Here is a 142192-nt window from a genome sequence, read left to right on the forward strand (position 1 = left end):
ACTCCACTCTGCTTGACCAGATGGAGTGAGTCCCCTCAAGGCCTGTGCCCCCCAGCTTTCTGGAGTCTTCCATAAACTGTTCATGCTGAGTCTGAAGAGGGTCCCAGTGCTGTGGAAGACATCAAGCCTCGTCCCTGTACCAAAGACGCCACGTCCCAGTGGCCCCCAGGATTACAGGCCTGTGACACTGACCTCCCACATCATGAAGACCCTGGAAAGGCTCATCCTGGACCAGCTCTCACCCATTGTCAGACCACATCAGGATCCCATTCAATTTGCTTACCAGCCCCGTCTCACAGGACGCCATCATCTATCTGCTCAATCGTGTCTACATCCACCCGGACCAGCCGGCGAGCACTGTGAGGTTCATGTTTTTTTTACTTTTCCAGTGCTTGGTGATAAGCTAACAGCGATGCAGGGGGATGCTTCTCTGGTGTCCTGGATTGTTGATTACCTGACAGGAAGACCACAATATGTACGTCTTCCACATTGTGTGTCTGACAAGGTAATCGGCAACACAGGAGCACCATAAGGGACCATCCTCTCCCCCTTCCTCTTCACCCTCTACGCCACAGACTTCAGCCACTGCACAGAGACCTGCATCTTCAGAAGTTTTGATGGCTCTGCGGTGGTTGGATGCATCATCAGGGATGATGAAACCGTACTGGGTTGTGGTCGACTCCTTTGTTACGTGGTGTGAGAAGAATCATCCGCAGCTTAACATGGCAAAGACCAAGAAATTGGTTGTGGACTTCAGGAAGACCAGGAAACACTTGACCTCTGTTTCAATCCAGGGGCTCAATGTTGACATTGTGGAGGACTATAAATACCTTGGAGTACACATTGACAATAAACTGGACTGGGCTAAAAACACCACAGCATTTTACAGGAAGGGCCAGAGTCGTCTCTATTTTTTGAGGCGACTGAGGTTCTTCAATATCTGCTGGACAATGCTAAGGATTTTCTATGAGTCTGTTGTGGCCAGTGCGATCCTCTATGCCGTGATGACGTAGGCGCATGCATGTGTGCCCTGGTCACAGCTCTTTCAGCATGGTCAGAGGAGAGGTGATCTAGCAGGCGCGCAACACACACAGCTCACAGCTCTGTATTTCAATTTATTGCAGATGTTGCAGCGACTTACAGTAAAGAGCCCAGAGATCCAGTGCTGTCTCCTGCCTCTTATTTATATGCCAGAACACAACGCATCGACAGGCGTAACACACACACAAAAGGGTTACCTCAGCATATAGAGTTCTCCAGTAAAAAGGATATCTATTGCCCAGTCATAGTTATACACTGAAGTTTCATTTGAGCAGACTAGCTGACATGTGGGTGCCCTCTAAGGGCCAAGAAATATATTTATTTTTACATGTTTGGCTGCTACGTGATCATGTGGAAAGGGTAAAATTATATTCTTGTTAACAATATTAAATTTCAAGACTATTATTATGCAGCGGCATGAATGTAACTAAAGAATCCTACTTTGATAAAAGTTAGAGAATGTATTTGAATAAAAGCTACGTTTTTCACTTGTTTCAGAAACAGCATTGTCTTTTGTTTGCTGAAAATGCATTGTGTGGAAATTAGCACACTAGCAAAGACTGTGACAAGGACTGCTACAGTGTAGATAACGTAGGCCAAATTAAGCAATCACTTTGCATCAAACTGAATCTCTTTTATGCTTAATCAAAGGCATTTTGATAAATGCACATTAAACATCATGGGAGACTGAGAGTAATTTAATTAGATCCAAAGATCTCTGAACAGGTATATGTACAAAATAACTACATTTCCTCATGACTTCTAAAGCCAAAGAAATGCACTTGAAATTTTTAATTGGCACGTATCCTCGCAGTGACTTTTTTGAACAGACTGAAACTTCTGCTCACTTATTTTTCAAATGTATGTATGTAGAACCTATAAGGTACATGACTGGCTTCTCCTATTGAAGCCATCATTAAAAAGGACATTATTTACAGATTCATTATGAACAATAGTAAATATGACTTTATGGTGAATGTTATTCAACATATGAAAGTGAAACCAATATTTCGAGGATTTCATAACAATTTCCATTCGTTTTTCAAACCCGTTACAGTTATGAAAACAACAACAACAATTATATTAATATAAAGATAAAACTAAGAAGCTTACCATGTACATACCCATCAAAGGTTTCTCCACCAAACAATAAGTGATGCTTTGCTTGGGGATAAAATAATTATTATCCCGCACTGTTGTAGTAATAATAATAATTATTATTATTATTATCATCATCATTTTTTTAAAAGGTCAATTCCATTCATAAAGAAAAGGAAAACCACAAATTACTTACCGTTAATTGAAAAAAATGAAAACAAAATTGAAAATTAAAGGGAAGGCTTTAATCTTTTAATTTAAAAATATTTCAGGTTTCATCTCATCTTTTATTAAAAATGAAATTGCTGACTGTCATCACCTATAATTTAAATTCTTGGCACCACGAATGGTAAATAAGCATCTTGACAGATGACATGCTCTTTGTCTCCCACTCATTTTATTCTTTTTCTAGCAGTACGTTGGTCTTTTTTCACAACATTTTGATGTCCAACCTTTTTTAAAACAAACCTTTGTTGTGCTCAGGGTTCTGAGCTTTCACATTGTGTAAAATAACTTTGTTTTGTTTTTTAATCAAATGCCTTTTTTGGGGGGTGGGGGGGGGGGGGGGGGGGTTAGGTAGCTAAATTGGCTTGCCTACAGAAAAATTCATTACTTTACTTTATATTTATCAAAGGCTGAGGAAGACACAGGACTTAAATACAGCAGTCAGAGACAGGCTTAAGGTAAAACTCATAAAATGACCTTTTATTAGCATGTCAAAGTCCAGAAACGAAAACCACAGAAACACATGTAAGTAAGCCAACACAATGACAAAGAGAATCTAAGACTATACATGCATTAGAAACACATGGGTGTATGAAGCACACCTTAAACTTACCAAGGACAAAACATAAGAGACAAGAGACTCACAAAATAAAACAGGAAGCAACATAACAGGAAACAAAGACTTAACAACAAAATACAAGAAAACATTGGATAGCAGAAATCAGCTCACATGGAATCAAATATAAGGTCTTTACCTCTAACAGGAACTAGGATTCCTAAAAATCAACAACTAAAAATTTTATAATGCTCGTGGAAAAACATCATTGCACTCTATAATGGACAATCAGTTCTGACCAAATGGAGTTTGGTTAGATGCTGATTGCCAATTTACTTCAGTAACTGAACTTAAGGTTAGCCATGAAACTGAAAGCTTAAGGAAAATATCGAACAAAAACATCCACTAAAAAAAAAAAAGAAAAAAAAAAAAGAGAAAACAATCTCAATGGGTCCAAACTTTCAGTGCACAATATCCCATCAGGTGTATTTGGATAAAATACCAAAAGAAAAAAAACAATTCTTCAGACAATTCTTTTGGGGCTCTTATTTCACCCCAATTCCAACCAAAAGTGCCACCAAAAAGCAAATGTTTCCCAGAAAGAACAGACCGATCAGCAGACCATCAATTTTTACCTAACAAAACAATGTAATTCAATTAAAAGATCATTGCAGTGTTATGGTGATTAATTGTTAATTGCTTTTATATTTCTTTCAACTTACCGATTCTGATTCCACTTCTACAGTAGCACTGCCTGAAATCCAGAGAAGAAACAACAGTTAAAAAGGGCACAACCAACCCCCAGAGTGTTTCCTCATCTGAATCTTATTTTTCAGTTTACTTCAGATTAGTTCTGGCTTGTTTTTAATTATTTGATTTATACCGGTAGATTAAGTTATTTGATTTCAGCTTTCATTTCATTTTAAATTTGTTTACATATTCATTTACATATGATTTAAACAGTTTAAAATCATAAAATATGTGATTACATTTCTTTTAATAATAATAATAATAATAATAATAATAATAATAATAATAATAATAATAATAATAATAATAATAATAATAATGCATTAACAATTACATTAACCATTTAGCCATATACACACTCCCAGTTTCTTTTGGCCTATACTAGACTAAGAAACAGTTCAATGGCCAAGTAAAGGCCTGTTCCCTTTTCATGTCATGAAATAATGAAGCTTTTTAAGTGTAGTTTTAAATATGACTGAAAAAGGGAGGGAGGCCAATATTGGACTGAAAACTAAAATAGAAAAGACTTAAGAGAGGAGGCAAATCTGGAATACTCCTAGAAAGAATGAATGTCCCTCAGAGGAGCATGTTTTGAGAGGGGTTACACTATAGAACAGTAAGGTTGATTAGACTTTGTCAGAAAACTTTTCAGGAAAAGTTCTGAAAAAAAAAGAGAAAAAAGATTTTTTTGTACTAGAATGATGAGATGAGGAGGAGAAAAAACCTTTAACCTTTACATGCACTTTTCTAAGTGATGATTACTTATAATGAGGAAAAACAAAGATTTACCTTTCTCCTTAGATTTCCCATTATGAACCTCCAACATGATGTAAAAGAGAGCTTCCCAGGCAAGAAAGCCACCCATGACTTTCATTAACCATCCATCACTGCTGTCAATCAAGTTCAGGCCTGTAAATATGGCTCCCACTGTGTAACACAAAGAAACACATATTTAAGACCAACAGCACGGGTGACGGTGTGTCTGCTTTGGAAAATAAATTAGAATTTATAAAAGAGTGCAGAACAGCATGAAGTAAAACAAAGGCTTACCGGCTAAAGATTTTATTATCACTGCATTCAAAAAATGTGATGTGTTGAATAGATACCGCCTGTCAAACAAAAGAGAATAAATATGAAAACATAAACCGCTGAAGTCAGTGTAAGAAAGAAAGGACAGCACATATCATTTGCTTGACAGAAGCAGCAGTGGTGGACAAACACACAGTGAAAAGAGATCTGTGAAGAAGATTCAGTGCATCACCCGGCATCCTAAGCTTATTGCATCATAACCAGCGGATGGTTCTGGGTCACCTGATTAAGCCCCAAGTAAAAGCTATAACAAAACAGAAAATTTTAGGCCTAAAATTAAAAGTAGAGAGGGTTGCTGTTTCTGAGAGCTGGTTTCATGGTAGAGGGGGCTGAAAGCAGCAGCCTCCTATACCTACTTTTGAAACTCTAGGAAAACCAGCCAGTCTGACAGCAAAGTGTTCTGTTAGGATAATAAGGTACTGCGAGGTCTTGTAGATATGAGATATGAGTGTTTCCATTGAGAAAAAAGTTTTGTTTCCCTTTGGAGAAATGACTTCATTCATGGATATGTATGCTTATTTAGTATTTTGGGCGGATGGTTATATTGGTGACACTGGGAGATTGGCTGAACTGTTCAGTGTTCAATCCATGATGGTGGCTCCTTCGTCACAGTCACTTAACTGGGGCTAAGCATGGAGCATGGCCTCCAAAGCTACAGCCATTCAGTGAAATAACTAAACATTTGGTACACTGAACAGTAAAGTGCCAGTGAGAAAAGATGGAAAAGATTTGAAATTGTAATGATATTTATGGAAGAAATATGAACAGAGCTATCAGAGGTTATCAACTACACTGAAACGAGTGAACAGTGAATGCAGTCATTAAGCAGGTGCTGCCCCATGCTTTTGGCTGATGGTGTTTCCAAAATTTGTCAAATAAGTGTACTAAAAAACAATAATGTGTGTAAAACAGTCATTGAACTCTAAAATGTGTGTTGGCATGCCATAGTAAATTAAATTAGAAGCACACACAGATTGATACATACAGGTGATGCTGTGGTCCGCAGCGCAGCATAGCCACTATAGGCTGGAAGAAGGAGAGGATCATAACCAGACAACCCAACACTGGATGTGCTCCCTGGAAACCAACAGCATTAACACTGGTAATCATGATGATGTAAATATCAGTCTGACAGTGGAAACACGTAACTACAGAGAGTGTTTAAAGAATGTCAAGACAAATAAAAAATTTAAATGATACTTTGATTTTATAGAGATGCTGTTTTTAATAATTACCATTACTATTAAGAAGAGTTACTTAATAATATCTTCCAGTATGTTGGCTGTGCTTTTGATCTGTGTTGTATAGTATTGTTTAATGTTTAATTTACATCGCTTAAATTACTGTAAGGTGTAATTATCTCTGGTTGCAAAGGAGTTTTTAATGATAAGCAAATTTTTTAATGAAATTAAAAACACAGTGACAAACTGCATGATAACTCAGAGGACACAAGTCTGTGGGTCTTAAACGGTAAATGGATCGGTACTTATAAAGCACCTTCCTACTCACTTCCTTTTATGTGGTTTGAGGATGACTATTTACCCCAAGATCTGAAAGATGCCAGAATAGTGCAGCTGCACAAAGGCAAAGGTGAAAAGTCCTGTTGTGTCAACTATCAAGCAGGCAAGATCCTCTATAAGGTGATTTTAAAAAGGTTGAATACCTATCTTCAGAAGGGACACTACCAGAAAGCCAGTGCAGTTTCCCCCAGAGCAGAGGCACCGTTGACATAATGCTCGCCGCAAGATAGATCCAAAAGAAACGTAAGAAACACAATATGCATCTGTAAAACCTCTTTGTTAAGGTGTTCAACATTAGCGTCATGCCCACAATCTTGGGTATGACGCTATTTTCTGAACAGGAATCCCTCCCAAGATGGAAAAAGTAATCAGATTCTTTCATGATGGTGTAAACACAAGACTGGTCATTGGCTGAGATGATGATGAGTTTCCCATCACTCAAGTCAAGCAAGGATGCTCCAACACTCTTCAGCTTCCGTTTTAGATGTTGCTTCTCTCTGCTTTCAAAGACTTAAATACAGCCATCCAGATCACACACAAGACAGATGGAGGTAAAATTAATGCTCAGCGCCTAAAGGCAAAGACAAAAGTCACTAGATCACTTTTTCATGACTTCCTCGATCCTGATTACTGTTCTATAGTCAACAGCAAGCATGCCTGAAATAAAGATCAACAATAAGGTCCTTGGAAATTTTAACTCCATAACCGAACTTAGTTAGCTTACAAAGTATCGAGGTATCCAACAGCATTGCTAAGGAAAGTGCTTCCGATAGACTCCACAAGCAAGTGTGGAACGAAGATTCTGAGATATGATTGTTCGGTTTTTCTCTGTATCTATTATTGTAGGATCTACTGTACAATATAAAGTGCCTTAAGGTGACTGTTGTTGTGATTTGGCGCTATATAAATAAAGTTGAAATGAATTGAATAGATCCTACATGAGGGTACACAAAAATAGTGCTATTTTGGACTTTATCAATCCTAATAGCCAGTCATATATATCCTTGGGTTGAGCATTTCCTAGTACTACCGTTGGTTATCCATGCACAAACACACTTAATGTGGGAGCCAAGTTAAGATAGTTCATATGTTTTAGTATTTATATTTCGCTGTTGTTAAGCGTGGTTGTGTAATTAATAATTTAAGAAGTAAATGCATGTTTATGGTGGAACTAAAATTATTTTATTGCTGTATTGGTTTGGTTACGTAGCACCATGAATATATGTGCCTTAAAGACTCGTGTTTATAGTAAAATCCGGGCATCACGGATGTATGCAAATTAGCGCATGCGGTGCGGGAGGGGGGAGAGAGAAAAAGAGTTAACACGGCATAAGCTATACGGCAGCAGGGTAGAACAGAGCCACACGGTTTTCCTACCGTAGTAGGTTATTTTGTTGAGGATAAGTTAAACCTGACCACTCCTGTAAGATGCAAACTGTAGAATAAATTTTTTGTTACATCTTTTCACATCGGAGTCCCGTAAAGTTCTTTCTCCTCTTCAAACTGACGTTCCTGAGTGAAGCACGGGAAAACTGGTCTCACGGCTTATACACTTAATTTAGCACTTTTATCTATGCCTAAGTGCTTTTGTAACATTCACAAACACACACATACACACACACACGGTGCATCTCAAGGCTCAGTATCTTGTCCGTAGATTTACTAATTGCAGAACATTTTAAAGCTGGTATTAAAGGAGACTCAAATGTGGTACAATAAAATCTGAAGGATATTTGGATTCATGTATCAAATAAACAATAATTTGTATTCAGTAATTCCAACCAAAACCTTTGTGAACTTCGACACTAGGACCAAGTTCATATCATAAAAATCGTTATTTACTGGCAAATAATAGTGTGTTACATAGGTAAAGCCAGTTTTGTTGTTTGATTGATCTGTAATTTAAAAATATAAAACTGTAATAATTCTGATACTAGCAGAGTTAGTGTACCAACCCCAGACCAGTCCCGAGTATGAGCGAAAATGAGGATGAAAGCAATGATTGTGGCTGCTACCGTCAGAAGCATTACTCCAACATGGACCTGGAGGAACATAAAGAATACAACATGATATTAAGCAAGCCAAACATATACAAAATCAACAGTTCCCAAATAAGATTAAGCTTGGACCAACTGTCTTAAAAGTCTAACATATCTGACATATAATACTTAATATTTTCTTAGTATGTTTTTTTTCTATGATGACTCACCACAAACCAGAGATCTTTGTTGCACATTGTTGTTCCCTTGGCCATTGTTTTCAGATACCGGGCAACCATCATTCCCAGTGTTCCCGTGGTCATCCAGGCAATCAGCATTAGTGACCCTGAAAAACAGTTTAGTTTTGGAGTTCTCTCCACTTCTCTTTGTTTTATGAGTTAAGATGAGTTTCTTTCCCTGGTCCCAACATGTCTTTAGTCTATATATCGGTTTACTATAAAAAGAATTAAACCAACTGAGGCAAGCCATTAGGAGTACAACACAGAAATATTTTTATAGCTTTCAAACTGTATACAAACAATCGATTTTGATGGTGTACATTCGTACAATATGTTACAAATGATTGTTTTGCATGATGATAAGTCACTGTGTCATGAAAGAGGCAAGAGTTACTGCCAAGAAATAACTTGTAAAACATCTTGTAAAACTTGTAAAACCCAATCCACGTTTTTGGTCTATTTTGTCACGTCGAGGGATTAAACTGAATTTCCCGGCGGAACCAATCCAAGGAATTAATAGAGTTTCATCTAATCTAATGTAGTCTAGTCATTAAACGCTGTGAAATGCAACAGAAATGTAAGTCTACTTGGTATTATAGATAAAATAGTTTAATCTTAATGGAAGAAAAAATTCAATGTCTTCCCATGTTCCCAGTAGCATGTATCCTCGACTATTCACCGGTTAACACAGTGTACTAACTGTCAACTGGTTGGCCAAAGTAAGTGAGAAAGGACTTTACATAGTGACTCTTTCACACAGAGACCTCTCTGTGCAGGATCTTACCATGAGCTTTGATGATATCAGGAAATCCCCTTTCACTTACAACAGGAGTAGAAATGGCCATCTTAGTAGTGCTGACGAAGTCGTGCTTATGGAATTGGATTTGTCCTGTAGCAAAGATATCGCAAAGCTTATACACAACTGTTTGTATATGTATAGCTGTGTGTGTGTACACAGAATAAGCTGAATCAAAAAAAGAGTAACACGGCCAGGACGAATGAAGGAAAATAACCATCTGCTCTCTCAGTCGAGACGAAAAATTAGCTGCAGTTACTGAAAAAAACACATCCATAAGTGAAGTATTGAAAGGTGATGAAAGTGATTACATGGCCAAAGCATGAAACACATTATTTTAATGCTAATGGCTGAGTATTTCCAAAAGTTGATTCTGTTCATCTGGACGTAGCGTTTTGTGGGAGAAACGTTTCGTCATCATCCAGGTGACGTCTTCAGTCTCAGCTGACTGCAGGTTTCCCCAATCTTATAAACAGTACATTTGCATAATGACTGAAACCAGCCCATTGAAGGAACAAAGGACTGGGAGGTCAGTTCCTTAATCATAATTATGCAAATTCTCATGACCATTGATCAACAACCATGGCAACAACAACAACAACAACAACAATGGCTGAGTAAGTTTGAATCTGTAATCGAAAATTTAGATACATGCTGGTGTATGATTCCTTTATGATATTTTTATTTTTATTAAATTTTTTTGTTGTTTTACAAAAGAAAAACACTTTAGAAAGAAACTTTAACATAGACATGAAAAATATTCTTTTATATTTTTTTTCATAAACTGACCAGGGTTGTTAAACATGTGACTTCTTTTAAAATGTTCACACGATTGGAAAAGGAAGTACAATCAAAGGCCCTGCTTAACTGTTCAAAATAAAAGTATTTACTTGAGTATAATTTTGTTATTAGTACGTTTTTTCAGAGTGAAGTGCTTAAAGATTGCACATTTAAATAATCGCCTAAATTTTAAGAGTGATGGAACAGATCTTTCTTATGGGCGACAAACCCTCACCACCATGTAGCCTTGACATGAAGAGTTTGGACACTCTTTTTCATCCAATCACCTGCATGCATGTCTTGAGACATATGTGCTATTTTCTCTAAGTATATTGTGAAGTCCATAGTCTTCTTCATCGCATGCTATCTTCAATTTATTGATATGATAGGTTAAGTTATATAAACTACACTGCTGTGGTGTAAGAAACAGTCTGGCACATGTAGTTACCATTGCTGCTGGGTCCGCAGACAAACATGAAGTAGTAGGATTGGCTGAAACCTGAAGTCCCCTGTATAGAAATTATCTCCGTAGTAGTGAAGGAACAACTGATGACATTGTTCTGCAATGACGTTGTTATATTATAAACGTTCCCCTGTAGGACACATAAGAAATTTCACAATTTTTAAGAGCAGAAACAAAGCATTATATCTAAACATTCTAGCCTTATATAAATCACTGATATCAGAAAAACTTCAGTACCAGAGCAACAACTTGTGGAGTTGTTCGTCCTGTTGAATACATATGTTGCACACCAACTTGTCCATTACTGTTCATTCCACAAACATAAATATCATCGTTTCCCTGAGGAAAGACAAATATAGTAAGGAATTAGCATGCTTATTATTTAATGATTAATTCTTGTGGGGGGAAAAAATCCAAACTTGTTGATATTGTTTGGGAAAACAAGGCAACCAGATGTTTTCTAAAAGTTGTGAACTTTCAAAAACAAACTGAAGTTGTAACAGCAGCTGTTCACCCACAGGTGCTGCTCATGTACAAGTATGCCAAGAGCCTTACTATTGTTATCTCTTAAAAAAAATGTAACAGTCATAGAATCAAGAACATTTTCATTACGCTACCATCTTCTGATCATCAGAGAATCCAAAAGCGATGTAGCCTTCATAAGGACCAGTCATCTCATACTGGACAGCTGTACCACCGGCTAACATCATGGCTGACATGAAATAACAGCTAGCACTGACTGCTGGGTCACAGTTTGAAGGCTGACTGAAGCACACTTTGGTGACGCCACAGTTAGCGCTAGAGATGGATGCAGCTGATTTCTGGACATACACAGAGGAAGAGAGAGAAAGAAACCATGACATCATCATGTTGTACTTGAATATACCATTTAGCATTTTCTTTTCTCAGTTTGCATATATATTAACATTAAGCCAAGCTCAGTACTGCACATTACTGTTCTATAGTTCTGCTAACAAGCTATTTAGAAACTAGGTATAAATGGCTTGAGTACATAAGTACATCCATACTGTTTACAATCACCAACTAATCTAACAAGTATATCATCCACAGAGGCACAGTTAGAACACGCAGAGTTCCTGTGTCAATGACAGTACTAACCGTTAACCACTATGTTGGCCCTAACATCAACCTCTGAGGTTTTTGCCTATTTTCCCAATTGGGAAATTTTGTGCAAGACCAAAATGCATGTGTGAGACTTCGCTTGAAAAATCTCTCTCACAGTTGAGAGAAAACCAAACACTAACGTGATAGATATTAAGAGTTAACAAAAACAGTCAAATCTTAAACAAAAAAGAAAATTCTGATTTTGAGAAAACACCTATTGTATGAAAGCGCCCTAGCTCAATGGGCCATGCTAACTCTGGGCTCTCAAGAAAAGCTCTAGAAATTCAAGAGTGTATGACAAACGTGAAGCAGATTTCTAAAAATTCAGGTTTACGCATAAACTACATAAACAGCAGTGTTGCTAGACTGACTTTTTCATCTTTCATATTTGTCCATCAAGGCCAGAATATTTATTGCTTTCCATTTAGTGTGTCTGTGCTAGATAGAGCAGTGTACACCCATCTCCTGATCCACAGTCAGCCCCAGTATAAGATGTGCCACAGAATATAAAAGATGGTAGACTGCCATCAGCCTCAAAACCAACGGATACTTTCAAATCAGTTAAACTGGCCAATGATTCAACCAGCTTGTTTGGTAGTGAATTTCATATTGTGTTCAAAACAGACATTGTTACTTACAACAAGTGGTGCAGGGTCTGTACTGCCATTCCCAGTGAGGGCACCTGCAGATCTAGCAGCTCTGCCATTAGTGAAGGTCAGGACAGAGCTCATCACATTAACCCAAAATGTTGTAGAATTCTGCACAAAGGATGCACTGCAGCGACACCAAAACCAGTGTGAACTGGGGTATAAACACTTAGTCAAAGTGCTTTGCTAGAATGAATGAACTTTACCGGAACTGAACAGCTTTGATGTCTCCTGATGGTTCTGATCTCCATGTCACCTGAATGTAGCTGCTATTAAAGCCTGATGTGTGGGACACAGCCGAGCTCTGGACACACACACATGAGAGAGAGACTATGACATCATTATGTTGTTTGAATGTACTGTATATCATCTGTTTTCGTTATTTGACATGTTTATACTGTTTCAGTCACTGTTATACATAGTTAAAGTTACCAAAGGAAAGCAAATCAAATGATGTGCTGTGAAACAATATTGCAATATAATTTTAATTATGCACCTTGCAGCTTGTCACTAAAACTATGTATTAACTTTGTATAGGTAGGTCTAAGATTTGCTCTATTGCACATGTTCACATTGTTTTCTTTAGTATTTGCGTCAGAAAAAAACCTGACTGTCTTTTTCAGTAATGTACTGAATACATTAAATGTTTTCATTTTACTTCATTGATTGATATGCCCTTCAGTAGACTTAAGGTATAACATATGATCATGCATGATGCTCACATTAACATGAAAGGAAACTCACAGGTCTTTGGCTGCAGGTGAGGACTTTAGCAGCCCCTGCTGGTGTGGCAAAGGAACCTACAGGAGTCTCACTTCCCACTTCTATAGCCTCCAACAGGAAACCTGTGAATGGTGTGGAGGCCGGACCCTGTAGCTCAACTTGGAATCACAGAAAAACATTTTATTCAGTCAGTTGGACAGTTCTCAACTGGGCCGCTTCTAGACAGGCATATATGAGGGGCCAGACAGAAATGTAAAGGGGGCAAATGGTGGCAACGGAGGCAGGAAAGTGGTGGCCAAATTATTATTTAAAAAAGAAAAAAAAAAAAAAAAAGAGAGTTCACCAAATCTTAAGAAATAAAACCAAAAAATAGAATAAAAATTAAAAGAATAAAATTAAGTATCCGTCCAACTCTTTACAGCCAACATGGAATGTATCTTAATTGAATGACCTGATTCTCAAATAAATTTGCAAAATAAAGCAAGAATAAAATAAGACCTCTCACTATAGCGAATATTTACAAAACTTAAAAGGGGTTGGCATAGTAATAAAAAAGAAAAAAGAAAACGATTCACCATGTCTTTTCCTACAATTCTCAAACTAATTTGTAGAACACAGATTTAGAACAGAGCATTTTAACTTTTTGTTCTCGTTTTAAGCTTGTTTGTTTTGCAAGTAACTGAACTCTGTTGTTATAGAGTGGATTGAGGAGAGTGGAGCTGTTCAGTTGCAGACAGTCTCCTGCTTCCCTTTCCAAAAACTTAGATATATATATATATATATAGATATAGATATATATCTATAGATATCGTTAGCTTCATAGCATAATTGCCTAAGTCATTTGACTAAGTCAATGACTTAGGCACTTATGCTATGAAGCTAACGATATATCTATATAGATATAGATATAGATCTATAGATATAGATCTATAGATATCGATATAGATATATAGATATATAGTAGGGGTGCAACGATACACAAAATTCACGGTTCGGTTCGGTTCGATACTTTGGTGTCACGGTTCGATATTTTTTCGATACAAAAAAATGTTCATGCATTTTTAATTTGTCATTTATTAAAATTATAAATATATATTTTAACTCAAAAGTACAGTTTTTAAATTTAACCCTAACCCTTGTGCGTGTTTTTTATTTTGACAGCGAATGCGCACCTGCAGACCACTTATGTGCAGCCCTGGTTATTTAGCTCGTCATATTGCAGCCACAGAAATTCTTTTGTCCATGAAACCATGAAGCTGCACTTTCTTTTTGCCTTATAGTCTGATTTGTCATAACTTCTCTGTTTTGTGGTAAGCTTTTCTTTGGCTGTCACTTCTTCACCCTGACCTGTCTTATTTGGCTCAGCAGAACTGAAATGCTTTTACACACGCACTCACATAAGCTCAGCGATTCTCTGCGCGATCAACCTCTCACATGTTTAAGCTGCGGGAGATTTCACTTGTCATGTTTGCATAGTAAGCTAACGATTAATAAGACGATGTCAGAGGAATTGGTGCGCAAATTATCATCACTCACAGATCAGTGCTGTCGCTCTCTATACACAGTTCGCACGATTGCAAAGTGAAAGCAAAAAAACAAGCGCAAATTCAAACGCGACTTCAATATGTCACATATTGACAGTGGCTCACCGATGCCAATGACATAATTACCCAGCTACATTTCCGAAAGAATGCAAAAGCATTGACATATATTTTTCCTACAATAGCCCGACGGGCAGGGAAGAGATAGATTTTGGTAGCCCGACTGAAAAAAACGCTAGCTTCGGGACGTCGGGCTAGCGATATTGCAAGCCCTGTATCTGATTGAGGAATCACTCATCTTTGGAAAAGAGAGTTTATTACAGAGAAATGCCTCTTTCCAAAATAAAAGCTATACTATCCGCTTCTTCTGGGCTATATTCTCAGCAGCATAAGGAGAATCATGTGCTAACAGCTGTCTAAATGACTCGGCTAAAGTTAGTAGCATGCTTGCTTTTTTTTGTCTGCTTTCACTTGTCTTTGCACTAGGATGATGTCGGCGTAAATGTGCAGTCATATTCGTTGTGTTCCCACTAGTGCTTTCAGGTTAATCTCGTTGAAATGACCTTAACGCCACAACACGGCAAATCTCCGTTAACGAGCTACCGCCGATCGCTCCGTGCATGGGGCTAGACGGCCAACACGTTAACGAGCTAACTGCGCTAACACACTAGTTCACACCAATGTAATAGACTACTTGCACTAGGGCATGTGACGTATTTCCGTTTCCAAATAGTACCGCTTGTGCGTTTCCGGTACGTTTGCTTATCTATCGGTAGCTATGCTAATGTCGCTTCAGAATGAGTATAAAAAGGAAAGTATTTAAAACAGAACATTTTCAAAAACAGGAGAAGAAATACTCCGAGCATTGCTGTGTCCCACTTTGTTCAGCTTCAGCCAAATTTAACGGCATACTAAGTTTTCATGCCTTTCCGACCCATTCCGACTTGAGAAGACAATGGCTGTTAAACATACGCCGGGATCATTTCACGATTACCTCTCACACCAGGGTCTGCTGCAGACACTTTGCCAGTGATCAACTCATAGAGCCAACAACCCTCGATGGTCGAAGGCGGCTTATTAAAGGTGCTGTACCAACACTTTTTGAGTGGAATGGCTATAAAGTTGAACCACCGCGGCGTAGTGTTTGGGAGAGAACGGAGCGACGCCCTGAACTAGTTCCTCCTGACGATCAAGAAGAGCACAGTCTTACAAGAGATCATGACTACTGCTCAGTCCCTGAGCCATCTGCATTGGACATATCTGCATCAGCTGCAGAAGACCTGTCCAAAGACGTGGAGACTCTGAGGAAGGAAATACAGGAGTTACGTGTCCAGCGAGAATTTGGGTTACAGCGTTTTGCTGGCTCCGACACTGACATCCGATTCTATACCAGGTACATCTAAGTTCTATTCAAGCTAACTGTTTAAAATATACCAAGGTCACCATCAGTTAAATTTAGAAAGTTTTTCCAGTCTTAATGAAAACAAAATAGAAATTTACTTTTTCTCTGCTGATTGTATGTTTTATGTAGATGCTTTAGTATTTAAACAATATCCTAATGCTACAGGTAAAATACAACACCAAATACTCTTAATCAGACTATTTTATACAGCATTCCATTAGCATATTTGTCACAGTTCACATTATTTTTATGTCAGTGTGTAATGTTAATTAATGATTGACATGATGTATGTCTCTCTCGTGAATAGATTTCCAAGCTATGATCATTTGATGGCATTCTGGGTTTTGATTGAGCCTTGCATCTATAAAATGATCCGGGTTTCAAGAGCCAAGTCAGCTGCCAATCGGAACGAAGAAGTGTTGACACCTGCACGCACATCAACAGTAGGTTATGGGTTTGTTGGTAGTTAGAACTAGAGGTGTAATGTTATTGTATTTATGTACAATAACATTACTTTATGTACAGTAGCATACATGCACAGGTGTATGTATGCTAGACTCAGTATCCTTTACATACATACACCTGTGCACTACAGCACCTCATTGTTTACCCCATGGTACAGTATGGTATGCCTAACCATTACAAAACATTTAGCCAAGAAAAGAATAATTTTACTAGTTCATAGCTTAAGGAGTAACATTTTCCCTTTTGTTTTCACCTTCCAGAGGCAGCTGCTACAGCCAATTGATGAGTTTTTTCTTTTCCTGGTTTTCCTGTCAGTTGGTTTGAAGGAGAGGGACCTGGCACACCGATTTAACATACACCAGTCCACAGTGAGCCGCATTATTGCAACATGGACAAATTTTCTTGCCACTGCACTGGGGTCTCAGTGCATCTGGCTTACACGTGAAGAAGTGCAAGCTTACCTCCCTGAGGAATTCAAAGATTTCTCAGACACCCAGATGATCCTTGACTGTACAGAGCTGAGGTGTCAGACACCATCCTCACCACTTCTCCAAAGTGAAATGTACTCTTCGTACAAATCCCACTGTACGATGAAAGCCCTGGTTGGCATAGCTCCACATGGTCCAGTGACATTCATCTCTAATCTGTATGCTGGTTCGGTTAGTGACAAGGAACTATTCAAACAATCAGGCATTGCTGAGAAGTTGACTGAAGACATGGCAGTGATGGTAGATAAGGGCTTCCTAATCACTGATTGTTGTAAATGCAAAGTGTACTGCCCACCTTTTCTATCTAAGCAGAAGCAGATGCCAGCATACCAGGTTAAGGAGACGCAGGCCATAGCCAGACTCAGGGTGCATGTGGAGCGAGTCATTAGGAGGATCAAACAGAACAAACTTTTTGATAGCATCATTACCATGTCACATGTTTATAATATCAACCAACTGTTTGCAGTGGCATGTATGCTGTCAAATTACCAGAACACAGCATTAGTTAAAAAATGGGTTAAGTGAGACAAGATGGATTTTTCCCAAGACACCAGTGCCAGTACAAGTAACTTATGGAAAATGACCTGCAGCTGAGGCCACTACAGTTGAATTTCTTCCTTCTCAGCTGACAATACTTGATTACAGAACTGGTACTTGAGTGCCGATAGTTGAGTTTCAGTTATTGATAATTCAAATTCATTGCAAATGTTTAATGTTAATAATACTGTTTAATTATACTACTATATTACTATTCAGATTCAACAAAACTATTTATCAAAATTATAAAGTAAATCACTAAATCGTTTTAAAACCATAAGTGACATTGAACTTTTGTAACATCAAAAATACCATTTGTCATTTTCTACAGTTCAGTTATTGTCTAAATGTATATCAGTATGCTAGGCATGGAGTTTTAAATACTTACCATGTAAATAAGTTCTGCACAAATTCAACGTTTTAATGTGTGTTTTTAAAAATTAATTTGATGCCATTGCTTAAATAACAGTTTATTGATGTCACATAAAAGTAACATGTAACAACAAAAGAATTCATGAAATATATTGAAAATAAAACATCAGTTATTTTGTTCCAGCCAGCCTGAAGGATCTGTTTTTCTTTTTGCTGTTTTCACTGTTCATTTTTTCAAACACAGGTATCTTGGCATATATATGTAAAAAAAGAAATAGTCTGCCTTTTCTCTGATTGCATTGTGCACATCTATATCCATGTATATTCTTTGCACTAGGTAGTCCTCTTGTGCCCACACAACAAAGTCACACCACTGCATCCCACTGATGAGCAGTTGTCCTTGCACTTGCCAGTAATATGCGTGGCTCTTTTTTAGTTTAGGGGTACCACATTCCATCTGCACATATTTGCAGTCAATAAAGTTTTGTACATTGGGACATTTGAATTCGACGAAGCCAAACTGGGGGTATTCATTGGGGTCAAAAACAACACCATCAGGAGATGCAGCAAGCCAGGGGGCAATGGGGTGAATGACCAGACCACAGGGTGAGTAGTTAACATTCATTAGCCTACTATACTCTGCTGCTATTGCAGGCTCCATCTGAGTTCCTCTCCTCATGTCTGCTGTCTGCCTTGTTCCCTTCAATATACGCTCTGCTAGTGACTGCAGAGCTCTGGCCTCTGACGTGACACACCTCCCGAAACCTAGAGGCAGTCACTCTGGGCCTTCGGAGCTGATGCCACTCAGACGAAGAGCTTTGCTCACGTGTAGCTTCCTCTATTTTGTGAGCCATTTCCAGAGTTACAGACAAGCTTTTCAGATGCAGAAGCTCTTCTTCTGAGCACACAAACACACAATCTGATGGCAAGATGTCATACCCCTCCAGAGGCAAGTGCGGTGTTGGTGGTGCATCGCGGTGTAGTGTGATGTACCGGGTTGTCAAAACCGGCTGCTGATATGACAGAACACTGCCCTCCTGCACCAGCCCAAAGGCACTTTCCACAAGGGGCTTGTCAGGTCTCATGTTCATTGTGGTCACAAGTGGCCTGTCCTCAATATTAAATTTTGCATATGCCTCCGTTATTCTGAACAAGCAGGGATCTGGTAACGGACCCACCATGCCTCTGTAGAAGCCACTCCTAAAGAAAACATCAATGACAATAATGTAAGGAAGAAGGTTATTATACTGAACAACAACTAAACTAAAAACTAAAAGGTGTAAAACAGTGGTGCATAAGTTAGAGACTGGGATGTATATGTACATGACTGAGTTATCCGTCTTCAGAAAGTGTAATGTTGTATGTAAATTAATACCTATTCTGACACATGTATGTATGAAAAAAATAGCAACATACATTTGTAACACATGAAACCAAATTTTACAAATGTAATTACCGTACTCCAGTCTGGGCCATCCTATTTGGTACTGGCTTAGTGAAGATCATGGAGTTGATGGGTCCTGGCCTCACACCCTAACAGAAGACACATTTACTATGGATGGTGTTGCTGTTCATATGTAAACATGGACTAATTCAAAAACTTTAACCTCATTTAAATTACCACTGTCCGTGGCTTGTGCCATTGCTGTTCAGATTCCGTGCAGCTATGCACAGGGGGGACAACCGGCACTCTGAGTTGTGAGTAGTGTGCTGTTTGGAAGAGCAGTGCCACTGTGTGATTGCACATAACAGCGCCTGCCACACAGGAGCACTGGCTATGTGTCAGTATCACCGGCGATGAATCCAGAAGCTTAATCTAAGAAGAAAGAACGAAAATTAAAAATGTAACATCTTCATGGAAGAGCTGAACAGGAACATAGTTCAGTGTTATGGTTACGTACCCTCCTGAATGCTTAGTGTTTCCTTCTCTCCCTATTAAAACAACTTAACCATGCTTGATAACTGTAATAACTTAGATTGTGTATATTTGCAGTATTAACTTGTTGTCAAATGTTTCTGATCACCCAAACACACGTTGATTTAACTATCTGACTAGTCAAATTAGGAGTGATAAAGCAGGGAGACAAGGAAAACATTCAAGTTGATGGGCCTTTAGGAATGAACTTAACTAATGCTTAAATGAACTGAACCCCACTGAACGGGGATTAACAACTTTACACAGCTTCCTGCCTACACTTAGTCTGTGTGGTGCCTCACTCTTCCTCATCGACCTGTAGCACAGGGCTCTCACACCGACCTCCCCTGACAACCTGTCTTTATTGGACACTGAATAAAGATACAAGTACCATTAGCATTATTTCTGTATTACTCATTTCAGCATGTCTTAAACATATATATTTTACACTTAGCAAGAGTAGCATTAGGTAGTTAACTACCTCCATAGTTAGCCAACTACCTAACGCTAATATAACAGTGTCTAACAACAAAAGTGACATTAGTTAAGAAAACCTCAACTATAGTTTAGGACGACATAAAACACCGTTTAAGAAAACATGTAATGTAGAGAACTGACATCAAATGAAGGACATAGCGGAGTAACGTAGTGTTTGCATTTGACGTTAGCTAGCGTTTCTTTGTCGGTTAATTTACGTTTTCTTACCTTCGTAGTTGTGTATATATGATGCAGCATATAACTTAAATCCTTTATCTAATTTGCTGGCGGGGGTAGTCGTCACTCTGCAAATCCGTTGAACATCGGTGATGTTCAATTTTGGGAGCTCTTGTAGGCATCGAGTGTAGAACGTCGCCATGGTTTAACCGCACCGGAAGCACTGGAGCAGGACTACATAGAACGCGGAAGTGTTAGTGCAAGTAGTCCATTGAGCATTGCATGGCACATCCAACATACTGTTTTACTTTAGTCCATGACTCGCTTACCTTCAGGGTCATACGTCACATGAAAACCAAAATAATTCCAAACGCCAGATCTGAATGAAGTTCAATTTGCCTGTTGCAAGGAGAGCTTAACTTCTGTCTCGCTAGCTTGCCCTGCGCTCTTCCTTCTGACTATGCTGTCTGTGTTGAGCGCTCAGTGGATCTGCGCTGGACAGTGCAGCCTAGGCGGAGTAGTCGAACACAGATTCACTGAGCGCTCAACACAGACAGCATCGTCAGAAGGAAAATTGATAAAATAAATTACAAATGTTGTATTGTTCGATACATATGCGTACCGAACCGAAAGCACTGTATCGAACGGTTCAATATCGATACGAATATCGTTGCACCCCTAATATATAGATATATCTGTATATATATCTGTATATATATATAAAAAAAAAAACACCCAGCACGCCCCTGCGGGCGGTTTATCCTTCAAGCTCGGGTCCTCTACCAGAGGCCTGGGAGCTTGAGGGTCCTGCGCAGTATCTTAGCTGTTCCCAGGACTGCGCTCTTCTGGACAGAGATCTCCGATGTTATTCCCGGGATCTGCTGGAGCCACTCGCCTAGCTTGGGAGTCACCGCACCTAGTGCTCCGATTACCACGGGGACCACCGTTACCTTCACCCTCCACATCCTCTCGAGCTCTTCTCTGAGCCCTTGGTATTTCTCCAGCTTCTCGTGTTCCTTCTTCCTGATATTGCTGTCATTCGGAACCGCTACATCGATCACTACGGCCGTCTTCTTCTGTTTGTCTACCACCACTATGTCCGGTTGGTTAGCCACCACCATTTTGTCCGTCTGTATCTGGAAGTCCCACAGGATCTTAGCTCGGTCATTCTCCACCACCCTTGGGGGCATCTCCCATTTTGACCTCGGGACTTCTAGGTTATACTCGGCACAGATGTTCCTGTACACTATGCCGGCCACTTGGTTATGGCGTTCCATGTATGCCTTGCCTGCTAGCATCTTGCACCCTGCTGTTATGTGCTGGATTGTCTCTGGGGCATCTTTACACAGCCTGCACCTGGGGTCTTGCCTGGTGTGATAGACCCCAGCCTCTATGGATCTTGTACTCAGAGCTTGTTCTTGTGCTGCCATGATTAGTGCCTCTGTGCTGTCTTTCAGTCCAGCTTTGTCCAGCCACTGGTAGGATTTCTGGATATCAGCCACCTCCTCTATCTGCCGGTGGTACATACCGTGCAGGGGCCTGTCCTTCCATGATGGTTCCTCGTCTCCCTCCTCTTTCTTGGGTTTCTGCTGCCTGAGGTATTCACTGAGCACTCGGTCAGTTGGGGCCATCTTCCCATATATATATATGTATATATATATATATATATATATATATATATATATATATATATATATATATATATATATATATATATATATATATAGAGAGAGAGAGAGAGAGAGAGAGAGAGAGAGAGAGAGATATACACTCAACAAAAATATAAACGCAACACCTTTGTTACTGCTCCCATTCCCCATGGGATGGACGTAGAGACCTAAAATTCATTCCAGATACACAATATAACCATCCCTCCCAAACAGTGGTCACAAATCAGTCCAAATGTGTGGTAGTGGGCACATCTGCCATATTGAGATAATCCATCCCACCTCACAGGTGTGCCACATCAGGATGCTGATCTGACATCATGAGTAGTGCACAGGTGTACCTCAGACTGCCCACAACAAAAGGCCACCCTGGAATGTGCAGTTTTTTGCGCTATTGGGGGTCTGGGGACCCAGAACCGGTCAGTATCTGGTGTGACCACCATTTGCCTCATGCAGTGCAACACATCGTCGCATGGAGTCTATCAGATTGTCAATTGTGGCCTGTGGAATGTTGGTCCACTCCACTTCAATGGCTGTGCGAGGTTGTTGGATATTCGTGGGAACTGGTACACGCTGTCGTATACGCCGGTCAAGCACATCCCGAACATGCTCAATGGGTGACATGTCCGGTGAGTATGCTGGCCATGCAAGAACTGGGACATTCTCAGCTGCCATCTGCCCTGAACAATGTGAACCATGATTCATCCGTGAAGCGCACACCTCTCCAACGTGCCAGACGCCATCGAATGTGAGCATTTGCCCACACAAGTCTGTTACGGCGACGAGCTGGAGTCAGGTCAAGACCCCGATGAGGACGACGGGCATGCAGTTGAGCGTCCCTGAGACGGTTTCTGACAGTTTGTGCAGAAATTGTTTGGTTGTGCAAACCAATTGTTCCAGCAGCTGTCTGGGTGGCTGGTCTCAGACGATCTTGGAGGTGAACCTGCTGGATGTGGAGGTCCTGGGCTGGTGTGGTTACACGAGGTCTGCGGTTGTGAGGCCGGTTGGATGTGCTGCCATATTCTCTGAAACGCCTGTGGAGACGGCTTATGGTTGAGAAATGAACATTCAATGCACGGGCGACAGATCTGGTTGACATTCCTGCTGTCAGCATGCCAGTTGCACGCTCCCTCATTGCTTGTGGCATCTGTGGCATTTTGCTGTGAGACAAAACTGCACATTCCAGGGTGGCCTTTTGTTGTGGGCAGTCTGAGGTACACCTGTGCACTACTCATGATGTCAGATCAGCATCCTGATGTGGCACACCTGTGAGGTGGGATGGATTATCTCAATATGGCAGATGTGCCCACTACCACACATTTGGACTGATTTGTGACCACTGTTTGGGAGGGATGGTTATATTGTGTATCTGGACTGAATTTTAGGTCTCTACGTCCATCCCATGGGGAATGGGAGCAGTAACAAAGGTGTTGCGTTTATATTTTTGTTGAGTGTATATATATCTATCTATCTATCTATCTATCTATACATATATATATATAAAACACCCAGCACGCCCCTGCGGGCGGTTTATCCTTCAAGCTCGGGTCCTCTACCAGAGGCCTGGGAGCTTGAGGGTCCTGCGCAGTATCTTAGCTGTTCCCAGGACTGCGCTCTTCTGGACAGAGATCTCCGATGTTTTTCCCGGGATCTGCTGGAGCCACTCGCCTAGCTTGGGAGTCACCGCACCTAGTGCTCCGATTACCACGGGGACCACCGTTACCTTCACCCTCCACATCCTCTCGAGCTCTTCTCTGAGCCCTTGGTATTTCTCCAGCTTCTCGTGTTCCTTCTTCCTGATATTGCTGTCATTCGGAACCGCTACATCGATCACTACGGCCGTCTTCTTCTGTTTGTCTACCACCACTATGTCCGGTTGGTTAGCCACCACCATTTTGTCCGTCTGTATCTGGAAGTCCCACAGGATCTTAGCTCGGTCATTCTCCACCACCCTTGGGGGCATCTCCCATTTTGACCTCGGGACTTCCAGGTTATACTCGGCACAGATGTTCCTGTACACTATGCCGGCCACTTGGTTATGGCGTTCCATGTATGCCTTGCCTGCTAGCATCTTGCACCCTGCTGTTATGTGCTGGATAGTCTCTGGGGCATCTTTACACAGCCTGCACCTGGGGTCTTGCCTGGTGTGATAGACCCCAGCCTCTATGGATCTTGTACTCAGAGCTTGTTCTTGTGCTGCCATGATTAGTGCCTCTGTGCTGTCTTTCAGTCCAGCTTTGTCCAGCCACTGGTAGGATTTCTGGATATCAGCCACCTCCTCTATCTGCCGGTGGTACATACCGTGCAGGGGCCTGTCCTTCCATGATGGTTCCTCGTCTCCCTCCTCTTTCTTGGGTTTCTGCTGCCTGAGGTATTCACTGAGCACTCGGTCAGTTGGGGCCATCTTCCCAATGTATTCTTGGATGTTCCTTGTCTCATCCTGGACTGTGGTGCTGACACTCACCAGTCCCCGGCCCCCTTCCTTCCGCTTAGCGTACAGCCTCAGGGTGCTGGACTTGGGGTGAAACCCTCCATGCATGGTCAGGAGCTTTCTTGTCTTTATGTCAGTGGCTTCTATCTCCTCCTTTGGCCAGCTTATTACCCCAGCAGGGTACCTGATCACGGGCAGGGCGTATGTGTTGATGGCCCGGATCTTGTTCTTACCATTCAGCTGACTCCTCAGGACTTGCCTGACCCTCTGCAGGTACTTGGTGGTTGCAGCCTTTCTAGTGGCCTCTTCATGGTTCCCATTTGCCTGCGGGATCCCCAGGTACTTGTAACTGTCCTCTATGTCTGCAATGTTGCCTTCTGGTAGTTCAATCCCCTCAGTTCTGACTACCTTCCCTCTCTTTGTTACCATCCGACTACACTTCTCCAGTCCGAACGACATTCCAATGTCATTGCTGTATAGCCTGGTAGTGTGGATCAGTGAATCGATGTCTCGTTCACTCTTGGCATACAGCTTGATGTTATCCATGTACAGGAGGTGGCTGACAACTGCTCCGTTCCGTAGTCGGTATCCGTAGCCAGTCTTGTTAATGATCTCACTGAGGGGGTTCAGGCCTATGCAGAACAGCAGTGGGGACAGAGCATCTCCTTGGTAGATCCCGCACTTGATGGTAACTTGTGCTATGGGCTTGGAGTTGGCCTCTAGTGTTGTACGCCACATCCCCATTGAGTTCCTGATGAAGGCTCTTAGGGTCCCATTGATCTTGTACAATTCTAGGCATTCCAGTATCCAGCTGTGGGGCATTGAGTCATAGGCCTTCTTGTAATCAATCCAGGCAGTGCACAGGTTGGTCAGTCTGGTCTTGCAGTCTCGGCTGATTGTTCTGTCTACCAGTAGCTGGTGTTTTGCACCTCTGGTATTCTTGCCAATTCCTTTCTGTGTCCCGCTCATGTATTGACCCATGTGCCTGTTCATCTTAGCCGATATGATGCCTGACAGGAGCTTCCATGTAGTACTGAGGCAGGTTATTGGTCGGTAGTTGGAGGGGACCGGTCCCTTCTTGGGGTCCTTGGGGATCAGGACCGTCCGGCCTTCAGTTAGCCATTCCGGGTGTCTTTCGTTAACTAGCAGCTGGTTCATTTGTGCTGCCAGACGCTCGTGGAGTGCAGTCAGCTTCTTCAGCCAGTAGGCGTGAACCATGTCGGGCCCTGGTGCTGTCCAACTCTTCATACTGGAGACCCTTTCTTGGATATCTGCCACTGTGATGGTTATTGGACCCTGTTCAGGGAGGTCGCTGTGGTCTGCCCTCAGATCCTCTAGCCACTGAGCATTGCCGTTATGGGTTGCATCCTTCTCCCATATGCTCTTCCAGTATTGCTCCGTCTCCAGCCTTGGTGGTGCTGTTCTCTTATTGTTCCCTTGCCACTGAGAGTACACCTTTGCTGGTTCTGTGGAGAACAGCTGGTTTATTCTCCTGCCTTCTATCTCTCTGGTGTACCTCCTCAAGCGGCTGGCCAAGGCTGTGAGTCTTTGCTTGGCAGTTTCCAAGGCCTCAGGTATGGACAACTTGCTGTATTTCTTAGGCACCTTCTGTCGCACCTTTCTGCAACTCCGTTAGTTGGCTAACCTCCCTCCGTGCTACTTTGATCTTGCCCTCTAGCCTCCTTCTCCATGGAGGGTACTGCCCCTTGTGGCTGTTCAACTTGTAGCCAAGCATCTCACTGATCACTGCTGCCGTATTGTAGATCAGCTTGTTAGTGTCGGTAATCGTGGTTGTAGGTATTGCCCGTAGTGCTGCATTAACATCATCTAGCAGACCTTCTGAGGGTACTTCACGTAATCTTGGTAACCGGCTACGGGGGATCCAGGTTTCAAGCTTGGCCATGTTCCTATTTTTCAGGTCAGTTCCTCTCACACTCAATGATCCTTCTCCTATCGCACTTGGGGCTATGTACCCAATCTCGGGTGGGGGTGATGATATCTCCCCCCTGACCTGGCGTCCTGACTCCTCCTTGCCGTAGCATTTGTGTTGTACCTCGTCAATCTCTAGCTGTGAGAGCAGTCCCTTCTTTCGAATGTTGGAACACTGAGCTACTAGTTGTTTCGCCGTCATTGTGGATGTTGGGTATCGAAGAATCCATAGGTCCCTCATCCTATTCATGTAGCCCCTTCCGCCGGGGTTACTTGCGTAGTAGCATTCCAACAACGCCCTGTTTTCGTCCCTTGCCCACCGATGCCTTCTTGTTCCAGTAGCCCACTTTTCGTCAGGGTGCCCTGGTTCCTCAACACCTGACGCGGACCTTGTTGATCCGGGCGACGTCCGAGCCGGCATGCCTTCATATTTATCTGTCTCGCTCATGTCTGCGGTAGGCTTGCTTAGCATAGGGGGTCTGGATACAGACGCCCCAGGCAGGAATCGAACTTGCGATCCTCTGTTCCAAAGGCGTGTAGTTTAACCACTACGCTATCCAGCTGCTATGTATATATATATATATATATATATATATATATATATATATATATATATATATATATATATATATATATATATATATATATATATATATATATACCTATATAGATATATATCTATATATATCTATATATATACCTATATAGATATATATCTATATATATCTATATATAAAGCCTAATTGGATTGCACCACATGCTTCATTGCCTGGGGGATGTTTCATTGTTTTGCATTAGTTGGTTATATGGCAGCCATCTTGTTTTCGCCCGTGTGTGTCATTTGGTTTAGCTAAACCGGTATTTAAGTTCCCCTGTGTGTCATTTCAGGAGGTCAGTTTGTCATATGTTTGTTTGAAGCTTTAGTTTAGTCTATTGAGTTGACCTCTTTTATTGGTTTGCCTGTTTAAGTTTTGTCTTTGTTAAATATATTTTCATATTTTTGGGTCAATAAAACCCCTTTTTTAAATTAAAACCACCTGTGTCCTTTATGCTTTACTGCTTGGTCCCTGACATCTATCTGGATCTCTGGATATAGATATCTCCAAGTTATTTCTTATGGACTTCTCATTAGCCAAAATCACTAAATTCCTCTTTCTTCTATGTAACAGAAATGAACAAGCTTTGCTAAAATCGCTGTGATTACATCAGTATATGAAACGAGGAAACTGCTTGTTCATTTTTGTTACATGTGGTGTCTGACAGACGCCAGACACCACATGTGAGAAGAACAATGGACTAGTCTCCCATTGAGTGTAGAAAGATAGATGTATGTTTAGCTGTTAATTATCTTAAGAGTCGCTATGATTTTAACGACAGAGATGTGTTGCTTCGTTTTGCTCAGCCCTGCCTACTGAGAAACCTGACACCAGCTCATTGCAAACAGTGACTGGCTGTTCAGCTGGCGGGAGGGTGAGTGGGGGTTATCTGCCTAGGCTGTGCGAGCCTGCACAAAAACAACGAGGAACGAGCCAACCAGAGGTGAAACCTATCATCTCATGTGTGCCTTTTCCAGCGGATTTTCCAGCTACTGTAGCAAATCATGCCCATTTTCAGTTTTTGGGTAATTATTATTTTCTTTCTCAACTTCTAAAAGTTTGATTTAAGGATGTTTGCTTAAGGGAGAGTTGCCCCTCCTTGCCCCAGCCGGTGTTGTGCCATAAAGTGATTGCTCGTATTTAAACTGCTATAAGTAACTTGTTGGGCTATAATATGTGAAACATATGTCAAATGCATCCCTCATGGATGCCATAAAGTCATCTTGAGCCACAAACAACATTCGTGTAACAAGGTAGAAGCCGCAATCAGTTTGTGGCAGTGACTTTTATATAACCTTTATTTATGCAGTTAAAAAAATAATAATTAACATTAAAAATGTCTTTTGTAAGAGTAAGTTGGCCAAGAAAACAGCAGAAATGGCACCGGCACCGGTGTTCTCAGTCATGTGATGAAAACAAAGTTTTACTGTATTACAAGCAGATATGTCAGAGTCTGACATAAAACAGAGATGCTTCTTAAATTGCCTGAAAATATATAAATGTTTCCCTATTTTGGGGTTAGCCCTTAAAAACACGGCATTCTTAGATAATAATACATAATTTCTATTATGATTTTTCTCTGTACAGGCTGAGATCCTGCTGCTTTGGGGTTTAATGCTCTTTGTTGATTTAGTTGCATGGCTGAAATCACAAACATATCAATGGCAATGAGTGAACTGCTGATCGATCGTAAAATCACCCGTTCTCACTCCCGAGGCGTAACATGTCGACGTTTTGTCACGTCCCGCGGCGTTCCTGAGGAACACGAAAGGAGACCTTCAGCGTTCTTATGGTACGCGGCGGGCTATGGCTTAGTCCTGACCATAACCTTATTCCTGACCTTAACCAGGACTTTAATGATGTTAAATCTATACATCGGATTTATTTGTTCGATACTGACGGTACTAGAACACCAGTCCATCTAGTCGGCACCCTCTTACTCCTCTCTTCTTACCTTTGACATCCTCTCCAACTCTGTAGCGCCTTTGCTCTGTGGTGACTATGAAGGGCGATGGTGCCGTTTGTGGGCTCAGCCCTGATTGATGGGATTTCAATTCTTCACAACTGTCTATAACCAGACCTGAGCTGTGTCCTCGGATGAGTGGAGCACTGCACAACAGCAGCAATACAAGAAGATCCATTATTTTCCAGGCGACTCGTTACTGCAGTCAGTGAAAAACATCGAGTACCACGTACTACTGATGTATAGGGTGGAGCACTGCAGGTGCAATAGCTATTGAATAGGGATACTTCTGTTTCGACAGTGTGTCGAGCTTAAGAAGCGCAGATGTTTCAGGAACTCTGCTTCAAAGTGTGGGTCAAAACACCCACGTCACCATGGAGTTTCCCAAGGTGGCTTACCTGTTGCTTCTAAGCAGGGGTGGAGCCAGAGCGAATGCGTTTTAATTTTTTTTTATTCCTATGTAGTGACGGCTCAATCCTTTAGTCCGACAGTGTACAGGCAACGGCACAACACCGACTCGAAGGGATCCTGAACACCTGCCCTACAATTACTGACAGCCGCTCATTCGTACATTCTTATTACTGACACTGGATTGTCCAATCAGATCTCTTAACGCATTCGGTCTTTCGCTACCTTCCCATTGCGCTCATGCAGGTTGATAAAGATTGACAAATACAAGCGAAAAAGTCAAGCTGAAAAGGCAAGAAAGAACAAAGATAAAGAAACTAGAAACAGGTGAAGCAAAAGATGAGCGTGGCGGAGCTTCTGCAGTGCAGCAGGTAAAACAGACGGCGAGGAAGAGAAAAGCAAATATCTGGAGGGATGTAATAAGGATTAAAGAGAGTGAATGATTCAAGTAAAATTTATTTAAACTTTGAACAGTTTATTCTATGTTCTTCTTGTGTTACTCAACTTTACATTGCCTTGAGGAATTGCACAAATTTAACTGGACCGTCTGTGCTGTTTTGACCGATCATGGTCCCACACCTGGACCAGTGGCACACTTACTCCTCTCTTCTTACCTTTGACATCCTCTCCAACTCTGTAGCGCCATTGCTCTGTAGTGACAGTGAAGGGAGATGGTCCCGTTTGTGGGCTCAACCCAGAGTAGTGGGATTTCAATTCTTCACAGCTGTCTATAACCAGACCTGAGCAGCAGCCCCAGGTCAGTGGAGCAGTGCACAGCAGCAAAAATACAATAATAATAAACTTTATTTATAAAGCACACTAAAAAAACCAAGGGTATACCAAGGTGTTTGACAAAAATAGAATAGGAAAAGGGAGATGGGAAGGAAAAGAGAAAGGACCTGGCACGTATCAATTATAAAAACCTTGACAAGAAAATGCATTGCAGTTAAATTATTTTCCAGATGACTCATTGCTGCAGTCAGTGGAAAAACAGACCATAAATAACACAGTGCTGTTGTTAGAATACTGGGGATGAAACTGGGAGGGCCAGTAACTGATGACTGCATCATGACTTGGCAGTATTCTTTCAGGTTTAGATTTTCAGGACCAATTTGCAGTAAAACTCACTAATCAGCAACAATAAGTCTCTTTTCTCTGAAGAATAAAACTGGATAGTTCATTTTCCTTTTTCAACACCATCTTTCATGGGGGGGTTTTCTCACTCCTGTGAGGTCAACATCTGGGGATTTTGCTTTAGGGTGTATTTTTTCACTAAACATTCAACACTACTTCTGATATTTATGATATTTTTTGATTATTTTAAACTGTGGCATGCAGAGGTTTCACACAGGATACAATCTTTGCTACTTTGAATAGCCAAACAGGTAAAAACATGAGCTAAATTATTTAAGGCAAGCCACTTTCTATTTCACTTTTTACAGTTTCAAAAATAGGAAAGTAAACAAAGCATTGAGCAAAGGTTTGGCTGCACAACATGGTCAGTACTTAGTAGCACCCCTCCCTTTAAATTGTGAAACAAAGCTTTTGCTGTAAGCGAGAACATAGATTATCAGTGTGGCCATTCCAGCTACAGGGGTAATGGAGGTGAATACCAAAACACCTATAGGATTTAACCTAAACGATTTCTTCATTATGAATAATCACTGGGGTGTCAGCTGTCACCGCTTCAGGGTCAGGCAGCATCTCCTTAGTTTGTCTTGTATCGATGACTAGATGGTGATCATCACAATAAAAGACAAAAGTCTTTACCTCAGTAAGTACAGCGAGCGATCCGAGTTTTCGTATAGCGGGCCAAGTATGGCAGTGTCATTGAGAAATTTGAAAATCAGATTACTGGGGTTACAGCTACAATCTATTTTATAAGAGAAACAGGAGTGGTGAGGTAACAGTCCTGAGGTACGCTAGTGCTGATGGATTTATAGTTGGAGAGCAAAGATAGGAAAAGACTCAGTTTCTGTAAAAACAGAGGAGGCTCCAACATGTTAAAAGCAGAACTAAAGTCAATAAACAAAATATGGGCATAGGCCTTGGGACTTTCCAGGTGCTTAAGAATCAGGTGAGCGATACTGCCAAATGTGTTATCTGGGCTCCTCCCCTGCCTATAAGGAAGCTGCGGAGGATCTAATAAAATTTAGGTCTGATTTCCTTATAGAGACTATATAAAATTCAAAACATTTAATGACAGGAGTCATAGCAGTTATAGTTATAGCCACTGGTCTATAATCATATAATCAGGACATGATCTCTTGGAATTTAAAATACGGTGGATTTTTTTCTAAGGAACTGCGTGTGAATCTGCAGATAGGACAATGAGCTCTACTGTAAACTTCTTTCCAAGAGAAGTTTAGAGGGCCTGAAGATATTATCGCAAATATCACTGAATGGCTGAATTTCAAGTAAATCAGCATCAAGGCTTAAACACTGATTAGTGGTTGTAATCGTCTGCAACACTTTAAGGCCCTGTGTATCTAACCTGAGGGAAAAAAAAACAAACTCATTCAGTTCATTTGTTTTACTCTGTTTACAATGCACTTCATATTAGTCATCATCTTGCTGGTGGCTTTTATGGATTTAGCAGCTTTAGAGTCCATTGTGATTAAATTATTTAGATATCTTTATATGTCATTGGTCTTTTTATGATTAATGCTCTTCTTAATGCCTTCTATAATGTATTGGTCATTGTTAGGATACAGTATAATGTCCTTCTTCAGCAAAGCAATCACATCAATATAATCTGTGATTGTTTCTTTGGCCTCATCAGTTCTCACATCATGAAAAGACATGGTGGTGTAGGGGACTGCGCCCTTAAGGATTACTGTACTATGGCCAGACAATCACTGTCGTAGTCTGAGCTTTACTGTTCTTATTATGGTCTCAATTTGACAAAAGGGGCTTTGATTGTGCTGTTTCTGCTTTTTTTTTTTTTTTTTTTAATATGTCCATAGCATTTGTATAGAATCCTATTTTCTTGAGTGCCACACTTCACACAAAAAGATCCTGGGAGGGTTACTTCAATTTTACAGTGGTTAATATCTCCCAGTATGAAGACAGGAGCTCCAGGTGTACTCTGGAGTTGGTGTGAACACACTTTTCAATACAAGCTGCTGCCTAGGCTGCATTTCCACTGGAGGGTATTTGAAAAACTTGCAAAGAATAGAGATTTAACAAAATTGTAAGCTGGATGTTGGCATTTTAATGGTCCCAAACTGTAAAGATAGATCCACAAGTTTATTTAAATTGAGTTGTACATTCATGAGAGATTGTTATTTGATTAAGGAAGCCATTGGTTGTGCTTTTGTAAAGCTCATCTGCTACACTATTGTTAAAAATAAATGTATACATATCGACAAACATCACACAAGCCTTGTTTTTTTATGTAACAACAAACTAGAGAAAGGGTCATTGTCCTATCTGTAGATTCGCACGCAGTTCCTTAATCAGGATTTGGTCATTCTAAACTGGGTGCAGTTCGTGTTATCAGTCTTCTGCGAAAACTTTGTCTGCATCATTAGCCCATTGTTTATGCAATCATTCCCCTCCCCTATATTACTGCTGACAGTGTAGCCTCTTGTAAAATATGATCTATTGGCAGCAACATGACCATATGCTAATGAAATTTCTTTGTGATTTTGGAGTGGATTGACTCACTGCGATCCTCTCTGGAGAGGGACTTACCTTCTGACATGATCATGTGTCCCACATAGGGAGAGGCTTACCTTGTGGATGTTCTCAGAAAGACATTTCAACAGCACTTGTGTAGGTCTCAGAGGCCTGCTTAGAAGGACAACAGATCATCAAAGCAAGCTGACCCCACATGAGGAACAAAAACTGACAAGTTACCACAAACACTTTAATGTTAGGCGATATGGAAAACTTTTCCAACCGTCATTCATCAGCTTAATAAATGACGACAGGCGATATATTCACACAGGTGACTTTTTGATGGGCGTTGCAATGCAATCATGCACAGACTGATTTACTGTCACAGTTTGTGAGGCAAGCCGTGTGGGAATTATTAAAGGACCCAAGATGCAGGCAATGCTGATGTGAGTGAGCTTTATTGAGGAGGATGACATACAACACAAGGCGAGGGTAGCAAGAACAGAAATGACAAAACCTAAACTGGGAAAACTAAGAATAAAACAAACCTGAAACCTTGAGACACAAACGGCGCTGCAGGGAGACAAAGACAGATACAGGGGAACCACACAGATGAACCAGCAACGCACCCCAGAAAACACAGGGCTTAAATACACACAGGGCAGTCAGGTAATGGGAGGCAGGAGAGAGACACAGCTGGAGGAAATCAGAGCTGACGAGACTGAGGGAAGTAAAACAGAATACAATAACCTGAGACACTGACCTTCAAAATAAAACAGGAACTCACACATGCAAAGACAGAGACTAAGAAACACAGAGGGAACACACAGGCAGGAATGACTAAGCACTAAACTGACAAAGAACAGAACCAAAAAGCTAGAAAATCACAACCAGAATACATCACAATAATAGAAAAGACAAAACGCTGAGTCAAAAAAACCCAGGACCATGTCATTTACGCTTTGTGTGGAGGGAATATCTTACTTTCTTTTCTTGTTTGTTTCGGTATTAATATAGCTACTTTTTGGATTATTCATTTATTTATTTATTTGAGATGCGCCAAATCGCAGAAAAGACAACATTATGTCAGAGAATTTTTAAGAGAAATTTAAATAAAATGGGTTTTTTTTGTTTTGTTTTGTTTTCTGAACAGAGGCTACTGCCTTTCTTTCTCTCTGTTATGAGTTTGAGTAAATGAAATTGCTGCATTTGGGTGCACTCTGAAGAGGGTAGATTTGCTCGCAGCTGGAAGAGGGTGCGGTTAAAACGGCACTATTATTTTTTCCGTAGACTGCTTCTCTTAGCTTCAATTAACAATATTAGCAAACTTACTAATGGGCAAATAAATAAATGAATAAATATATCGCTCTTGCAAAAATGATCAATGAAAGGCTCAGCTTATTGTCAATGGTCGATAAATACGTCCAATCGCCCAAATGCAGCTCTTTTAGTGAGTCATCATTCATGTAAATGGCCTGTAAATGTATAGCGCTTTACTTAGTCTCTAAGGACCCCAAAGCACTTTACACTACATTCAGTCAGATCTGGCTCATATTTATCCATCTGTGATATTGTGCTCATTCACATTCTAATCAAGATGTGTCCATTTTCAGTGTGTGTTCAGTCTGATAAAGAATATTGAAACTCTGAATCTTTTGCCTTTAACTATTTCTGATTACAATACCTGTAAACAGAAGGCAGTTGCCTGTTTATCTCTTAGTCTTTGATCTTGTCACCCCACTGTTGTCTTCCAGACTCTTGATGCCACACATTTATCTCAGTTTAACACCCAAATGTAAAAAAACACACCCTTCACCGAATGTTGTGCCCCCCGATAAATGCTGTGCCTTTGTTATGGCACAGGCTACAGAAAACCTTGAGAAACAGGATTTAAAGTATAATTTCTTCGATATGTTAACTCAGTAGAAAACCTCCTTCTCCTACAGATTTTATGCATCTACCTAAGTTTGGTTATGGAGTCAAGCCACCGAGCTGGTTAGCTCTAGTATTTACTGTAAAGTTAACCTGTTGTCCCTGGAAACTTGACAGGTAGTTGTGGCAAATCTGTGCGCAGTGGATGAACTCAGCATTTACTAACGTGCTGAATAATAGCTGTGTCTGTTAGGTTTTGTAGTTTCACAGTAATTTGAGAAAAGGGCGTGTTGATGAGTGTAAGCTGATCCTCATCGCATGTGTGTTCATGTTTTATCAAACTGACTATCTGTGCGTTTGTGCGTGTGTGTTATTTTCTTCTTTTGTTATATGTTTCACAACCTTTTCTTTTCTCAACCTCCTCCTCTACTCAGGTTTCTTTTCCAAACAAGAGTCTCTTTTTTTTTTTTTTAGAAAAGGTTTATCTCCATAGCTATACAGTGATCAAATTGTTATATAAGGGGTGGCTGTAGATCAGAAGGTTGGTCATTTGAGCTCTCGCTATAGAGTCCCTGTGTGTTAGAGTGTTGGATAGAAATCACTTAATTCAGTTCAGTTTAATTTTTTTTATATATAGTGCCAAATTACAACTGCAGTCACCTCAAGACTCTTTATATTGTTAGGTAAAGACCCTGCAGTAATACAGAGAAAACTCCAATAATCAAACACCCCCTTTTAAGTAGCACTGGGCAACATTAGGTCAGAAAAAAAACCTTTTAACCTCCTCCTCTGCTATTCCTACTTGGATAGAAAAAACATAGAGAAAAGTGTTCGTGTGAACGGCTGTGAAAGTGCTTTGATTGCTCGAGTAGAGTAGAACAGCGCTATATAAGAACGAGTCCATTTGCCATTTAAGGTGCAGGGCATCGTATATCTGCTCCTGGCCCTTTGCTTAGGATTGTTTTCGGTTTGTTAGTTCCCCTTCATGTTTCCGTTGTGCGTTTCCTGTTCTGTCTCTGTGATTCTTTCTGTTTTTGTCTGTATCTCAATATTAGTTATTTCCTGTTTTTATTTTGTCTTCTGTCTCTCGTGCTTTTTATTTAGCTCTGCTTCTCTTGTCTTATCTTCTGTGATTTAGACCCAGCTGAGCTCCCACCTGTTTCTTCACTCCTCATTACCTGGTTTGTATTTATTGTCTGAGTCCTCTCTTCCTCTCCTGTATTCCTGACTCAAGCCCTGTTGAGATTTTGTATTTTATATTTTTTGAAAGAGACTTCAGCAGCTGAATACAGAAAAAAAAACCCTTAACAATCAGACATCCCTCCTAGCACGTACTTGGCTACAGTAGGAGAGAAAGACTCCCTTATAACAGGAAGAAACCTCCAGCAGAACCAGCAGTAGGTAAGGGGAGGGAGTCGGGACAAAAGACAGAGTTTTCGAATAATATTGTCTATGGGAAACATGTATTTTGTGAAAAATATGGGTTTCAGATAAATAAGGCTTAAGAGGCACTGCAGGACTTCTGACACGGTCGTATGTGTTCTGTTTCGTATTATTAATCTTTGATTTCCTGATGTACGTTTGTTAATTCTTAGTTTGGTTTCTCTGTTCCCTCGGTTTAGTGTCTTTTCCATGTCTCTGTGCATTTCCTGTTTTATTGTGAAGGTTCGTGTCTCATGTGAGTGTATTCTGTTTTGATTCATGTGGTCTTGTCTTCCCCAATCAGTCCCAGCTGTGTTGCCAACTGTTCCTCGTTGCCTCTTGTGCCTGCCTGTGTATTTATGTGTGTCATCTTGTACTCGTCGCTGGTTCACCTGTGTCATTTCTCTCCGTCATCCTGTGATTTCTCCCTGCTCGTTGTCTCCACTCGTGTTTTCCCTCGCGTTCAGGTTTGTTGTTTAGGTTTTAGTTTTTCCTGTACATATTACAAGTTCTGTTTCTCACCGCCCTGACCTTCGGTTTGTTATCACTCAGTCTCAATAAAGCCCTCTCTCTTCACTGCAATATTCACATCTTGGGTCCTTAGTTAAATTCTACACGGCTTGCCCAGCAAGCCGAGAAAGCTTCTCCAGGGCCCTGTTTCAGGAAGCCGGTTTGGAAAACTCAGAGTGAAAAACGACACTCACGGTTGAGTAACCCCGAACTGTCCAACTCGGAATATTCCGTTTCAGAAAGGCTGATAACAATTAGTTCAGTCAACGCGGAGTTGCTTTAACCCCAAGTGAAGCGCGCGGACGAGGATACATAAAGCCCTGATAAGCGGAGCACAGATTAAGCGAGTCACCATGGAGACGGAGGGAAAGAAGGCGCGGTCAATGTATTTCACAGCGCTTGAGGCCGAAATTCTGATGGCAGCATATGCCGATAACATGCAAATTCCGCGGAAAAAAGTAACACAGCCTCAGCTGCAAAAGCATGCATGGCAAAACATAGCCGACAGAGTCAATGCGTGAGTGTTAATTTAAACATTGATCGAGGGATTTCCACCCATTTAACACGTTATTTTATCATATGTTATTTTATTTGTTATTTTATACATTTTATTTTGTGATGTGATGTGAGCGCAGGTGCAACCCAACAGGCCCCAAACGTTCCTGGCAGCAAGTAAAAATGAAATATAAAAATATAGTCCAAACAGGTAAGGTGTAATTGTATTATGAGCCATAGTGCTTGGTCTGTTTGTCCCATGTAAATCAATTGCAGTTAGAGGCTACATTAATTTTCTTTCTGTAAGCACTTATTGAAATTATCTGAGCACATTACAAGTACATATTTGCTTACTCTGTATGCTCAAATGTGGCCCGTTATAGCCAACAGAAAAAAGCGGAGGCCCGAAAAACAGGTGGGGGTCCTCCACCACCACCACTCACAGAGGCTGAGCAGTTGGCCCTCAGCCAAAACAGTGGGCGCCCTGTGGCCGAAGGCATCTCTGCGGGGACATCCTCTGAGGCAATAACCCCGCAAGACACAAGTGCCTACATAAGAGGTAAATTCAAAATAATACATGATGTGCATACATCCTTTCTTCACAGTCACCTTTGCAGTGCTACTCATTCATTTGATAAACTCTTTACCATAATGGATTATTTTGTAGTGAAGTTATTTTCCGACTGATTTTGCCTTCCCTCAGCCTTGGTTGTCTTTGAGAGCATAATGACAATGAAGTGTAAGGTGCTTGGTATGTTTGTTAATTGCCATTTGGTCCCTTGTAAGTTATAAGTGACCTGTATAAACCTCATATTCTATCAGTTGATGGTGGTGGTGTACTGCATCTGGTGCAGCCTCCTGTTGAGCCAGACCAACATGCAGTTGTGAGTAATACTCCACAGATTATATGAGTTTACAGTAGAACAGCAATGTTGTCTATTTCTTTACTACAGGAAAATAATGAAGAAACATTGACAGCTGTTACAGAGGAGGAAGCAACAGAGACACTTTATGAGGTTTACATCTTTTAATACTTTGTGTACAGGAAATACAGGCGACCAATAAAGCCAGTTGAACAAAAAATCTGTTTATTCTTCTTTCAACATGTTGAGGTGATGGGTCAAAAGAAATGATTGTGACATATGGTGTCTCTGACTGCGCTTCCATCTTGTATGTCCGTGGGAGGGTCAGGATGTTCATGGTTTGGATCACTGCTGATGTTTGGTTCAGAAGGACAGTGTTCTCCTCTAATTGTGGCAATGTTGTGAAGAATCACACATGCCACAATAATGTCACATGCCCTTTCTGGGGTGACCCTGAGTCTTTGCAGGCACTGGAACCGGGCCTTAAGCATTCCGATAGTCATTTCAATTCTGGCTCTTGTCCTGCAATTAGCCAGATTATATCGCTGCTGTGGGCCCGGTTCAGGGTCAGGGTAAGGGGTAAGCAAATAGGGTAAACATGGATACCCCCTATTACCAAGCAAGTAGCCAGTGAACTCTCCTAAGACAGAAGGATACACTTCAGTTCAAATGTCCCTGAAGCAATTGGTCTTTATATATTTTAAAGTATTCTCAACTCACCATGTCCAAATTTTGTGCTCAGTGTACATTCACGGAATATTTGTGAGTCATGGACAGAGCCTGGCCACTTGGCTTCCACATTTGTGATAATGTTGGCAGCATCACATATGATCTTCACAGTGCAGAGAACACAAATTAGCATCCATTACTATAATGAAATGATTTGTTAGTTTTAAATGCTACAGGGAACTATGTACCTGTACATTAATGCTGTGGAAAGACTTCCTGTTCACATAGTCTCCTTCATTTGCTGAGGGTGCAATGATTGGAATGTGAGTGCCATCTATACAGCCAATCACGCCTGGGAACCCTGAAAATAAATGTGCAATTTAAGTAGTAGTCCAAGTATCACCACATCATAAATTAAGTTTTGGTCATCCTGATACCTGCAATTTTGTGGCATCCCTCTTTGATAAATCTTGTGGGTCTGTGACCGGGGAACACCACAGACGAGTACAGGAGACGTTTCAGTGCAACTGTAACATTCCTGACTGCCCGACAGACGGTAGCCTTGGAAACGTGCTCAGCGTCACCAATATTATACAGAAAGCTCCCGTTTGCAAGAAACCGAAGTGCAATACAAATAATATGCAATGAACTGAGAGCATGTCCGCGATGTGTCACATGCGTAATATATGGCCTGAGGATGTTATCCAAATAAATTATAGATTGTGCTGAGAAACGGTAACGTTCGCACAGAAAATCATCAGGAAATGATAAAATGTCCAAACGCGCTCTGATCACTCTCTCCCGGCGGAGAGCTCTGCGGAGAATTTGGGCTTCACGATCTACTGGCTCTTCAAGGAAGTGGCACGCCATGTCCGACACTTCCTACTGTCAGGTTTCCGACAAAGGGGCGGAGACAGTCAGGGTTAGTTGTAGTAAACCTGCTAGGGGGCAGGTTAGCTTCACGGAGTGTGTCGTCATAGTGACTCACTCAGGCTGCAGCTGAACTCGCTTTGTGAAACCGAAAACCCAGAGTTTTCGTTAACTCAGGGTATACTTACTCAGTTTTTCCACTAAACCGGCTTCCTGAAACAGGGCCCTGGTCTACAGACTGAACCTTCCTTCACGAAGCACATGGAAAGGTCATTAACACTTAGCTGCATGGCAGAATATATCAAATTCTATGAAACGATTGTAACCTGAAAGAACTGTTAAATAATAATAATTTAAAAAAGCCTTGAGGTCTTGTGAAGAACTAACATGAGTACATCATGACCTAACTGTGAACCTGTGGAAATGTGGGCCGTGTGGACAGGGTAAATGATCTGAACAGTTCCTTCAACAGGTTTAGTCCACAGCACTCTGTTGGCTCCTCCATCACGCTGGTCTTCACATACTCCAACTACCTATACTTATTTTGCCCTTTTCCTTCTCTTCCCTCAAGTAAATTCTGTGTATCGCGCCCACCCACCAATGACAAATACTCCCTGTTGGACTGTTAGTCAGCTGGAGCTCCGCCCCATTTATAGTTCAGCCAAACTTCAGCTGCCCATTTTTCTCACTCTCTTCCCAAAGTTACTTTGTACATTAAGTACACAGTTAAACTGTCAGTGGTGAGGCCTGCTGACAGTCAGTAGTCTTCTAATTGGAGCCTGCAGAAGATTTCTGAATAGCTGGATGCTCACCAAGTGAAAAGGTTAAAATTAGCAACATCACCAGGTACAACAACTAAACAAGCCAGCACAGAGTGCCAACTCTGCTAACAAACAGAACAAAAGGTGACTGAGACTCCACACCCGATCATCAAGGAGAAAGCTCATTTCTGCTGCTTGCATCGATGATTTAATTCTTTCAGTCACTACCTACACCTTGTATTCATAAACATGGGTAGGAACACAGGTCAGCTGGTAAATTGACAGCTTTACTGTCACACTCTGCTCTCCTTCACTATAACAGTGTCAGATACAGTGTTTGCATCACTGCAGATGGCAAAATAGTCTGTCCATCAATCTGCTGCAGTCCATACAGCTCCAGCACAAGAGCCTGAGGCGCTCCAATTGTTTTGCCAGTTGGCTATAATATAAAAGAGCACAGTGACTTCATTCATGTGTGTACTGTAATCTGAACTTTTACTCTCAAGTAACATTCACGCCCTGCGTGTGTAAACTGACACTAGTTTCACCAATTCCCACTCCACCTCCAAACCTCAGCTGCACCTTGTTCTTTCTCTGTTCCTAAACACACCTCGATAGGGATGATAACTACACTGTTAAACACTCAGAGGTGAGCCCTGCTCTGCTTCTTTCTTTCAAGCTCACGTCCATGCGCTCTGTAAGCAAACACACTTAAAAGCCCTTTAACACAGCACACCAATTCAATTCAGTTTTATTCAGTTTCAAATATAGTTGCCTGAAGGTGCTTTTTATTATAAGGTAAATGCCCTACAATATAAGAGAGAAATCCCAACAATCAGGCAACCCCTGACAAGCAAGAACTTTGTGACAGTGAAATGAGAAAACCTCATTTTTAACCGAAAGAAACCTCTATAGCTGAACCAGACTCAGGGAGGGAGGCAGGACAAAAGACACTATGGATGAGAGACAGTAATTAATGATTAAATACAGAGTGTTGTATAAACACAGAGTGAGAAGAGGTGAGTAAAGAATAAACATCCAATGCATCATGGAAAAACCCCAGCAGCCTAGATGTAACAGAGGGTGTGTTCAGGGTCACCTGGTCCAGCCCTAACTATATGCTTTACCTAAAAGGAAAGTTTGAAGCCTAATCTTGAAAGTAGAGATAGTGTCTGTCCCCTGAATCCAAACTGGAAGCTGGTTCCACAGAAGAGGGGCCTGAAAACTGAAGGCTCTGCCTCCCATTCTACTTTTAAATACGCTGGGAACGGAAGTAGCAGCAGCCTCAGAGTGACGTGCTCCTTTGGGGTGATTTGGTACTATGAGATCTTCAAGATAAGCCAAGTGTAAGCTCCACAATGCAAGAAGACAGTGTAATTGAAGTTGTGTACAATTTTCATAATTGCTTTCTAGTTCTTGCTTAAAAAAGGTTGGACATAAAGAGTAAAATGTTTGCGTATTTGAGTGATGTGTGTGCAGCCGAGTAAGACAGCCTTAGATACGCTTTTAAGTGTTTTTAGTTACTGGGTGACTATATAATTTTGATTGTTTAGAATTAAATGTTTTAGAAGTGAATTAAATCACCTGTCATACTTACGTTACTGTGCCAGCAGCACATCTGAGGTTAGTTTAGAAAAATTAAAATGGCTAAGTTAGTTCAGCAGAGAAAAAAGGGCCCATGCTTTCGTCTGGGCCGGGCTTTCAAAGTAAAAGTTAAACTGGACCAGAAAACTTCCTGTTTTAGATGCTCCATCGGTGAAGTCCTGCCCGAATCAATGACTGAACAAGCAGACTGGTGACAAGCCACAGAACACCTTGTCATATTGTAAGGTAAAGATTCTAAAGTATTACAATTATTCCATTCACATTCCACATCATTACACCCTGTATTTGCTTAAACATCATTGCCACTCATTTACAATTTGAGAGAAACCAAATGTGTCTAATAATAAATTAAATGCTGCACTGACTTTGCTTTTTTAGGCTTTTGCATTAAAGTTAAAAGCACCACTATAATTATTTTTATCTGACCTGAACACTAACTTAACATTTAAAAAGTCTGAGAAATCAAATAAGAACTCAGACAAAAAAATGTTCCCCCAGCTTCAGTGTAAAAGGCTCAGACTACATCTTTTAAAGAAATTGTGTCAAATTAATGTCATATATCACACATATCACATGTATCTTCCAGCTGTAAAGATGATCCAGCGTAACTCCTGCGTTTCTTAAAGCCTTCTGTGAATGACGCCAAATTAAACAGTCATAGTTCATAGCAGTAACTCATGATTCAGCTGTGGGTTGTTTATAAAATTTCCAACTGTATCAGCAGGTTATGGCTTGGACTGGAAAAGACACAGCTCATATTATGACTGCTAGGCAATGTGACGTTAGTCAGTTGAGAAACCTTCTGAAGCAAATTTGACCCTGTGATGAAAGCCTGTGTAAATTACTACCTTTGTTTTATACAGTTGTATCTGTGCAGTAGATAGTAAATGGTAAATGGCCTGTATTTATATAGCGCTTTACTAGTCCCTAAGGACCCCAAAGCGCTTTACATATCCAGTCATCCATCCACCCATTCACACACTGGTGATGGCAGCTACATTGTAGCCACAGCCACCCTGGGGCGCACTGACAGAGGCGAGGCTGCCGGACACTGGCGCCACCGGGCCCTCTGACCACCACCAGTAGGCAACGGGTGAAGCGTCTTGCCCAAGGACACAACGACCGAGACTGTCCAAGCCGGGGCTCGAACCAGCAACCTTCCGATTACAAGGCGAACTCCCAACTCTTGAGCCACGAGTATGCTAATTTAATCTACATGTGATTTAATGATAATAATAAGTTTAAGAGTATTGTAGCAGGAATCATAGCAGAGAATAATTCTTTCTTTCTTTTCATTTTTGTGACAGTTTGATTGTGTATTAGTGCCACACAGTGGAAATTTGTGTTTTTATGTTTTATCAATCTGTGTATTGGTACATAGTGTTGATTTTATTGTGATATTTATATTGCATGTTTGTTTATTGATATTTATATTGCATGGTTTTATCCTCATATTTATATTATGTGTGTTAATGTTGTTGTACCATATTCCTTTAATCCACTGTGGACTAAACAGACAATTGTAGGCACCTGTGAGGTGGGGGCGTTCCCCAAGGTGGCCTATCAGCCGCCAGGTTGACCTGTTAAAGGGGATAGTGAGCGGAGAGAAAAAGAAGCGACGCATGAAAGGTGAGCAGGAGAAAAAGGAACGCGTGCAAGCCCACACGTGCGTTGAAGGAACTGCTGCCTGACTGTGGGGTGCCGCGAGTCGTTCGGCGATCCAGTCCCAACGGCAGGAACAGCAACAGCGGGTGGCGATGGCCGCAATTCACAACAGGGCAGGGATGCCCCTCTGCCTGCATCTGACGGTGAGACGAGGGAGGCCGTGTTCAGGTGTGGCGTGGGGCGGGACTGTGCGGCGACATGTTGTCAGGAGGAGACAGGTCTGCGATAGGAGCCTCCTCCCTGGTCTGCTGCTGGCGAGTTTTACCATACCGGAAGAGAAGTTCCCCTCCTGTCTCTTTCAGATAAGGACCATTCGCCCATGAGGCCTCACCAGCTGCTGTTTATCTGGGGCTTTGAAGGGGAGAGGGTGAGCTGCTTTAGATACCTGAGCGTCTACATGTCTGAGGACCTCACCTGGACACTGAACACCATACAGTTGGCCAAGAAGGCTCAGCAGCGGCTGTATTTTCTGAGGCGGGTGAGGAAATTTGGTATGTTGGCCAAGATCCTCAGCAGGTTCTGCAGCTACACTGTGGAGAGCACCGTGACCAGCTGCATCACTGCACGGTACAGCAGCACTACTGCTATGGACCGAAAACGCCTGCAGAGAGTGATAACACCTGCGGAGAACATCACCAGGACCCCGCTGACCTCTCTGCAGAGCATCTACCATCAGAGTCCAGAAGAGAGCTGCTGCATAAGTCTATTTAATACTTCAATTTTTTTGTCTCCGTTTATTTGTTCATACTATTTGTATTTTATCTATTTGTACGTATTAACCGGCATCTGTGTGTGGCCAGCAGAGAAAGAATTTCATTGTACAGAGAAATGCTTTTTCTTAGTACACATGACAATAAACTCTTTGAATCTTTGAATATTCATTACCTGTAAAGTGAAACGTTTCATGTATTTCATTTCGATTAAGGCTCACAAAAATCAGAAATCAAATTTGTGTGTGTGTGTGTGTGTGTGTGTGTGTGTGTGTGTGTGTGTGTGTGTGTGTTCTGGGCTAAGGAGTAAGAACTGAACTGCTGCTTTTTGCTACGAGTTCTGATTTTCAGATTAAAGCAAATTTTGCATTTAATTTAGAAATCGAGGTCTTAGCGTCTGGAGGAAGATTAGAGAGGATCAGGCGTCTTCACAGAATTTACAAACCAAAGCGATGCACTGTCACCTAGTGGGTGGCATCACAGCACACAACATGTAATCTAAAATGTGAGAACAGTTTAAATCAATCAATTCAGAGAATACATATTCTGATTATTCAAATGGGCTTTCAGGAGCCCTCTAGTGATGGTAAGTGACAGAAGGAAACATGGGCCCGCCCTTCTAGACAGAGCCTAGGTGCAGACGGCTTTTACTTTGGTAGCCTCAGACTCTCATCTCTGCTTTTTTTGTGGATGATGCGGTTCTGCTGTCTTCATCAGGTGGTAGAGTCCAGCTCTCACTCGAGCAGTTGCAGTCAAGTGTCAAGCAGCGTTTGGATATCTGACCAGGAGGCCTCCTGGGTAAGATGTACCAGGCATATCCTACCAGGCCTTGGTGTGTCTGGCCTTAGCTGGCCTGGGAATGCTTCCCTCAAATAGTAGGTGGCTGGGAAGAGGGAGATCTGGGCTTGTATGTTTAGGTTGCTGACACCCGTGGCCTGGCCCCAGATAAGCGGAAGAAAATAGATGTGTAAATGCTAATCACAGGTCAAGCAGCTGTGCATACTTGCTTGTTTAAAAAAACAAAAGCTTTTCAGTGTCACAGCTTTCCACAAATCATATTCAAACATTCCTGACATTTTGCTAAGTTAAGACTTTGAGATATAACAGCTGTGTTCTCACCAAATTGTTCAGGATCAGCTCCACTTTGAGCTAACCTGATAGCGCTGGTTCACATTTTATTTCTTACAAAGCGTGTCCAGCATGTACGCTGAGACGCCTGCAGAAAAGCTGACTGAATATTATTACTGAAAAAACCCCACAGCGTAATATCACATCTTTTGCAATTTATTTAGGTTTTATTCAATAAATGTAGAAGATTATTTGCAGCCAGAAAACACACTTAACATTTTGAAATATACTGAAACGGGTATCAGAGTAAATACTGTCTTTACTGTGTAACTATTACATGATAGTTACACATGGGGACACTGTGTTAAATGTGAATAAAGTGAATACAACGATTTGCAAATCTCATAAACCCACATTTTATTCCGAGTAGAACAAAACATTTAAATGTTTAACCTCAGATTTTTACTGTTTCACTTAAAATAGTAGCTTATTTTGAATTTGATGGCAGCAATTAAACAAAAAAATGGTATGGGTGCAAGCTAATTAGGTTAATGAGCAACAGGTCGGTAGGATTGCTGGATATAAAAAGGATCTCACAGAGGCAGATTTTCTCAGAAACAGAGACAGTTGGAGGTTTTCTACTCCACAAAAACTGTCTACAAATTGTGGAACAATTTCAGAAAAATGTTCCTTAATGTAAAGTTACAAAAACGTTGAACATCTAATTATCTACTGTACAGACTGTCATCAAAACATTCAGACTCTGCACGACCGACAAGGCCAAAAATCAACACCAGATGCCTGTGATCTTCCTCAAGAGCCAATAAAAACAGGCATCATTTTAATGGAATCCGTGCATGGGCTCAGAAACACTTTCACAAATCACTGTCTGTGGACACAACTCACAATGACCTCCATGTTGTTGCTGCTATTAAATTTAAAATTACCTTTTTGTTTTTTTCCTGAAATTTACATTTTCTCAGTTCAAACATTTGACATCTATTTCTGTTCTACTGTGAATAAAATATGGGTTTCTGAGATTTACTCATTTTCACTGCATTTTAACTTTACACTTTACACAGAATCCCAGCTCCTTCAGAGTTGAGGTTGTACTTTTGATTACCTTTCACTAACGCATCTTATAGATTTACACAAGGTTTAAAAAGACATATCGCTTTTTCATGCATCCACATGTTAGGGTAGTTGATTTCAGGCACCAGGACACGTCATGAGGACTTCCTTCAATACAGGCTTGTAAATCTCAGCATGTCTGAGATCCTGCTGAGACAAAGCAGAGTAAAAAGTCAATTACAGATAATTGTACAGGCCGTATCTATTTTTCTTCATGTAGTTTTTAGTCAAGCTATATCAGCACATCCAGCAGCCCAGAGCAACTGATACCTGATAGGTCGTTACAAAGAATAGTACTATAAATATTATGGTCTGAGGAGGACCTCAACTCTTACACCTCGATGTGCCGTTGTTTTTGTGCTTTAGAAAATCAAGTCAGTAATTGATGACTTTAGCCAATTACAGTCTTACAAATACACCATCAACACAAGGTTATTCCTTTCATTATACCATAAAGAGAGAGAGTGTGTGTGTGTGTGTGTTTGTCTTAGTTCATACTTTTTCCTTCATCCTGTTACCCAGAGCCCTGATTCCCAGAACCGTGGCACTAATGCAGACGCACAGCTGGAGAACAGTGAGCACGATCAAAGTAATGTCCATGGCTGTCAGCAAACTCTGAAATAAAGGAATAATTAACAAAATACAATCAATGTGCACGATTAATGACAAAAATATGCTATTCTGTATGTTTTAAAAGCATATTTACCTGAGCAAAGAACGCCACATATTTGCAGTTATCGTTGAATTGAGCAGTGGACCAGTTCAAGTCACACATCCAGACAACAGAGGCTTCTGCCAGGTCTATAGCATACAGCACAATACCAGTGATGGCGAAGATGCAGCCAGCTATGTTCATAAACACAGCATACCATGTCTGAGAGGAGAGATTCAATCATTTACCTCACTGTGCTCCATAACAATGTACGTTTCCTTTTAACTTTAGTCTTTAAAGTAAAGTGTGCGTGTTAGTCCCCATAGGGAAATAGTTCCTCTGCATTTAACCCATTCACCCAGTGAAGCAGTGGGCAGCCACCAGTGCAGCGCCCAGGGAGCAGTGTGTAGGGACGGTACCTTGCTCAGGGTACCTCAGGGTAGCCGTTCAGTGGAGTCGAACCCCCGACGTCCGATCATGGGGCCACCACTCTACCTACTGAGCTATCCCTGCCCTCGAGTAGTAGTAGTAGTCTTTACTTACAAAGCACAAGCAGGGGCACTGGCCGATGATAATGGAAAGGATTCCAGCTGCGATGCACTGAACGGGGATCAACGACTCATTAAACAACTCATTAAAGTCAGAAATACTAAATGCATCATTTCTTATTTTGTTTTTATTCTTAAATCAACAGTTTTATTTTTTTACCACTGCACCCAGCCAGTAAGGAGCTCCCAAGCTGGTCAAATCTCCAGGATGTGTGCTTGTGCGTCCGGGACCAAGCCCAATGTTAAACAGCCCCACCATGATCTGTATGGTCTGTAAAAGAATAAATCACACAGTCATACCAATGAAAAATGAATTTTTTAAATGAATTTGAGTTCCCCTCACCCCAAGAACTGCAAATGCCCCATTAGGCATCGCCCCCCTGAACACTGGACAGCTGGTGAAAGTCTTGAGGGTTTGATGCAGTGGTGGAAATCTGCTCTTTTTTGTGGTCATCACAGTGACTATGGATAACTCTCACATCTGCAAAGTGGCAAAGAGATTTTAGGAGGCATGGTTCAACAGACACACTGAAATTATGAATCCCACTATGAAGCCAAAACAGTAAATCACAACTCAAACAACACAAGACTGACATATCGCTATAACTCAAATATATGCAGTGAGAGTGTGTAGTGACATGCTGCATAATGTAATCCTGCTGTGTCATATAATTTTACATAATGATATTTCACAGATAACTTGTCTCTATACACTTAAGCATTTGCACGTGTGACATATAAAGGAATATATAACTATGTTATAAACACCTGTTTCCAAAGAAATTGAGAAGAGATGTAAATAAAAACAATAAAAAATATAATGATTTCTAAATCACTGAAACCCTGCTAATTAGATTCATTGGCAAAAGGTTGGCTGATAACATGATTATGGACAGAATGGTAAATGGCCTGTATTTGTATAGCGCTTTTACTAGTCCCTAAGGACCCCAAAGCGCTTTACACAATCAGTCATCCACCCATTCACGCACACATTCACACACTGGTGATGGCAGCTACATTGTAGCTACAGCCACCCTGGGGCGCACTGACAGAGGCGAGGCTGCCGGACACTGGCGCCACCGGGCCCTCTGGCCACCATCAGTAGGCAACGGGTGAAGTGTCTTGCCCAAGGACACAACAACCGAGACTGTCCAAGCTGGGGCTCGAACCGGCAACCTTCCGATTACAAGGCGAACTCCCAACTCTTGAGCCACGATCGCCCACAGAAGCACATCTGAGAGAAAGTGGATGCATTGGTAAAGGTAGTATGTTTTTTGTTTTTGTTTGTTATTGTTGTTTTTAAATAACTGTTCTCAAAATAAAAAATTAGAAAAGAAAATGCATGGATGTCATCATCAATTTTATTGCTACTCTATAAGTACAAAATTTAAAAAGTAAAGAAGAGGTGGGAAAAAACACTCTTCAATCATGCTATGACTGTCCACCAGAGGGCGCTCTGCAACTTCGCTGTTTGCTGCTGTTGGAATGCCACAAAAAGAATAACCAGCAACCTTAGAGCACAAACAAACAAATAAACGGGAATAAAGGGAAAATTGTTCTCATTTTTCTAAAGAATATATATATATATATATATATATATATATATATATATATATATATATATATATATATATATATATATATATATATATATATATATATATACATATTAGTCGACATATTGGAATATCACATTTTTAAATGACCAAATAGGTTTTTCTTTTGATTGCCGTTTGTTATCATAACTACCCAAAGTCCCCGAACTGTCAAATTATAACTTGTTTGCTTTGTTTATGGCAGGTTGAGTGTAGGAACGCTTGGATTGTTGGTTGAAGAGAAGAAGACGTCAGTTTGCTCCGTGGGAAGTGTTAGTGGTCCTTTTCACTATCATATTACACTTCACAGCTACAAACGCTGGAATTTAATGTGATTGACATGCGTAATTTCAAAACAGGAAGCGCTGCTTGGTATTTGAAAGAGTAACTGTGATTGAATGCTTACGAACGGGTTTTGTCTCTCAGCAGATGAAGTTCTGAGAAATCTTTGCACTTCCTTCAGCCTCTTATATTATAGCAAAGATATGTACTCAAATAAGAAATCAGGGTAATTGAAAGTGACCTTGAAAATCAATTATTAACCCAAAACAGCTAAAATAAAACAAAATCGAACAAAATTAAAACGAATAGGCTACACGATAAATAAATTAATGTATTCAAAGTTTAAGTTTAAATTATTCCTTGTCTATTCATTTCTTTTGCAAGCAGTGCAAACATTGAGAAAAATCCGCATCATACAGTCTGCGGCTTCACGTTAAGTATTATAAATGACTGCAAGTGTGCGTTTCGTGCAGATGACTTACCTGGCGAGCTGCCTCAATCCCTGTAACGCCAACAGTTTCGTTCGCTGGTGACAAACTCAGGTAAAAATAAAAGTGAAACTTCCTGTGTCACACTTTTCTTCAAAATAAAAGCCATTTAAAACTGAATGTGCAAAATCTATGACCAGGTTAAAGTTCAGCATTTCTGGAACATAATACAGTGATGCCACCTGGTACTCTGTAAATAATTACTCCCAGCTCTCTTTATTTTGTTCCTGCTGATTCGATACACAGTGGTAACGTAAAGTTTGTTTAACACAGAGACAGTTCTTTGTCTTTTATATAAAGGGACGATTTTCTGCACATGAAAAATATTATGTGCAGACTTTATCTTAACATTAGTTAACAAAAGAGAAGTGACACATCTAAAAATATATATAATATGGTCTGTGAATAAAAATACATGTGACGAAGGTTTTTAGATTTTTTTTAAATAATAAAATTGTCACCTGATGAAGGTATTCCAGAAAAAAATATGTTCTAGTGTTTTGTTTTCCTCTTCTTCTATCGTTTTAATATTAATCATATTAAAAAATGATAAGTGCTGTAACTGAAGAGTCATCATTGTTTTCATTATGCTTTTTAATTAAACGAGTAAGAACAATACATAAAGCTCATTGTTTGATTTTTTTTTTATAGGTTGGTTCATTTTACAGTTTCATTTCTAATTCACTGTGTATTCTTTCTGTTGTCATATGCAGCTAAAAGCTAAAACAACATTTGGGCCCTTTTTCAAAACAAACAAACAAAAACGGGGAAAATAAGTGAAAATAACAGTGAAAATATTTATGAATTGAAATTATCATTTTGCAGTTTGTTCCATTCACTCAGTGAAGTTACAGTTTATTAAAAGAGCTAAAAATACGAGAAAAAACAGACAAACTAGTACTTCCATACCGTGCATTGATGTGCTTTGCTAATGTGCAACCGTGCCATTCAATTACTATTATATGTTTGTAGAATAGAAAATCTGCAAGTTAGAAAATGATTAGAATGAATTAATTGAGTTAAGAAACAGCTTTGCAGTTACAGTCATTAAACATTATTACTGTTGTAATGCAGTTTTGATTTGATTCTGCTAGTAGATCTTGAGGATTTATTTCAAGGATCCAAACATTAGAGTGAATCCTTTTTCAGCACCGGGACTCATCATGAGGACTTCCTTCAAAATTGGCTGGGAAATCTCAGTATCTTTGACACCCTGCAGACACAAAACACAGTGCACTTCAAGAACATTACATCATGATTTACTGATGAGTTATTTTTGTTCTGTGAGTTGTCAATTTTATATCTGCACAGGTGCATTCTTATCATTTATTGTACGTGTGTGTAGAACAGAGTATTCTCATTTGTTTACACAATGACATCAGAAAATTAGCATAAAGAAATATTTCAAGTACTTCCCAACGGTGGAAAAAGCCAGAAATCCTATGAAACTGAAGAACAAAACAAATAGTTTTGCTTCTTTTTTTTATTCAAGCATCAAAGAAATCATCTACAAGCAGATGAGGATTTACAGAGAGATACTGGGCGGGGTTATTGTCAATACTTTCTGCTGGAGTTCAGAGAAACAGAAGTAAATGTGCAGCTCATGCATTCATGTGTTCACGAGGTCAGTTTTCATTTCCGGGATGGATCGGGATGATCTCTTGTGGCAGACTTGTGGCAACTGTTCCTCGACATCTTTGTCACCCTGTGGACACAGAGCTCTGATGCCCCAAATAGCATAACGAATATTGACAGCCAGCTGAAGAAGAGCCAGGATGATCAGTGTGATGTCCAAGGATTTCAGTAATTTCTGATGATTTTTGAACACAGTAAAATAAAGAAAAAACACAATTTACCTCAAAAATTGTCATATAGCACTGTACAGAGCAACTCACATGACAACTTTGCTGCAGTTATTGTACACTGTAAATGTGTGTTTAGGCTGGATTACTTGGGCAAAAAGCGCTACATTTCTGCAGTTGTCTTCATCAAGAACAGCTTCATCGCTGCTGCGGTCACAAATCCAGAGGAGAGAGGTGTCTCTCAGGTCCATGCCATACAGCACAATGGCAGTAATGGCAAAGATCCCACCAGCAATATTCATGAAAACAGAGAAGCCCATCTGAGAGGAGACATTTAGAAAATTAAAACTTAGAAACAAGTTGTTTAACACATTTTTTATTGACAATCTTATTTACAGCACAGTCTTAAGTCCTTCATGAGTTTTCTTACCAAACAGGATGAACGGAGTTGTCCAGCCAAAATGGACACAATTCCACTAACAATGAACTGGTGAGAGGTCAGTAGACGTGATGTTAGAGGTGATCATAAATTCAAGAAAAGTCCTTTTTTTAAAAAAAAAAAAAAAAAGGTAATAGACCATTTAACAAATTGTTAATGTATTTATCGAAAAGTTATAGACTTTAGTTTCGGGTGATTTTACACCTTTGCTTAGCAGGTGAGTTCCAGCTGGAAACATAAATTCTTTTGAGATTGTATCAGGAAGGAGATCTGGTGTAAAACTCCACCAGAGCTACCTGCTTTGGTGACCCTTGTGACAAAGGGACAGCTTTGGTCATGTCAGGCAAACAGCCCCACCTCACTGCTGTAAAATCAATCAGCAGAAAGTTGACACATAGGGAGAGGAACTACAACACCAAGCCCAGCATGAGTTATGAAGTAATTGATCTGAGCTATTGTGAAGTCCAATTGAGAGCTGCCACGAAGTGTACAGTTGTAGGTTGAAGAATGACTCCCAACATTAAATATTTGGACCTACAAATGACAGGATAACTAACATGTGCATAAAAGACACGTTAATTTAAAAAAGGCCTTCTTTTTTCCGGCAGGTCAAAATAAAAAACTCTTCTACCACAAAAAAGTGCTAAATACGCAACAATAAAAGGAAAAAGAAGATTATTTTACCACAGCACCCAGCCAGTAAGCAGCTCCCAGGCTGCTGAGGTCCCCAGGATGTGTGCTTGTTCGTCCCGGCCCAAGTCCAATGTTAAACAGGCCCACTAAGATCTGTATAGTCTGTAAAGGATTCAGAACGATTAAAGTAAAAGCTTAAAATTATCTTTTAACAGCTGGATGATACATTTCTTTTACGTTCTCACCCCAATAGCTGCAGCATCAAAGACCTGCAGCAGATGCAAACAGCAGCAAATCTTTGGACTGCAGCAAAGAAACTTCAGGATGTGACACACTGGTGGAAGCATCTTCTCACTATTTGCCAGCTTCCTTTTTTTGATGATGGACCGACACCTAAAACTTGAAAGACGTTTCTGTCCTTTTGTTCAGCAGTGGGAATGTGCCTCCCACCAAAGAAATGTGTCGTCTTGCTACTGACTAGAGGTTGGAGCTCACGCAGTTGGTCTCTCATTTTTGGTTCATGTGTGCATGTGAGGGGTGGGTATTTGCAGAGGACCCACATTTGAATGTGCCAAATTCTCAATGCTTAAAGCAAACAGAGTCACAATTATCAGTCAACAAACCTATCAAATCCAAACATGCAGGTGTATTAAAGCTGTGGGTGTGCTCTAAGGCAGTGAGATAATGCTTGTGTCCTTTGCCTGCCATTATTTATTTAGTAACTGTAAAATATGCAACAGGGGACAAAGTAAAGCATGTTGTGTTTCTGTCTTTTCTGTCTTATTCTTTAATAATACATATTTTTATTAAATACATCTGCTTTTTTAATCTTCCATTCACCTGTGATATGTATATATTATTAAGAGCTCTATGATGCAATGGTGGCTTCAAGTGGGACTTGGGGAAAAGGTCAAAATGTGACATTTCTTCTGTTGCAGCTAATAAAAAAGATAACTTGAATGTTGTCATGGTTACTTGGATTATGTATATGTTCCTTAGCTGTTAGTTTCCTTTTGTGATTCCTGTCTCCCTGGTTGTGTCCTTGTGTTTGTCTGGTTTCTCTGTGTTCCCTCTCTTGTGTTGTTATTATATCTGTAGCCCTGCATCCTGTGTTTCTCCCTATCCTGGTCCCACATTCTCCTCTCTGTGTTTCATCTTTTTGTTTTTCCAGTCTTTCTGTTTTTCTTCACTCCCAGTGTCAAGCTTATGTGTCTGAGTCTCAGTGTGGATGTGTTACTTTCCTATTGTGTATATATTGTCTGTTTCTGCCACTGCTCTTTGTTACATGGTCGTCAATTTTTCCCTCATCCTGGCTGGCCTGTTCATTTAGAGGTTTCCTGTTTAGTTCCTTTTTATTTCTAAGTGTCAGCTTAGTGGTAGTGACAGACAAATGAAGCTTTCTGAAGCATCGAAATTTGTATCCATAAAGGGTTCATTACTCAAAGTCTTTCAACATAATCTTCTTTGGTAGCATCTGGTGGCCAAAAATATGAAGCAGGTTGAATCTACAACTTAAAAGGAACTGTTTCCTCATGGTTGCCCACACAAGAGAGCAGAGTTGACAGCTTCTGTTTAATAAAATGTAGCAGTTCTACCTGAAATCATTCTAATCATTCTAACAGTGTGGAGTTTTGTACATGTTTCTTTTTAACAGTTCCAGTAGACTGAGTAGTAGTACAGGCTTTTTGATCTAAATCCATCACAGGACAGCAAACTAACCTGTTCATCCTGCAGTAACCTGCAGAGCATTTTTAAGCAGCCTATAAATGACACAGGTAGTCTGCCTCAGTTTGATTTGCAGCACCTTTCACAATCTGAAGAAATATAATGTCACATGTAGCCTACAGACCCAAAAAACAATAACAATCCCCCCCCCTCCCCCACACTTCCCACCTCTGCAATCACCACCAAAACACGCAGCGCAAATCCCGTCAGTGATTCATTTTCTTGTAAACTTTTGGAGGATTGGCGCAGTTACGATTTTCTGTCACGTTCACCTGTGTCTTAACATTTTAGCAATAACGCTGTTTCAAGCTCAATAACAATAGTAGTTATTTAATACTTAAATGCCATCCAAAATTAATTATAATTATGTTGTAATAACACACTTCTTGGAGGTTTTCTGTGCTTCCACTAAAATCCTACGAACAGTCATTAATGTGCATTTCTACAACAATTTGCTGTTTCACTTAATGCCTAAATAAATAGATAAAAATCGGCGCTTTGATTATTATAATCTGTTTCCTTATCCTTAGGTTAATGTAGTGACACGTCTGATTTCATATGTGTGTCCACCAGAGAGCAGCGTAATTCTTTTCAATAGTCCCAAATTTGATGAAGCCTCATAAAAACGTTTATTTGCTAAATTATTGTCATAAATTATCATCATTTATAAAAATTGAAAAAACAACACAATGTCAAAGTAATATAAAAAAAGTTTTGCAGATGTTTATATAAATATTTATAATATAGTTATAACCGGAGTTCATTTAAAATATTGCTAAATTAGTCCAACGTTTTTCATCGTGTTGTTCCTTTTTGCTAGTGAGGGTAATTCTTCTATATTGGATTATTTTCAATTATCAGTGTGTTTAACTGGACGTTGAGCAAAGGGTTAATTTGTTTATATCTTCCGTGTGGGCGGAAGAACAACGGGCAAAATTTCGCATCCAATAACAGCTGCGCAACAAACATACAACCAGATATTAATTTGGATCTTGCTTGCTTTTCTTCTGCTCTGACAAGTAAATCGGTTTTTGTTTTATTTTGTATTGTAATTTAGGTTAATGTGACGTAATCATTGGTAAACAGGGGCTGGAGATCAAAGCGGGCCTGTAGGACTAACTTGCAATGCGCTCCGTGGTGCCAGTCAAGGGTGGAGCTGTATTACTGTTAGGGTTGCCAACCGTCCCTTAAAAAACGGAATCGTCCCGTATTTCGAAACAAAAGTACACGTCCCATATTGAGCTAATAAGGGACGCACTTTGTCCCGTAATACAGTGAGAATCAAAAGTAGTCTATAAATGTTAATGGAATTAACGCTTTGTTTGAAAACATAATTCCCAGCCCCTCTCCTGCTTTGTGACCAATGAGCTGACAGCACACTTATGACAATTCGAGTATGACGATTCAGATTACCGCTCATCTCATTGGTCGAGGAAAGGTCGCTTACGGAGAAAATACCGGAAGACAACAGATGACCACAACAAGAAGCATGGCCGACAGGGAAACAAACGCCGACACTGCGGTGCAAGTCTCGGACGACAGTACACCTAAAGCTGGGCAGACACTGTGCGATTTTTTCAGTCACGTTATTCAGCTCCTGCTCAAACTGCACAATTGACTCGCAGGGTTAAAAGTTGGTAGGTCACGATGCAGGTCTCACACTATACGGCCCGATGCTCTGATGCGACCTGAGTGCTCACACTGTGCCTCCATAACATGAAGGTTATAACAGAAAATCTGTCGCGCTCTCTCCCTCTCTGTCTTTCACTCACACAGACACACACACCACCACCATCAACTTTGCAAAATTGCTAATGAAAAACATGATCAGGCAGCTGTGGTTGAGCAGCAGTGTAAATCCAACTATTTTCATGGTTGTTGTGGTCGTGATAATTTTGTGAGGCCACATCGAAAAGGCTCGGATGAGCTTTCCAAAGTTCTACAAGTTGTGCCTCCATCGCTTGTGTCCAGATCACACGCTGCACTGCCGTGCTGCTCCGTCTTTTTCGCTGACATTTGTGTTTGCGCGTGCGCAGTGTGACAAACTGCGGTGACACCCTCACGACCAAGCGATTGATGATCGGGAGTTGGTCGTGAGGTGTTAATCGCGTCTCGTTACCCCACGTATACTACACGATGCACGATGAAGGCCAAAATCGGGCCGATCACCAAATCGGTCGCACGACTCAAAAATCGGTTCAAAATGGGCCAAAAACCGCACAGTGTGAGCCCAGCATTACACTCACACAGACACACCACCACCACCATCAACTTTGCTAAATTGCTAATGAAAAACATTGATCGGGCAGCTGTGATTGAGCAGCAGTGTAAATCCAACTATTTTCACGGTTGTTGTGGTCGTGATAATTTTGTGATGCCACATCGAAAAGGCTCGGATGAGCTTTGAAAAGTTCTACAAGTTGTGCCTCCATCGCTTGTGTCCAGATCACACGCTGCACAGCCGTGCTGCTCCATCTTTTACACCAACGTTTACGTGTTTGCGCGCGAGCAGTGTGAGCGGCTGTGATGAGACCCTCACGAGCGATTGATGATCGGGAGCTGGTCGTGAGGTGTTAATCGCTTCTCGTTACCCCACGTATACTACACGATGCACGATGAAGATCACTCAAAAATCGGCTCAAAATGGGCCTAAAACCGCACAGTGTAAGCCCAGCATTAGAGCAGCAATGTTTGTTCCCCTCAGAGAAAGGGAAGAATGGGAAAAGGAAAACACCTGGCTGGAAAAAGTTAATATGGGCATGTGCAGTGAATATCAGCGCTATGTGGCCAGAAGTGTGATAATATAATTTATTTTGTGTAATAAACAACTGCAAGGATAGATGATTACAAATAGATGACTAATACATAAAAGTAATACATAGATGAATAATGATGATGAGTTAAGATGCGTAATCATGGGAACAAGCGGGTTTACAAACAGGAGCAGCTGATTAGCATTAGAAAAGCTGAAATAATACCTCAACTGAAGCCAATTGTACTAAATGCACTAAATGTGCACTGTTACAAGAATGTTTTTCTTTCTATTGTTTTCTATTATTTTAAGTTAAGCAGGACAGAGTTCTTTTAAAGAAAGATTTACTTATATTCTCAAAAGTTAAGCATGACAGGCTTCTGTTTAAGAAGGAGACCTGTTTTATTGTGTTAATGTTGTCATTTTGAGCTAAAAATAAATGGCTAAATGATCATTTGTTTCACATGTGTTCATATCACAAAGAATAAACATCTACTTAAATCAAATTCAAGTCAAATGGTTAAAAAAATAATTTCACACACAAAAAAAGAGCTAGAAAATTCACCACACTGGGAAGGGTGAAGACAACTGGGTCGCCCGGCCCTGGCCACGAGGTGTCCCTTATTTATTTTTCAGGGAGTTGGCAACCCTACTCCTGCTAGCCCTCAATGTCTAAGTGTATTTAAAATTGAGAGGTGGGCAACGACGCCAGGGGTGAGGTGTACACCCAGATGGTAATTTGGACTCCGTGATTGTGCCCACCCCCAAGATCCTATATGTATGTGTAATGAGAGTGTGAATAATGTGAATGTCTAAGTTGTGGGATAAAATTGAGGCAGAGGCAGCCAGAAGGGGACAGAGGGGGGGGGGGGGGGGGGTAGCCTCCTCTGCACCCTGGTGACATACCCCTACTCCAAGGCCCTGCATGTGTGGGTGGTTGTGGTGGAGCGGGAAGAGAGAGGCAGCTGGAGATGGGGAGGGAAGGAAGGGAGGGGCAGGTAACCCCTCCCTGGGGCCAGCTCCCCCGCTGACCCCAGTAGGCACTCCCACACTCCGCGACCCGCCAGGGAAAGGGGGCCCAGGCCCATCCAGACCGGGGCCCAGTGCAGCAGCGCCTCCCGGCCCCACAGAGCCCGGGACAGTCCACCCAACCCCACCACAGAGAAAACTGCACCCACCCCACCATCCACTCATCTTCCAGACTACATAAGACAGTAAACGCCCAGGCTGAGATCTTCCTCCACCTCTCCTGTATCTCCCCCTCCTGCAGAGAGAGTTCCTGAAGAGAGGAAAGCTCCTGCAAGATGTGACCATCTCCCCCACCAGTTGAAGAGCCCCCCAGGTGGTTCGACGCACCGGCGGCACCCTGCTCCAGGGCCGGGCCCCCATGCACCCACCTGCCCACAACCCCGGCAACACACCAACCAGGATCCAAGCCCCCGAGGCCCGGCCCGGGCCCCAGCCCAGAGACGGAGCGCCCCCAGAACCTCACGCCCATCCCGGACCCACCCAGGGCCAGCCAGGCTACCAGGTCAGTAACCCACGTCCGTCAGCACAGACCCTCCCCTAGCCCTGCTGCACGCAGCCGCGAGGAAACAGTCACCTGAGAGCCAACAGAGCCCCCAACCGGACATGACCGCTACCCCGGGTTGAGCCCCCCAAGGAAGATGCCTCCGGGGAACCCCCCGACGCCCTAAGCCTGTCCCTACCCCCACACCAATCACAACAGTGAAGGTGGGACCTAGCAGATCGTTACATGGAGAAACCTTTGGAATACAAGCGCGCTGATCCACACAGGTATGCACACGGGTGTTCACTGCTTGTAGACCCAAATTACACCTTTCTTGGCTGCTACTTCGAAGCACATCTGTCTTGCGTGCTGCACAACAACATTGAATATTTAGTTTTTACTGCTGTTTACACTTAGCTAGATTAATGCGATGGTGTTGTGTTTAGTATGTTGCTTTGTTTTTGTTTGTTTTTTTGTCTTTTTTTGCTTGTTTTCTATTCTTCTCTCAACAGGTGATCCAGGAGATTTTTATTTTTTTTCTCCCCCCCTTTCTCACTGTCCCTCTCGCCTTCTGTTTTTCCTTTCCTTCCTCTTTCTTTCTCCCTTTCCTATCTCTCACTCATGTCTGTCCCGTCTGTAACATCTGAAAATAAAATATAATAAATAATAAAAACAAAGATCGACCAAATGGACCAATATGGCAATGCCACGATGATCCATTTGGCATTACATTGGAGGTTTTTTTTTTTTTCATTTTGTGCAACCATTTAAAAACACTACTATAACTAAAATGAAAGAACAATCAGGTGTCACAATAAGATGCCCCACAAATTATTTGTGCCATTAAAAAACATATTTGTCCGCTACAAGACAATCCATTTCCAAAAACCTGTTGAAATCTCAAATGCCATAGCTGGGCTGGCCATCGGGCATACCAGGCATTTGCCCGGTGGGGATGACTTATTTATTTTTTTGTAACGCATGAACAATGAAAGGTGGTGGATTGACCAGATGCTGGCCGATGTGTAAAAATAACTCAGTTGTTTGGTGGTGGCTGTGGCGGAGCTTCCACAGAGGCCAGCAAGTGGATGAGGGAAGGGGAGGCAGGAGGAGGAGAGACCCGAGGCGGCCGCCGGTCCGAGTGTCAGGTGAACTGAACTTCAGGTAAGAAGTTATGACCTGCAGTCTATCTGGGTCAGATATAAACAGGTGGAGTTTATTTTCGTTGTGCTAACTTTTTATAATCAGTTACAATAACTCGTACTGCGTACTATCTAGCATGATGGAGTTTCTATACAGCTGGGTGGGTGCTATGATGTTACTGATAGTGAACTTTATTTTATTCATAAGGTTAGTTAGTAGAGTTGCCAACGACTCCTTAAAAAATGGAATGGTTACTTTTACGTGTTTCGTATTGAGCTGAGAAGGGACGCAGTTTGTCCCGGACTTCAGCTAGAATGGAAAAAGGCACAAAGCTGGAGTTATTCTGTGTCTTTGCTGCACAGCTGCATCTTCTTCTGTTATTCTCTGCCCCCTACTTCAATCATGAAACTGATCAATGATCAGCTGATCGGCTTTTCTGTCGTTTGTTTATCGCCCACTTTGCGCCAGAAAGAGGAAACCGGCGGATGTCGTGCTAAACAACAGCAGCATGTTTAAGCTTGATCAGCTGTTGTTATAATTTATTTAATATTAATTTCTAGCAGCTGATGTTTGCTGGAGCCTGTCAGTTTGGATATGTGGTGAGGGAAACATGTCCCCGTCCGGCCCTGTGAAATGCCCATGGTTGATTGAAATGTGCTCTGGCACAATCATAGGCATTACCACTGAAAACAAGAAAAAAAAAGCGCTAAGGGCTGAACCAGTGCTGGACTGGGACAAAAAAAAATCGGCCCGGCATTTTGGCTGGAGACCAGCCCACCAGGTCTTATAGGAACGGCCATAAAGCCTTTGACAACAGGCATCTCCAAAAACGTTAGAGCACTTTTGCAAATATGTGATGTCTTGATAAATCGAGCAGGTATTTGAAGTTTACACAGCACCATTCTCGCATGAAAATATGTTTAAATTTTATTTTGTGACCCAGAAAGAGTAATATTTCAAACTCTGCCACTCTGTGTTCCTCCGCCACTGCCTCCTTTGAGTTTTGGACGAAATGGATTCTGGGATATTGCATTTCGTCATTTCGAGCTGATTGGAGAGCAGAACAGCCAATCAGATTTTTTTGTATCCAAGTCTGTGATTGGCTGGTTTTGTGGCACAAATATAACGGTGTAGAGAAAGAATTGAGCGCGCATGGGCAGAAATGTTGAGAGCGCGAGCAACACATTGCGAGCGAGCGCAAATGCAAAAACTGAGCTGGAGGGGCTGCTGGTGTGTGTATGTGGATAATAAAAACACTGAAATACATTTTTTGCACGCAGGAATGAATTTTGTTCACTCAAATTCAGCTTTTCTTCGCTCAAAATAAATTTCTCCTCAAAATTCAACACATGCACCTGCAAACTTTTTTTACGTGCGCTCAATTTTTTTTTACGTGCGCTCAGAATAGTGGCACAAAAATAACGCCATAGCTCTCGAGGCCTGGAGTTCCCCCACCCCTGACTTAACACAGTAACCCCAAGTCAATCACACTTCCAGTGAAAGCAAACTGTCCACTTAGGAAACAACCGAAATCCAAAATTCATTTACCTGGATTTCTACAACAATTTGCTGATTCACTTAATGCCTAAATAAATAGATCAAAATCAGTGCGTTGATTATTATAATCTGGTTATTAGTCCTAAATTAGTTTAGTTAAATTAGTCCACCAACGTTTTTCACTGTATTGTTCCGTTTTGCTAGTGAGGGTAATTCTTCCACATTTGATTTTTTTCAATTATCTTTGTGTGTAATTGGATGTTGAGCAAAGGGTTAATTTTTATATTGTCCTTATGGGCGGAGGAACAACTGGAAAATCTCATCCAGCAATAGCTGCGCAACAAACACACAACCAGATATTAATTTGGTTTTTGGTTGCTTTTCTTCTCCTCTGACAAGTAAGTTTGTTTGTTTTATTGATTTTGTATTGTAATTCAGGTTAATGTGACGTAATCATTGGTAAACAGGGGCTGTAGATCAAAGCGGGCCTGTAGGACTAACTTGGAACGCTGCAATGCCCTCCGTGGTGCCAGTCACGGGTGGAGCTGTATTACTGTAATTGTTAAATTACGTCGTATTACTGTCGAGAACAAAGACTTTGATCAAATACTTTTTTACATACATGTTTGTTTTTGTGGTCGTGGCTCGATTTCCCGGAACAGTCGGCGCAGTTTCGCTCCCTGCTGCTGGTAGTGGCGCAGTCACTTAATTTTTTTGGACTTTCACTCACAGGAGTAAAGTCGAGTTTCGTCCGCTTTGCAGCACATGTCCGTCGAGTTTTCTCTCTGGTAGGTTACAGCACTTTCCTAATATGCGGAGGACCCCAAAAAAAGTTTAGAGGATTGCAAAAATGTCAACAAAGCTAATGAAAAGAGAATTACGTTGTGAATTTTTCATACACCAGCTTTACTCTGTTACTTCGTTTATATTCGTTTCATGATTTCTCAGTTTCGGTTTCAGAAAAACTATCCAAAGCCACTTTATTGGGTCCAGCCAGGCTTTTGTTTACACTAAATTCTGACCTGCGTCCAAAATTTGCAACGAAGCTTCGACATGTTGAGCGTTCAGAGCGTTCTCTGCATACGTTGGTCGCGGTGAGTGATTATGGGAGTTAGTCTTGCTTCGTTTATTGTCAAAGCAGTCTGGCCATTTTCCTCTGACCTCTATAATCAACAACGCATTTTCTGCAGGTCACTGAATTCTTTATTATGGACATTTTTCTGTAAACCTTAGAGATAGTTCTCTCATCATCAGTTTCTGTAATATTCAGACCAGCCCATCTGTCACCAAAGACCACGCCCCATTCAGAGTCATTTAAATCACCTTTCTTCACTTTATCTTTTCAATGTCCACATGCTTAAATACTTTAAAGTGCTTTCATTAGATATTTCCACTAACAAGTAGTTTAATGGTTAATAAAGTGACTGTGAGTGTTTATCTTCAGTACTGTTATTCAGTTACTCATCATCTTTATCTAATATTGAAATGTATAGCATCTTGTTATAACTGCAAACACAACTGCATCACTTAATGTAGTTATTTATTTATATACAAGTTTTTTTTAAATTTCATTATAATTAACAGACAGTGTAAGTCACTGTTAATGGAGCTCGACATCATTATAAGGTGAGTTATAAGAGTTAATATAAGATAATAGGTATCGAGTGATTTGGATTTTTAATTTTGTTAGTTGCAGAAGTTAAATGAATATTTTGTTTCAATACTTCGATGAGTTCAGCCATTTCTCCACAGCTGGGGCCTTAATGTGATTCAGACTATGTTCATTTTTATGTACTCTTCTCTCTTTCAGTCTCCAGGATCTACAGACAGGATGTCTGTCACTGTGTCTAAGGCTGATGGGGTCACTGTGTTCACCTTGACCTCTGACCCTGATAGCTCTTGGCCTCCTCTGTGCCAGATCCTCAAGAACCTTTGCTACAGTCCAGTGTGCTGCACCGTGTCACAGCGCCTGAGGCGCCTCAACAGAACCTCTCAGACAGTGCTGGGGGTGAGCTACAACCTTTAAGGATTCAAATACCTCGCTTCTGTCAGTCTGCCCCAGGGCAGCTGTGGCTACACCTGTAGCTTGCCTCCACCAGTGTGTGAATTAATAGTGGAATTGTAAAGCGCTTTGACGGTCTCGAAAACTTGTTGTTCCTAGAGTATTTAAAAGTAGAATGGGAGGCAGAGCCTTCAGTTTTCAGGCCCCTCTTCTGTGGAACCAGCTTCCAGTTTGGATTCAGGAGACAGACACTATCACTACTTTTAAGATTAGGCTTCAAACTTTCCTTTTTGCTAAAGCATTTTCTCACCTTTCTCACTCACTATGTGTTAATAGACCTCTCTGCATCAAATCATACCTGTTATTGATCTCTTTCTCTCTTCCACAGCATGTCTTTATCCTATCTTCCTTTTCTCACCCCAACCAATCACAGCAGATGGTCCCGCCCCTCCCTGAGCCTGGTTCTGCTGAAGGTTTCTTCCTGTTAAAAGGGAGTTTTTCCTTCCCACTGTCATCAAAGTGCTTGCTCATAGGGTGTCATATGATTGTTGGGCTTTTCTCTTTGTCTATTATTGTACGATCTACTGTACATTATAAAGCGCCTTGAGGCGACTGTTGTTGTGATTTGGCGCTGTATAAGTCGAATTGAATATATATAGTTATATATAGCTTTTATAACACAGAATATAGTTTGTGTACTCCCCTTTACGCGTGTGTGTGTGTGTGTGTGTGCGTGCGCGCGCGCGTGTGTGTGTCGAGTAATTCAAATCATTTTAAACATTCAGGAGATAAAACACTGTCAGAACTATTGTTGCCTCCTATTAATGTCAGATAGCCTTCCAAGAAGACAGAGTAAAGGTAAATTTTATGTGTCAGGGATGCCACCGGCTTTGTATCAGTGTCATGTTTCCTTACCCCACGTGAGTCTAACTCTCACGTGAGTCTAACTCTCTCACTGACAAATTTATTGGACTTAAAAGTGAAGAAAAGTAAAAAGTTATCCACTGTGGTTTAAAACAGGGCAGCACAATGGTTAGCGATGTCCTCTTCGGCTTCCTCCCACAGTCCAAAGGCATGCGGTTAGTGGGGTTAGGTTAGGTCAGGTTAATTGGTAACTCTAAAATCGCTCTAAGGTGTGTATGTGGTTGTGAATGTTTGTCTGTCTCGATGTGTTTGCCCTGTGACAGACTGGCGATCTGTCTAGGGAGTACCCTACATCTCGCCCTCAGACAGCTGGGATAGGCTCCAGGCCCCCACAACCCTGAATAAGCAGAAGAGAATGGATGGATAGTTTAAGAGTTTTCTTATCACACTACAGAAAAAGACTTAGAGAAAGTGCTCCAGTATACAGCATATCCTATGACTGGTGTTAAACATCTACATCACCAGTTGTTAATTCTGTGCTTCTTCTTTGTCAGACTCTGCAGATTATGATTGGGCTTCTCAGTGTTGGACTCGGAACAATCCTTGTAAGCCGATATGTTGGATTATGGACCATACGTGAAACCGGCTACCCTTTTTGGATGGGAGGGTTGGTAAGCAAGCGAAGCAGCTTTTTCCTCAACTAGAATCCTCTGAGTCGGAAAAGAAAGGGACAACATTCCTCTTCCAAAAGTCCATCGGCTGCTCTCTACAGTTCCCAAATGTTTTGGGCTGTTGTTAAAAGAGGGGCGCTACACAGTAGTCAACATCAGATAAAAAAAATTCTCCTTTTTCTTTTTTGTAATTGCAAATTTTCTCAGTTTTACTGTAAAATAAATAAATAAATACATAAGGGCATATGAAGTTTACCAATCATCGCATTCTGTTTCCATTTACATTTTAAACCCATTTCAACTCTTCAGAATTGAGCCTGTAGTTCAGAGTATGTAGAGTATCAGAGTTGGCGCTTAAGACAAAGCTGGAGAATCTTATGAAATCAAATGTGTTTTATCAATTGAAATCTTAATCCCTTACTTCTGTGGTTTTATTGATAAGCTGCTGTTTCTTATTGTCACCTTAAACACATGATGTGTCTCCTCATTCAGTTAAATTACACATGGGAAGGAATTAAACTTTAATGTCTTTGTTTTTTTGTCTTGTGTAGTTCATCATGTTTGGAATCGTCAGCATTTTGTCTGACAAGTATCCAAGTCCATGTCTGGTGAGTAGTCCAGATATATCCTAGAAGGATGACTTGAATTTTGTTGTTTAAGTTGAAGATATGAAAGTAGAAGTATACTATTCTATTTCAATATACAAGTTTACACCAGGTCTCATGTATGCACATCTATGTATATGTATTTATGTAGGATGGAGCTGCAGAGCTTTAATACCAACCATTGCAAGCTTTCCTGCACTGACTGACTGTAAAACTTTTAACCGACCAGCCTTCTAATGTCTAAAATTTTATTTTACACTAACTGACCCATCTTGTATTTCAGGTTATCGTCAATGTGATTCTGAATCTGACTGGCGTTGCTTTTGCCATTGCAGCCATTGTGCTGTATAGCATCAGTGTATCTAATCTATATTTGTGGAACATTTGTGGGGAGCCCGACTACTGGTATGGCCATCATACAACACCAAGTTCGTCTCCTGAACAGATGATACTACAGGAGAGATGCTTGGAGGCCAAAGCTTTAATTAAGGTAAGCGTTAGTTCAGCAGTTTACATACAAGTTAAATTACCTAACTGACAAGTGGAAAATAATTGTTTAAAGTCGAATAATTATTAAATTGTTTTGTAGATATAATCACAGGTTTTTGCTTCTGAAATCTATGGATTTGCAGCTGGTAATCAGATAATAGTATACAGTGGTCCCTCGCTAAAATGCGGTTCACCTTTCGTGGTCTCACTTTTCCGCAGATTTTTTTTTGTGCAATTTTGCATGCTCTTCAGAAAAAAAATTTGACTCCTGTACAGAACGTCAAATTTACATAAATCTTTGATCGCTAGCAGTGTAACTCTGAAGTGCTGTACTATATGTTTGTAAGTTTTCTCTCCAACTGACCCAACAATGTCAATGAAACGTTTGGCACCATCAAAGGAACCTGCGCTAGCACCCAAAAGGCAGAGGAAGATGCTAACCATTGCACAAAAACTTGGACTTCTGGACATGCTAAAGGAAGGTAGATGTTAACGTAGTTAATTACCACTATGGTGGTACCACTACCATAGAATTTACAGAAACAGTCAGATAAGTCAAACTTTACTCAGCTTCTTCTTGCTTCCTTTATTTCTACACCATTGATTCATTGATGTTGGATTCTCTGGCAGCTTCTCTATTCTCATGTTCTGGACCTGAAAACAGGGTTTGATCTTTGGTTTCATTCTATAATGCTGAAATTATTTTTCTACAAAGGTTTGAACTTTGAGAGCATTTTCAGAACGTTACTCCCATGATAAACGAGGGACCACTATATATAGGTTTTTGATCTTGCGATCACAGTCACGTCTGTACAGAAGTCTCCGCCCACTCTCCGGTCAAAGGGTCTGAGCCTCTGATCCTTTTATTACTGCAATAAAATTGAGCACTGTTGTTTGTATCCCAACAGATGCTCTATAGAAGCATCATTGCTGTGCTAATTGTGCTGTCAGTCCTGGAGCTCTGCGTCACCATCAGCTCAGTCGTCTTGGGGATCAAGAGTCTGAAGAGCAAAGAAAAGGGACAAACCAAGGTAACAGACTAGCATCGCTTCAAGGTGAAACTGTTATTTAAGCAGAAAATAATGGCCGAATAGGTTTAGGGTTTTTTTCTTTTGTTTTTGTTTTGTGTGAGTTCTTATGTGGAAGTTTATGAATATTTGGTGACTTGCTCAAAAGCCAAACAGATTTATTCAGCGTCATTTTACTTTACCAATATTCTCTTTTTTAGAGCACTGATGACCCAGAGCTCTACACACCACTTCTAGAGGAAGTTACCACTAAGCCTACAGTCTGAATGTAATTGTGCTGTGAGGCTTTGTAACCATGTGCCTTCATAGCTTTCACCGTGTACTGCAACATTATCATGCACTTCTCTTGCACTTTTATATACTGCAAATTGAATGTATTTCTAAATCTCTACTTTTTCTCTTCAGTGTGCCTTCCTCCAGATAGTATGCCACATGCTTTGTTGTTGCTTTTCTTTCTTTCTTTTTCTTTTTTTTTGACAATATTGGGCCATGATACATAAAAATAAAGAAATCTGTTGCACATTTCATCAGCATTTGAGTTCCTTTCAAAAATGTTTTCAAAGGTAGATGAGAACTAAAAATTGTGTGGTAAAATCTGTGGAAAAAGTGTGGGGCTAATTCGCTGCAGAACACTTTGTAACATGCAGCTGTCCAGAACTCTAATCAATAATCAATGGCTGATTGGGATCTTTGATTATCTGCTGTTGTCACTGAATAGAATAGAATAGAATTGAATAGAATAGCCATTTATTATCATTTTCCCTGTACAATGACCAACCTTGCCAGAATAAAATATAAACAGTAGACAGCAGGAATAAATGACAAACAGGACAAGTTTATACAATCAAGACGGAAATATAGAAAACAAGAGAAATTTATACAAAACAAACAAATGGTGTTTATTAGCAAATGGACTGATTCTTATATAGTGCTTCTCTACTCTCCTGAAGCACTCAAAGCACTTAAGACAACATACTACATTAATTTTATTCTATGCTGCTTAAGTGCTTTCTATTTAAACATTCACACAAATTGATTCTCTGATGGATGCAACTTGCCCAAGAAAATTTAGCATGCGGACTGTGAAAGCCAGAGATTGAACCACCAACTTTCTGATAAGTAAGCGACCTGCTCTGCCTCCTGAGCTACAGCCATCACCACCGTCAGAGCTGTCTGAACGGTGAGTCTGGAGGTGTGGGAGCAGCATCTTCTGGTCCAGTTTATTCTTCCTCAGGACTTGGAGGAAGTGCAGCCGCTCCTGGGCTGTTCCAAAACAGGGAGGAGACAAAGTAGACTGAGTCATCAACTGAGATGTTATTATAATGTGTTTGGTCAGTGAATAAATCTTTAGATTTGAAATCAGCACAACTGAGTTTCAGTGTTATAAACTACATTTAAAGTAGCCTACACAGATACATAAGAAGACACACGTGCGATAAAACACATACAGTTAAAACCAGATATTTACATACAAAAAGACACGAATACCTTTTTTTTTTTTTTTTTTTTTCGTCAAACATCAAATCAGAGTAAACTTTTTGGTTTTAGATCAATAAATATTAACATATTTTTTGTATTTGTGAAACACTTTCATCAAAGTCAGAAGTATACATACACTAAGTTTATTGTGTCTTTAAACAAAAAGAAACCTTCATACGATTTTATTCTGAGCTTAAGAAGCTTCTTATAGGTTAATTGAGTCCATTTGAGTTAATTGGTGGCACACCTGTGAATGCTAATAAAGGCACACCCCAAACACAGAGACTCTTTCTACACTCCACATTAGTTGGTGGCGGTAATGCACCAATTTGTTGTTTGCCAACTGCCAATAAACAATATAAAGAAGAAGAAGGAGGAGGAGGAGGGCCTCTTTCTTTGACATCATGAGAAAATCAAAAGAAATCAATGAAGGCATCAGGAAAAGAATTGTGGACCTACACAAGTGTGGCTCATCCTTGGGTGCAATTTCCAGATGCCTGAAGGTCACACATTCAGACAACAATATGCAAGTATAAAAAACATGGGGATGTGCAACCATCATGCCGCTCAGGAAGGAGACAGATCCCCAGAGAGGAATGTTTTTTGGTGTAAAATGTGTAAATCAACCAACAAGGACAACAGCATAAGATCTTGTGAAGATGCTGGTAAGACAGTGTGACTATTCACAGTAAAAATGAGTCCTGTAGCACCATGACCTCACAGGGTACTCTGGAGGAGAAAGCCATTACTTTAAAACCACAATAAGCTGGACTACAGTTTACAACTGCACATGGGGACAAAAATCTCTATTTCTGGAGACATGTCGTGTGGTCTGGCGAAACAACTGAACCGTTGGGCCATGATAAACCGTATATTTGGAGGAAAAAGGTGGAAGCTTTGAAGCCTCAGAACACCATCCCAACTGTGAAGTATGGGGGTAACAGCATCATGTTGTGGGGCTGTTTTACCGCAGGAGGGACTGATGCACTTCACAAAATAGATGACATCATGAGAAAAGAAAATTATGTGGATATATTGAAGCAGCATCTGAAGGCATCAGCCAGGAAATTGAAGCTTGGGCCCAAATGGCTCTTCCAAATGAATTTACAAATTATTTACAAAGTGGCTTAAATACAACAAAGTCAAGGTATTGGAGTGATCTCAATCACAAAGGCCTGATCTCAATCTGATAGAAAACATGTGGGTGGCACTAAAAGGTGAGTGGGAGCAAGAAGGCCTGCAAGCCTGACCCAGGTACACCAGTTCTGTCACGAGGACTGGTCCGTGATGCCCATCAGCTACTGTAGAAAGCTGGTGGAAGGATACCTGAAACATTTGGCCCAAGTGAAACAGTGTCGGGGCAATTCTACCAAATACTAAGGAAGTGTATGTATGCTTCTGACTTTAATAAAAGCCATAAAAATACGTAACAGTTCTCTCTTTACTCTGACATTTCACAAATAGCCTACAAAAAATATGTTAATATTTATTGATCTAAAAGAAAGGTTTACTCTGATTTGATGTTTAATGGTAAGAATTTTTTGTTGTTTTTAAAGTGTAATATCTGGTTTTAACTGTATGTGTCAGTATTTATCTTTATTTTTATTCTTTTCTAACTTTTTTAATATTGTCATCATACATTGTGGAATGGCAAAGAAAATAACCCCATATTTCACAAGAATAAACACATTTTTACCAACAAACATAATTGAGTTTAAGGCACTTTTCTCAACTTAAATTTTAATCATTAGCACAACAATGAAATTATCAATCGATTCAATTTGGTATAATGTCTTCCTTTCAAGAAGCACTTAGGAAGACAAAGTCTTAATTATTATAAATCATCAAGACATCAAGTTAGTTGTAGGTCATAAAGGAACATGATTCCTGGTAACTGATAGAACAAAGACATTTAGGCTACAGCCTGTGCAGTGACTTCCTCCAGCAGTGGTTTGGTCAACTCTGAGTCATCAGTGCTCTACAAGAAGAAGAAAGAAATGGGAAAGTACGTGAAATGTGCTGACGATTACACAAAACTGAATGAACTGTGCTTTTGTGCTTCGTGCGGGGAGTTTTAGTCTGCGCTTCTGTAACCGCTCTTTTCTTTTCGGGTAAATTATGAGCCTCAACACTGTCAGACTTTGCATCAACAAAAGTTCAAAAGCATCCTTCTTTCTGTTATACTGAGCCACGGTGCAGTCCCTCAGTTCATTCCCTGTCTGAACTGGCTGTTTTAGCCTCTTATCATTAAAGACAAATTTAATTTGATTTAATTGAATCTGATTGACTGAATTGAACTCAGTTAAGTTAAATTCAATTGAATGCCTGTTATAAGCAGACGATTTGAACAGCATGTGGGTGGGTCCAGTGTTCTTAGACTAAGCTGTTTTCCTGGGACAACTTAGGTCACTAAGGGTATCCTCTCCATGACATTACAAATAGCCAAGAGTTGAAAAATAAACTGTATGAAACAAAAGGTTTAGAGCCGTTTGCAGACCTATTGACCAACAGGGATTACTTTAACAACAGCAAACATTATATGAATCTCTGTTTGAAATTATGAGATTTGTTTTAAAACCATGTCTAATATGAACATGGGGACATGGAGACAGACACTATCTCTACTTTTAAGATTAGACTTAAAACTTTCCTTTTTGCTAAAGCATATAGTTAGGGCTGGACCAGGTGACCCTGAATCCTCCCTTAGTTATGCTGCAATAGACGTAGGCTGCCGTGGGATTCCCATGATGCATTGAGTTTTTCCTTTCCAGTCACCTTTCTCACTCACTATGTGTTAACAGACCTCTCTGCATTGAATCATATCTGTTATTAACCTCTGTCTCTCTTCCACAGCATGTCTTTATCCTGTCTTCCTTCTCTCACCCCAACCAGCAGATGGCCGCCCCTCCCTGAGCCTGGTTCTGTCGGAGGTTTCTTCCTGTTAAAAGGGAGTTTTTCCTTCCCACTGTCGCCAAAGTGCTTGCTCATAGGGGGTCATATGATTGTTGGGTTTTTCTCTGTACCTATGAAGCGCTTCGAGGCGACTTTTGTTGTGATTTGGCGCTACATAAATAAAGTTGAATTGAATTGAATTGAACATCCACCATCAGAGTTGGATGTATATAACACAAAGGGGAAACACAACATTTTCAAGAAAAAAAAAGAGAGAGAGATTTAAATTGACGATTTGAGAAGAAAAGAAAAAAAAGAAAAGAAAAGAAAACCTTTATGTTACCAGACAAATGTTTGGACACCACTACTCATTACATGAAGACAGAATCAAAACTATGACACATTCTTAAAAGTAATCTTTTAAGAACTCATATAAAACTACTGTCTACTCAACATTTACAGATTAATTAAGATGTTTATCAGACTGTGTTAGTTCATACTATATATCTTGTACCTCATTTTTTCCCTTGTCCTTCCTCCTCAGAGATTTGATCCCCAGGATGGAAGAGCCGATGGTGATGCAGAGCTCGAGGACTGACAGGACAATCAGGACAACACTGATGCTTCTCAAGAGCATCTGGTGAGACAAACATCAATGCTGCATTTCAAAACAACAATGTTACCTCAAAAACTTCTGAAAATAGTTTATCTTTGTATCGATTTAATGAAGAATTTGTTCTTCATGATTTAAATTGTCTTCTTAGATGTCATATTTACACGTTTTTTGTTTGCTTATTTGGTCCAACCAAATAGTTCATTTGGTTATTAAGTTCAAATTCATCTTCTTTGCTATAACGAATGACTCCCTGCTTGTTTTGTCCAACCAACAGTTGGAAAAAAAACCTTTTAACTGTTGGCCTTTTTCAAACTTACCTTCACCACTGCTTGGCCCTCTAAGCATCTTTCCTTAATGATCATCTCCTCAGGAGATGGAACAACTGCGGTTGTTGTACGCATCCGGTACCAGTATGGATTGTAGTCATTATCACACTGCGATCCCCACCACAGGTATATGTTTGCTAAATGGATGCTGTAGAGCACAATGGCTGTGATTGCAAAAGCAACCCCGGCAACATTTAGAGTCACAGTGAGGATGAGCTGAAATAGGAAACATATCACTTGATGTACAACCAAAAAAAATATCTCTAAATATAACCTACATACAATACAACTTTACCTTTTCCCATTCTGTCACAACAAAACTGACTTTGCAATTTTTCGGCAGCTACAACTGTGTTAGTCTTGTAAGAAATGTTTCAGGCCCATTCTCAGCTGGTGTACATCCCCACTACTTGTTTTGCCGTCAGTCTGGATCCCTGATATTGAAGATTCCACAGGTCCCTCATCCTTTTTATGTAACCCCTTCCACTAGGATTACTTGCATAGTACCTTTCCAACAGCGCAGTCCAATCATAATCTGCAGAGTCTGTGAAAAAGGAAGGACAGTATTGGTGATAAACATCTGTGGTGCAGTGATGCTGTACAGTGGACCACTTTGCCTTTTTGCTTTTCTAAATAAACACCTGAAGCGATTACATCCATGAGGAGTGACAGCAATATGAAAAAAAATCACTAATTATTTCATCAGCAGAAATGATTAACTCAAAGTTTAGGTTTAGAGTTCTGAAAAAAATCTAATACGTATATTAATGTATTAGTAATTATATGGAAACTATCTGTTCTATCTTTGATCTATCTTCTATCTTTGAATGTTGTAGCTCACCCCCAGCACTGTCTGAGAAGTTCTGTTGAGGCTCCTCAGGCGCTGAGACACAGTGCAGCACACTGGGCTGTAGCAAAGGTTCTTGAGGATCTGGCACAGAGGAGGCCAAGAGCTATCAGGGTCAGAGGTCAAGGTGAATACAGTGACCCCATCAGCCTTGGACACAGTGACAGACATCCTGTCTGTAGACTGAAAGACAGAACAGAATGCATGAAATTAAAATGAAATTCTGGACCCAATCATCCTTTCACATCGAGGGTTAGGTTCATCTAACTAACAGTCTAAGCTAAGCCAACACCACAGTCTTTTGACTGTGAGAGGAAGCCAGAGAGAGAACTCACACAGACAAGGAACATGCAAACTTCACACAGAAAAGCTGCTGTCATATATACACATGCATTAACAAACCAAGCTACTAAGTAATTAATATGATCTTATTCCTGCATTTCTGTATTTATTCCTCATTTCTCCATTTTTCCATCCAGAATTATCCAGTGTGTAGTTACTTCCACATTGTTTCAACAATTCAAATAAATGCAACCTTTGTTGTTTAGGTTACATTTGCTCACCCAGATGTTGACTTCATAGGTCTCAACAGTGTTGGTCAAGCTACTTGAAAAAAGTAATCAGTAGCGCATCTGCGCTGCTATGTGTTTTTGGGGTCTTCTTTTGCGGCTCATTCAGTGAATTTTGGTCAGAATGTGGTGAAACTTGGTGTTTGGAGTCAGTAATAGCTCTGGAAGCTAACCAGCCTGTCTTTAGCCGGTTACATGAAGTTTGAAGAAGTTCTTGTTCCATTTGGTTTGTTTAGCGGTCTTCTGCGCATCTACATAACTGCTTGTTTAACCATGGCTTGTTTTCAGTGTGTTTGGTGGTTGTAGAAATGGTTTATGTGACATTTTAGCTGAGATTCAGAGGGCTTTTTTTTTCCACTGTAAAAAGAAGTTTTCTTCCCACGCAGTGAACAGCGGACGCTAACGTTTTCGTCATTCTTTACAGAATCAAACTCAAACTAAGGTCAGTACTTCCACGCTTTAAATGCTGCACGCTCATACTCTCTCCCGCATTGTTGATCTGCACACAGCTGTTGCCATGAATGTTGCACTCGCTTACGTCATTGTCATGAGACACTCTCGCAAAAAAGTTCACGGTTTTAGTAATGCAGTAACGCAGCATGCTTGCGGGAAAGTAACAGTAATCTAATTACCTTTTTAGCAATAGTAATCCCTTACTTTACTCATTACTTGAAAAAAGTAATCGGATTACGCATTACTGCCCATCTCTGGGTCTCAATCACTGGATCATTAACATATTTTCATATCCAGTTGAATGTTGTGATAGCTTCCAAAATGTCCAAGGTGAGGCTACAGAGCAGTAATAAACTGTTATAGCTCATAATTAGGTGAATTCTGTTTTCCAAGAATCAAACAAATACCATTCCAAACTGGATTCATCCTGAGGTTTAACTCACTGTATTTACTGCAGCAAGTGAAGCAATCTAAAGTGACCTTTTGCTGTCAGAGTGAATGAAGTAAAGGCTGAATAACATAAAACAGTCAATTTTATCTGGACATGTGTTCAAAGTGCAAAAACATGAGGAAACTCAAAGCAAATACAAATGATGTATACTAGTGTATCTCAAGATTCAAAGTGTTTATTGTCATGTGTCACAAGAGAAAAGGCATTTCTTTGTGCAATGAAATTCTTTCTTTGCTGTCTACCCACAGATGCTGATTAATATATACAATAGTAATAGAACATATAAATACAAATAGTACAAATAAATAGCTGAAGACAGAAAAGGAGACAAAATATGGAGATTTGAACAGATGTGTACAAAAGAGCTACAGCTTATTATGCTGGCTTAATATGTAAGTGCATTCCAAAAAATATGAAAGTTCATTTGTCATGTAATTTATTTGTCATACCCAAGGTTCATGTACATTTAAAATAAACTTTTCACCTTTACCTTTTATTTTCTCACATATCTTTCTGCAAATCACTTTAGCATAAGCGTAGAATATTCATCATAAAATGGACATCATGGTACTAAATCGCTTAATCTGTAGTTACATAATGAATATCTCATATTTAATTAGGCTGTATAAACTGAATCATTTGAAAGTACCTCTCTGAGAAGAAGAAAAACGTAAACAAATCCTCTTGAGAAAAAAATCAGTCTGAATATTGGCTGCGAAGTCGGGAAACAAGCCTTTAGAGGAAGCACGAAGTACAAACAAACCTCTTAGCAAAAGTGCCTCCTCCCATTCAGAGCATACAAAGACCTTTACCCTTTGCTTAACACAGAGTAAACACTGATTAAAAGTGAGCATAAAAAGTCAGGGCAGGATGGTAGCTGGAGAAAAGTATGTGGCAATATTGTTTAGAAATAAACAATATCTGTTTATTTAGATATTGTTTAGAAATAAATCTGTCCAACACAAATGAAATTCATGCTTCCAAATGTTTATTAAATCGTTTCATATTCACATGTTGCTTGTTTATTAGTCAGTTAATAGTTCTTTCTGTATTCATTTATCCTCCAGTAGGAGGATGTCATTGGATCCATGGGCCCACTTTTATATCAGCAACAGAGAACGGAAACAACTTTGTGTGAAAGTGATCTTTATCATTTATGTTATGTACAGACAGGTTTTGTAATCTCCATTTTATTATTTTACGCCTCTGAATTGAGTATGTGGAAGAGGAGTCACATGACCCATAAAACGCCCCTTTTTATGTGACCGTGAACGGATCCTGGAGCAGAGGGTCGCGCTTCCAACCAGCCCTTTTTCCCTATAGTGAGCCAGCTGAGCCAAAGAAAGCCGGCTGTGTTGAGCTTGGTTCGTAGTGTACCCTTTAGGTCTGGCTCTCGGTATTCTGCCCAGCGCCACGCTCCAGTCTGAGCTACATGTCAGTAACCAAGGATAGGGCAGATTAAATTCCATATAACCACTTTATTTTTTCACTTGAGGATTTCGATTCCTTGAAATTGTTCCAGAGATTATTCAATTTCGCTGCAGAAGTGCCTCCTCCCACTTGGCAGCTACATGTAGGAGGAATGTTTGGAGTTGGACTTGTCTAAATGTGGTCCACAGTCCATGTGAAAGTGGGAGGTTGATTGATTGATTGAGGGAAATTGTTTTAAGGGGCAGGAAATCAGAAGATTTAACCTGAATATTGTGCACAATATGCTTCAGAAGAGTTTAAACATAATTTTGTTTTGGACGATAGTTTTATAAACTGAAACGAATTCATTAAAAGTTTTTGAATGTGATATAGAGGGTTTTTTATTTTATTTTAGGGCAGTTCCACACAGATCCGTGTCTTCTACCCGTTCCTACCTTCTTTTTGGTTCTGATTTCTAAATTCCCCTGATCACACTTAAGATGAGTGAAAGGATGAATATCCGTGCTGCTTGGTGGAGAAATTGTGCAAAAGCATCAAATCCAAACTTCAGTTTTCTTCCTTCTTAACCACTTATCCAGTATACTTACAAACAATAACGCCATGTAGCAGCTATAGATGGCATCATTTTTGTTCTACATGTTCCAAAATTAAATTATTTTTAATAAACAAACAAAAAAAACCCTCACTGGTAGCAATAAAGAAGAACACCAACAATGGTGGAAAACTGACTGTGTCAGAATCAGTAAATGCAAGGTTTGAAAAATACAAGCACACAGCAGGAATGCAGTCTTTAAGCAGCACTTCAAGAAGAAAACTTTGTATAACTCAGTGATGTTAAAGGACAGAGGCAACACATTTAGGCTATAAGCTGTGCAGTGACTTTCTCCAGCAGGTCTTTGTAGCGCTGTCGATCATCAGTACTCTGAAAGTGAAAAACAGCATGGGTAAAGTGCATGAAAAGGTGCTGACACATTCAAACCATGAACAACAGCAGTGACCACTGCTCTAACTACTGCGACGACTGCACAGACTGACTAAGTGTGGTGTTTTAAACTGAGCAGACAGTGAGCAGGACAGTCACAGCTGATGCATAGAATCAGAGATCCACCTAATCATTCCTGCTTTTTCCATTTCACAATTTTTGCTGTTAACTATTTAAATATTAAAATAATTATGTGAGTGAAATTTAAATGGTTTCTATCCACTGAATATGAACCTCTCACTATCTCAGTTGACTGACATTGTATGTTTCCATGTATCTTCCAATGAGTTTGAACTTTAAACACAGCATGTAACTTTTAATAAAAAGGTCCTAAACTAAACCTAAACTCAGACTGGTTGCTTGCTGTGCAGTTTGGAAAACAGAAACCAGGAACTAAATGCAGACCTGTTACAATTAGTTCTTCCTCATATTTGGCAGAAGTGAGAATGTGGTTTGGTCTCCATCTGATTCACAATTACAAAATCTGAATAAACACACAACGCACAACAGCTGAACCTTTCATGTTTTATTCAACATGCCAAGAAATACAATACAATACAACTTTATTTGTATAGCACATTTAAAACCAGAGATACACCAAAGTGCTTCACAAAATCCATTAAAACAGTAGCAAAATACAAAAGCAGATACGCTAGCAAGTGGGAGGCATTGATTAACCAAGTATACAAGTACGCAGATAAGCAAGTAAGACTTGAAAATAAAACTGATAAAACAATTTAAGCAAAACAGAGGAAAAGGGCAAGAGAGTACACTTAAAGGGCATGCTTTAGGAAGCTGGGAAGGCTAAACTAAAAAGGTGGGATTTCAATCGAGCCTTGAAGGTCTGGATTGAGTCAGATGCGTGAATAGCATGAAGGAGGTTGTTCCAGAGGTTAGGTGCGACTGAAGCGAAAGCATTTACAGCACAGGCTGGGAAAAGTAAATTCTTGAGTTTCTTAACATTTCAAACCTCATTTAAAAGTAAAAACCTCCACCTGACATTCCCTGTTTACACATTAAAAAAGAAAGAAAAGAAAAGAGTTACCAGTTTGTATTTTGACTGAATAAACTTCAGGTTATTGCACAGCGTCTGAGCTTAGGACTCTGACTTATAACAATAATTTTGTTGTTTATCAATCACTTTTTACCAACCCGGTGCTGGGATCTAACTAAATATAAGATATATGTCACTACATTAACACACAGTCATAATTTGTATATTATCAGTTAGCTGTTAGTAAGAATGTGTGTAAATCGCAGACATTTCCAATCACAGAGCCAAGATGTTTATGCCACAGGCTGTGCAGTGACTTCCTCCAGCAGAGGTTTGTGGAGCTCTGGGTCGTCAGTGCTCTAAAAGAGAAAAAAATATTTGTGAAGTGTCGACTCCCTCCAATCAAACAACCATGACTGCGCACACTTTGATGACAATTTCATGCAGGAATACAAAAAGGAATCAATGTTTAATGAAATATTTAATGTAAGTCAGCATTAAAAATAAAGTGCAATTACAATTTATTTTATTGTTATTAAAACAAACTGTGGTAAGCTGTTGTTGTCCACACTAACAGAAAGTTGGGCACAGCTGTTCAAACTTCCTCTGGTCTATTTTTTTATTAGTCCCAACAGCTCTTCTTCCTCATGGCTCTCTCTCTCTCTCTCTGCAGCAGTTCCACCATGAAGCTCTGATTCACACAGTCTCTCCCTAAAATCTGCAGCCTGAACTCTGGACTTGCTGTCCTGGGCCGGTCCACGTGGGAGCCCGTTTCTACAAAGATTTTGAAGTTCCACAAATATTCTGGACTGACTGAGCTTCATGCCTTAAAGTCATGATGGGCTGTTGTTTTGTTTTATGTTGTCATCCTGCTCTCTGTCTGTACATCAGATATAAACTTTAACTGACTCACTCAAACTGGTAGAGAGCATGAGAACACTGCACAGACTCACTGTTACCTGGTTTCACTGATATTCAGACAAAACAAACAGAATTCCTGCAAGAACACTTCATGTGTTCAGCCAATATCTTCTACTATTTAACATGTTTATCAGAATGTGTTTGAACCTTTTTGTTGTCCATTATCTACCTTGTTTTGTCCTTTTTCTTTGTTCCTCAGAGCCTTGATTCCCAGGACAGCAGAGCTTATCACAACACAGAGCTCCAGAACAGACAAGGTGATCATCACAGCACTGATGCTTCTCAGGAGCATCTGATGGGACGCAAACAACAGCGTTTCATCTACAGTCTCAAAATGTTATATACTGCAGTATATAAGATAGTATCATATAGTGTATATGTGCGATTTTTCTTTCTGCTTTCCCTAACTTACCACCAGCACTGCTTGGCCCTCGTAGCATTTCTCCTGAAGGAGTTTTTCCTCCAAAGACCTTGTTGTTTCCCTGCCATACCCGTAACCATTGTAACCATTGTAGCCATTGTAGCCATTGTAGTATTCATAACAGTTCCACCAAGAACGAATGTTTCCTAAATTAATGCTGTACAGTGCAATGGCTGTAATGGCAAAAGCAACTCCAGCCAGATTCAGAATCACAGTAAGGATGACCTGAAAAACAAAAATGACCAGTTAATGTACAAGAAAATATCCAAACCATAAATGACACTTAGTGCATTCTTAGACTAAAGTATCATAGCCTCTGTGAGTACACATGTTTTCATAGTCATGCCTGGATTCTTCATTAATCTAAACGTTGGTTTCTGTCTAGTTGCTGCTTTAGGATATGATGGTTGTTATTTTCATGTTAAGTTTGGGTTTCTGTTTTTGGTTTGTTAATGTTATTCTTCACTTCAGATTAATGAAGTATCTGATTCTGATGATTCTTCAGATTTGGAATCTCTGTCGTAGATGTCATGGTCCGGAATCTGGTGAGTCCATGTTTATGTTTTGTGTTTATCAATTTTTAGTTTTCTGATTTTTTGTTATTTTCTTCCAGTGTTTAGGTGTTCACTGTGCTCCCTTGTGTTCATGTCTTTTTACTTTGACGGTCCCTTGTCTCATGTCTGTGTCCCTAGCATTGTCTCCCCTTAGGCTACATCCACACTAGCCCGGATAGATTTGAAAATGGCGTTTTCATCTGAAAACTCTCCGCGTCCACACTAGCGCTTTCAGTCATTTTCACAGAATTGTGCGTCTACATTGAAACGGCCCAAAACGCTTACGCTCCAGTCCTGCGCAAAAGCGAGTGAGAATTAAAGAACTTAAATAAAAGCTATCTGGAGCACGTACAAACTGATGTTAATCTTTTTTTAGGGCTGTCAAAATTTATACAGCAATCAAAACAACTGCTGTATAATGCTGGATCACATCCCCTATTCAGTGTAATGTTCAGGAAATCTATTGTGACTGTTGTCTTCATGCATGCTCAATCATCCAGGCAAGGAAATCCCAGAAAGCTGGTTCAGTGGGAGAAACGTTTGGTCACTCATCCATCCTCTTCAGTCTCATTTGCATACTTACTGAAACTAGCACCACTGATGAACAATGGGCTGTGAGGTCAGTTTCTTGACCATTAGTATGCAAATTGTCACGACCTCTGATCTACAACTACTGATCAAAGACCATTGATCAGTGGCCATGAGTACCATTGAATATGAAAAGTTGCAGGTTAGCCTTCTTAGACTGTAAGATTTCCATCAGTAACGAGAGACATTTAAATGTTGATGTGTACCGTAAAACCACGCATACAGATCAGTATTTAAGGTTTGACTCTCACCATCCAGTGGAGCACAATCTGGGTATCACCAGTGCGCTACAACACAGAATGAACACCATCCCCACAGACAAAGTGGTCAGGGAAGCAGAAGAACATCACATCAAGAAGGCCCTGAGTTAATGTGGTTATCCCAGCTGGATGTTTGTCAAAGCTGGGAAGGCTCCTAAAGAAAGCTCCAACTGATCCAGGAGAGAAGGACAAGTGCTGCCTAAGTGAAAACCCTTTGTGATCCTGTATGTGTCATGAGCATCGGAACAATTAAGACTCATTTTTTCTAAACACCGTGTCTCTGTGGCTTTTAAAACCCTGAACATGTGCCATCCGGCGCAACACAGAAGAGCTACCTCATCCGGTCAGGACTAATCACACCTACAGGCCAGTGGACAATCTTTCCATGATGAGGATGTAACATCCTGATTGTTGTTTGTAATATAAACTGTTTCAAGATGCAGTGCGAAAAGTTGGAGGTGGGGTCAGGAGTGGGAAATAATTTTTATCAAAGTATTTTATTTGCTAAAAATAATTTAGCAATTATATGTAGACTAGAGGGGTGTTAAGTCCTCCTTCAGCAAACTTCCCTCCAGTATTTATGCAAGTGTGTGTATGCTGTAGGACATACTGTACATGTTTAGTATATTTATCATGAATGCAAATAAGAATAAGACATGACAACAAAAAGTCCTTTAGAGATCATATGAAAATGTTTTACAGCTGAAATACTCACCAAACATGGACTTGGATACTTCTCAGACAAAACGCACACAGTGCCGAACATGATGAACTAGACAAAAGACAAAATAAATAAATACATAAATAAAGTTCACGTCCATCTTTTTACTGAGTGCAACAGAGAAAACAGAGGGGTCTTTATGGACATTTTATCCCCTCTTCTTGCAGGATATGTTGTAAATAAAACTTTTCATCATGAGAGAGCAATTGTTTGTTTGTGTGAACTGCTATTTTGAACTATAGCTAATTTTTAATGTAACCTAGCAAAACTATGAATCTGTGTTTGTAAATGTGCACTGGTGTCATCACACTTAAAAAGATCTTGGACAAAACTTGGCAATTAAGCTTTCTGTCACATATTTAACTGTGGAAAGATATGTTTGACCCCCAAAATGATCTTCTCGTAAAGATTACTCAGTTGATTCCTATTCCATCACTGTGACAGGTTTGGTTTACATGGCACTTTGTTGGCATTATATATATATATATATATATATATATATATATATATATATATATAGATTATAGATATATATATCTATATCTCCATCATTATTTACTTACCAATGCACCCAACCAAAATGGAAAGCCTAAGTAGTTTAAGTAAAGGGAGTTCCAAGTGCTATAGAGTATAAGTCCCAATCCAATGTTGAGAAACCCGATCATTATCTGCAGCGTCTGTGAAAAATGAAGTACAGTATGAACAGTGAACATTGTGCAGTTTAAGAAAAAACTACAAATTAAAAAATAGGCATAATATAAAATGTGATGTGTAGATGGTTGTAGCTCACCCCCAGCACTGTCTGAGAAGCTCTGTTGAGACTTCTCAGGTGCTGAGACACAGTGCAGCACACTGGACTGTAGCAAAGGTTCTTGAGGATCTGGCACAGAGGAGGCCAAGGACTTTGGGGGTCAGTGGTCAGAGTGAGTACAGTGACCCCATCAGCCTTGGACACAGTCACTGACATCCTGTCTTGAGATCCTGGAGACTGAGAGACAAGAAAAAACTGAAATAAGAATCAGATTAAAGTCTTAGCAGCAAAAACAATTTGATCCACACACCTCACTTCCCTTCACTTTCCACCAAAGGAGCTTTAAACAGAATTTTAAAAGTAATTTGTTAATTTAATTAAACCGACTTGATGCTGGGACGCTGTAACATCACTGCACGCTCTCAAGTTGGCTTTAACAGGTGACACGGGTTCTTCATATGGATAACACTGTGCTGATACTAGTTTACAAGAATGTTTTACATGGAAAGGCAACCTCCAGGTGCTGAAAATGGAATCCCGCAGTGATGTACCCAGTCCCTTTACTGTGTCGGCTACAACAGCAGGTCACTGTATGTTGTATGTTTTATTGTAATATGTATTTATTTAGATTGTAAGCCCAACAAGGGACAATTGTTGAAAATTAGCAGTAGCTATAAACCTATGTGCAGTACATCAGTCTCATGTCTTGCACTTGAACTATGTTAAACTGCACTGTCCCTTTTAAATAAATAAATTCAAATTCAAACTTGTCATAAACTTCTATGTTAAAATTTTCACTTCACAGCAGAAAAAAGTTTGTCGTGTGCTACAAAAATGACTTTGGTCTCTATAGATCATTTCTGGCATAATAATAATAACAATTATATTCATAATAAAAGTGTGATGGTCTGTAGTAGGGTGACTCCATGTTTCGGTTTTTGTTTATTCAATGTTCTGGGTTTTTCATGATTTGTTTTTTTGTATTTTCTGTTCCTTAGTTTTTCTTTAGCACTGCTGTGATTTCCTTTAGGTTTTGTCTCTGTGCCTCCCTTGTGTTCCTTCTGTTGTGTCTTATTTTCCTGGTTCGATGTTTGTGTTATTTCCTGTTTTACTTTGACAGTCCCATGTCCAATGTCAGTGTGTCTAATTTTCTTCCCCTTGTCTTGTTATGTCTAATTAATCCCAGCTGTGTTTCCCTCCTACATCCCATTCCCTCATTATTCCCTTGTATATTTAAACCCTGTGTGTTCCTTTGCCTTTTGTCCTGTTGTACCTCCTCATGTGTGTAAGTCTCCCTGTGTTTCTGGTTTGGAGTTTTAGTTCTAGTTTTCTAGAACTAAAACTAGAGTCCTGTGTTTGCATCCCCTTCCTGCCTGCCTCTGCCTCACATGACAAAAAGTTGTCATTATAAATTTTTTAATCTTTCATTTCTGCTGAATTGTTTCTACTTCCTCCCTCAGTTGTTACATGAAAAATCTCTTTCTCAATAATCGTTGCCACATTTATATCAACAAAGCTAAATAAAAGAAACCTTTTCTATTTAATGCAACACATTTCAAAAACTCCAGAAATGTAGTTAAATCCACAGTTTTAGCAGATAAATGTGCAGCACATAGTGATGTCAGCACCATGCCCCAGCTTTATTTACTGCACGCTCTTGTTCAAGGAACAAGGAAGTCATGTTTTTGTGTTGTTTTCCACCCATAACCTGAAACCCCTGTACCAATCGATAAATATATGTACTATATTTTATATTTATTATTAGACTTCTTACTGTATAAGTTGTATTTTTGTCTTCCAGAAATCATAAAATCAGTTTCAACTTGATGTGTTTTCTGATGTTGTTAAAACTTACAACATGGAGATAAATGAACAACGATTAGATTAAACCACATTTTTTACATAAATACACAACTCTTAATTAGTCTGAATTACAAGCTGAATCAAACATGAAAGACTTACCTGTTAGTGAAGAACAAAAACTTAAACACCTCCGTTTGAAAAGCAAACAAGTCTGATCAAGTAAGCGGTACACTGGAAAGAGGAAACCAAGAGCTGGCCAAACCTGTTACCAATAGCACCTCCTCTTTATGCTCTCGGTTGTGAGAAAGGTGAGCATAAAAAATATGATGTATAAGGTAACACCTGCAGAAAAGGTAGCAGTGACATGAGAGGAGCCACAAGTTTATGTTCAGTTCATGTCAAGAGTTAAAGAAATATTTTCAGCAAACATGGCAAACTTAAACTTCAAACATTCATCAAATAAACTTGATCAGCAACTTTATAATAAAGATTTTTATTACAATTAATTAATTGGGACGTATGTCTGTGAAGGTTCTCAGTCATCCAGGTCATCGTAGTCAAAGGAGCTTGCAAAGAAAAGCGTCTGGACTTCTTTAATTAAGTTGCTTGAAAGCAACTTAAAGAAGTCCAGACGCTTTTCTTTGCAAGCTCCTTTGACAATTAATTGGGACAATCAGTCAAACATAATTAAAAGAATCACCTGTTAACAAACTTGGTGCGTTTGCTGCACAGTTTGGAAAAAGTAAACAGGAAAGAAATACAACAGCACTCTCTGGTGGTCACAGCAACACTCTTACTACACCTTTATTGTACAATTACAAGAAAAAGGTTATGAGCCGTGTCCACTTCTCCACAGGCAACCAGTGATGAATAACAGCGTTCTGCTTCTGTAATAAAACTGTTAGGGGCACACAACCATTTTGAGAACCGCGGCACCGTGTCATGCAGGACGCATCTCCCTTCGAGAAGTAATTGTGTAACAGAATAAAGTGTGAAATGGTGTACTGAGCAGGGTTTTGTCTTCCATCGGATGCCTATGAGAAATCAAAAGAACTCAGTGAAGTGTTGATATTCAACACTAATTACTATTTCTATCGTTACAATGTCGTTACCGTTACCAACAAGAAAATGCGGGGCGGTCGCGTTACAATTTTTCAACAACGGTTGAAGCTGTCTTCAGCTTACTGCACCTTACATCAGTTGCACAGACTTAGCTCTCTATGTAAGTAATCTGGGCGCTACAGCTTTAAGCAGCTGCGCGCGCTCCCGCAGACAGCAATCACTTTCTACCAGATGATCACTTTTTGGCACAACACCTGGAGCTCAGGGGGGGCAAAACAATTGCACGAGTGCTGCTGTTTGACTGAGGAAGAATAAAGTAGTCGTGGTAAGCCAATCACATGACCACTTCAAGATGACAAAGCAACAAGGTGATATATACCAGTTTTTAAATGGTGTTGATAGGCCACGTAAACCCAGAGTCATGATAAACAATATATACGCAGCGTTTTTTCCTGAATAGTTTCGTCACATTTACTGTCTAAAGACAGCGCTAGCAAGCACTCTCTGCTTATGAGCAAAAAATAAAAACAAAACAAAACAAAAAACAGCCCTTTTGTATTGGTGGAAAAATAATAATAATACATTTTATTTGAACGCACCTTTCAGAACACTCAAGGACACTGTACACGGTAGAATAATAACAGCAACATAAAAGCAAGCAGTTTACACAATCATAAAAGCATAAGACATAAATCAAATTGAAAATAGCCGAGTGGAGAAGCTATGTTTGATAAGCTATTTTGAACAAATGAGTTTTGAGTTATGACTTAAAGAGAGAGAAGGAAGAGATATTTCTTAAATCAGGAGGAAGGGAATCCCAGAGTCGAGGAGCAGAGTAGCTGAAAGCCCTGCTACCCATGGTGGCAAGACGGGGGGAGGGGACAGAGAGAGAAAGGGAAGAAGAAGATCTAAGACACCGAGATGGGGCGGTGATCTGAACCAGATCAGAGAGATATGGAGGAGAGAGATGATGAATAGCCTTAAATTTGTGCAAGAGTATTTTGAAATTGATGCGATATTTGACCAGGAGCCAATGAAGCTGCTGCAGGACAGGAGTGATGTGGTGGACAGAAGGGGTCCTGGTGATAATACGGGCAGCAGAGTCCTGGACACGTTGGAGCTTGTGGGTGGATTTTTGAGTAAGACCAAAAAGAAGTGAATTACAATAATCAATCCGGGAAGTAACAAGGCTATGGACAAGAATGGCAGCGACATGTGGGGTGAGAAAAGGACGGAGATGATTAATGTTGTGCTACTCAAAATATTTGAATTCTAATTTTGCTGAAAATTTCATGTCATCTTGGTCTGATTCAATAATTCAGAGACAAGTTAAAAATATAATTAATAGGAATAAAAACAAAAAAAAACCCATATAAAACATTGCACGGCCATGATGTGCTAATTATATATTTAAAAAAATAAATGTAGAGGTAGGAATTGCAATTAATATAAATCTCAAAGTATTCACAACATTCCTGACCAGAAATAGGCCTCTGCACCTGGGGTGAGGGTGTGGCCATGAAAACAATGTGACATGCCATTGGATGTTGGGACACATAATAACATGAAGCTAAGCATTGGCCAATGGATGTGAACTAACAACCACAAGGTCGCGGGTATGGCTGCACTGTGGGAAAAAATCCTAATATGAAAGTATTTTATTGTTCATTTTACAGTTTTGTTCTGTTCTTCTAGAATATCATTAAAGTTACGTAAATAGACTGTGATTCCACATTTCAAATGTAAATTAACGTTAAATCACTGTAATGTAATAAAACATAATTTTCATGATTATTAAATGTATCTGTCTGTACATATGCATATTTAGATTGTTAAAATACATTCACAAATGTATCATGATTTCACAAATATCTGTCCGTTATTTGAAAGATTGAACTGTTGAATTCAAATGTAATGCTATGGAAAAGTATATAACATGATTCCTATAAGCTTGTGTTACTTCACATAAGTATTATTATCATTGCTGTTTAGGGCGATCGTGGTTCAAGAGTAGGCAGTTCGCTTGTGATCAGAAGATTGCCGGTTCGAGCCCCGGCTCGGACACTCTCTGTATTGTGTCCGTGGTCAAGACTCTTCACCTGCTGCCTACTGGTGATGGCCAGAGGGGCGATATGGCAGCCTCGCCTCGCCTCGCCGGAAATTGGCGGGTCATTCCCCTCATCCCCAGACTCTGCTTCCTCCTCGGAAGACGTGTCAGTGGGATTAAGGAGGTCCTCGAAGTATTCCTTCCACCGCCTGACAATTTTCTCAGCCAACGTCAGCAGCGCTCCGCCAGCACTATACCTCCTCTCAATTTTAAATGCATGTAGACATTGAGGGTTCTGAGGAGGGCTCGTGCTACACCTGCTGCTCTCTGGCAGGAAGCACCATGCCCTCCCGTGTTTTAAATGCACTTTAGAACAACACGCAGCACACTACACATGAGCGGGAGGAGGGAGGTATGGGGTCTTCACACACTCCTGTTCTCTGTTAGCCATCGGGGCGGAGGGGCTGGGAGGAGATATTGGCTGTCCGACTGGGGTCTGGGATGTCTGCTTGCCTCCACCCGAAAGGAGAGGGCAACATCTCCTGGGTCTATGTGTGGTTTCACCCTCGGGGGGTGAGTTTACCTGGACATGGGGTATAGAGTATGTTTGGGGAGTATGATTGTGTGTACAGTGTCCATTAGTGTCTGCCTTTACATTGGGTGAGTGCTGAGTATTTGTATATGCGTCCATGGGGGGGAGGGGGGGGGGGGGGGAATGCATGTTTGTGTCTGTGTCTATATGTCAGGTCGGGTCTTAGACTCCACGTCTGGGAACATCTCAGGCCCTCCAGAGTATGGAAGCCTATCTCCTCTCACTACACTCCCTGCTGGTTGCTGATGCCCTCAGGTGTCGGTTGGTGGTTTTTGGGCTGGGCACTCAGGTATGTACCAGTTCACTCCTGGTGGCTCCTTGGAGGGGCCGGGCTTGGTCAGGTCTCCTCCGGGGGATGGAGGGCCCTCAGGCCTCTGGGCCTACGGTTTGGTTCACTTGGGCACAGCTGGCGGGAACGCCACTGCAGCCCCCTCTGGTTTCTGCTCCATGGCTGCTGGTTGGCCTCTTGTCTGGGGCTCTACTCAGTTATTCCCAGGAGGGTGGCAAGGATGCCCCTCCGATGGTCCTCCTTGGGCTCTTGGGGCCTCTGGATGTCTCGGGCCTGATCTCCTCAATGCCTGCTTCATGACCTGGGGGACGGGGCTATGGCTCCCCATACCCCCTAGAAGATGATTATATGGAGAAACCATTTGAATAATAACACGCTCATCCATACAGGTGTGCACACAGGTGTACACACGGGTGTTCACTGTTCATAGACACAAACCACACCTTTCTTGTGTTATGGAAATTTTAACAATAACCTTCAACACACCCAGTGAGCTTGAGTTGAAGTGGGTTTAATAAACACATTGCAATGTGGAGAGAGCATCCCAGTGAAACACCAGGACCATCTCTGAATTGTGGCCATCGCCCTTACATCTTATATACAGAGACACAGACAAAGAACATTCCACAAACTCTTACACGCTGGCCCCTCTCACGGGGGGACTATGACCTTGTTTTTTGCTTGGCCGTCACCTAAGGATTTACATCCTTTTTTTTTTTCTCTTTGTTTTTTTGCCTGTCCCGTTTGGCTCTTTTTCCATCAGAATTATTGTCTAAAGATGAGGGAAGATGCCCAACGGATTTACTTTACCACATTGACCATCCCAGCCTTACCGTAATGGTCTATTTGATTCACCTTTTATTGTTTTTCTTCCAAATGCAATGAGAATGTGTTTTGGTCTCGATCTGATTCACAATTACAGGCAAACAATCTGAATTTAAAAAAAAAAACGCACAACAGCTGAACTTTTCATGTTTTATTGAACATACCAAGAAATCCTTTACAGCACAGGCTGAGAAAAGTAAAAATTTGAGTTTCTTAAAATTTCAAACCTCATTTAAAAGTAACAACCTCCACCTGACATTCCCTGTTTAAACACTTCTGTAAAAAAAGAAAGAAAAGAAAAGACTTGTAACAATTATTTTTTACATACGCAGGTGCTGGGATCTAACTAAACATAAGATATACATCACTACATCAAAACACAGTAATAATTCGTATATTATCAGTAAGTTATTAGTAAGAATGTGTGTAAATCGCTGATATTTCGTGAACAGAGTCAGGCTGTTAATGCCACAGGCTGTGCAGTGACTTCCTCCAGCATAGGTTTGTAGAGCTCTGGGTCGTCAGTGCTCTAAAAGAGAAAAATAATATTTGTGAAGTGTAAACTCCCTCCAGTCACAAACACGACTGTGCACACTTTGATGACATTTTCATGCAGGAATACACAAAGGAATCAACATTTAAGGTGACATTAAAAATAAAGTGCAATTACAATTTATTTTATTGTTATTAAAACAATAGCTCCGGAGTCAGCCGACAGGTATCGACAGGCGAAGCGGAATGCGGATCGGGCAGTGGCTGAAGCAAAAACTCGGGTGTTGGAGGAGTTCGGAGAGGCCATGGAAAAAGACTTTCGGACTGCCTCGAAGAGATTCTGGCAAACCGTCAGGCGTCTCAGGAGGGGAAAGCGGTGCTCTACCTGCACTGTGTATAGTGCTGGCAGAGCGCTGCTGACGTCGACTGAGAAAATTGTCAGGCGGTGGAAGGAATACTTCGAGGACCTCTTTAATCCCACTGACACAGCTTCCGAGGAGGGAGCAGAGTCTGGGGATGAGGGGAATGACCCGCCACTCTCCGGGGGCGAGGTCACTGAGGCAGTTAAACAGCTCCTTGGTGGCAGAGCCCCTGGTGTTGATGAGGTCCGCCCCGAGTTCCTGAAGGCTCTGGACGTTGTAGGGCTGTCCTGGTTGACACGCCTCTACAATGTTGTGTGGAGATCAGGGGCAGTACCCCTGGACTGGCAGACCGGGGTGATGGTCCCCATCTTTAAGAAGGGAGACCGGAGAGTGTGTTCCAACTACAGGGGGATCACGCTCCTCAGCCTCCCTGGGAAAGTCTATGCCAGGGTGCTGGAAAGGAGAGTTCGTCCGCTAGTCGAACCTCAGATACAAGAGGAACAATGCGGTTTTCGTCCTGGTCGCGGAACACTGGACCAGCTCTTTATCCTCTCGAGGATACTTGAGGGTGCATGGGAGTTTGCCCAACCAGTCTACATGTGTTTTGTGGACTTGGAGAAGGCATTCGACCATGTCCCTCGGGGTGTCCTGTGGGAGGTGTTGCGGGAGTATGGGGTGTCTGGCCCATTGTTACGGGCCATTCGATCCCTATACAACCGTTGCAAGAGCTTGGTTCGCATTGCCGGCAATAAGTCGGACTCGTTCCCGGTGGGTGATGGGCTCCGCCAGGGCTGCCCTTTGTAAACAGTTCTGTTCATAATTTTTATGGACAGGATTTCTAGGCGCAGCCAAGTGGCGGAGGGCTTTCACTCATCTCTGATTTTTGCGGATGATGTGGTTCTGTTGGCTTCATCGGGTGAGGGCCTCCAGCTTGCACTGGAACGCTTCGCAGCCAAGTGTGAAGCAGCGGGAATGAGGATCAGCACCTCCAAATCTGAGGCTATGGTTCTCAGCCGGGAAAGGGTGGAGTGCCCACTCCAGGTCGGGGATGAGTTCCTGCCCCAAATGGAGGAGTTCAAGTATCTCGGGGTCTTGTTCGCGAGTGATGGGAGAAGGGAGCCGGAGATCGACAGACGGATTGGGGCTGCGGCTGCAGTGATGCGGATGCTGCACCGGTCCGTCGTGGTGAAGAGGGAGCTGAGTGTAAAAGCGAAGCTCTCAATTTACCAGTCGATCTACGTCCCTACCCTCACCTATGGCCACGAGCTGTGGGCAGTGACCGAAAGAACGAGATCGCGGATACAAGCGGCAGAAATGAGCTTCCTCCGAAGGGTGGCTGGTCTCTCCCTTAGAGATAGGGTGAGACGTTCGGCCATCCAGGAGGGGCTCAGAGTAGAGCCGCTGCTGCTCCACATCGAAAGGAGCCAGCTGAGGTGGTTCGGGCATCTGACAAGGATGCCTCCTGGGTGCCTCCTGGGTGAGGTGTTTCAGGCATGTCTAGGGTTGCCAACTCCCTGAAAAATAAATAAGGGACACCTCGTGGCCAGGGCCGGGCGACCCAGTTGTCTTCACCCTTCCCAGTGTGGTGAATTTTCTAGCTCTTTTTTTGTGTGTGAAATTATTTTTTTAACCATTTGACTTGAATTTGATTTAAGTAGATGTTTATTCTTTGTGATATGAACACATGTGAAACAAATGATCATTTAGCCATTTATTTTTAGCTCAAAATGACAACATTAACACAATAAAACAGGTCTCCTTCTTAAACAGAAGCCTGTCATGCTTAACTTTTGAGAATATAAGTAAATCTTTCTTTAAAAGAACTCTGTCCTGCTTAACTTAAAATAATAGAAAACAATAGAAAGAAAAACATTCTTGTAACAGTGCACATTTAGTGCATTTAGTACAATTGGCTTCAGTTGAGGTATTATTTCAGCTTTTCTAATGCTAATCAGCTGCTCCTGTTTGTAAACCCGCTTGTTCCCATGATTACGCATCTTAACTCATCATCATTATTCATCTATGTATTACTTTTATGTATTAGTCATCTATTTGTAATCATCTATCCTTGCAGTTGTTTATTACACAAAATAAATTATATTATCACACTTCTGGCCACATAGCGCTGATATTCACTGCACATGCCCATATTAACTTTTTCCAGCCAGGTGTTTTCCTTTTCCCATTCTTCCCTTTCTCTGAGGGGAACAAACATTGCTGCTCTAATGCTGGGCTTACACTGTGCGGTTTTAGGCCCATTTTGAGCCGATTTTTGAGTGATCTTCATCGTGCGTCGTGTAGTATACGTGGGGTAACGAGAAGCGATTAACACCTCACGACCAGCTCCCGATCATCAATCGCTCGTGAGGGTCTCATCACAGCCGCTCACACTGCTCGCGCGCAAACACGTAAACGTTGGTGTAAAAGATGGAGCAGCACGGCTGTGCAGCCTGTGATCTGGACACAAGCGATGGAGGCACAACTTGTAGAACTTTTCAAAGCTCATCCGAGCCTTTTCGATGTGGCATCACAAAATTATCACGACCACAACAACCGTGAAAATAGTTGGATTTACATTGCTGCTCAGTCACAGCTGCCCGATCAATGTTTTTCATTAGCAATTTAGCAAAGTTGATGGTGGTGGTGTGTGTGTCTGTGTGAGTGTAATGCTGGGCTCACACTGTGCGATTTTTGGCCCATTTTGAACCGATTTTTGAGTCGTGCGACCGATTTGGCGATCGGCCCGATTTTGGCCTTCATCGTGCATCGTGTAGTATACGTGGGGTAACGAGAAGCGATTAACACCTCACGACCAGCTCCCGATCATCAATCGCTTGGTCGTGAGGGTGTCACCGCAGTTTGTCACACTGCGCACGCGCAAACACAAATGTCAGCGAAAAAGACGGAGCAGCACGGCAGTGCAGCGTGTGATCTGGACACAAGCGATGGAGGCACAACTTGTAGAACTTTGGAAAGCTCATCCGAGCCTTTTCGATGTGGCCTCACAAAATTATCACGACCACAACAACCATGAAAATAGTTGGATTTACATTGCTGCTCAACCACAGCTGCCTGATCAATGTTTTTCATTAGCAATTTAGCAAAGTTGATGGTAGTGGTGGTGTGTCTGTGTGAGTGAAAGACAGAGAGAGAGCGCGACAGATTTTCTGTTACAAGCTTCATGTTATGGAGGCACAGTGTGAGCACTCAGGTCGCATCAGAGCATCGGGCCGTATAGTGTGAGACTCTGCATCGTGACCTACCAACTTTTAACCCCTGCGAGTCAATTGTGCAGTTTGAGCAGGAGCTGAATAACGCGACTGAAAAAATCGCACAGTGTCTGCCCAGCTTTAGGTGTACTGTCGTCCGAGACTTGCACCGCAGTGTCGGCGTTTGTTTCCCTGTTGGCCATGCTTCTTGTTGTGGTCATCTGTTGTCTTCCGGTATTTTCTCCGTAAGCGACCTTTCCTCGACCAATGAGATGAGCGGTAATCTGAATCGTCATACTCGAATTGTCATAAGTGTGCTGTCAGCTCATTGGTCACAAAGCAGGAGAGGGGCTGGGAATTATGTTTTCAAACAAAGCGTTAATTCCATTAACATTTATAGACTACTTTTGATTCTCACTGTATTACGGGACAAAGTGCGTCCCTTATTAGCTCAATACGGGACGTGTACTTTTGTTTCGAAATACGGGACGATTCCGTTTTTTAAGGGACGGTTGGCAACCCTAGGCATGTCCCACCGGGAGGAGGCCCCGGGGCAGACCCAGGAAATGCTGGATAGATTATATCTCTCAGCTGGCCTTGTAACGCCTTGGTGTTCCCCCGGATAAGCTGGAGGAGGTGGCTGGGTGGAGGAGGTGGCTGGGGAGAGGGAGATCTGGGTCTCTCTGCTTAGGCTGCAGCCCCCGCGACACGGCCTCGGATAAAGCGGATGAAGATGGATGGATGGATGGATCTTATTAAAACAAATTTTGATAAGCTGTTGTTTTTCAAACTAACATAAAGTTGGGCACAGCTGTTCAAACTTCCTCTGGTCTATCTTTTTATTAGTCCCAACAGTTCTTCTTCCTCAAGGATCTCTCTCTCTCTCTGCAGCAGTTCCACCATGAAGCTCTGATTCACACAGTCTCTCCCTAAAATCTGCAGCCTGAACTCTGGACTTGCTGTCCTGGGCCGGTCCATGTGGGAGCCAGACGTGGGACTGACTGAGCTTCATGCCTTAAAGTCATGATGGGCTGTTGTTTTGTTTTATGTTGTCATCCTGCTCTCTGTCTGTACATCAGATATAAACTTTAACTGACTCACTCAAACTGGTAGAGAGCATGAGAACACTGCACAGACTCACTGTTACCTGGTTTCACTGATATTCAGACAAAACAAACAGAATTCCTGCAAGAACACTTCATGTGTTCAGCCAACATCTTCTACTATTTAACATGTTTATCAGAATGTGTTTGAACCATTGTGTTGTCCATTATCTACCTTGTTTTGTCCTTTTTCTTTGTTACTCAGAGCCTCAATTCCCAGGACAGCAGAGCTTATCACAACACAGAACTCCAGAACAGACAAGGTGATCATCACAGCACTGATGCTTCTCAGGAGCATCTGATGGGACACAAACAACAGTGTTTCATCTAAAGTCTCAAAATGTTATATACTGCAGTATATAAGATAGTATCATATAGTGTATATGTGCGATTTTTCTTTCTGCTTTCCCTAACTTACCACCAGCACTGCTTGGCCCTCCAAGCATTTCTCCTGAAGGAGTTTTTCGTCTAAAGATGGAGGCCTTATTGTTTTCCTTCCATACCCGTAATCATTGTAGCCATTGTAACCATTGTAGCCATTGTAGCCATTGTAGCAATCATAGTTCCAACGAAAGCCAATGTCTCCTAAATAAACGCCGTACAGTGCACTGCCTGTCATGGCAAAAGCACCTCCAGCCAGATTCAGAATCACAGTAAGGATGACCTGAAAAACAAAAATGACCAGTTAATGTACAAGAAAATATCCAAACCATAAATGACACTTAGTGCATTCTTAGACTAAAGTATCATAGCCTCTGTGAGTACACATGTTTACGTAGTCATGTCTGGATTCCTCATTAATCTAAATGTTGGTTTCTGTCTAGTTGCTGCTTTAGGATATGATGGTTGTGAATTTGGGTTTGGGGTTTCTGTTTTTGGTTTGTTAATGTTATTCTTCACTTCAGATTAATGAAGTATCTGATTCTGATGATTCTTCAGATTTGGAATCTCTGTCGTAGATGTCATGGTCCGGAATCTGGTGAGTCCATGTTTATGTTTTGTGTTTATCAATTTTTAGTTTTCTGATTTTTTGTTATTTTCTTCCAGTGTTTAGGTGTTCACTGTGCTCCCTTGTGTTCATGTCTTTTTACTTTGACGGTCCCTTGTCTCATGTCTGTGTCCCTAGCATTGTCTCCCCTTAGGCTACATCCACACTAGCCCGGATAGATTTGAAAATGGCGTTTTCATCTGAAAACTCTCTGCGTCCACACTAGCGCTTTCAGTCATTTTCACAGAATTGTGCGTCCACATTGAAACGGCCCAAAACGCTTACGCTCCAGTCCTGCGCAAAAGCGAGTGAATTTGCGCAAATTAAAGAATTTGAATAAAAGCTATCTGGAGCACGTACAAACTGATGTTAATCTTTTTTTAGGGCTGTCAAAATTGAGACAAATCAAAACAGCTGCTGAATAATGCACTCCGCTATCTTTGTTTAATTGGTCACATGACTGCATCACATGACTAAAATGCATCATCGTTTTAGAAAGTCTGCGTTTTCAAACATCCACACTGCAATGGGACAGCTCTGTTTGGAAATATATGCGATTTCGAGAGCGCTTTCAAAACGCTTTGGTGCAGTTGTGGATAGTTGTGGACTTTGCTGTTATTCTTTGTGATTTTTTTTAAATGTTTTTGGATTGTTTGTTCTTTTTTTTTGTCTGGCAGCTGACACAGTCTCTCAGAGGATGGGATTTTTCTTTTTAAGGGGGGGTGACAGGAGGAGAGAAGCTGCAGAGACACATAATAAAACTGCAACTCTGCTTCCTGGTCCCAAGTCTAGATAATCAGATTTGTGGAGGGGGGTTCACTAATTTGGCCAGATTTCTAAAAAATGAGAGCTTCTTCGACGTGAATTATAATTGTACAGAAGTTACGTTTAAACTTAGGCAGCAGTTTTTTAACCTTAGCCAGCTAATCTGCCTCTTTTTCATTTTCCTCTTCCTTTATTCTTCTTGACATAATGAAATATAGAAACAGAACGAGTTCTGGATCACATCCCCTATTCAGTGTAATCTCTCAGGAAATCTATTGTGACTGTTGTCTTCATGAATGCTCAATCATCCAGGTAAGGAAATCCCAGAAAGCTGGTTCAGTGGGAGAAACGTTTGGTCACTCATCCATCCTCTTCAGTCTCATTTGCATACTTACTGAAACTAGCACCACTGATGAACAATGGGCTGTGAGGTCAGTTTCTTGACCATTAGTATGCAAATTGTCACGACCTCTGATCTACAACTACTGATCAAAGACCATTGATCAGTGGCCATGAGTACCATTGAATATGAAAAGTTGCAGGTTAGCCTTCTTAGACTGTAAGATTTCCATCAGTAACGAGAGACATTTAAATATTGATGTGTACCGTAAAACCACGCATACAGATCAGTATTTAAGGTTTGACTCTCACCATCCAGTGGAGCACAATCTGGGTGTTACCAGTGCGCTACAACACAGAATGAACACCATCCCCACAGACAAAGTGGTCAGGGAAGCAGAAGAACATCACCTCAAGAAGGCCCTGAGTAAATGTGGTTATCCCAGCTGGACATTTGTGTTACGGCCTCTGGCCTTCCTCTATGGAAATCAAAGTGCTCCAGGACTCACGGGGGATTGGCTGGCCTAGACCTATGCTCGCCCCAACTTCATGCAGATCAGAGCGTGTCAGACCACTCACACCATTGGCTGCTGCAGGAGCCTTGAGTACGACAGACCAATGACACAGCTGCTTGCAATTATGACACAGCTGCCTGCAATTACCTGAGAATATAAAAGGCTGAGGATGCTTCATTCGAAGAGGGACTTGTTGACTCGAACAGACTGTGAAGATTGTCTCGCCTTTTGCCTTTTGCCTCCTGCCTCCATTTGAGCCTTTGTTTTGAGTTGCCTCCAGTGAAATGTTTAGATGAATAGTGTTCTACTGGTGCTAGTAGTGTTACTTGCAAAAAGAGCAACAAGCCTATTTTGTAGAACATGATGTTCTACTGCTTCAATGGTCTCCACCAGGTGCAGATTGTCGTGCCCTCTGTGTACCGACAGAAAATCCTGGCCCTTGCCAATGAAAGCCAGTGGTCGGGACACTTGGGCATCACGAAAACATACCAGCTACTATTAAAACATTTCTTTTGGCCTGGTATGAAGCATGATGTTTCTAAATTTTGCAACAGTTGCCATGTATGTCAGATTGCAGGTAAACCTAATCAGGTCATACCCCCGGCTCCGTTGTGTCCCATTCCTGTAGTGGATCAGCCATTTGACCATGTCATAGTAGACTGTGTGGGTCCACTACCTAGAGCAAAATCAGGAAAGCAATACCTTCTCACGATCGTGTGTGCAGCTACCCGTTTCCCCGAGGCTGTCCCGTTACATAAGGTTACAGCAAAATCTGTTGTTAAGGCGTTGACAACATTCTTTTCAGTGTTTGGCTTGCCAAAGGTCATACAGACTGACCAGGGCTCAAACTTTCAATCTAAGTTGTTCAAACAAGTGGCTAGCACTCTAGGTGTCAAGCATGTCGTGTCCTCTGCTTATCATCCTGAATCGCAAGGTGCATTAGAGCGGTGGCACCAGACCTTAAAGACGATGCTACGCCAATACTGCCTGAAGTCTGAAAAGAGCTGGGATGAGGGTGTTCCATTTGTGTTATTTGCTGCCCGTGACGCTGTGCAGGAGTCACTTGGTTTTAGTCCTTCTGAACTGGTATTTGGCCATAGGCCACGGGGACCCCTCAAAGCTCTGAAAGAGGCATTTTTGAGCCCACATGGAGTTTTCGAAGTAAATGTCAGCAGTTATGTAAAGCACTTCCGTGAGCGTTTGAATCAAGCCAACGCTCTGGCTAAACAGCACCTTGCCGTTTCACAGGGAAAGATGAAACGCCATTATGATAAGGCTTCTGTTAAAAGAACCTTTCAGGTGGGTGACCAAGTTCTTGTGCTCTTGCCTGTTCCAGGCTCAGCCTTGTCTGCTAGGTATAGCGGCCCCTTTAAAGTTTGTGAATGGAGAGGGGAGACAGATTATGTAATTTGCACTCCCGACCGCAGACGCAAAACACGCGTCTGTCACATAAACATGTTGAAACTGTACCATCCTCGGTCAACACCAGAGCCTGCTGGGTTCTGTGCTCCTATTGTAGCCTCAAGCCACCTAGAGGAAGGAGGGGTGGACGAGGTTGATGGTTTAAACATAAGTTATCCCACCTGTTCTAGACCCCGTCTGTCTAACTCAGAAATGCTGAATGCATTGCCGAGTTGGCTTGAGCATCTGTCTTCGGAGCAGCAAGAAGACATAACTGCCTTGATTAGGGAATACACCTGTTTATTCGGGGATGTGCCAACTTGCACTACGGTGCAAGAGCATGACATTGATGTCCAGGGAGCTAAACCTATTAAGCAGCATCCTTATCGAGCCAGCCCCCATAAGCGCTTGCTCATGAAACAGGAGGCTGACTATCTGCTGCAACATGGCTTAGCGAAGCCCAGTCAAAGCCCCTGGAGCTCGCCTTGTATAGTGGAATCTAAGCCAGATGGCTCGCCCCGCTTTATTACAGACTTCCGGAAGGTGAACTCTGTGACTGTGGCTAACTCACATCCTCTCCCAAGAGTTGAGGATTGTGTGGACAGTATTGTGACTGCTCAGTATGTCACGAAATTAGATCTTCTTAAAGGTTACTGGCAGGTCCCTTTAACTGAACGTGCCTCTAACATCTCTACCTTTGTTACACCTGATGATTTTCTACAATACACAGTCATGGCTTTCGGCATGTTTAACGCTCCTGCCACCTTCCAGAGGCTAGTAAATAAAGTCCTCCATGGCCTGTCCAACTGCAGTGCCTACCTAGATGATCTAGTAGTTTACACTGAAACATGGCAAGATCATTTGGAAACGTTACACCAGGTATTTCACCGTTTGGCTCAAGCTACTCTAACTCTCAACTTAGCTAAGTGTGAGTTTGCCAAAGCTACAGTGACGTACTTAGGCGTGAGTTGCGTAGGTTTCTGGGGATGGTGGGCTACTACAGAAACTTTTGTAAAAATTTCTCCACTGTAGTGAAGCCATTGACTGACCTACTCAGCCCAAAGGTTGAGTTTATATGGTCAAGTGAATGTCAAGATGCTTTTGAGAGTGCAAAAGCCCTCCTCTGCCACACCCCTGTGTTAGCTGCACCTGATTTGACGCGACCATTCAAACTTGAGGTTGATGCCAGTGCTGTTGGGGCTGGGGCAGTGCTGTTGCAAGAAGACTTGCAGGGATTAAACCACCCCGTTTGTTACTTTTCCCGCAAGTTCAATAAAAAATCAGTTAAACTACTCCACCATTGAAAAGGAGACCCTGGCTTTGTTGTTGGCTCTTCAGCACTTTCACGTATACCTGGGATCCAGTATGTTACCTCTTGTTGTGTACACCGACCACAACCCACTCGTGTTCCTTGCTCGCATGTTTAATCATAACCAGCGCCTTATGCGCTGGGCTCTGTTGTTGCAGGAATACAACTTAAGTATTCACCATAAAAAGGGGTCTGAAAATGTTTTAGCTGATGGTCTGTCCCGCTTGTAAACATGTTTTACTGTGTTTGTTCTTTGTTGTTGTTCACACTCTGTAATGTCTGCTTCTGCCCAACATAGTTGGTATTTTAAGGGGAGGGGTGTTACGGCCTCTGGCCTCAGGTGGCCCCGCCTTCCTCTATGGAAATCAAAGTGCTCCAGGACTCACGGGGGATTGGCTGGCCCGGACCTATGCTCGCCCCAACTTCATGCAGATCAGAGCGTGTCAGACCACTCACACCATTGGCTGCTGCAGGAGCCTTGAGTACGACAGACCAATGACACAGCTGCTTGCAATTATGACACAGCTGCCTGCAATTACCTGAGAATATAAAAGGCTGAGGATTCTTCATTCGAAGAGGGACTTGTTGACTCGAACAGGCTGTGTAGATTGTCCCTCCTTTTGCCTTCATTTGAGCCTTTGTTTTGAGTTGCCTCCCGTGAGATGTTTAGATGAATAGTGTTCTACTGGTGTTAGTAGTGTTACTTGAGTTGTTTGTTATGTTTGTCTAAAATCCCTCTATTGCCTAGTGAGCTGTTTCACTAACGGGTCAAAGGAGCTTGCAAAGAAAAGCGTCTGGACTTCTTTAAGTTGCTTGAAGACGTTTCACCTCTCATCCGAGAAGCTTCTTCAGTTCTAAGGTCAAATGGTGGAGAGTCCCAGATATAAACCTAGTGGGAGTGACCCCCACAGAGGGACAAAAGGACCCCCTGATGATCCTCTAATCACCTGAGCCAAGGTGTGAAACTGGGTGTGGGTCCCAATCAGCCAGAGTTTCGGGTGTGTTCATTGTGAAACCTGGCCCCACCTTGTCATGCGAATTCCTGAGGTCAGATGGCCCAGGATGTGAGTGGGCGTTAAGGCGTCTGGGAAGGGATCTCAAAACTGGATTATAGATGGCAGAGAGTTGGTGTCGTAAACCCCGCCTCTGTTCAAAGATGGTCGCTCACAGTGGACATAGATGGCTTCTTTCACTCCTCTTTCAAACCATCTGTCCTCTCTGTCCAAAATGTGAACATTGGCATCCTCGAAAGAGTGTCCTTTATCCTTAAGATGCAGATGGACTGCTGAGTCTTGTCCTGTGGAGGTGGCTCTTCTGTGTTGTGCCATGCGCTTGTGAAGTGGCTGTTTGGTCTCTCCAATGTAGAGGTCTGAGCATTCCTCGCTACACTGTACAGCATACACCACATTGTTAAGTTTGTGTTTTGGCGTTTTGTCTTTCGGGTGAACCAGTTTCTGTCTGAGTGTGTTGCTGGGTCTGAAATACACTGGGATGTCATGCTTGGAGAAAACTCTCCTGAGTTTTTCTGATACACCGGCTACATAGGGGATGACAATGTTGTTGCGTCTGTCCTTCTTATCCTCCTTCGCTGGTGTCTGGTCTTCTTTTCTGTGCCTCTCACTAACGGTTTTCAGTTGTGTTAATAAACCTCGTGTGTTTCTTTTTATCTAACCTCCTGGTCTCTGGGCTCATTTATGTTACATCCGCTGTCGCCTAGCAGAGCCGGGTCATAACAATTTGTCAAAGCTGGGAAGGCTCCTAAAGAAAGCTCCAACTGATCCAGGAGGGAAGGACAAGTGCTGCCTAAGTGAAAACCCTTTGTGTTCCTGTATGTGTCATGAGCATCGGAACAATTAAGACTCATTTTTTCTAAACACCGCGTCTCTGTGGCTTTTAAAACCCTGAACATGCTCCGCCAAAAATTGGGGAATCAGGGAAACCAAACAACCTTTGGAGAAATGGATGGCACCACACAGAAGAGCTACCTCATCAGGCCAGGACTCTGCAGTCTATTCACACCTACAGGCCAGTGGACAATCTTTCCATGATGAGGATGTAACATCCTGATTGTTGTTTGTAATATAAACTGTTTCAAGATGCAGTGCAAAAAGTTGGAGGTGGGGTCAGGAGTGGGAAATCATTTTTATCAAAGTATTTTATTTGCTAAAAATAATTTAGCAATTATATGTAGACTAGAGGGGTGTTAAGCCCTCTCTCCGCAAACTTCCCTCCAGTATTTATGTAAGTGTGTGTATGCTGTAGGACATACTGTACATGTTTAATATATTTATCATGAATGCAAATAAGAATAAGACATGACAACAAAAAGTCCTTTAGAGATCATATGAAAATGTTTTACAGCTGAAATACTCACCAAACATTGACTTGGATACTTCTCAGACAAAACGCACACAGTGCCGAACATGATGAACTAGACAAAAGACAAAATAAATAAATACATAAATAAAGTTCACATCCATCTTTTTACTGAGTGCAACAGAGAAAACAGAGGGGTCTTTATGGACATTTTATCCCCTCAGGATATGTTGTAAATAAACTTTTCGCCATGAGAGAACAATTGTACAGTTTAAGGAGGTTGGAAAGACTATATAATTTGTTTGTTTACAAAAACAAATTGTATGGTTTGTTTGTGTAAACTGGTATTTTGAACTATAACCAATTTTTATGTAACCTAGCAAAACTATGGTAAATGACCTGTATTTGTATAGTGCCTTACTAGTCCCTAAGGACCCTAAAGCGCTTTACACAACCAGTCATCCACCCATTCACACACACATTCACACACTGGTGATGGCAGCTACATTGTAGCCACAGCCACCCTGGGGCGCACTGACAGAGGCGAGGCTGCCGGACACTGGCGCCACCGGGCCCTCTGACCACCACCCGTAGACAACGGGTGAAGTGTCTTGCCCAAGGACACAACGACCGAGACTGTCCAAGCCGGGGCTCGAACCGGCAACCTTCCGATTACAAGGCGAACTCCCAACTCTTGAGCCACTATGAACTGGTGCGTGTAAATGTGCACTGGTGTCATCACACTTAGATAGATCTTGGACAAAACTTGGCAATTAAGCTTTCTGTCACATATTTAGGAAAGATATGTTTGACCCCCAAAATGATCTTCTCGTAAAGATTACTCAGTTGATTCCTATTCCATTACTGTGACAGGTTTGGTTTACATGGCCCTTTGTTGGCATTTCATTTCTCATCTTGTGTATCCAGTATGACCTGATGTGAAATGGAAAAACAAATCTGGTCATCTTTTTTTCGTAACCAAATCTCACTAACAAGGGAGCAACACAGGTGACCAATTTATGACAAACAGACAACCACACACTCTCATTTCCACTCCTAAGGACAATTTAGAATTACAAGTTAACATGAAACACATCTTTGGGCTGTGGAGGAAACCGGATCACCCAGAAATAACTCGCACACAACTGACACCCAGTCCAGAACCTTGTTGCTATCAGGCAACAATAACAACCACTGTGCTGCTTATTAGACAATGCATGTATGCACATATATATATACGGTTCAATATCGTTGCACCCCTAATATATATATATATTAGGGGTGCAACGATATTCGTATCGATATTGAACCGCTCGATACAGTGCTTTCGGTTCGGTACGCATATGTATCGAACAATACAAAATTTGTAATTTATTTTATCAACTTTCCTTCTGACGATGCTGTCTGTGTTGAGCGCTCAGTGAATCTGCGTTCGACTACTCCGCCTAGGGTCGACAGTGCAGCCTAGGCGGAGTAGTCGAACGCAGATTCACTGAGCGCTCAACACAGACAGCATCGTCAGAAGGAAGAGCGCAGGGCAAGCTAGCGAGACAGAAGTTAAGCTCTCCTTACAACATGGACCTCCCCCACCCTCATTCAGATCTGGCGTTTGGAATTATTTTGGTTTTCATGTGACGTATGACCCTGAAGGTAAGCGAGTCATGGACTAAAGTAAAACAGTATGTTGGATGTGCCATGCAATGCTGAATTACATGGGTGAGAACTAGTGTGTTAGCGCAGTTAGCTCGTTAACGTGTTGGCCGTCTAGCCCCATGCACGGGGCGATCGGCGGTAGCTCGTTAACGGAGATTTGCCGTGTTGTGGCGTTAAGGTCATTTCAACGAGATTAACCTGACAGCACTAGTGGGAACACAACGAATATGACTGCACATTTACGCCGACATCATCCTAGTGCAAAGACAAGTGGAAGCAGAAAAAAAACAAGCAAGCATGCTACTAACTTTAGCCGAGTCATTTAGACAGCTGTTAGCACATGATTCTCCTTATGCTGCTGAGAATATAGCCCAGAAGAAGCGGATAGTATAGCTTTTATTTTGGAAAGAGACATTTCTCTGTAATAAACTCTCTTTTCCAAAGATGAGTGATTCCTCAATCAGATACAGGGCTTGCAATATCGCTAGCCCGACGTCCCGGGGCTAGCGATTTTTTCAGTCGGGGTACCAAAATCTATCTCTTCCCTGCCCGTCGGGCTATTGTAGGAAAAATATATGTCAATGCTTTTGCATTCTTTCGGAAATGTAGCTGGGTAATTATGTCATTGGCATCGGTGAGCCACTGTCAATATGTGACATATTGAAATCGCGTTTGAATTTGCGCTTGTTTTTTTGCTTTCACTTTGCAATGGCGCGAACTGTGTATAGAGAGCGACAGCACTGATCTGTGAGTGATGATAATTTGTGCACCAATTCCTCTGACATCATCTTATTAATTGTTAGCTTACTATGCAAACATGACAAGTGAAATCTCCCGCAGCAAGCTTAAACATGTGAGAGGTTGATCGCGCAGAGAATCGCTGAGCTTATGTGAGTGCGTGTTTAAAAGCAGCAGGATATATATTTGACTATGACCTGGATGACTGAGAACCTTCACAGACAGATATATATTTTAGTTCTGCTGAGCCAAATAAGACCGGTCAGGGTGAAGAAGTGACAGCCAAAGAAAAGCTTACCACAAAACGGAGAAGTTATGACAAATCAGACTATAAGGAAAAAAGAAAGTGCAGCTTTATGGTTTCATGGACAAAAGAATTTCTGTGGCTGCAATATGATGAGCTAAATAAACAGGGCTGCACATAAGTGGTCCGCAGGTGCGTATTCGCTGTCAAAATAAAAAACACGCACAAGGGTTAGGGTTAAATTTAAAAACTGTACTTTTGAGTTAAAATATATATTTATAATTTTAATAAATGACAAATTAAAAAGGCATGAACATTTTTTTTGTATCGAAAAAATATCGAACTGTGACACCAAAGTATCGAACCGAACCGAACCGTGAATTTTGTGTATCGTTGCACCCCTAATATGTATATATATATATATATATATATACATTCATTCCATCATTATTTCCTTACCAATGCACCCAACCAAAATGGAAAGTCTAAGTAGTGTATGTAAGGGGAGGTCCAATCGTTATAGAGTATAAGTCCAAATCCAATGTTGAGCAGCCCGATCATTATGTGCAGCGTCTGTGAAAAATGAAGTACAGTATGAACAGTGAACATTGTGCACTTTAAGAAAAAACTACAAATTAAAAAATAGGCATAATATAAAATGTGATGTGTAGATGGTTGTAGCTCACCCCCAGCACTGTCTGAGAAGCTCTGTTGAGACTTCTCAGGTGCTGAGACACAGTGCAGCACACTGGAATGTAGCAAAGGTTCTTGAAGATCTGACACAGAGGAGGCCAAGGACTTTGGGGGTCAGTGGTCAGAGTGAGTACAGTGACCCCATCAGCCTTGGACACAGTCACTGACATCCTGTCTTGAGATCCTGGAGACTGAGAGACAAGAAAAAACTGAAATAAGAATCAGATTAAAGTCTTAGTGGAAAAACAATTAAACCCACACACCTCACTTCCCTTCACTTTCCACCAAAGGAGCTTTAAAAAGAATTTTAAAAGTAATCTTTTAATTAATTAAACCGACTTGATGCTGGGACACTGTCACATCACTGCACGCTCTCAAGTTGGCTTTAACAGGTGACACGGGTTCTTCATATGGATAACACTGTGCTGATACTAGTTTACAAGAATGTTTTACATGGAAAGGCAACCTCCAGGTGCTGAAAATGGAATCCCGCAGTGATGTACCCAGTCCCTTTACTGTGTCAGCTACAACAGCAGGTCACGTGTCATAAACTTCTATGTTAAAATTTTCACTTCACAGCAGAAAAAAGTTTGTCGTGTGCTACAAAAATGACTTTGGTCTCTATAGATAATTTCTGGCATAATAATAATAACAATTATATTCATAATAAAAGTGTGATGGTCTGTAGTAGGGTGACTCCATGTTTCGGTTTTTGTTTATTCAATGTTCTGGGTTTTTCATGATTTGTTTTTTTGTATTTTCTGTTCCTTAGTTTTTCTTTAGCACTGCTGTGATTTCCTTTAGGTTTTGTCTCTGTGCCTCCCTTGTGTTCCTTCTGTTGTGTCTTATTTTCCTGGTTCGATGTTTGTGTTATTTCCTGTTTTACTTTGACAGTCCCATGTCCAATGTCAGTGTGTCTAATTTTTCTTCCCCTTGTCTTGTTATGTCTAATTAATCCCAGCTGTGTTTCCCTCCTACATCCCATTCCCTCATTATTCCCTTGTATATTTAAACCCTGTGTGTTCCTTTGCCTTTTGTCCTGTTGTACCTCCTCATGTGTGTAAGTCTCCCTGTGTTTCTGGTTTGGAGTTTTAGTTCTAGTTTTCTAGAACTAAAACTAGAGTCCTGTGTTTGCATCCCCTTCCTGCCTGCCTCTGCCTCACATGACAAAAAGTTGTCATTATAAATTTTTTAATCTTTCATTTCTGCTGAATTGTTTCTACTTCCTCCCTCAGTTGTTACATGAAAAATCTCTTTCTCAATAATCGTTGCCACATTTATATCAACAAAGCTAAATAAAAGAAACCTTTTCTATTTAATGCAACACATTTCAAAAACTCCAGAAATGTAGTTAAATCCACAGTTTTAGCAGATAAATGTGCAGCACATAGTGATGTCAGCACCACGCCCCAGCTTTATTTACTGCACGCTCTTGTTCAAGGAACAAGGAAGTCATGTTTTTGTGTTGTTTTCCACCCATAACCCGAAACCCCTGTACCAATCAATAAATATATGTACTATATTTTATATTTATTATTAGACTTCTTACTGTATAAGTTGTATTTTTGTCTTCCAGAAATCATAAAATCAGTTTCAACTTGATGTGTTTTCTGATGTTGTTAAAACTTACAACATGGAGATAAATGAACAACGATTAGATTAAACCACATTTTTTACATAAATACACAACTCTTAATTAGTCTGAATTACAAGCTGAATCAAACATGAAAGACTTACCTGTTAGTGAAGAACAAAAACTTAAACACCTCCGTTTGAAAAGCAAACAAGTCTGATCAAGTAAGCGGTACACTGGAAAGAGGAAACCAAGAGCTGGCCAAACCTGTTACCAATAGCACCTCCTCTTTATGCTCTCGGTTGTGAGAAAGGTGAGCATAAAAAATATGATGTATAAGGTAACACCTGCAGAAAAGGTAGCAGTGACATGAGAGGAGCCACAAGTTTATGTTCAGTTCATGTCAAGAGTTAAAGAAATATTTTCAGCAAACATGGCAAACTTGAACTTCAAACATTTGAAATAAACTTGATCAGCAACTTTATAATAAATATTTTTGTTATATTCCCTCTATGGTGTCAGTACACTATTAGGGCTTATACAGAGTCAGACTGATACACACAGTAGCTTGTTTACATGTTGACTTCTTCTCTTTATTAACATAACACAGAAGTTACACACACACATAACTGGGCGTGGTGCCCCCTACTGTTGATAGCTTGTACAGCATACCATAAATCTTGGTTCATACATAATATCTCAAACCCAAAATACAGGCAGTTGACTGGTGATGAGCGTGACGTTTATTTACAGAAGTGGCAGTGACAGAACAGGCAGTGAGGAATGACAGATGACTGGAGAAACCTAAACTGGGAGAACTAAATGACAAACCTGAGAGCAAAAGAAACAGGGTGCGGGGCAGAGAGACACAGACAGAGGAACTGAACACAGATGAACCAGCAACAGGCAGGAGAACACACAGGGCTTAAATACACACAGCAGTAATCAGGGGACGAGAGACAGGAGGGCAACACACCTGTGAGAAATCAGAGCTGACGGGACAGGGGAAACGTAAAGTGAACACACTCACATGAGACGGGGACCTTCAGAATAAAACCGAAACTCAGACACCGAGAACCAGACAAGACACTGAACTAAACAGACAGATTCACAAACAGACAGTGTGACACCATAGACAGACAGAACACAGAAGTGGGACCAGGGCAGGCACAGCACACAAACCTAACAAATGGCAAATTATAAAAGAATATATACTCAGAATAAACAAAAGCATAAAGAAACACAAAACACTGAGTCTGCAGACTCAGGACCATGACAATGTGACCGTGGCACATGACGTTTCCACACTCCTTGTGCTCCCACATTCACCACTGGCCCAGTCTTCTCCAGTACGACACCGTGCGTCCACTTGTCCTCTCCCTTCCTATAGTCACACACTAGGACAGGCTCGCCAACAGTGAACCATCTGTCCCTGGAGTGTTGCTGTCGACGCACTGCTCCGACCACACTGGGCTTCAGAAAATCCAGCCGAGAGCGCAGCTTGCGTCCAATGAACAAGATAGCTGGCGTTTCTCTAGTCATTGCATGGGGAGTGTTGCGATATGTCAAGAGGAACGCATCAAGGTGCTGCTGCACAGGTGCTGTACCCCTGGAAGCTTTCAATGCATGCTTGAATGTCTGCACAAAACGCTCAGCAAAACCATTAGTGGCAGGATGGTATGGCACGGAGTGGATGTGTTTGACTCCATTAGCTTTCAGGAACACCCTGAATTCCTCAAAACAGAACTGCGGTCCATTATCACTCACCAGGACGTGAGGGATGCCATGGCGACTAAAGAGACCCTGTAGCACTTGTATGGTTTTACCAGCTGTGGTGCCATCCATAATATGCACCTCAGGCCACTTGGAATATGCGTCTACCACCACCAGGTACATGTGACCTTCGAATGGACCCGCAAAATCCACATGGATCCGTTCCCACGGACAGGAAGGCTACAGCCAAGGGTGCAAAGGTGCTAACCCAGGCTCTTTTTGCACACGCTGACAAGAGTAGCAGGCTTTAGCTTGAAGCTCAATTTGTGACTCAATGCCAGGCCACCAAACATAGCTGCGAGCTAAGTTCTTCATCCTTACTATCCCTGGATGTGCTGTGTGGAGCTCTTCAGGACACGAGAGCGCAGCTTAGGTGGCACAACCACCCTTACGCCCCACATGAGGTATCCCTGCTGTATTGTGAGTTCTTGCAGCAGATAAGGTGACAGGTCTTGATCTGTGTCCTTTGCTGCTGGGAAACGTCCAGTTGTTACCATTTTCAGGACATGAGACAAAGTCACATCAGACACAGTGTCACATCTGATCTCTGTAACACTGACCGGTAATGTGTCCAGTTGAGATGCATAGAATACCTCAACCGCTCCCGGTTTCTCTTTTTGTGCAAGGGGCAGAGGTAAACGTGACAGTCCGCCAGCATTGGCATGATGTGCACCCTTCCGGTACTGCAAGGTTCAAATTCAAATTCAAATTTTTATTTGTCACGTACACAGTCATACACAGTACGATATGCAGTGAAATGCTTAGACAACTGCTCGTGACCTAAAGAGAAAAAGAAAAAAGAAAAAAGGGCTATGAATAAGATAGGAAATAAATATGAAAAATTAAAGTGTAAATTTAACTAGGAAGGAATAAAATATAAAAAATTAAGGTTAAAAATGAAATAACTATACAACACAAATTAGAATGAAGGGTAAATTTAACTGGGAAAGAATAAGATAAAATATATAAATTAAAGTTGAAAATAAAATAACTGTACAACAAAATACACAATACACAATATAGAACTATATAAGAATGTATGAGGAAATATAAATAAATAAATATATGCACACACACACACACACAATAACAGCAGCTGTACAAGTATTAACTGGAAATGAGGAATATAGTGACCAGTGTTGTGCAATCCACATTATGTCTTGTGCAGTGCAAATATGCTTAAAGTGATTTAAGTGATAACAATGTCCAGAATGTCCAGTGTGTGTGTAAGAACTATATGTGTGGGTCAGTACTGTGTGGTGGTGTGATTGAGAGACCGTAGCGCCTGCGGGAAGAAGCTCCTCCTCAGTCTCTCTGTGTTGGTCTTCAGGGAGCGGAATCGCTTTCCTGACCTCAACAGAGAGAACAGTCTGTTGTTGGGATGGCTGAGGTCCTTCACGATCTTCCTGGCCTTGGTCCAGCACCGCCTGCTGTAGATTGAGTGCAGGTCAGGGAGCTCGGAGCGGATGGTGCGCTCAGCTGACCGCACAACCCTCTGTAGAGCTCGTCTGTCCTGCATGGTGCTGTTCCCGAACCAGGTTAAGATGTTTCCCGTCAGGATGCTCTCTATGGTGCAGGAGTAAAAGTTCCTGAGCACCTTGGAGGGCAGTTGGAAGCCTCTCAAGCGTCTGAGGTGGTAGAGACGCTGACGGGCCTTTTTCACCACGGTGTTAATGTGACAGGACCATGACAGGTCCTGCGTGATGTGAACTCCGAGGTATTTGAAGCTGTCCACTCTCTCCACTGGGCACTCGTTGATGACAGGGGTCTGGTAGTTCCTCTCCTGCTTAGTGCTGAAGTCCACTATCAGCTCCTTTGTCTTACTGACGTTTAGAAGGAGGTTGTTCCTCTGGCACCAGTTCTCCAGATTCCTAATCTCCTTCAGGTAGGCCGTCTCGTTGTTATCAGAGATCAGGCCCACCACGACGGTGTCGTCAGCAAACTTGATGATGGTGGTGGAGCTGGTAGTGGCCACACAGTCATATGTGTACAAAGAGTACAGCAGGGGGCTCAGAACACACCCCTGAGGGGCTCCAGTGCTGAGAGTGGTGGAGGCTGAGACATGTCCGCCCATCCTTACTGCCTGTGGTCTGCCAGTTAGGAAGTTGGAGATCCACTGACACATAGATGAGCTGAGTCCCAGATGCTCCAGCTTGGTGGTGAGTGTGGAGGGAATTATGGTGTTAAATGCAGAGCTGTAGTCTATGAAGAGCATTTTAACATAATTCCCCCTTCTAGTGTCCAAGTGAGTGAGTGATGTGTGGAGGAGATGAGAGATGGCATCGTCTGTGGAACGATTTGGACAGTAAGCGAACTGTAGTGGGTCCAGTGTGTCTGGTAGTGAAGAAATGATGAAGTCTCTGACCAGGCGTTCAAAGCACTTCATCACTACTGAGGTGAGGGCTACAGGGCGATAGTCATTGAGAGAAGCAGGGTGGGGTTTCTTCGGGACAGGAACAATGATGGACTCTTTGAAGCATGTGGGGATCACCGACTGAGATAAAGAGATGTTGAATATCTCAGTGAACACAGGAGCTAGCTGGTATGCGCAGTCTCTGAGGATACGACCTGGGATGCCGTCTGGTCCTGCTGCTTTCCTGGTGTTCACTCTCTTGAAGGCTCTCCTTACTTCATGCTCGGAGATGACGAGCACGTTTCCGGTGCTGGCAGTAAGGTGTAATTATGTGCTGACAGAAGGAGCACCCAACGCTGCATCCGCACAGCTGCCATTGACCTTGTGTGTACCTTTCACTGGACTCAGAATGGAGGTCAGTGGGCGATGATCAGTGAGCAAGGTGAACTTGTTACCATGGAGATACTGGAGAAACTTGCACACTCCAAAAACAATTGCCAACGCCTCCCTCTCGATCTGAGCATAGTTTCGTTCTGCTTTACTGAGAGTTCGTGAAGCATAAGAAATTGGCCGTTCGTGGCCATCTGGCTTGACATGTGAGAGCACGGCTCCAACTCCATATGGTGAAGTGTCACACGCCAAACAGAGGCAGTTAAGGATTGTAGTGGGTGAGTATTTCTTGTGAGGCCAGACGTTCTTTAGCTTTTTGGAAAGCTGACTCACAGGCTGATGTCCACTGCCATTTCTTCTCTTTACTGAGCAGCTAATTCAGCGGCTTCAGGACCGTAGCTAAATCAGGTATGAAACGTCCGTAATAGTTGAGCATTCCAGGAAAGGATGTTACTGGCTGACATCATCTGGTGCTGGAGCTTCCATAACAGCACGCACCTTTTCTGGTGATTTGTGTAACCCTGCCGCATCAATTATGTGGCCCAGGTATTCCACTGATTCCTGGAAAAACAGGCACTTCTCCTGTTTGAGATGCAGGCCATAGTCCTCCAGCCTGCTTAAAACTGCCTCAAGGGTTCTCAGGTGTGTCTGTTTGTCAGGACCACTGACGAGGATGTCATCCAGATAACAATGGGTGTATGGCAGGCCGAGAAGCACTTGATCCATAGCCTTCTGAAACAATGCAGGTGATGACGCTACTACAAAAGGTAAGCGATTGAAACAGAAAAGCCCCATTTGAGTCGAAATAGTCAACAGCTTCTTAGACTCCTCTTCTACCTCCATCTGTAAGTAGGCATTTGCTAAGTCTTGCTTACTGAAATGCTGACCCCCTGCTAGAGAAGCAAACAGGTCCTCAATGCGTCGAAGTGGGTACTTATCCACACCGAGCTGCGAATTAAGAGTGACCTCGAAATCGCCACAGAGTCTCACTGAGCCATGCTTTTTGTTGACAGGGACCACGGGCGTAGCCCAATCACTATGCTCCACTGGTGTGATCACCCCAAGCTCAGTCAGGCGTTTCAGTTCTGCCTCCACCTGAGGGCGGAGGGCATAAGGCACGTTGCGTGGTGGACAGAATTTGGGGACACTATCAGGCCTAAGAGTCAATCTGGCTTTAATTCCCTTCATTGTGCCCAGCTCCTTAGAGAAAAGGGCCGAGTGTTTCTTTAACACAGCCTCCAGATTGCCATATCCACTTTGCTCTCTGGCATGAACCATCTTTAAGTCTTTCCAGTTCAGCCTGAGTACTCTCAACCACTCCCTACCAAACAGTGGTGGAGCATCCACCTTTACCATGTACAAGGGTAGTGTTGCACACTGCTTATTCAGTTCAACTTGCACCTTGATGACCCCTTCTGGTGCCAGCTGTTCCCCAGTGTATGTTTTCAGCATGATGTCATTGGATTTCATGTCATTGGAGCGGCAACTGACTCAGCATACTTTTGTATTGTTCCCATGGGATCAAAGATACAGCAGCCCCTATATCCATCTCCATTTTCTTCCCGTTAACTACAGGAATTAGGGAGATACGTGAATATTTCTCTTTTGGAGACAAAGAATACAGCTCAAACTCACTATCAGTGTCGGGTCTGGTTCCTTCACTTTCACTCTCCTCTGCAGCAACATGATGAACTCTCCTCTTTTTGTCTTTTCCTCTGTTTTTAACTGCATTGCCTTTCAGCTCAGGTTTTCCCTCTTTCGCTTTCCTGTTCCAATCTTGGCTGCTTCTGGCTCTACCTTTACACATGCATTTCGTGTGGCCCTTCCTCCCACACTGGTGACAGTCACGGTCTTTGTACCAGCAGTCATCATCAGTATGATTCATTTTCCCGCAGCGGTGGCATTTATGACCTTTTTGTGACAGCACCGCATTCAATGCTCAAAACGTTCAATATATGTTGCCCATTGCTCACCAACATCATCAAAGGGGTCAATCTGCCCAATCATTCCAGCCATGATGTATCCGCTGTCCACAGCCAACACTGTCGCTTCTGACTCGTCGGAGAAAAAGCAGCTAGCTGCATCCACAGCTCCGATGCTAATTCACCACGCGATCGTCCATTTTCCGTCCAAACTCAGCCACGCAGTCAAAACATGCTCAGTAGACGGCCAAGTCTTCCAGACGTCACAACTCGTCGCCAATTTATGTTATATTCCCTCTATGGTGTCAGTACACTATTAGGGCTTATACAGAGTCAGACTGATACACACGGTAGCTTGTTTACATGTTGACTTCTTATTATTATTATTAACATAACACAGAAGTTACACACACACACACACACACACACATAACTGGGCGTGGTGCCCCCTACTGGCGATAGCTTGTACAGCACACCATTAATCTTGGTTCATACATAACAATTTTATAACAATTAATTAATTAGGACAATCAGTCAAACATAATTAAAAGAATCACCTGTTAACAAACTTGGTGCGTTTGCTGCACAGTTTGGAAAACGTAAACAGGAAAGAAATACAACAGCACTCTCTGGTTGTCACTGCGACACTCTTACACCTTTATTGTACAATTACAAGAACAAAGGTTATGAGCTGTGTCCACTTCTCCACAGGCAACTAGTGATGGGAATAACAGCGTTAGAAGTAACGGTGTTACTAATGCCGTTACTTTTTTCAGTAAGGAGAATACTGTAGACTCTCGCTCACGCTTGCCTGGGATAAAGTAGATAAGAGGGGACCATCTCTAGTGGAAAGTTACTGAGACACTGTTGTTTAGACTAGAATGAGAGAGCTTCTGTAATAAAACTGTTAGGGGCACACCACCATTTTGAGATCCGCGGCACCGTGTCATGCAGGACGCATCTCCCTTCTAGTAATTGTGTAAGAAAATAAAGTGTGAAATGGTGTACTGAGCAGGTCTTCCATTGGATGCCTTTAAGAAATCAAAAGAACTCAGTGAAGTGTTGATATTTAACAGTAACTAATTACTATCTCTATCGTTACAATGTCGTTACCGTTACCAACAAGAAAATGCGGGGCGGTCACGTTACTATTTTTCAGCAAACAGACGGTTAACCTGAGTAGCGAAAGACCGCGAGGGTTTGAAAACGATGTGCCGGGAGTTTGCTCTTCTCGTCGGCTCACATATTTGAAGTTTGAACAGCTACATTCTCGCCTGAAAATATGTTATAGGTTTATTTTGTGACCCAGAAAGAGTAATAAGAGTAATATTAAAACTAAGTAGCTGCAGTAATAGTAGCCATTGTTGGAAACTGGAATTGGCTGGGCCAATCTGGGATATGGTTTTTCATTTTTGTTGTCCGGGTGAAAAATCGGGAGAAATTCGGGAGAATGGTGACTCCGGGAGATTTTCGGAGGGGCACTGAAATTCGGGATTCCCCCAGAAAAATCGGGAGTGTTGGCATGTATGAGTGGAAGTCACTGAGTGACTGCTGTTCACTGGAGGAAATTTCTTCAACGCTGTTCTACACAATGTGGGTGCATATATTGTATAGGGCTATCTACTGCTACACATATCATGTACAGAATTATGCTGTGATATCTACACCAACATTTTCGCAACAGGTCCATTAAGGTCCTGTAAGTTGTGAGGTGTGGCTTCCATGAATTGGAATTATTTGGCCCGTAAATCCCACAGATGCTCGACTGGTTTGAGATCTGGAGAATTTGGAGGCCAAGCCAACATCTCAAAGTCATTTTTGTGTGGCAAACCATCCCTGCTTTGTGGCAGGGTGCTTTATTCTGCTAAAAGTGGCCACAACCACCAGGGAGCACCGTTTCTATGAAAGAGTGTACATGGTCTGGGGCTTAGGTAAGTGGTCTGTGTCAAAGTATCATCAACATGGATGGCAAGGCCCAAAACATAACACTACACCCACAGCATTGCTTTCTTCCCATAGTGCATCCTGGTCCTACATGTTCCCCAGGTAAGCACACGCACCTGGCCATCCATGTGATGTAAAAGAAAATGTGAAGATTATCTGGTTCCACCTGATTAGTACTCTAAGCGACCGGCGTGAGTAATGGCCTTTTGTCAAACTCACTCAAATCCTATTTTTGCAGCTAAACACAAATTCAAATCCATTCTTGAGTTTTCCTCCATACTTAGAAACAATAACACCATGCAACAGCTAAAGATGGCATCAATTTTGTGCTACATGTTCCAATTTTAAATCATTTTTAATAAAAAACCTCACAATATATGACACATATTTGTGACCTTCACGAATAATTAATATAAAACACTACCCACAAAAAACCTCACTGTAGCGATAAAGAAGAACACCAACAATGATGGAAAACTGACTGTGTCAGAATCAATTAATGCAAAACGTCAGAAACACAAGACACAGCAGGAATGCACTCTTCAAGCAGTGCGGTGGCAGATTCCTTTTCTCATGTATTAATCACATATTTTCACTTTAGTACAGCAAGACCACTCCTGTCACCAGTTTGTATGCATGTGGAATGTGATCACAAGTAGGGCCCAAGTTTTATTGCACCTTCACAGCAGACTCATTTTCCTCTTGAGGGCTCTGGACATCCTGTTGCAGATGAGGTGACGGTTGGTTGGAGCTTTTCTTAGACTGAACAGTTAAGGATCTGCTAATAATTGATCTGCTGTGGAATGTTCTTTGTTTAAGAGTGTCTGCGTCTGCGTATATAGGATGTAAGGGCAACAATTCAGAGATGGTCCTAGTGTTTCAGTGGGATGCTCTCTCTACACTGCAATGTGTTTATTAAACCCACTTCAAATCAAGCTCACTGAGTGTGTTGCAGGTTATTGTTAGATTTTCCACAACAGCAGCACATCAAGAATACTGATACTAAGAAAACTTTGTTCAACTCAGTGACGTTAAAGGACAGAGGCCACACATTTAGGCTATAAGCTGTGCAGTGACTTTCTCCAGCAGTTCATGTATGTTTCCATGAGTCTTTTAATGAGTTTGAACTTAGAACACAGCATGTAGCTTATAATAAAAAGCTTCTAAACGAAACGAAACTAAACTCAGACTGGTTGCTTGCTGTGCAGTTAGAAAAACAGAAACCAGGAACTAAATGCAGACCTGTTACCAGGAGTGGCTCCTTGCATTTGGAAGAAATGAGAATGTGTTTTGGTCTCGATCTGATTCACAATTACAGGCAAACAATCTGAATTTAAAAGAAGAAGAAGAAAAAAAGATAACAGCTGAACTTTTCATGTTTTATTGAACACACCAAGAACTCATTTACAACACAGGCTGGGAACAGTAAAAACTGGAGTTTCTTAAAATTTCAAACCTCATTTAAAAGTAACAACCTCCACCTGACATTCCCTGTTTAAACACTTCTGTAAAAAAGAAAGAAAAGAGTTACTAGTTTTTATTTTGACTTAATAAACTTCAGGTTATTGCACAGCATCTGAGCTCAGGACTATGACTTGTAACAATTATTTTTTTCCTTTGTCAATCATTTTTTACATAACAGGTGGTGGGATCTAATTAAACATAAGATATACATCGCTGCGTCAACACACAGTCATAATTCGTATATTATCAGTCAGTTATTAGTAAGAATGTGTGTAAATCGTTGACATTTCAGTTCAGTTCAGTTCATTTTTATTTCAAACATATACATTCACCAACATTTCATAATATCATTCCATGCAGTTGTTTGAAAAGGAGTAGGCAGAAGTATATACTTATTTAGCTCTACCCCCTTAGGTTTACATCTTAATCATTTCCTCATCATCTAAATTTGAACAACAAAAACTTATACAATGGTTTCAACTTAGAACATGACGTCACAAAAAATATTTTCTCATATTCAACCAATACTATGTTTAGATTTACTCATTTGCAAAGGAAAGCAAACATCACTTTGACTGCTTTCTTGGGTTAATTGCGTTTTCTTCATTCTTATACTTATTTAAAATTTCTTTTTTGAGTTTTATTTTAAACTGGTTTATATCACTACTGACCTTTATTTCTTCTTCTAACTCGTTCCAGAATTTAACTCCCGCTATAGAAATAGACATTCTTTCCAAAGTTGTTCTTACTCTTTGTAATTTTAAATTCCACTTCCCTCTAAAATTATATCTCCCTTCTCTCTCTAAGAACCATTTACTTATTTCGATTGGGAGCATCCCTTTCCTTGCCTTATATATTATTTGCACTGTTTTGAACTTGACCAGATCCTGGAATTTTATAGCTTGCGTCCTAATAAAGAGTGCATTTGTGTGAGCCCTATACCCCTCCTGATTTATCAATCTAATAACCCTTTACTGCATTATGATTATAGTCTGAATATTACTTCTATATGTATTTCCTCAAACCTCTACACAATAACTCATGTACGCTAATAGTAAAGCACAATATAACATATACAATGTTTTCCTATCCAGAAATTGTTTTGCTTTCCCCAAGACAGCAATGCCCCGTGCTAACTCTCCCCTCAGTGATGTGTGATTTCCAACAGACCTTATGATCAATGATCACACCAAGAAATTTTATAGTATTAACTCTTTCTAGATATATATTATCAACAAAAATTTCAATGTTAATGTTTTTTCTTATAATTTCCAAATAAAATAAATTTTGTTTTATTTAATGTTAATGACAATTTGTTTCTATCAAACCACTTCTTTAATATCTTTAACTCCTGTGCGATCACATCCAAAACCTGTTGCAATTTCACACCTGAACAAAGTACATTGGTATCATCTGCAAAAATTACTTTAGTATAAAACTTTAGTATCTTTGATACTTTACAAATATCATTTATATACATAATAAACATTTTCGGACCCAATACTGATCCTTGAGGTACTCCACATTCAATATCCATCAATTTTCCATGCACAGAGTGAAGATGTTTATGCCACAGGCTGTGCAGCGTCTTCCTCCAGCAGAGGTTTGTAGAGCTCTGGGTCGTCAGTGCTCTAAAAGAGAAAAATAATATTTGTAAAGTGCATGAAGTGTCGACTCCCTCCAGTCACAAACAACCATGACTGCGCACACTTTGATGACAATTTCATGCAGGGATACAAAAAGGAATCAACATTTAAGGTGACGTTAAAAATAAAGTGCAATTACAATTTATTTTATTGTTATTAAAACAAACTGTGGTAAGCTGTTGTTGTCCACACTAACAGAAAGTTGGGCACAGCTGTTCAAACTTCCTCTGGTCTATTTTTTTATTAGTCCCAACAGCTCTTCTTCCTCATGGCTCTCTCTCTCTCTCTCTGCAGCAGTTCCACCATGAAGCTCTGATTCACACAGTCTCTCCCTAAAATCTGCAGCCTGAACTCTGGACTTGCTGTCCTGGGCCGGTCCACGTGGGAGCCAGTTTCTACAAAGAGTTTGAAGTTCCACAAATATTCTGGACTGACTGAGCTTCATGCCTTAAAGTCATGATGGGCTGTTGTTTTGTTTTATGTTGTCATTCTGCTCTCTGTCTGTACATCAGATATAAACTTTAACTGACTCACTCAAACTGGTAGAGAGCATGAGAACACTGCACAGACTCACTGTTACCTGGTTTCACTGATATTCAGACAAAACAAACAGAATTCCTGCAAGAACACTTCATGTGTTCAGCCAACATCTTCTACTATTTAACATGTTTATCAGAATGTGTTTGAACCTTTTTGTTGTCCATTATCTACCTTGTTTTGTCCTTTTTCTTTGTTCCTCAGAGCCTTGATTCCCAGGACAGCAGAGCTTATCACAACACAGAGCTCCAGAACAGACAAGGTGATCATCACAGCATTGATGCTTCTCAGGAGCATCTGATGGGATACAAACAACAGTGCTTCATCTAAAGTCTCAAAATGTTATATACTGCAGTATATAAGATAGTATCATATAGTGTATATGTGCTATTTTTCTTTCTGCTCTCCCTAACTTACCACCAGCACTGCTTGGCCCTCCAAGCATTTCTCCTGAAGGAGTTTTTCCTCCAAAGATGGAGACCTTATTGTTTCCCTGCCATACCCGTAACCATTGTAGCCATTGTAACCATTGTAACCATTGTAGCCATTGTAACCATTGTAGCCATTGTAACCATTGTAACCATTGTAGTATTCATAACAGTTCCACCAAGAACGAATGTCTCCTAAATTAATGCTGTACAGTGCAATGGCTGTAATGGCAAAAGCAACTCCAGCCAGATTCAGAATCACAGTAAGGATGGCCTGAAAAACAAAAATGACCAGTTAATGTACAAGAAAATATCCAAACCATAAATGACACTTAGTGCATTCTTAGACTAAAGTATCATAGCCTCTGTGAGTACGCATGTTTACGTAGTCATGCCTGGATTCTTCATTAATCTAAACGTTGGTTTCTGTCTAGTTGCTGCTTTACGATATGATGGTTGTTATTTTCATGTTAAGTTTGGGTTTCTGTTTTTGGTTTGTTAATGTTATTCCTCACTTCAGATTAATGAAGTATCTGATTCTGTCTGTGAATGGAATTTTGTATTTTTAGTTTTGTGGGGGTGGGGGTTAACTTTGGCTAACTTTAATCTTAGCCAAACCGATCTATTCAGGAACAAACAAAACACTGAAAAAATTCAGTTCAGTTCAATTCAATTCAATTTTATTTATATAGCGCCAAATCACAACAAAAGTCGCCTCAAGGCGCAAAAAACAAACAATAATATTTTTAAGTTATCTAAATGATTTGTATATCATGTTTAGCGAAAGACCATGGGTGGGTTTAAAATGATGTGCCAGGAGTTCGCTGTTCTCGCCGGCTAACCCTAACCCCCGGCTAGCTGTCAAGCTGGTGGTAATATATGTCTTAAAAGTTTAAAACTAAGTGCTATGAATCCTGGGATAGGTTGGGCCACGAAGGATACACCCGACCCATCCTTCAAATCTGGGGAAAAGGAGGACGCATTTGGAGGAGTCTTTGAATTTGGACAGTTTTTGTTGCATCGCTGTAACGTAATCGGCCTACAAATGCAGCCTCTGAAGGATGTGGCCCCTAAATTTGGACACAGCTACTTCTTCTTGTTCTTCTTCTTTGGCATTTAATGGCAGCTGGCATCCTTGTACATACAGTGCTGCCATCTTCTGTTCCAGTCCATTATTACACTCTTAAATCCTACTACTTATTCCTACGTCTTTCAGGATCTTACAAAGTTTCAAACGACGTGCCCACTATTAAATTAGTTGACGTAATCATGACAACTCGACTAATCATGGCAGCCCTAATCTGGATAAATGTTTTTGTCATGTAATTGGATTGCACTTTTTAAGGCCTCTACCCTAAGACCTGGTGTCATGGTCCTGGTTCGGTGACCCAGTGTTTTGAGTTTTGTATCATTATTGAATTTTGATTTTGTCATAGTTTATCTTTTCTAGTCTTTTGGTTCCTGTGTTCTATGGTCTGCTGTATTCCCTAGTCAAGTGCGCATCTGTTATGTTTCCTATTTTACTTTGGAAGTCTGTGTCCAATGTCAGTGTATTTAGTTTCACTTCCCCTGTTCTGTCTTTAGGTTCATGTGTGTCAGCTGTGCTCCCATGTGTGGCCACTTCCCTTGATCATCCCTTATGTGTATTTAGTCTCTGGCTGTATCCCAATTCAGGGTCTGCAGCCTTAAAGGCCGCATTTTAAGGCCAATTACAGCACAGCGACGCGACAAAGGCTGTCCCAATTCGAAGGCTGCTTGAAATGCGGCCCTCAAATGCGTCCTTCATTTCACTGAATTTTAAGGATGTGGCGGTGTAGACTTCGTGGCCCAACATATCCCAGAATGCTTAGCGCGTCGGTGGGTGTGGATAATTTTGCCGGAAAAAAAAACGGCGGAAAAGGGGCGGCCGAAGAGTAAACTTTTAAAAGTAAGTACTGCATATTATGTTACTTATTTATGTGCGAATGTTTAATAACGAAGAACATTAAAACATTACTGCTGGCCACATGTCGGCAAAGTTATGTGACATTAGTGATGTCACATGACATCAAAAAGTCCTTTAGAGATCATATGAAAATGTTTTACAGCTGAAATACTCACCAAACATGGACTTGGATACTTCTCAGACAAAACGCACACAATGCCGAACATGATGAACTAGACAAAAGACAAAATAAATAAATACATAAATAAAAAGTTCATGTCCATCTTAAGAACAGGAGAGAAGTTTCTTCAGTTCCGGAACTGAAGAAACTTCTCGGATGAGAGGTGAAACGTCTTCAAGCAACCTAAAGAAGTCCAGATGCTTTTCTTTCCAAGTTGTAAATAAAACCTTTCATCATGAGAGAACAATTGTATAGTTTGTTTGTGTAAACTGCTATTTTGAACTATAGCTAATTTTTTAATGTAACCTAGCAAAACTATGAATCGGTGTTTGTAAATGTGCACTGGTGTCATCACATGTAGATATTACTTGGACATAACTTGGCATTTAACCTTTCTGTCACATATTTAACACTGTGGAAAGATATGTTTGAACCCCAAAATGATCTTCTCTTAAAGCTTTCCAAGTCTATTCAATGCCTAAAAGTAACCAATGAGTGAGCAAATAAAGAGGTTCAAAAATCATCCTAGCTGGAACTTGAAGATCAATCTAAGAGTTTCGATCATCCACAAACAGAGTACTGACACTTTTTTTTTTTTGTCTTCAGATTTTTTTTTTTTTTTATATACATATACCCATGATTATTTCCTTACCAATGCACCCAACCAAAATGGAAAGCCTAAGTAGTTTAAGTAAAAGGAGGTCCAAGTGCTATAGAGTATAGATCCCAATCCAATGTTGAGCAGCCCGATCATTATCTGCAGCGTCTGTGAAAAATGAAGTACAGTATGAACAGTGAACATTGTGCAGTTTAAGAAAAAACTACAAATTAAAAAATAGGCATAATATAAAATGTGATGTGTAGATGGTTGTAGCTCACCCCCAGCACTGTCTGAGAAGCTCTGTTGAGACTTCTCAGGCGCTGAGACACAGTGCAGCACACTGGACTGTAGCAAAGGTTCTTGAAGATCTGGCACAGAGGAGGCCAAGGACTTTGGGGGTCAGTGGTCAGAGTGAGTACAGTGACCCCATCAGCCTTGGACACAGTCACTGACATCCTGTCTTGAGATCCTGGAGACTGAGAGACAAGAAAAAGCTGAAATAAGAATCAGATTAAAGTCTTAGTGGAAAAACAATTTGACCCAAACACCTCACTTCCCTTCACTTAACTTCACTTTCCACCAAAGGAGCTTTAAACAGAATTTTAAAAGTAATCTTTTAATTAATTAAACCGACTTGATGCTGGGAGGCTGTCACATCACTGGACGCTCTCAAGTTGGCTTTAACAGGTGACACTGGTTCTTCATATGGATAACACTGTGCTGATACTAGTTTACAAGAATGTTTTACATATATAGGCAACCTCCAGGTGCTGAAAATGGAATCCCGCAGTGATGTACCCAGTCACTTTACTGTGTCAGCTACAACAGCAGGTCACGTGTCATAAACTTCTATGTTAAAATTTTCACTTCACAGCAGAAAAAAGTTTGTCGTGTGCTACAAAAATGGGTTTGGTCTCTATAGATAATTTCTGGCATAATAATGACAATCAGATTCATAGTAAAAGTGTGATGGTCCGTAGTCGGGTGACTTGGTTTTTGTTTATTCAATGTTCTCAGTTTATGTGGGATTTTCATGATTAGTTTTTTTTTTTTTTTTGTATTTATTTTTCCTTATTTATTCTTTAGCACCGCTGTGATTTTCCAGCCTTTAGGTTTTGTCTCTGTGCCTCCCTTGTGTTCCTTGTGTTGTGTCTTGTGGTCCTGGTTCGATGTTCATTTTATTTCCTGTTTTACTTTGACAGTCCCATGTCCAATGTCAGTGTGTCTAGAGGGGTGTCCAAATTCATGGGCTGCATCCTCCTGAGGACCCGTCCTTCGCGGTCTTCGTGGGCCGGGTCCTCAGAAAGTCGGGTAGGCCGGAAGTAAACGGCTGTGAAATTGGACCGTCTAGCCTTCAGATTTACGTCACCGCTGTCTCGGTGGAGTTTAATAAACTCGGCCGTCTGCTCCTTGCTATCTAAAATATAACAGGACACTGGTGTAAATTCCCGACCATCTCACACTTCTGTTTATCAGTTTTCTGTTTGACGTTTAGTCAGCTGTGTGAAAACCAAGGAGGAGGGGGATTAATAAAGTTTTATTTTATCTAATCTAATAACCTTAATCTCAGCCAAACCGATTTACTCACGAACAAATAAAACACTGAAAAAAGCCAAAAAATTACATTTTTAGGTTGTCTAAGTGACTTATATATTATGTTTAACCTGAGTAGCGAAAGACTGCGGTGATGTGAAAATGATGTGCCGGGAGTTGTGCCGTTCTCGGCGGCTCTAGTGACCCTCGAGCTCCCGACTAGCTATCGAGCTGGTGGGTAACAGATGTCTCCGAAAACGTCGAAGCACTTGTGCAAATATGTGATGTCTTGATAAATCGAGCAGATATTTGAAGTTCACACAGCTACATCCTCGCCTGAAAATATGTTAAACGTTTACTCTTTCTGGGTCACAAAATAATAAGAGTAATATTAAAACTTAGTAGTGGCCATTCTTGAAAACTGCAATTGGCTAGTTTTGTTTCCCCTTGTCTTGTTATGTCTAATTAATCCCAGATGTGCTTCCTTCTGGTTCCCCATTCCCTCATTATTCCCTTGTATATTTAAACCCTGTGTTTTCCTTTGCCTTTTGTCCTGTTGTACCTCCTTGTGTGTGCAAGTCTCTCCGTGTTTCCGGTTTCAGTCCTATGTTTCTAGTTTCCTGGAGATTTAATTTTAGTTTCCAGTGTTCTGTTCTTATTTATTCTCAAGGTTTTTTGGTTTGTTTTTCTGCGAGTTTATTTTTATGAAGGAGTTTCCCCACCAATAAACCTGCCGACCTAAGTTACTTTTTCGTGTTTGAGTCATGAGTTTGAGTCCACTTCCTGCCTCTGCCTCACATAAAGTTGTCATGATTATTTATTTAATCATTCATTTTTGCTGAATTGTTTCTCCTTGCTCCTTCAGTTTTTAAATTAAAATCTCTTTCTCTCTCTCTCTCTCAATAATTTTCACCACATTTATATCAGCAAAGCTAGATAATAGAAACTTTCTATTTAATGTAACACATTTTAAAAACTCCAGTGAAGTCAGCACCATCCCCCAGCTTTATTTACTGCACGCTCTTGTTCAGGAACAAGGAAGTAATGTTAAAATTGGCCAGTTGCCTCTTTTGTGTTGTTTTACATCCATAACCTGGAACACCTGTACCAATGGATAAATATATGTACTATATTTTATATTAATGATTAGACTAATATTAACTTTAGAAGTTGTATTTTTGTTACCCAGAAATCATAAAATTAGTTTCAACCTGTGTCTTTTCTGATGTTGTTTAAACTTACAACATGGAGATCGATGAAAAACGATTAGCTTAATCAACAATTTTTTACATAAAGACACAACTCTTAATTAGTCTGAATTACAAGCTGAATATTACCGCGGAAGCACCCGCTGCTAGTCAGACCGTACACGTGTTCTTGGGCAGTTGAAAAATAATCCACAAAGTCCGCTAGTTGAAAACAAGCATGCAAACATTTATTTCCAAAGTCTGGAATTCACCGTAATCACCCTGAATGTCCCTGTACACTCCCAAACACGGTGAGAAAACTGACTCCGAAGCAGTTTAACCCTCCATTACTACACTCCACAATGCCGTCGCCCTGTGCGCAATTAACATGTATTAATAGAACCATATGTAAAAAATTAAATAAGGCAAGAAAACACTACTTAACGGTAAATATTACACTAAACCGAATTGTAAAGTAAAAACTGAAAATCAGCATTATCTTACACTTTATCCTCATCCAAAATAATTCAAGTCAAAATATTACCAAATACACATTCTGCGAAATGCGAGTAAAGTAAGACAAAATTTGGACTTTTATCTTTTACTGAATCAAACATGACTACAAGACTTACCTGTTAGTGAAGAACAAAAACTTAAACAACTGCCTATGAAAAATAAACGAGTCTGATCGAGTAAGCGGTACACTGGAAAGAGGAAACCAGGAACTGGGCAACACCGCTACCAATAGCACCTCCTCTTTATGCTCTCCGTATATTTAAAAAAAAAAAAAAAAAAAGATGTATAAGATTAAACCTGCAGAAAAGGTAGCGGTGACATCGGAGGAGCCACAAGTTTACGTCAGTTCATTTCAAGAATCAAATATGTTCAGCAAACATGCCAAACTTAAACTTTAGACATTCACCAAATAACAAACTTGACTAGTTTAAAACTGTAATTTTATGGTAAAGATTTAATAACAATTAATTAATTAGGGCAATCAGTCAAACATGACTAAAAGAATCACCTGTTAACAAACTTGGTGTGTTTGCTGCACAGTTTGGAAAAAAAAATAAACCAGGAAAGAAATACGACTGCGCTCTATGGTTGTCACAGCAACACTCTTACTGTACCTTTATTGTACAATTATAAGTAAAAGCTTATGAGCCGTGTCCACTTCTCCACAGACAACACAAACAAATCTTTTGATGTTGATTTGTTTTACGTTCATACACAAACACAATCTGACTCAAATAATGAAACATTTGTATTTTTAATGCTTTCTTGAACACGCCACGTTGTTTCTCTTTGTTCAGCCCAGGCTGGTCAAAGTAAAGGAACTCTTTGACTCTGCACTTCCAGATATCAACTATTCATTAGATACCCAGCAGATATCTTTTAAAGTTTTCTATAAAGTTCACTGGAAAAAAATCCAAGCATTAATGAATTATGTAAGAGTTACAGATGATTGCAGTTGAAGTGCTGGAGGCTGTACAGTCAGAATGTAAGAATGTAAATCGCTGATATTTCAGTACACAGAGTCAAGACGTTTATGCCACAGGCTGTGCAGTGACTTCCTCCAGCAGTGCTTTGCAGAAAAGATACTGAAAAACTTCCAAACCACAACCAGCATCCTTTGTCTTCATTGATGTTTTCATTATGAATGTCAGCTGATATTGAGCTCTATCTTCATCTTTAAGTCAAGTCAAGTGTTTTTATCGTCACTGCAGCCATGTAAAGTGATACAGTACGTTGTGAAACAAAACAACGCTCCTCCAAGACCACGGTGCTACAAATCACATATAACAGACAGTCAACACGGGACTACATAAAGTGTAATGTGCAAAAATTGCCAAAAATAAAACAATCAGTTCCTTTCCTGTGCTGGTCCACATGAGGGCAGGTCCCAGCAAGTTTGAAGTTTTTTCACTTCACCTAACTGAGTGCTACTCATGCTGTAATATGGATTACTTGATGTGCTGGACAGCTGACCACAACTCGGCTTGTAGCTGACGCTGAAATGTTTGTGTGGGTTGCCATGACAACACCAAAGTGAATCTGAGATCGTTATTGTTTTCTATTTGTTTTCTTTATTTGCTTCTCATGCTTGTGTACATTTGCAGTAGGAAAGGTAATCTATGAATCCAGTGATATATCCTGCTTATAAGAAATGTTTCTGTTAAAATATTATTGTGAAGTAGTCACTTCCTGTGAGTTGCGGGAACCGGAAGTTGTGCGCGGGAGAGACAAGACAGAACGGTAACACGGCGGACTTTTCGGAATATACAACTTTTCTACTGCTGGTTTTACAAGGCGTACACGGTAAAAAATCATTATGCTGTTATTTGTTTAACACTTGTGCACCTTGTGAAAGGAAATAAGTGGCTGAGATGAATATCATATGTGCTATCGATATTATTTTACTTGTTTCTAGTTTTCACGGTGCTCCATGATTGTGAGAGGAATAAAAGAATTGTGGACATCAGTACGAAGCGTGGATTCTTTCGACCAGAGTAGAAACAGTGAAAACGTGTCCCAATCCATCTGGAGGCTTCGGTGTGCAAAGCTCTTCTCATCCTGCAGCAAGCTACAGGCTTCGGTGTGCAAAGCTCTTCTCATCCTGCAGCAAGCTACAGGTCTCGGTTGCTTCTCATCCTGCAGCGAGCTACAGGCTTTGGTGGACACGTTGCTTTGCATTTTGTGACAACCAATCGGGAGCTGCAGATTCAGCGGACACTCCAAGAAGCGGTTTCAGGCTAAAGCGTGAGTCCTCAGGCTATATTGCGCAGTTATTATGCCTCATGAGTTGATGGATAGAACATGAGCTACAAATTTGCTGTAATGGACAAGGAATTAATAGTGTTCAAATTTCGGATTGTGTAAAAACAAACAAACAAACAAACAAAAAAAGAAGAAAAAAAAAAGAAAAAAAAAAAGGACAATCTGTTGAAGTTCTGGAAATTATTGTTGTTTTCTTACCTGTTGCTTGCAAGCTTCATGAAGGCTGAAACTGAAAATTTATTTGCTGTCATACGTAAGAATCTAAGCTAAGGTTCCTTTGTGTTAATTTTAATAATTCTCCGCCTATTACATCCATTCTTGTAATTACCTTAGTTATCTTGTCCTCTTCATAAGATACCCCCTTTAAAGTCTGAAAATGTCTAAAGATGGTCATAGTCACCCTGATGTTATGTCAGAAGTACAAGATGCAGGGGATTTGGAAGAGGAAAAAAGTGTAGTGTCTGAGAAATCTGAGACAAAAGCAAGAAAATCCTCTCGTGAAAGGCGATTAACGCCAAAAATGCAGGAACTGAAAGATCAAGAGTTAACTCAAAAGGAGAAGAGGTTCAAAGCAACATACGAGAAATGGAAAAGCAACGTAAGAGACATTCGCACAAAGTTAAAGCAAGTATGCTCTGAGAGTGACATGTATGATATGATGGATGAGGCTGAGAAGCTTGAGTCTGAATTAAAGGAACAGTATGACAGAATTCGACTCCAAACCTCACCAAGTCAAGAATTTCGAAGAAAGATCGATGCATGCTCAGCCGTGACGGCCGACTTGCTGCAGCTGATGAGAGTACGTCTGACTGAAGATGAAGGTGAGTTTGACACGGTGGCGGAAAGATCAAGGTTACGCATGCTACTTGATAATGAATATGCTAGGTACATATATGGATCCACAGCCTCCAGAGTTACTGCACCCAGCTGTCACAATTCTAACCATCTCTCAGAGTCACCTAGCATTCCAGCTATGAGAGCGGAAGTGGCTGCTCAGCTGGCTGCAAAGAAAGCCGAAATTGATATGGAAGCTGCCATCGAAGCTCAACGTCAGCAGTTGAGAAAACTTGAAAATCAGAGGGACATTGATGTAATTCAGGCAAAGCTAAATGTCTACACTGAAGAAGAGGGAAGGGATGGGACACGCAGTCCTCCATTCAGCAAAGTGAGTGATGCACACCCCTTCGCTCACCACATCCCAGATCAAGAACGGCAGGTTGTGCAAAACGAGACATCATTGGTCCAATCGCTACAAGAGTCATTAGCTCTTACTCGCTTGCCAACTCCAGAACCTTCTGTATTCTCGGGCGATCCTCTGAAGTTTACAGAATGGAGCATAAGCTTCAAAGCCCTCATAGAGAGACGATGCTCTGACCCTGCAGACAGGCTATTCTACCTGCAAAAGTACATAGCAGGTGAGGCAAAATCCTCTCTTGAAGGCAGCTTCTACAGAAAAGATGAAGAAGCCTATCAACAAGCATGGGATAGGTTAAATGCTAGATATGGCCATTCCTTTGTAGTGCAGCGGGCTTTCAGAGATAAGCTAAATGGGTGGCCGAAGATTGGTGGAAAGGAATATCTCAAGTTAAGAGATTTCAGTGATTTCCTCCAAACATGTAGTAATGCCATGCCTCACGTAAAGGGCTTACAGGTTCTTAACGACTGTGAGGAGAATCAGAAAATACTAGTCAAGCTTCCTGATTGGGTGACATCTAGATGGAACCGTTATGTCACAGAGCAGCTAGATCGGGGCAACGACTATCCAAGCTTTCATGAGTTTGCTTCCTTTATCTCTAAGGAGTCACGCATCGCATGCAATCCAGTGTCATCCTTACATGCCTTAAGGCACTCTGCAGAGGCACCAGCAAGAGAGATGAAGCGTTCAAAAGCAAACACGTTTGCCACAAATGTGAAACCCCCGATTCCATCAAGCTCCACCGCCAAATCTGACCCTGGTGAAATCAAGTTGGGAGATGCAGGGAAACCAAAGAAATGGACCACACCAACACAAAATTCCAATAATGGCCAGTGTATTTGCTGTAGTGAGAACCATTCCATACATAAATGCAAGAGGCTTATGGACATGTCTGTAGAGGATAAGAAAAAATGCATACTTGAAAATAAGTTGTGTTTTGCATGTCTAAGAAAGGGTCACAATTCTAAAGACTGTAGGAACAGGGCCATGTGTGGCATATGCAGAAAGAGTCACCCAACGCCATTGCATGAAGATCGTTCTACAGCAGCATCAACACAAGGCGCAGTTGAAGAAAGTACGTTGTCATTATCATGTTGTGTGAGTGGAGGTGAAGGTGGGAGTACATCAATGATAGTCCCAGTGTGGATCTCAACACTTAGTGCTCCGGACACTGAAACCCTAGTGTATGCACTATTGGACACTCAAAGCAGTCACACATTTGTTGATCAGGAGGTGTGCGAAAAGCTACAAGCAACAATGGAACCAGTGAAACTTAAACTTTCCACCATGATGGGGAGAGACTCAGTCGTGAAGAGTCAAAGAGTATGCAAGCTCAAAGTTAGAGGATTTTCCTCTAATGTTTCCATCAGTTTGCCTCCAGCCTACACAAGGGACTTCATTCCCCTTGACCGCACACATATTCCCACTTGCCAGACAGCCAACAAATGGAAACACCTTGTAAGCATGGCCCAGGAGATACCCCCGTTGATGGACTGTGGTGTTGGATTGTTGATTGGATACGACTGCTCCAGAGCGTTAATTCCAAGAAGGGTCGTCACTGGGGGTGACTATGAGCCTTATGCTATTGAGACGGATCTTGGTTGGAGCATTGTGGGAAGCGCACCACAGCGTGTGCAGGCTAAAGATGTGACTGGTTTTTGTCATCGAGTGTCTGTCAGAGAGGTGCCACCCATAACACCATTTGCTGTCATCAAGGCCCTGGAGTCTGATTTTGCAGACACAAAACCTGGTGACAGAAGCATATCTCAAGAAGATATTTGCTTCCTGCAGATCTTGAAAGACAGAATCCAACAAATAAGGATGGTCACCTGGAGATGCCTCTCCCTTTCAAAGCACGTCCGCATCTCCCAGACAACAAAGGGCTGGCGTTAGTACGGCTGAAGCATCTAAAGAGGAAGCTGGACAGAGATCCCAAATTCAAAATAGACTACGTGAGATTTATGGAAGGTGTCTTCAAGGATGGAGATGCAGAGAAAGTGGAAAACCAAGCAGAGCTGGGGAAAGTCTGGTATATCCCACACCAAGGAGTTTACCACCCCAGAAAACCAGGAAAAATCAGAGTGGTTTTCGACTGCTCTGCAAGGTATGAAGGCACCTCCTTAAACGACCATCTGCTAACAGGACCTGACCTCACAAATAGCCTAACAGCCGTGCTGTGCCGCTTCCGTAAACATCCCATCGCAGTCATGTGTGATGTGGAGAAAATGTTCCACAGGTTTCATGTGAGCGAGGATGATAGAGACTACCTGCGGTTTCTCTGGTGGGAAAATGGAGACACAAACTCTGAACCCAGAGAGTACCGCATGAAGGTTCACCTGTTTGGAGCATCATCATCCCCTGGCTGCGCCAATTATGGCATGAAGCACCTTGCCAGCCAATGTGAGAAAGAGTACCCCTCCGCAGCTAACTTCATCCAGAAACATTTCTATGTCGACGATGGTCTCATAAGTGTAGAGTCGGTGGGTAAGGCAATTGAACTGGTCAAAGAAGCCCAAGCCGTGTGTGCCAAAGGAAAGCTGCACCTTCACAAATTTCTCTCCAACAGCCGAGAGGTCCTTGACTCTGTCGATGTTGCAGAGCGTGCTACGGAGGTAAAGAATGTTGATCTTAATCACGAGGATTTACCAGTTCAAAGAGTGCTAGGTATAAGGTGGAATGTTGAAAATGATAGCTTCTCCTTCAAGGTGTCACTTGAGGAGAAACCAGCAACGCGCCGAGGGATTCTTTCAATTGTGGCCTCCTTGAATGACCCTTTGGGGTTTCTAGCCCCAGTCATTCTTGAAGGGAAAAGAGTGCTGCAGGAGATGTGTCAGAGAGGCACAGGGTGGGATGAGCCACTACCCAAAGGCTTGAAGTTAAGGTGGGAGACTTGGATGAAGGATCTGGAGAACCTGGAAAGAATTGAAATTCAAAGATGCTTCATACCTGACAGCCTTGGCGAGATTCAAAGAGTCGAGCTTCATCATTTCTCTGATGCAAGCAGTCAAGGGTATGGCCAGTGCTCTTACATCAGAGTGGTAAGCAGAGAAAGGGTATGCTGCTCCTTGGTCATGGGCAAGGCGAGGGTTGCACCAACCAAAATAGTTACCATACCGAGACTTGAGTTAACTGCAGCAGTAACCTCGGCATCTGTGAGCAGCATGTTAAGAGAGGAGCTAGAACTCAAGGTTGATGACGAATATTTTTGGACAGACTCAAAGGTCGTGCTTGGTTACATCAATAATGAAGCAAGAAGGTTCCATGTGTTCGTGGCAAACCGCGTGCAGAGAATTCGAGAAACCACCGATGCACGGAAATGGTACTATGTTGACACAGGAGAAAACCCTGCTGATCATGCCTCGAGAGGCCTCAAAGTAGCTGACCTCATCAAGTCAAATTGGTTCTCTGGTCCCAGCTTTCTATGGGAAAGAGAGATAGCCACAAAACAGGCTACTTCAGATTTGCTGGTGGGAGACCCAGAGGTGAGGACTACTCAGGTGTTGAAGGTTGATGTAGCAAGGCAGTTTGACATCCAGAAGCATCTGCTGCGGTTCTCAAGATGGACTACAGCTGTCAACGTCATTGCTCGTATCCAGCGGCTGGCAAAGAGGATCAGGACCGCTGAGCCTTTAAGCGTGGAAGAGAGAAAGCAAGCTGCACAGACTCTCGTCAAGCTTGCACAACAAGATGCCTTTCAAGAGGAGTTAAACACACTCAGCCAGAAACTAGGAAGGCTGCCTTGCAACCACCAACTCTTTCAGCTTGACCCATTTCTCCAAGATGGCATAATGAGAGTAGGAGGAAGACTGAGGAAGGCATCTGTGCCTCTTGAGTTAAGACACCCAGTGATCCTTCCTAAAGATGGTGCTGTTACAAACCTCATCATTGCACACCATCATACCAAGATACAACACCAAGGCAGAGGACAAACCCTCAATGCCCTGAGAGCCAATGGTTACTGGATCACTGGTGGAAGTAAGGCTGTAGCCCAATACATCAGGCAGTGCGTACAGTGCAGGAGAGCCCGCGCGCCACCAGAGGAGCAACGGATGGCAGATCTACCTAGTGACCGTGTTGATCCCACACCACCATTCACTTATTGTGGTATGGACTGCTTTGGTCCTTTTCACACCAAACAAGGTCGCAAAGATCAAAAACGGTACGGCCTCCTCTTCACATGTTTTTGCTCAAGGGCAGTGCATATAGAGATGTTGGAGGATTTGACGACTGACGCATTCATCAATGCCTTGCGCTGCTTCATTGCCCTTCGTGGAGCTGTTAGGCACATTAGGTCCGATCAGGGAACTAACTTTATGGGGGCAAGAAACGAGATGGCAAAGGCTCTGAAAGAACTTGATAAGGAAAGAGTGACTGCATACCTAGCAGAAAATCAGTGCGACTTCCAGATGAATACGCCCCACTCTAGTCATGCTGGAGGCGCATGGGAGCGTCAAATCCGGACAGTGAGAAGCGTACTGAGCACAGTCCTTGCCTGCAGTGTGGGAAGGTTGGATGATGCTTCATTGAGGACATTCCTTTATGAAGCTATGTGCATCGTGAATAACCGCCCACTCACTGTTGATAACATCAATGACCCCAAAAGCTTGGAGCCACTCACACCGAACCACTTGATCACCATGAAATCCTCAGTCCCACTTCCACCTCCAGGTAAATTCGTCAAGGAGGACCTGTATGCTAAGAAACGGTGAAGAAGGGTACAGTATTTGACTGAGCAATTTTGGCACAGATGGAGAAAGGAATACCTGGCCAATATTGCTCTGAGACAGCGATGGCATACACCAAGACGTAATGTGGAGGTGGGTGACATTGTGATTCTCAAAGAGGAAGATGTTCCTCGCAATGAATGGAAACTTGCTAGGGTTGTGGAAGCACATGAGGATGATGATGGACTTGTACGGAAGGTGACAATCCAGACTGGTGATCGGAAGTTAGGAAAGGGAGGCGAACGCCTCGTCCAACCCTCAATCATTCAGAGACCCATTCAGAAATTAGTGGTCCTGGTGAAAAACAGCTAAATGGGAAAAATGTCATTCATTGATTAGATTTCCCTTCTAAAATAGAAGTTGTCATTATGCTGTACTTCATGCACATGTTATGGAGATGTAAAATCTACTGTTCATATTGTTGAATTCATTTGTTGAGAAAAGAATATTGTTTATGTCAATGCAAGAATGTTTAAAACAACAACATGGTGCTTGGGAATTACCATTGATATAATGAGAAATGCAAGTGCATTTACGTTCTCAATTGTAATAATCAAAGGTAATTGGTGGGAGTGTAGCTGACGCTGAAATGTTTGTGTGGGTTGCCATGACAACACCAAAGTGAATCTGAGATCGTTATTGTTTTCTATTTGTTTTCTTTATTTGCTTCTCATGCTTGTGTACATTTGCAGTAGGAAAGGTAATCTATGAATCCAGTGATATATCCTGCTTATAAGAAATGTTTCTGTTAAAATATTATTGTGAAGTAGTCACTTCCTGTGAGTTGCGGGAACCGGAAGTTGTGCGCGGGAGAGACAAGACAGAACGGTAACACGGCGGACTTTTCGGAATATACAACTTTTCTACTGCTGGTTTTACAAGGCGTACACGGTAAAAAATCATTATGCTGTTATTTGTTTAACACTTGTGCACCTTGTGAAAGGAAATAAGTGGCTGAGATGAATATCATATGTGCTATCGATATTATTTTACTTGTTTCTAGTTTTCACGGTGCTCCATGATTGTGAGAGGAATAAAAGAATTGTGGACATCAGTACGAAGCGTGGATTCTTTCGACCAGAGTAGAAACACGGCTGTTGTCATGGCTGGGTAGCCAGTGTGTTGAAGTGTGGACTAAGAAGCAGACACACGAGAGGCAGGACTGAACTTGACAAAAAGTGAGCCTTTATTGTGGCCAAAAAAAAAATACATAAAATAAACGAAAACACAAACAGGACGAGAACTAAGAAAACCCTAAACACTGAGAAACTAAAACAATGAAACCTGGAAATATCTGAAAACATGAACCATGGAGACAGAGGGGAGGTTAGCAGATGAACCCAAAAAAAGAGGAAAACAAACTGGAGCACAAGAATCCATTAAAAACAAAGTTCTGGACAGCTGGGAGAGCAGTTCAGCCTCCGGACCTGCTCCGCCGCTGCTGCGGTCGCTCCCCTTAACTCTCTCCGTGTGCCTTCAACCTCCAACCTCATTACAATTGTGACAAGAGAACAGTGCTCCCTGGTGGACAAATTGTGTCACAGCAACAGTGTCGCAAAGGTTTGATCTCACATTCTCAGGCAAACATTGTTGTGTGTTTATGTCTTTACTGAACGGGTCGAGTAATTGATTACAATAAAAAGTAACTAAGTCTAAGTTCGTCAGTAACAGAGTAAATATACACAGTGCTATAATTCAGATATTCTACACCATGACACCTAAAAATGTTAGTAACGGTAATCTTCAGACATGTTCCTGTTTTCACACAAAAAGCTTAATGTTGAAGTTTAATATAAAATTCTCTAAAAATAAAATTTCAAAAATACAAGCAAAATGAATTATATAACAGTTACAGGGGACTTCTTTAAAAAAAATTAAATATGATTATTTTTAGGAACATTTAGAAAACTCTCAGAAGTTGGAGGCCGTACAGTCACAATTTTTGTTGATCGCTGATGTGACATTACACAGAGTCAAGATGTTCAGACCACAGGCAGCGCAGTCACTTCTATCAGCACTGGTCTGTGGAGCTCTGGGTCATCAGTGCTCTAAAAGAGAAAAATAATGTGGGCTAAGTTCCTGACAAGGTGCTGACACACTCAAATCTCAAAGAGCAGTGACCACACAGACTTCATGTAGAGATACACACGTCACTGTTTGTTGTCCACTGTCCATATTCATTCAAAACTCAGTGAACTAGGCAAGGCAAGGCAAGTTTATTTGTATAGCACAATTAAACAACAAGGTGATTCAAAGTGCTTTACAGAGACATTAGAAACAAAAACAAAAATGAGATACAAAATCATGTTGAGTATGACCTAAAATACAAGACTTGTGTCACTTTATGCACAACAAAATATGCATTTAACACTCAGACAACTTAAAAAGCCAACAAATGCTTCAACTTTAACAGTTTGTCTCCACAGTGGAAGTCACTGTGTGACTCCTGTTCACTGGAGGAAATTTCTTCAACGCTGTTCAACACAATGTGGGTGCATATTTGGAGATATCTACTGCTACATGTATCATGTAGAAAAGATGATGGTGTAATATTTGCACCATCATTTTAGCCACAGGTCCCTTAAGGTCCTGTAAGTTGTGAGGTGCGGCTTCCATAGATCGGAATTGTTTGGCCAGCAAATCCCACAGACGCTCGACTGGATTGAGATCTGGGGAATTTGGAGACCAAGCCAACACCTCAAACTCATTTGTGCTCCCCAAACCATCCCTCAACCATTTTTCCTTTGTGGCAGGGTGCTTTATTCTGCTGAAAGTGGCCACAACCACCAGGGAGCACCATCTCCATGAAAGCATGTACATGGTCTGAAAGAATGCTTAGTTAAGTGGTCTGTGTCAAAGTATCATCCACATGCATGGCAAGACCCAACACAGAACAATGGCCAAAGCATCACACTGCATCCCCAGCATTGCTTTCTTCCCATAGTGAATCCTGGTGCTACGCGTTCCCCAGGTAAGCACACACACCCAGCCATCCATGTGATGTAAAAAAAAAGAAAAAAGATTCATCATACCAGACCACCTGTGCAGCCATGCAGCTCCATATGCAACAAACAGTGATGCACTGTGCATTCTGACACCTTTCTGTCACCTTTTGTAAACACAAATGTTATGCTTGCTCAGTATATGTATATATAATAAAGCTGAATTACTCACCCCAGTTGGGTGCTTATCAAACAAGAGGGCTTTGATGCCAAGCACAATGAACTAGAAACACACACACACAAAAATCAATATTTAATCAAGTTACATACTTCCGTTTAAATACTCTATACAAGTAATTCCTTTATTTTTCACTGAGTAAACAGCAACTTGCGCACCAACATGGCCCCCAGGAGGTACCGATGGAGGCAGATGGTGAACCTCAACTGCTGCCCTAATTGTGTGTGATTAAGTGTGTGTATAGTAAAATGATATGAATTTTAACTAGTTGATAACACTATGTAAATGCATTATCTTCCATGTTCTCATTATCCACTTGTCTCTAATGTTGCCTGAGAACTAAAAGATTTAGCTCAGTTAAAGGTGATTGACTCTGATTCGCATGTGAAAGAAAACACTGGCCAGGTAGGTTGACCTTTGTTTGATAAAGCGACATCTAAATGATTTTAATGACATCTGAAACTGCAAACTGAACCTAGACATGGAGAGTGATTTGTACAACTAGCTGTAAATTCTAAAAAGTTATTACAATACATTTTTACAGCCCTTGAGTTAAAATTGAATGTCTACACTTCACTGATTACAGAGGCAACATTACTGATTTTGTGCCTGTCCACATTCTTATGGTCCTCACTTTATGTTGTCAGTACTATGTTCCTGCATGAGAGGAGGAGTCAGATGTGATTTAACAAAACAGCCCCAAAACGCTGTAGGGGTCTGGGAAGGAAATGCTGTTTGGTTTGATGGTCACACAAAGTTTCTGAAATAAATAAAACACTAATTAAACATTAGCTTTCTTACCATTGCTCCTGACCAATATGGGAAGCTAGAGAAACCAAGATAGTTTAGACTAGTACATGAAAAGATAACGCCGAGTCCAATACTGAGCAGCCCAATCCTAACCTGCAGAACCTGTGAAACAGGAAGTAAGATAACTGTTTATTGTCATTGAACAGTCATACATGGCATAATAGTACAATGAGCACTACTATTAGTAAACGTACAGAATGAACAGCAAACATAAGCATACTTCTTATGGCATGTTATTTTCTTATGTTTCCATGCTGTTTGTTAAGGTGGACCTATTACTTCCATCTTTGTTGGGACACCACTAGGGTAGCGTTGCAGGAGTCATGGTTCAGGCTAAAAAATGTTTATCTTATTGGCCTTTATTCAGTCCTTTGGTTAATCTGCTGTATAAAACAAACCATTTTAGCTCCCTTTAAGCTAGAATAAAGACCTGCAGGTGACTGCAGTTTCTGTGCTTACAGCCAGTATGTATGAAATGACCATATAAGTGATATCTATTAGAGACCAAAAGTAAAACAAAAAAGCGTAACATTAAATCACTCAAAGTTTTAAAAGTAAAAAATTTTACACAATAATTTGACTGTTTGAGGTTTTCTCACCCCCGACACTGTCTCAGAAGCTCTCTGGGCCCCCTCAGGTGCTTGGACACAGCGGAGAACAATGGCCTGTAGCAAGGGCTCTTGAGGATCTGGAACAGAGGACGGCAGGGACTTTGGGAGTTGGAGGTGAAAGTAAACATAGTGATCCCAGCAGCTTTGGGCGCAGACATCTTGCATAGAGATCCTGGAGACTGAAACTGAAAGACAGTGATAATCATTTGAATTTGAAAGTCAGCACAGCACAAACTTTAACTTTCTGTCCTTTCCTGTTTTACTCTGATCATCTTGTGTCCTGTGTTCAGTGTTTTGAGGTTTGCTTCCCCTTTGTCTCATTATGTCTGTGCTCTCCTCCTGTGTCTCATTCCCTCGTCATCCCTCTGTGTATTTAAGCCCCGTGTCTTCGTCTGTTTATCGCTGATCCATCTGCTTATTACCAACTGCATGTCCCATGTCTCAGGTTTTTATTTTCTTTGTTGTTGTTTTTTCAGGTTTCTCCCAGTTTAGGTTTGGCTTGTTTGGTCTCTGTCCCCTTTTGCTTTTGTTTGTATTCTGCTCCGCCGTAATAAAGGCTCACTCTCAGTTCCAGTCCATCTTCAGTGCATGCTGCAATCTGCTCTCCATGCCTCTGCCACAGCAGACGTGACAACTTTTGGCAATAAAGTGTAGATTTTGATTCGCTGCGTCACTTTACAAACAAAAATCTACTAAATTAGAATTAAGATTTTCAGTTATTGGTCAAAGTGCAGACTCCTTTAGATATAAAGAACAACAAGAAGGGATGTGTGTAATTTAGATTGCCTGCTATTTAATTGATTTGCATTGTAACCCAAAGTAAATATGAACACTTAGCTGTTAAAGTAGAAACAAAACAGAAACACAGTGAGGAAGGAGCTTAACAGGCCAAACCTGTTACCTGAAGTTTCCTCCTCTGTGGGAGTCATACAGAAACTTTATCAAGTTCAACTGAACATTCAGCTAAACACAAAGAAAAATAAACATAATAAATATCATGGCATAATGCATTTAGTCTTTATTTTTTACTAGTTTTTATTCGTTTTACAATACTTTTAATTATAAAATGGGCATATTTGGTGTGAGATTAGATGACAGCTTAGAGGCTAAAGTGCAAGATTCCTTTTGACAACTATCAGTATTTGAAAACTATAATCTCCGTATTAAATGTCACATAATAACTTTAAAAATATTTTAGTGCCCCATTAAATTTAGGATGCTGAAAAGAAAAACAGCAGCGCTCTCTGGTGGAAAGAAATATTACAGTTTTATTCAACTCAAAAAAAGTTGAATACATTGATTGATTGATTGATATTGATTATTCTTAAATGTGTTTGAACTCAGTCTGATTAAACTCACAACACTCTGTTATTGTTGAACTTTTCAGGCTGATACCTTGAATTTATGCAGCAACATCCTCTGCCAGATATTTCCTGTTAATTATGAGAGTTGCACAATGAAAATACATGTTGGGCCATTGTTTTATAAAAAAAGATGGTTCACCTCATCAGTATTTTCATTCTGTCTCGATTGAAGATCTCGCTTCAGGTTATGCTACAGAATCTCAGCTGGGTTGTGGTAACCTGGGTAAAACTAGGACCATGTCAGGGACACAGCAATGACAGTGTCTACTTTCTACCTCGTTTCTTCTCTGCTGGAGAGCTTTGATTTCCAAAAATTAAGAGCTTACGGTAACACCCGTCACCAGATCTGAATCAGACACTCAATCTGTTCTATGCATGTGTATAAAACGACCTTCTCTTGTTCTTTTATTTCACACTGATATGAAGGACAGCGTGACCTGCACTCAGGCAGGAGTGGAGTGAACTCTGCTCAGTTGCTGATCAGAACCTAAATAAAATATCTCTGAGAAATTTAAAGCAGATTTGAGCATTTAGGTAGAATTTTTCTTTGGTTTTATTAGCTGTGATAAATGTAACTGTTTCCGTTTCCTAGACGATGTTTATAAGGTTTTGTTATTTTTGTGAACGTCTATAATAAAATAAAAGACTACATTAGTTTCCCTTTCGTATATGAAGATAACTTTGCATGAAGTTTCATGAAGAACCCCCCCCCCCCCCCCCCCCCCCCCCCCCAAAGTAAAAATTACAATTAAAATGTTCCAAAAAAAAAAGAAAAAAATTATGAAACTAATTTATGTAATGGATATATGTTGTACAGTTGATTGAAAAACTCACACTGAACACTTTAGTAATATTTTTGTTTAATTTCCAATTATCAAAATAATTTGCAACTTTAATTCAAGCTTTTCCTTTTCCTCATCTTGTTCCTTTCTTTCACTCAAACACTAAATTAAAAGTAAAATATGTCATTTACGTCTGCTTAAGCTGCTTAAGCTGACCCAAGAGGGTCATTAGGAGGTACTTACAGAGGTAGAGTACGATGCTGAACCCCAAAAATTCCCTACTGTATCAAAAGTTTGTATTTTTGTGTGTCATTGTTAAAGGACTGTATGTTTATGGTAAAAGTGCTTCTGAAATTCTTTTTAATAATATCCCCAATTAAGTGTTAGCTTGCTTACTAATGATCCTGACCAAAATGTGAAGCCTGTGCAACCAATTTGCCACAAAAACCCTGATTCGGCACATGAGTGGATAACTCCAAGTCCAATACTGAGAAGCCCAACCATAATCTGCAGAGGGAGCACTAAATGAACAACAAACAGTACTTTATTCTACACCTCGTTCTCCTATGCTTTTAAAGAAGAGCGATTAAGCTCACTTCCAACTTCTTTTTAGTTTGGGGACTCTGCAAAGTAAGTTCATTTATCTTATGAACCTTTGTGCAGCCCCTCAGTTTATTCAGGCAGAAAATCTACAAATTTGCACTTTGAGCTGGTGTAAAGATTTAAACAGTAGGTGTGTGGGGCTTATATATATATATATATATATATGTGTGTGTGTATGTGTGTGTGTGTGTGTGTGTGTGTGTATGTATTTTTGCACTTTTGATCCTTGTATATACAATAGTTTGCAGATACCTTTACTGATTTTTGAACTATGCACTTTTCTTTACATTTATAGTGTTGCTTTTACCTACTATAAAAATCAGATTAAACCATATTCAACTGTCACTGAGATGAAACAGCCTGAAACAGGCTTCACTGAAAAACAGGCAACAAAATAAGATTGATTGATTTATTGATTTCACTTTCATCAAAGTTAACATCAGAGGTTGTTGTGCTGTTCAGGAAACACTGCCTTACAGTGAAGAATGACAGAAATGTCATAGGAACAATTTCATAGTAATGCATGTCATTTTAGCTCTCGATCTTTTGATTAGGAGTTAAAGCTACTTAACCTCTACCACCAGTTCAAATTGATAACAGTTTGAATGAGGTCAAAGCCAGGGAAGTCCATGGCAATAATCCCAAAGCATGGTCTGGGATGATTGGGATAAAACTGCCTGAGGTACTGATTGAGCCATGGGTTCACCTTTTCTGCCACTCTTTTTGGGGTCAGAAACATTCCTAGGAAAGTCCCAAAGCCAGTGCCACTTGTGTAAGTCAAAACAACGTTATCACCCCCACAAGCCTCAGTGGCTTGGGCCAGCTGTTTGATTAGTTTGTTGTCCTCTTCTTTAACTCTGCTAACCTTGTTGCTGCTATTCTCATCCGTCTCTGTGAGGGGAATTCCTAGTGTGAAGGTGCTTTTCTGCAAAAAGACCAATTTCCCCCTCACCTGGCCTATATTCGGCATGCCAGAGGTCACCCACACGTGCTGGTCATTGCTAATCAGATTCTGCACCATTTCATTTACCTTATTCTTGTTCAAAATCGCTGGCACCACTCTAATGAGCACAGCCTCACTGTTAAACTCAGACAAGAAAGCTTTAACAGTGTCCAGAACATCTCTGAATGTGCTGCGCTCATATATCACCCCATGCATGACGTAGAGGGTGCCTTCCAGTTCCAACACTTTGAGATCCAGGAAACGAATCCCAGCTCTGAGCTGGTCACTCAGAGACAGGACCTGGTATTCTGACTCAGGGCCTCCATGCCGAGCCATGCTGCTGTGACTGCCGGGGATGG

The 142192-nt window shown here is 41.2% G+C and overlaps 10 protein-coding genes across 12 annotated transcripts; 2 read left to right on the plus strand and 8 right to left on the minus strand.

The window, feature by feature from the left end:
- Nucleotides 1-3465: 3465 nt before the first annotated feature.
- On the minus strand, nt 3466-29169 carry LOC146623504 (ferric reductase 1). The gene is made up of 15 exons (XM_085366694.1): nt 28983-29169; nt 13053-13189; nt 12515-12612; nt 12300-12435; nt 11154-11357; nt 10774-10875; nt 10522-10666; nt 9282-9386; nt 8489-8604; nt 8235-8321; nt 5745-5836; nt 4721-4779; nt 4460-4597; nt 3643-3674; nt 3466-3555 (listed from the first exon to the last, which is right to left on the minus strand). The coding sequence occupies exons 1-15, from the start codon at nt 29167-29169 to the stop codon at nt 3466-3468; spliced, it is 1728 nt and encodes a 575-aa protein (XP_085222820.1).
- On the plus strand, nt 15280-17623 carry LOC146623505 (uncharacterized). The gene is made up of 3 exons (XM_085366693.1): nt 15280-15965; nt 16282-16417; nt 16700-17623. Exons 1-3 carry the CDS (start codon nt 15370-15372, stop codon nt 17450-17452), a joined length of 1485 nt encoding a protein of 494 aa, XP_085222819.1. The 5' UTR covers nt 15280-15369; the 3' UTR covers nt 17453-17623.
- Nucleotides 18469-20518, minus strand: LOC146623506 (uncharacterized). The gene is made up of 4 exons (XM_085366776.1): nt 20457-20518; nt 19458-19652; nt 19293-19369; nt 18469-19036 (listed from the first exon to the last, which is right to left on the minus strand). The coding sequence occupies exons 1-4, from the start codon at nt 20484-20486 to the stop codon at nt 18469-18471; spliced, it is 870 nt and encodes a 289-aa protein (XP_085222902.1). The 5' UTR covers nt 20487-20518.
- Nucleotides 29170-46739: 17570 nt separating the features above from the next.
- LOC146623507 (uncharacterized) lies at nt 46740-48315 on the minus strand. Its single transcript, XM_085365955.1, has 6 exons — nt 48205-48315; nt 48022-48132; nt 47857-47913; nt 47368-47535; nt 47160-47276; nt 46740-46811 (listed from the first exon to the last, which is right to left on the minus strand). Exons 1-6 carry the CDS (start codon nt 48313-48315, stop codon nt 46740-46742), a joined length of 636 nt encoding a protein of 211 aa, XP_085222081.1.
- Nucleotides 48316-51402: 3087 nt separating this feature from the next.
- On the minus strand, nt 51403-53447 carry LOC146623508 (membrane-spanning 4-domains subfamily A member 15-like). Its single transcript, XM_085365956.1, has 5 exons — nt 53346-53447; nt 53152-53262; nt 52459-52515; nt 52122-52348; nt 51403-51439 (listed from the first exon to the last, which is right to left on the minus strand). The coding sequence occupies exons 1-5, from the start codon at nt 53445-53447 to the stop codon at nt 51403-51405; spliced, it is 534 nt and encodes a 177-aa protein (XP_085222082.1).
- Nucleotides 53448-62028: 8581 nt separating this feature from the next.
- LOC146623509 (membrane-spanning 4-domains subfamily A member 5-like) lies at nt 62029-67901 on the plus strand. 2 transcript variants are annotated; one of them, XM_085365953.1, is made up of 7 exons: nt 62029-62125; nt 63538-63735; nt 65148-65264; nt 65816-65872; nt 66153-66359; nt 67267-67389; nt 67587-67901. In XM_085365953.1, the coding sequence occupies exons 2-7, from the start codon at nt 63559-63561 to the stop codon at nt 67650-67652; spliced, it is 747 nt and encodes a 248-aa protein (XP_085222079.1). In that variant the 5' UTR covers nt 62029-62125; nt 63538-63558; the 3' UTR covers nt 67653-67901. The 2 variants fall into 2 exon arrangements, with proteins under 2 accessions (XP_085222079.1, XP_085222080.1); XM_085365954.1 differs by lacking the exon at nt 62029-62125 and adding an exon at nt 62455-62515.
- Nucleotides 67902-70734: 2833 nt separating this feature from the next.
- On the minus strand, nt 70735-75719 carry LOC146623510 (uncharacterized). Its single transcript, XM_085364947.1, has 6 exons — nt 75669-75719; nt 73541-73729; nt 73196-73243; nt 72691-72915; nt 72272-72394; nt 70735-70843 (listed from the first exon to the last, which is right to left on the minus strand). The coding sequence occupies exons 2-6, from the start codon at nt 73715-73717 to the stop codon at nt 70778-70780; spliced, it is 639 nt and encodes a 212-aa protein (XP_085221073.1). The 5' UTR covers nt 73718-73729; nt 75669-75719; the 3' UTR covers nt 70735-70777.
- A 2842-nt stretch (nt 75720-78561) lies between these two features.
- On the minus strand, nt 78562-82858 carry LOC146623511 (uncharacterized). The gene is made up of 6 exons (XM_085365957.1): nt 82682-82858; nt 82455-82568; nt 81886-81942; nt 79760-79993; nt 79517-79639; nt 78562-78785 (listed from the first exon to the last, which is right to left on the minus strand). Exons 1-6 carry the CDS (start codon nt 82856-82858, stop codon nt 78720-78722), a joined length of 771 nt encoding a protein of 256 aa, XP_085222083.1. The 3' UTR covers nt 78562-78719.
- A 6856-nt stretch (nt 82859-89714) lies between these two features.
- Nucleotides 89715-105557, minus strand: LOC146623512 (uncharacterized). Its single transcript, XM_085365959.1, has 6 exons — nt 105381-105557; nt 105154-105267; nt 102118-102174; nt 94845-95090; nt 94602-94724; nt 89715-89789 (listed from the first exon to the last, which is right to left on the minus strand). The coding sequence occupies exons 1-6, from the start codon at nt 105555-105557 to the stop codon at nt 89715-89717; spliced, it is 792 nt and encodes a 263-aa protein (XP_085222085.1).
- Nucleotides 105558-118371: 12814 nt separating this feature from the next.
- On the minus strand, nt 118372-122578 carry LOC146623513 (uncharacterized). 2 transcript variants are annotated; one of them, XM_085365961.1, is made up of 7 exons: nt 122402-122578; nt 122175-122288; nt 121518-121574; nt 119582-119691; nt 119407-119515; nt 119164-119286; nt 118372-118437 (listed from the first exon to the last, which is right to left on the minus strand). In XM_085365961.1, exons 1-7 carry the CDS (start codon nt 122576-122578, stop codon nt 118372-118374), a joined length of 756 nt encoding a protein of 251 aa, XP_085222087.1. The 2 variants fall into 2 exon arrangements, with proteins under 2 accessions (XP_085222087.1, XP_085222086.1); XM_085365960.1 differs by having other exon boundaries at nt 119407-119691.
- Nucleotides 122579-142192: the final 19614 nt, after the last annotated feature.

This window comes from Diplotaxodon limnothrissa, linkage group LG11, assembly GCF_057381915.1.
Source record: "Diplotaxodon limnothrissa isolate DT_005_m linkage group LG11, D_limnothrissa_male_GT1.1, whole genome shotgun sequence".
NCBI classification, from domain to species: Eukaryota; Metazoa; Chordata; class Actinopteri; order Cichliformes; family Cichlidae; genus Diplotaxodon; species Diplotaxodon limnothrissa.

What these genes read in the sequence shown, in the direction of transcription:
- LOC146623505 (XM_085366693.1), top strand. Translation starts at nt 15,370, where the DNA reads ATGAGTATAAAAAGGAAAGTATTTAAAACAGAACATTTTCAAAAACAG. An exon ending in GACATCCGATTCTATACCAG is followed by an intron (nt 15,966 to 16,281) that starts GTACATCTAAGT and finishes TCTCGTGAATAG; the next exon opens with ATTTCCAAGCTATGATCATT. An exon ending in CACCTGCACGCACATCAACA is followed by an intron (nt 16,418 to 16,699) that starts GTAGGTTATGGG and finishes TTCACCTTCCAG; the next exon opens with AGGCAGCTGCTACAGCCAAT.
- LOC146623506 (XM_085366776.1), bottom strand. Translation starts at nt 20,486, where the DNA reads ATGCTGCATCATATATACACAACTACGAAG. An exon ending in GGCACAAGCCACGGACAGTG is followed by an intron (nt 19,370 to 19,457) that starts GTAATTTAAATG and finishes GTCTTCTGTTAG; the next exon opens with GGTGTGAGGCCAGGACCCAT. An exon ending in ATGGCCCAGACTGGAGTACG is followed by an intron (nt 19,037 to 19,292) that starts GTAATTACATTT and finishes TGTTTTCTTTAG; the next exon opens with GAGTGGCTTCTACAGAGGCA.
- LOC146623504 (XM_085366694.1), bottom strand. Translation starts at nt 29,169, where the DNA reads ATGGATCTTCTTGTATTGCTGCTGTTGTGCAGTGCTCCACTCATCCGA. An exon ending in TCTCTGATGATCAGAAGATG is followed by an intron (nt 10,876 to 11,153) that starts GTAGCGTAATGA and finishes GTCTTTCCTCAG; the next exon opens with GGAAACGATGATATTTATGT. An exon ending in GATAATAAAATCTTTAGCCG is followed by an intron (nt 4,598 to 4,720) that starts GTAAGCCTTTGT and finishes TGTGTTACACAG; the next exon opens with TGGGAGCCATATTTACAGGC.
- LOC146623507 (XM_085365955.1), bottom strand. Translation starts at nt 48,315, where the DNA reads ATGACCACAAAAAAGAGCAGATTTCCACCACTGCATCAAACCCTCAAG. An exon ending in ATGTGGCGTTCTTTGCTCAG is followed by an intron (nt 47,277 to 47,367) that starts GTAAATATGCTT and finishes CCTTTATTTCAG; the next exon opens with AGTTTGCTGACAGCCATGGA. An exon ending in GTAACAGGATGAAGGAAAAA is followed by an intron (nt 46,812 to 47,159) that starts GTATGAACTAAG and finishes GCTTTGTCTCAG; the next exon opens with CAGGATCTCAGACATGCTGA.
- LOC146623508 (XM_085365956.1), bottom strand. Translation starts at nt 53,447, where the DNA reads ATGCTTCCACCAGTGTGTCACATCCTGAAGTTTCTTTGCTGCAGTCCA. An exon ending in TTGATGCTGCAGCTATTGGG is followed by an intron (nt 53,263 to 53,345) that starts GTGAGAACGTAA and finishes AATCCTTTACAG; the next exon opens with ACTATACAGATCTTAGTGGG. An exon ending in CTTACTGGCTGGGTGCTGTG is followed by an intron (nt 52,516 to 53,151) that starts GTAAAATAATCT and finishes ACCTCTCACCAG; the next exon opens with TTCATTGTTAGTGGAATTGT.
- LOC146623509 (XM_085365953.1), top strand. Translation starts at nt 63,559, where the DNA reads ATGTCTGTCACTGTGTCTAAGGCTGATGGGGTCACTGTGTTCACCTTG. An exon ending in AGGCCAAAGCTTTAATTAAG is followed by an intron (nt 66,360 to 67,266) that starts GTAAGCGTTAGT and finishes GTATCCCAACAG; the next exon opens with ATGCTCTATAGAAGCATCAT. An exon ending in AAGAAAAGGGACAAACCAAG is followed by an intron (nt 67,390 to 67,586) that starts GTAACAGACTAG and finishes TCTCTTTTTTAG; the next exon opens with AGCACTGATGACCCAGAGCT.
- LOC146623510 (XM_085364947.1), bottom strand. Translation starts at nt 73,717, where the DNA reads ATGTCTGTCACTGTGTCCAAGGCTGATGGGGTCACTGTATTCACCTTG. An exon ending in CTTCTCAGACAGTGCTGGGG is followed by an intron (nt 73,244 to 73,540) that starts GTGAGCTACAAC and finishes CCTTTTTCACAG; the next exon opens with ACTCTGCAGATTATGATTGG. An exon ending in AGGGCCAAGCAGTGGTGAAG is followed by an intron (nt 72,395 to 72,690) that starts GTAAGTTTGAAA and finishes TTGTCTCACCAG; the next exon opens with ATGCTCTTGAGAAGCATCAG.
- LOC146623511 (XM_085365957.1), bottom strand. Translation starts at nt 82,858, where the DNA reads ATGTCAGTGACTGTGTCCAAGGCTGATGGGGTCACTGTACTCACTCTG. An exon ending in CTTCTCAGACAGTGCTGGGG is followed by an intron (nt 82,569 to 82,681) that starts GTGAGCTACAAC and finishes CATTTTTCACAG; the next exon opens with ACGCTGCAGATAATGATCGG. An exon ending in CATTTTGGTTGGGTGCATTG is followed by an intron (nt 81,943 to 82,454) that starts GTAAGTAAATAA and finishes TCTTTTGTCTAG; the next exon opens with TTCATCATGTTCGGCACTGT.
- LOC146623512 (XM_085365959.1), bottom strand. Translation starts at nt 105,557, where the DNA reads ATGTCAGTGACTGTGTCCAAGGCTGATGGGGTCACTGTACTCACTCTG. An exon ending in CTTCTCAGACAGTGCTGGGG is followed by an intron (nt 105,268 to 105,380) that starts GTGAGCTACAAC and finishes CATTTTTCACAG; the next exon opens with ACGCTGCACATAATGATCGG. An exon ending in CATTTTGGTTGGGTGCATTG is followed by an intron (nt 102,175 to 105,153) that starts GTAAGGAAATAA and finishes TCTTTTGTCTAG; the next exon opens with TTCATCATGTTCGGCACTGT.
- LOC146623513 (XM_085365960.1), bottom strand. Translation starts at nt 122,578, where the DNA reads ATGTCAGTGACTGTGTCCAAGGCTGATGGGGTCACTGTACTCACTCTG. An exon ending in CATTTTGGTTGGGTGCATTG is followed by an intron (nt 121,575 to 122,174) that starts GTAAGGAAATAA and finishes TCTTTTGTCTAG; the next exon opens with TTCATCATGTTCGGCATTGT. An exon ending in AGTATCCAAGTCCATGTTTG is followed by an intron (nt 119,692 to 121,517) that starts GTGAGTATTTCA and finishes TTTGTTTTTCAG; the next exon opens with GCCATCCTTACTGTGATTCT.